The sequence below is a fragment of the Liolophura sinensis genome, chromosome 7 (assembly GCF_032854445.1).
Source record: "Liolophura sinensis isolate JHLJ2023 chromosome 7, CUHK_Ljap_v2, whole genome shotgun sequence".
Classification (NCBI taxonomy): Eukaryota; Metazoa; Mollusca; class Polyplacophora; order Chitonida; family Chitonidae; genus Liolophura; species Liolophura sinensis.
This window is the reverse complement of record NC_088301.1, coordinates 40,063,142-40,207,320: the sequence shown is the minus strand read 5'-3', so window position 1 is coordinate 40,207,320 and position 144,179 is coordinate 40,063,142. Positions and strand designations below refer to the sequence as shown.

The window sequence follows — 144,179 nt, the reverse complement described above, 5'->3', positions numbered from 1 at the left end:
ACATGTATGCTAGACCTATATGCACACTCCTTGAAGTATACTTATGTGTTTGTGGAAACTTACATCTTATGCACGACCCTGCTTTGTACAGACACACATGTATATGTACTGAATGTCCTGTGAATTTACGAGTGCCGTTGACCCGGATGAATGGTTGATCTAGTAATAGTATGGTAATTTTGTATCTATGAATGAAGTGGTGTAGTTCATCAGAGGACTGCTGAGCACGATATATAGATGAATGGTAGTACAGAGACTATATATATGGTCACCTTGATTACAGGTATATATACACAAACCGGTTCTTCCGTCCCTGCCGCTCCTTCTCAATGCAAGGCACATGCGCCATGTGTATTCAATTATAAGCAGAATAAATTACACCTGCTCCAAGTTTTCTTCTTTGCCGTTACTATTCAATCCTGTTAAACGCCTGTCGAGTAGGTTGAAAACCTGTTCTAGCGCAACACGTTCTATCAAATGATCTCGTGGCCAATGCCGTACAGCGTAAACTTGAAAGAACATGCGTGTGCATGCATGGAATTTTCTAGCAGGCTTTCACAATAAATGTGGGAACAACCAGTTATCCTTGTACCTGTACAATGTCTCTTTAAAGCAACTCACTGAAGGTTATTTGGTACAGTGTCACACTTGTCACAGACCAGATCTACGAATCAACGACCCTTCGTATATTTATACTCGTGCATACGTACAGGCAGTAGAACCTGCTTGCAAAAGCGCGGTGACACCCATAAATGTAGCCAGCTAAAGGCATTCGTTCAAGTAACTACATCATCATCGCTTAGCTTGCGCCATTCCTGTATATGAAGTTTAAATAACGACAAATCAAGAAAAGGAAGATAATTAATAAAAAAAAAACTGTGTTGCCGACTCCCTTGGTTGTCATTATCATCACAAGAGATCATAAAATTTTCTGTTGGCAGACCTTGCTTGGAGGATTGACGGTGCATTAAGAATACAAACAGATAACCATAACCAGTGTGTTACGAGTTATACTTCTGAATAAACATAAGCATATATAGTCAAAGTGCATCCATGCATTATATAAGCAGCTAGGCAAGAAATATTGACCGAGGGGTGTGGTCAGTGAAGCTTTTTGCGTGCAAGTGTACTTAACATTTGCAAAGCAACGTTATTTTACCTTACTGCATGCATTTGTGATATATGGAAAGATATTCATGTTGAAACACTTCATTTATATTTCAAACAGAATTGTATGTCGCAGGGCGGGTCTGGGCTGTTTTTTTTTTTTTTTTTTTTTTTTTTTTTTGCGAGATTGTCTGAAGCAAGTTTTGTTCTTGTATGTACATAGGACTATTCATAAAGTGGCCAAACGTGGATAGCATAGAATTCCAAACCATTGCTTTTCACCTTCTCTTGCCCTACAGGCTTTCCAAATTATCCAGGCCGTGGGAGACACGACGGGCTGGGCAAATATGACCTGCTTTTTATCTGGACGCATTCCATTGCACAATGTGTACAGGCTGGCCTACCCCATGTGCGTCTGAGACTGTTCACAGCAATGACCTTCTGCATGAATGGGCTTGGGCTGAACGCACCATACAATGTGTCGATACCTGTGTAGACCTGCATGTATATAACGTGCGGAGAAGGCGTTGACGTCAATGTTGTTTTTTTGTTTTGTTTTGTTTTTTTTTTTTCTCGTTCTTCCCGGCTTTGTGTCCAGAAATCTCACAAATCTGTTCCTCCTTAAGTGAAGTCAGGTCACCAACCGCGGTGCATGTGCTTTGTGTTCCTTAACGTATAAACACGCCTATAATTATAAGCATGATATAGATTTGAAAGGTAGGCTCGGTATAAACGCCAATTAAATATATATATTAATTCGATGTGAAATCAGCATATAAGGTGGTAGATAAACATGTATACTTCAAGTCAACAATATTTTTTTTGTCCTGCCCTGCAATGCTATGGACATAAATCACTCCATGCATACAAGCGAAGTATATCCTGTAACAAATTTTAAATCTGGGATTTCAAAGAAGGCTCTGCATGACTTATTTGGTGTATTTCCTGTGTTAATAAAGCAAGTGATCTAATCCAGTTATCTGGTTTGTCATATTTCATAAATGCAGACAATACTCAAATCGCGTTTTCATTGAACGCATACATATTTACCCGCGTGCAATATGTGATAAAACTCTTGGCTTCTGATACACGTCTATTTAGACCTTTGGTGAGCTACTTTTCTTAAAGACTCTTCCATTCAGAACGACTTAGAATTAAGCAGCCCTATTACCTAGTTCATGAATACTTTTTAGACGCCCAAGAGTAAACAAACCTTAAAATGGGTCCCTTCAGTGCGCATGGCGACAAATATAGCCGGATATATATAAGAAGGGATACCATAATTCTGTTAGTCGGTTTGCCGTTGGGGCGACGTACGTGGCGAGTCAATCATTTCCATATTTCAGATGACCCTACTGTTACATACATGAAATATATATACGCTATGTCATAAAATGAAGTATATGTAAAACTGTAACATGCATCAATATACATTTGGTTATAAAAAATATTTCATCAGTATTGCAAACAACTATATGGTGTCACAGAGTAGCTGCAGAAAGTCCCATTAATCCTGCCCCGTATCCAAGGAACTCGGTCGCTATATATATACACACACACAAACAACTGCCACCTTTTGTCGAGGATATCGGCTTGAACTGTTAATAAGAACGCGATGCAATTCAAAGAATTCAGCTTAAGTCAGAGTAGTGGGCATATAAGTCAAAGAATTCAACCAAGAACAAGGTGACATAAAGCAATACGGACAAAACTAAACTTAAATAACTTAAGTTAAGTTAAGTTTAAAAAAACTGACCAAAGTTAAAGAACTCCGCTTCAAAGAATTTGGCCTTAACTTCACATTATAGAAGCCAACACACGCATGACATGCCGTGTTTCACACAAGCATACAAAAAAAGACGCCTTTGGAGACCATGCATTCAACTGCAAACCTCTTCACTGACCTATATCACCATATATCTATCTATATATAATTATATATCTATGTATATATAATTAATTATATACATGTATACGTCGACAGTGGGAAAACTATATTTCCCAATCCAAAGAACATTCAGATTGACATATATAATTGTTTTATATACGAAGATCATGTTAAACGTGTTTTGCAGGATTTCAACTTCATACTAGTCCATATAGCTATCAATTTTTTTACGCTAAAAATTTTTAATGGCAGAGTTGAAATGTGGAGTGAGTCACATGGTATGTAACATTAGTTGTGCAACATTCAACATGATATATCCTTACTATTTTTACTATAGCACCCTGTCATTTTCAGCCTTGACAATGACATAAAGCCTTGTCTTACAAGAATGGCCAGAAAGTGAAAATATATGTCTTTATATGCCATACACATCAATAAGCAGCCGTGTATGTCACCTGTCAAAACTGTTTTGGTGAAAGATTCCGAAATACCGAAGGGGCAACCACTGTTTCGTTGGGTTATATTTGTGTTTATACATGTAGTCAACAGTATCTGAGATTACACCGATGCAGGCCAATATTGGTTTCCTGAGAAAATTGCGATTTTTTCGCATCCTTCAACCACTCTTGCAGTAGTTTTTTTATCCTGGCATACATCAGGGCTATAGGCCTGTTCCAGGAATTGGCGCCCGCTAGCTATATCTGTAACAGTCGGTGACATATGGCAAAATTTAATTAGAGGCAGCAACAGTTGGGCTTTTGACATTTGTTACTGGAATATTGCTGTTAAAATGTGTAAATATATGATGTGTTGCATTTGTTTCCAGACATCTCTCTTAGAGATGTCGTGGGAAACTATCTTACTGTTGTGCATATGTATATACATCTGCTTTTCAGCTGTCCTTGACATGGCTTGTTTTACAACCAGATCATTTTTTCACACGATTTATATCGGCTACTATAGAAAACGGCTAACCAGAAGATCGAAGGTGGATGTCGCGACCAGCATGAGCTGTGCCGAAAATAGCTGCTTCTCTACAAAATCTCGATGGCTTGACGTCAAGCGTTGCCCTCGAATAACACCTGTACAAATTGACTATTCCTGTAGGTGTTTAAGTCTTCTTCGATTAACGACAGATGTTTCAGGTCTTGTTGATGTATGTACATTGGATTTCCGACCCTTTCCAATAGATGCATATCATATATAGGCCTATAAGGTGATAAAATTTGGGCGTCCCTTATTCTCCGGAAATATTTCACTTACAGTGATGTATTAATGTTGACCTAAAGCCTTAGGCTATACGTGGTCATGCATGGAAAAAGACTGGATAGATTTAATTAAGTTGATTACAACAGACTTAGTTTGCTAACCCAAGCTCTTTCGTGTCACTATATATATACACAGATAGTTTGTCCAGCATATTTATTGTACAGATTTATACATGATGATGTTTTTGTTTTTTTGTTTGATATATATATATATCCCCTTGCATGCTTGTATATAATAACAGCCATTCATTATATGTATGTTGTATTTTACTGCATATATGTATATTGTATATTAGTAAATTGCAATCATCGTCAGGGAATATATCGAGTAGATGTAATTTCGTACACTAATAAATCGAGATCGGCGAAAAGACTGGAACTCACGACTTGGAGTGTCTAGCTGGATAGCTCTGTTTGTAGAGCGTTCGGGCCTACAAGTCGTGAGTTCCAGCCTCATTCGAGCCAGCATTTTCGCTGGTTTCGATCTACCCGTGAAGGAATCTACTCGTTGTATGCATGTGTACCGCAAGATTTATGAAAGCAGGATGGTTTTGCAACACTATAAACTAAAAGTACATAGTTTTAAATATATACTTCCTGTGTGTGTGTGTGTGTGTTTGTCCTTTTGCACGAGTGAAATAGGGGACATATTTCTTTCATTCGAGAGGACCAATGTCACTTGTGCCCCTGGGTCAGTCAGATAACCTAAACCACGTTTGCTTCAGATAGTGTGACGTACACGAATAAGGAATGCAAACTCATGCTATGTATATTTATATAAGTATATACACGCTTACATAAGATAAGCCTCAATGCTACCTAAATACATATTTTGAAGGTCATGTATTACAAGAAAGTCACTCTGCACGTATATATAGCTGATTCTGTTGTATAAATCCAAATGCATAAAACCCTAATTGACCAAATATTTTACTATGCAAGACTAGTGGGGGATTTGTAAAATTGAGGTTGCTTTCAGGGGGTATAGAGTGATGCTAATTCATTCAAAAATCAGCATTTGACAGTGAACACGCATCGGCGATATTGAAGGGAGTTAGTAACTAATAAGGGAAAAAACTTACCTTTACAGAGCCGAAACATCAGAAACGCCTTCTTAGCTGCGACTATGTAAGCGGTTGTACCAATCTGCCGTTCCGCCTGTCTATACATGGTCGATTGGCCAAAATTTAACCTTTAACATCAAGGAGGGTCTGCCAACAAGCCGACGCGAAATTTTACACGTGGGAATGTTTCAGACATTACGAATTTGCTTGTAGATGTACTTCAGCAACAAATGACAAAAAAAAAAAAAATGTCGCATACAATAATCTTACACAAACATTTATTAACAATACCCGGCTAGGGAATTAACGTGTAATTCACCTTCCATATAAGTAGCTTCTTTGCCTCAAGAATGGAGTTAGTTGGTTGTTTTTCCACTGTATACGTCTATAACTGGGTAAAACATGTATGAAATATGTTCGTATACAAATTATTCCTCTGGCGTCCTTTTAAACAAATTCCCTGTCTTATCTCCCCGGCATGTCACAGTCATAAAATGAGGTCAAAACGATCTGCCAATCCTGTGAAAGTACAGATCGTGCACCATTTGTATGCTTCCCCTTCCTAAAAGATACAACCCTTCAGCCGTCTGTGTGTCGTGGCTCAAAAATAGAACAGATATGAAAGCTGTAAAACTTCAAATTGCAGATAAGGTGGCTGTGTAGGTAAGGGTCTATCACGCCTTAAAGATAATCAAGTCTTGAAAATGACATGAACGTTTTTTTTTTTTTTGTTTCTTTTTAATGTGCCGACATATACGTATGTAGCTGCATGTCTCTTTCCCACGTTACACCTGCTGCTCACCCTATTTTCTATTTTACCCGTATTTACTACCAAAATCAACCTTTTGTTCCACTTACGCTGTAGTCTGGTGCATCCATATAAAGGGTCATTACTGCACCCCCACAGCTTTCACCTCAGTGCGGATCATCACGCAAGCTGTCCTGTGCATGTCATGCATAAAGCCTTGAACAACCCGGGAATCGTTCGACAGTATATGAATTATGTCCAGTGACCAGCATGTTAATACGGTCTTCTGCCATACAAGAATGAGCAGGTTCTTGTCATTGACATGACTGTCGAGGAGGCCCTCACACCGTACTTAATGCCCAAGTTTCTATAATGGACTTGTACGAATGTCACAAGCTGGACCTACCATGCAGTTCAAATTCACCAATAAACGGGCCATGTTTCAAGTACAAGTAAAATACTGTAGAAGTGAATGCGTCAACCAGTATTAGGCCAGCTGCATGCGCATGTTTTAGTGATTTGTGTGAAGAGTCCTCGTATCTGCATAATCGGTCGTAGGTGGAAACAGCTGCTCTTGAACTATAACCCTTTTTGACTGTTTAAATAAACAGAATGGATACTATCCCACTCCCACGCCGCTCCTCTGCCTATCCACGTGTGCGTGTATTCCTGTAAACCTTTTCAATGTAATATCGATCTGCCGCTATAATGACCTACGTAGCACTAGACGTTTCATGTAAACATAAATGTTCCCGGATAACCTTGGCGTTCATGGACAAGCTTAGCACAGTGCAACACGAGAAAATGTCAAGAATTTGTTGTTGAGTGGCCATTACAAAAAAACGTCGGCTTTTTGTCAAGACTGCCTTCAGAACACACCACTACACATAAATGTATATCACTCTACCTCGAGGCGGAGAACGATTTTCTGAGGCACCTTAATCGTGCGTATCTACATAATCCTACAGACCTTACGAAAGTTAACAGGCTGTAAAGGCTCTATATATCGTACGACTATCGCGAAATAAAGCCGAGATGTCAGTTAGCTTTAGTGCATGAACGGGGTTGGGTGCGGGAAGCGACATGACCTTGTTCAAGGTTTCGTGCTGGAGGTCGACCTGGCAGTATTCAACACCAGCTGTTAGTCTCCACTGAATTAATTCATCAACCTGGGACAGCCGCACTTGGGTCCTCCAAGGACTTAGAGATCCTTTGGAATACTTCAAATCAGGCTATGGGGTTGACGGATTATTCAGTCTAATGAAACAACTTTCCGCAGTTTGTAGTTCCTAACAGTTGGTTTTCCAAATGCGAATTGAAACAAAGCATACTCCATTTGGACTTCAAATTCCCAATGCCTCGAAAAGAAGAGGTTTTAACATGCATGTAACTAACATAATTAATGCCTCAACCAAAAGGAAGACACTATAGAACAAAATCGTGTGTTTACTTTTAACATAAAACAGGTTTATTATTTCTTTTCACCTATAAAAAAATACCTCTGGACATACAATAAGCAGAGCTTGAAACCCCACAATAAATAGTTTGTAAGCATGGGAGATGACACTTGCAGTCAACTCACAAGCCAATAGTTTATTTTCTATTTACAACACATTGATCACACATACCCACACACATGCATACAACACTGAAATAATTTAGAGTGGACGCAACGCATGTACATGAATGGCAATTCAAAACAGAAAAGAACTAACAAGAAAAAAAAAATGGTAAAAATGAGATAAAATTGAATAAATTAATGAAACGATGATGTGAATATCTTGAAATGTAAAATGAATCTTGCAACGTCCACATTGACAATAACGTGAGAGCTTTCCATTCAACAGACAAGCATCCAGATGAAAAAAAACCCAATCACTCAAACACCTCTTGCACCTTAATTTACTAGCACCCATCACACATATTTACACATTATACATTGTACAACCTTCTGTTTCGACTTGGTCATTAATTTGCATTGATTTTTGCTTGGAAAATAAAATGGCATCCTATCACGCTTATTTCTTTAAGGTCTTACATAGTATGCCATTTTTTTTTTGTTTTTTTTTTTTTATTTGTCTTGGAATCTTGAGTAAAGTCATTTGGCACCATTGCATAGTTCATGTTTTCCTCCATATAAATATACATTCACAGTCCTCAAACAATATTTTGTCTAAGGATGTAAATCAACAGATCCACAATATTCCAAACAGTCCTGATTGGCATCAGTCTTTGCACTGGCAGTGTTTGAGCTGTGGAAGCTGACGACTGGAGTTTTCCAGTCAGTTCATGGGCACTGTCCTGCTGTAAACGCTTGTAGGCCACGTTGGAAAGGCCCATAGAGCAGTCGACATGGGACCACCTGATCTCACACAGGCTTCCAGGAGCATGCCTATCACAGATGTAGCTAGGATTCTAGAATTTCACTAGACTTTACTTCATGGTCATATACTCTCTGTACTGCTGGTAGCAGATGCCAGATCCACTAATCGCTGGTCCAAAGAGCTTCGTCTTACACAAGTCTTCCCAATCTGCATCCACGGATGTTCTAAAATGTCCTCCAGAGAAGGCCTGTCTGATGGTCGGATGGATAGACACTTCCTGACAAGATCTTTTACTTCTGAAAAACCAAAAGGACGTTGGGTTCAAATTTCTTCCTCAGAATTTAGGGGAATATATTTGAATGTGTATATTTTATATACACACTGACACACAATACAGTGTTAGCAAATATATGGAAATAAATCAAGATAGAAGTAACAGCAGTAATCATGAATCTATGCACACATTTGTAACAGCTCATATGGCCTTTCAGTTTTTCCTGATTAAAGTATGGGGAGTTAAGTCCTGTAGAGACAGGATAGGAGACACTGACCTGCTGAACATCTGCCTCGGAATGCAACTTCAGCCTTCATGATCTGTTCATCTTGTTCGAAGGGGATGTCACCGCAAATCATATCAAACAAGAGGATGCCAAGTGACCATACTGCAGCAGATCGGCCATGGTAACGATGGAAGCGAATCCATTCAGGTGGGGAATACACACGGGTTCCTGTCAAATACAAATTGAACATTCACTTAGAATTAAAAATCACACTCAGTCCAGTCTATTACAAATTTGCTCAGGATATGGAGTAAGGGCAGGTGAAAAAAAGATACCTTATCTCCTAATCTGATGCGACTGCTAATGCAAGTTGTTCTTAAGCTGCCAGTAATACAAATTGCAAATTGTGCTCTTGGAGTGTATATTCACAATACCTCCATTGCTAGCTATAGTTAACAGGATAATGCAAGTTAACACACATGTTCATTTTTCAGTTCTGCAACAGTGGCCATGAATTTAACTATTGTATTAATGCACGACTCAATGTTGTCTGGTTCCAGTGCTCTAACCAAACCAAACTGATTATCTGCTAGCTAAAATACTAGATCTTCTGAAAAAACAAAATTATGACTAGCAACCTAATATGAGAGATCACCTCAACTGGACGTCAGAAATGTTCATTATATTTCCCAATCATAATGGTTCAAGTGTCACAAATTTGTTAGAGACATTAAGTGACTTACCATCAAAATCAAGGTAAACTGTGTCCTTCAAGAAAGCTCCAGATCCAAAGTCAATCACCTTTAGCTGACCAGTTTTCATGTCCACTAGAATGTTCTCATCCTTTATATCACGATGTACCACACCAGCTCTATGTATATCCATTGTAGATTGAATGATCTGTCGGAAGAAATCTCTGCTCACATCTTCACCAAGTGGTCCCTTTTCCGTGATATAGTCAAACAAGTCCTTAACACTTTCAGGTTTCTCCATCACAATAATAACACTATCACTTTTGTCATAAAAATCCAGCATTTTAATTACCCCATCCAAATGGGATACTTTTTTCAGTAAGCACACTTCCAGTGGTACAGATACACCATTTATCTGTTGAAATAAAAACAACAACATTAGAACTTCTGTATGATAAATTGGTAAATAATATTTTAAACATATAACGAAACAAACTGTGACCCAGTACGATGGAACACTGAAAGAGCAAAAAAACTTCTACGTTTAAGTCCATGTCGATTCTTATAACAAAAAAATAAAAAGGGTTCCATTCAAAAGAAAGACTACAAGACAGGATAAATTTTGGCCTGTCTGTACATGTCACACGAAAAGCTACTCTTGCGTTTACAAAATTAGTTACTTGCGCAAGAATGAAACAGGCTGTGCCACTCAAAGAACATGTGGATGACTAGGAATAGTGTAAAAACATGGATATCTGCATTCAACAGTTAACTGGGCATGCCCAGAGAAATCTACATCATGTAGGCTACATGTTTTAGTTGAGAAAAGCCTACATAACAACTAAAGAGCAGGCACATTTCAACGACAGGAATTAAAACGCCTAAGTTAGTCTAATGTAGAATTTGCGAGTGAACAGTATATGCCTTTTCAAAGTATGCTTCCCGCTTGGGCGGTAAAGCCCTACTTGGCAAGCTGCCAAGTCCCGTCTGGCGAACATGTTTTACACATTACTCAAACATAACCCGTAACCCTAGGTCTACATACCTGTCCCCACTCCGTGACTTTCTGCTTTGAAATGTGTTTAACGGCAACCTGAAAAAGAAAATTAATCTTTCATTAGAAACGGACACTTATTTTCAGAACGACGGGTAATACTGAAAATCTCGAAGCTGACTCGCTTAAATGGGTGGGCTATCTTCCAAGAAACACGTTCACCTACCGGTAAGCCATCACGGCGTCTAGTGCCCGAGTATACGGTCCCAAAACCACCACTGCCTAGTACAGGTCCAAGGGAATAAGCCTTCTCGAAGGTTTCCTTTTCCCGAACTGTAATAAAGAACAAGAACACAAGTTGAAACAACCAGGAGAATAGCAACAACCGCAGAACAAAATACACAAATGGCGGTCCAGTCGGAAAATCGTAGCAAAACACCGCAATGCTTTACAAGGAAACCTACCGTGTCGTTCTTTCTCCGTATGAAATCCCATATTACATGCGAAAACATTCAAACTAATCTTTCTCGCAAGCATGGTGTGTAAGGTAAATATCCAACACTCTTGCTCTGTTGCGAGTATACAACCGAAGAACTTCACGAGGGTCGTCCTTACGAGTTTCTCGTTGTGAGTGAGTCTGGCCCTTTCAAAATACACAGCTCCTGTTATAAACGTTTGAACCAGCATTGTTGTGGGGAAATTAGCACAATATTCATACACCGTCTGGCGCGCATAGTAAGGGGGAGGCTGCTGGCATGTTGCCAAATAAATATTTCACGAAAAATTACATCAATATTGATATATAAATTATTGTGTGCGATTTTGATATCATTATGAAGTGCAATTTTGTTTTTGGACATTATACAAAAGTAAAACATAAAGCTCAGACATAGATCTACTTTATTTCGCGCAGGCCTAACTACACCAGGTCAGTCAAGTACAGAGCTGGCACCAAGCCAAGAAAACTGCCCAGGTTCAGGCGAACTCAGCATTCACTGCATTCCATTTAACCAGCCACCAATCAACATCCAGCCAGAGTCCTACATTCGACGTCAGAGCCAATGGGCTTTTTTCTTTTTCCCTCCATCTGTTACTAGAACGTGCTGTAGTGGTTACATTGTTCAACGAAAAAAGCGGAAAGCGGGAAAGGAGTACGGCAATTTAGCGGGAATTTACTACTGTGTTTTCTGAGAATCCCACAACTTTGAAATATAAAATGATTATAAGCGTACCAGTGCCTCAATGTGCACAAGGCGACAATAGTTGAAAATCGCAGTAATCGTAATTTGGTGTCCATGTTACTGAATGTAAAATCTTCAATGACACCACGTACGGTAGAGTGTCGGCGTACAGCCGAACTTGATCCATGTACTACAAAGATTATGTAATCAACAACACCCAAAACTGCTATTGTAACCACTCCCTCATGATATGCCGAAAAATCCGCTCTTGTGTTAACAATAAAATAAAGCTCACTTTAATAGAAGTTAAACTATCTGATTTATTGTGAATGACATGCATGAACGATGCGCGATATCGAGTCTCTCACTATGCACTCAAAGTGAACCTTGTTGTCATTTATACCTGCACAAGGCTCGCAACAATGTTTGTAACATTCGCAACTATTCCATGTGACCGCGTACATGTTCTTGAATGAAAGGTTGCTTCGACCTACACACGATACCGTTTTGAGGAGGCGAGGTGGTTGTGTTTGAGTAGTACTCCTGGTATTTGTTTTTTTATTATTTCTTTTTTCTTTTCTTTTATTTATTTTATTTTTTGCATTATGTTTTATTTTCATTTCACATTAACAAAGGAGTTCATGCACAAAAATACTGACAAAAAATCTGGAGTAATCTGTATGTTGCTGTATGCTCATCTAAGTGACAAAAATTAACATTTTTAATTAATTTATTATATCTTTAGAAGTTGCAGCGTGTTGAATGTGCGTGTATATCCATGTATGCACAGTACAAAGGATTTTGTCCAGAATAACGGAAGAGTTTGTTGCGTAACTCTTGCTCCCTCGTCATTTTAGAGTAGGAGCATGATCATGAGCGTCGGTTTTGGGGCGTGAGCATTGACCCCCTCTGTGACGTGTATACCAGTTAAAGCTAGGTACTTTTTACTCTCTTTGTGTACGATAACTGATACTAGCTTGGGTATTTGTTATACCTGAGATCATAACTTGCATAGACAGCTTCAGTGGTAAATAAACAATATACCCCATGTGTAGCTTAATTATACAACACCACATGTATTTCAACTGTGGCATATATGTGGGTATTAATTATATAAAGCACTAAATCTGAAGACAAAAGGACTTAGAGACAGTGTATTAAAACTAAACACATGTATTTACACACGGGGCCCGATGTAACATATATAGGTTGCTAAGGGCTGTGGTCAAGCTAATCTATATGAATAGTATAGTGCTCATGCATTCCGGGATTGACAGTAGCCTATATCAGTCGCAAGAAAACACAAGATACATACATAGGGCCTTGTGCTGGTATAGTAACACTTATTATTGATACGCATGCATTTTTGCTTTGTTTTTTTTTTTTTGTTTTTTTTTTGTACTAAATAATATCTTATGAAGAATTATATGTGTATGGACAATAATATTAACACTGTCACGGTTGGTACACAGCAAGAATCGACCAAGCCCACCATTGCCTGTTGCTAACAAACAGAAAGGATCACGGTTTTATAATGCAGGCAAGTCTTTAGCTGTATAGGCATGTTCTAGGTGACAGATTGTGTAGCGCACTGCATGATTAAGTAAACATAGGTTTCTGATATGGGCGGAGTCTTAATAATTTCGCCTTGATGTATCTAGGAGATACTTTCCCACGAACTGAGTAGAACAGTATAGAAAGTAAAAAGCGTGAAGAGATCCACCCGAGATCAACCCGCTTGTTGTGGGATTCAAACATTATAACGGCTTTTGAGCAAGGGGTTTGTATCTGTGCGACGTGGAATACATAAAAGCAGAATGCATTAAACAGACATTTTCGTTTTCACTTGTTTTCCCGTTAACCGTCGATATCAAAAGTCATGAGAACAGGTGTATGGAAAAATTATAGATGGTGTTTAAAAACTGGAAGATCATTTTAAAATAAAATTTTGTTTCATTTCTCTGCGTGATGTATAATTATATATCTATATACGAATGGCAAACAGCGAAAACGTACTTAGTCTAAGGGAGGTAATCCATCCGGGCACGGTAGTAAGACACGCGTATAGCTCAGTCCAGGTGTCGACAATACCTGTAGGCAAGTTTTGCCTTCAACAGTCTTGCCCGAGTGTACAGCTGTTAGAAAATAAAGAAAATATAGGCATTTTCTGTAGTGTTCTGTATAGCTCTGCTTTCTGTTGGACTACAGCCATGAACAGTTGATTTTGATATTGTGTAGCATTATATTTTTTATGCGCAGTTTGGCCCATTAAGGTGAACAGTTGGTGTTGTGAGGGCCTTTGAATATGGTCTTAGTTTTGCGTTAATGTCTGTTAAATTCTTTGTAAGAAATAAAATCTTCAGGCCTGCATTCAGGCATTCAGTGTGTTTTATTACGGAAAATTTCAGTAAAACAACGCCACCCTCCCGAATACTGGTATGGCTATGTAGCATAGTGGGGCCCAGATGCAAATGGGAAATAACCTTGTCGTGAGTCTTTGACTAAATTCGGCCTACATTTAAATAACCTCCGTGAATGAAGAACATATTAGCCGCCTAAATCAAGTCGGTTCAAAGCAAATTAGTTTATCATTTCCTATTTTCTCTGACACATGGTTGTTTCTGTGTTGTTGTGCTCATTAAAGCAAAGTGATATTTATGTACAGCTTAAAACTGGCTTGTGAAAGCGAAAGTTTTGAGTCATCACACCCATGCTGAAAGTTACCCATTTCTTCGATTGCTGACACACGGTAATACCCATATGCTTACAACGTAAGCATAAAGGGGATCATGTGATGGAACGCTACCGAATAAAATTTACTTCCCTCGAATTAAAAAAGAAAACGAAAGAAACAGAATTAAGGCATGTCGTACACTTTCCCAACAACGAAAACGAACACATGATTTTTATGACGTCACTGAGAAGATTGTGCGCTATATGAAGTATACATATAGAACGCTAGCGCGTGTGTAAAGATGACCGAATGTTTTCAGGAACTTTTGTGGTCGATTTTCTTATTATTTCTGGCCTTTTATAACGTCATCAGAAAGATCGGAAAGGTGTTCTATATGTGCTAAATTTAGCACATGTAGAACACCCAGGTGCAGATGACCGAATGTTTTCCGAAACATTCATTTAAGGAAAATAAAATATTCAACTTTCAACTGGCGTCCTCTGCAGTTTTAAACATATGTTATTAATTTGTCATTTCTTAATTTTCTCTTTCTCTAGGGAGGGGTGGGTTCACACCCTATAATTAATATAAAAGACTCTCATCATAGACAGTAAAACCAGAGTAGCGACGACATAGAGTGTGATAGTTGGCTCTGCATGTCATGTTCACAAAACTTGCTGAATTCAGTGTAATTAAGGACATCATAATTCTGATTCAAGATGCTTCTGACCAGTGCAGTTCAAGTCCAACTCACGTTGGCTTTCTATTCCGGTAGTACGACACCAACCTGCGGATGGTCGTGGGTTCCCCCAGGTTTTGTCCGGTTCACTTAACCACCTGTCAAGTGAATACAACTGACTGTAAGTTTCAAGTTAAACGGCATACTTTATTGAGACAACAAATAAGCGAATTAAAGAAACTGAATTTTTCCGCGCTAGTGACGCCTTTTCAACCTCAAGCTGATTTATACTTAAACAATGAAGTACAAAGGATTTGTATAGTCTTTCTGCTATCAAGTCACCTTTTAACTAGCACAAATAAACTAATGATGTTCACATCATTAATGGTGTTCACAAATTAGAAGAGATCATTAAAAATATTCTCCTCATAAACAATTAAGAATAGTTATTTAAACACAGAATGCAATAGATAAGATATAATCGAAACTGAAAGGGCCAAATTTGCAGTCTCTGGATCGCATAAGATCTACCGCAAGTCATACAATGGGTATAAGAAGCCATTGGATATTATAATGAAAATTACTCTATGCTAAGGAGCAGACGATGCAAAGGCGAATACTGAATTTGTTCACTGGTCACATGCACCTCAGTGGTTTACTCTGTAAAAAGACAGAAACAAATGAGACCCAAGAAACAAAAACACCACATCTAAAAATATTAAAAATGGTACCACATGTATGTGGACATCTCTTTTACACAGCACAACTTTGTAAGAATCTTCTGTTTCAAAAGACTTCGTATAAAAATACTTATCACCCAGAACCTATGTACAAACTCCTTTGAATATCAAACATAGCAATATTACAATATTACATGGTACTAACAAATAGAAGATTCAAACGAACATAAATTGGTGTCAAGTCGACTTTTTTCAATAAGGGTCGTAAATGTAAAACAAAGTGCTTATTGAAACAACATTGTTTCAATCGGGGCTGCAGTAGCAACCCCTATTTAAACAATTACATCAATAGGGGTTGTGACTATGAATAATGAATGGATAACTTTGAATAACTGCGACTGCAACCCCTTGAAGTAATTGTTTCAATATACGTAATTTTTTTCAGTAGGGGTTGCGACAACGCCTAATAAACAGATATATGTCTCAAAAGATATTTTATATAATACATACACAACACGGTTTGTCACAATAACAGGACAAACTGTTTAAGAAGACAATAGGCGTACTGGGGATTTTTTTGATATATACAGAACAGCATCAATGATCACCTTTCGCAAAATATTAGCGGCTAGCCTAGTCAGTGCAGACGAAATTAATAATGCTGATCGATTTAATATGAGTCATATTTAGACTATAAATAGTACAGGTACGAGTCTCATATTAGCGTAAAGGCATTAATATGAGACAGACAAACCCATGCCCCGCATAGCAATATTAAACCGAGGTATGTTGAATGAACGTAACGTAGATGAAATCAGCTAATATGCAGGGTAAGAAACCCAGTGGGAAGCTCTTTGGTTTTGAGTTGTCAAAAGTACCGACTATAACAAATTTGTTAAAGTCAACCCAGACACATTCATGGTTTGGTTGTGTTTTCAAATGACGTCATATTCACGGACTCTGTGACGAAACACATTAATTATTCAACAATTGTAACAAAATCACTATACAATGTATACATGTATACATATATGTTGAGTGCATGAATGTGATCCCACGATGAAACCCTTGCAACCATGCATCACGTGTTTTAAAAGCGAGGACAGTGTCCGCGAGTGCACTCTTTATTCTCATAGTACAACGAGATTTCTTTCTAAACTTCTGCTGGAACATTAAATCTTCTCTAAGGAAGACAAAACAAACAGAAAAAGCAAGCAACATATTCATAACTGCGAAAACGAACGCTTCTGTGAGGAACACCGGGGCTGTGACGTCACTGCAAAGAACACCGCGCATTTGGTGCAGATGACCGAATGTTTTCAGGGACTTCCTTCTATATCGATAGGCTACACTTCAAATATATGCTCTTTGAATTTCTTCGTTTTCTCTTTTTATTTAGGCAGTCTTCTTGCGGGCCCTATACATTGTGTGCATGATGCAGACCACATTCGCGAATCGGCATGCAAGCAACACGTTTTGCGATACCTTGCGATCCTGCAATACTGATTGGTAGAGCAGCTGTGCATGTTGGCTACTGCGTTCCGTTCCTTCACTGGCGGCAATTAAAAATATGATGATGTTCTACGAAGAAGAAAGAACGTAGCGTGGTTTTATAATCCACCGATGCATGGAATAATTATGACGTAATGGCGTATAATAACGCCCGACATTCTCAAATAAACTTCAGCTGTAAAACTTTGATTCTAGGCCTATATACAGAACTGGTTAGTCGAACCACGTGCACATGTATTCTCGACCACCTTGGCCAAGTAGGCCTATGAGCGCAGGTGCATTTTTGCCGCCTGTGGTTCGCCTTGAACAGTTTTCCGTACCTATATATAAAGCCTATGTACACTGCCAATAGCCAGATAGGTTATGTCTCATAAACTATGACCAGCTCATGCTGGCTTCCTCTCCGGCTGTATGTGGGAAGGTCTGCCAGCAACCTGCGGATGGTCGTGGGTTTCCCCCGGGCTGTGCCCAGTTTCCACCCACCATAATGCTGGCCGCCGTCGTATAAGTGAAATATTCTTGAGTGCGGCGTAAAACACCAATGAAACAAAAAAAAAAAAAATCATAAGCTATGTATATTGTGTATAGCACACAAGCCTGTAAAAGTAAGCAATTTTGTAATTTATGTATTCAAAACTTGAAAGTATGATTTACCAGAAAATTTCAGTGTTATTGGAAGCCAAAACTGGGGGTATGCCATAGGCTAAAAAGTGATTGATGATCTATTCCATACTCGAATATATGTATCTATTATGGTCGTATGTGGCAGAAACAGGACTAGCATACAGAAACAGACCATAAGGCAAAATACCTTGTTTGCTACCTGTTAAAATAATAAATCTCATAAATTTTTACTTGAAAGAAGTTTTAATTTTATTTAGTATTTAGTTTTAAATGAGTGAGTGTTTGGGGTTTAACGTCGTACTCAACAATTTTTCAGTCATATGACGACGAAAGGCATCCTTAGGGTGTATGTAATGTGCCTCCTTGTTGCAGGACAGATTTCCACTGCTCTTTTATCTAGTGCTGCTTTACTGAGTCGACTTGCCGAAGGCAAGTAAGCTGCCCCGCCGGAGCCATTACACTGATACGAGTCAACCAATTGTTGCACTATCCCCTTCATGCTCAACGCCAAGCGTTACAACTTCCTCTTTTAATGCTTAGTTTTAAGGTTGCCTGAGTACACCACTGCCCTTTAGCAAGGCCTTTGTGGAATGCAAAAGTCTTCGTGTGAACCCAACACCAGAGCACCGATCTTATATTGCCAACAAGTCAAAGAGAATGGGTTTACTGATAAGTTACTGATAATCTTTTCCACGTCACATATTGGTGGGAAACTAGCGGTCTTCAACAAACTTTAGAATATGAAAGTGGCCACACGAGTGCTGTTGACCATGTACTGATTGTCCAACAAGGACCCACAAGCTATGAAAGTAGGAGCATCCACAATTCCCTGTTCAAGGCTGCCTTTAAACCTACACCTCATGTAACACATTAAGTGACAGGCCCCTTTAGCGACTATTTTGTGGCCAGCTCCCTAAAACACAATTTATTTATTTATTTGATTGGTGTTGTATGCTGCACTCAGGAATATTTCACTTATACGACGGCTGCCAGCATTATGGTGGGAGGAAACAGGGCAGAGTCCGGTGGAAACCCACAACCATCCGCAGGTTGTTGACAGACCTTCCCACGTACAGCCGGAAAAACACAATTAATAACAGACTCGTATTGGGTGTAAATCTGTCATTTATTTGTTTATTTCCTGAACATTGTAAACCTCTGGATCTACAAGTAAGCCATTTATTAGACTGAAGCAGTAACACAATTGAAAGAAAAACATTAAATACATACATCACAGAGATTGCTATTTTACTATTTCTTTTCGAACACCATCGTAGCAGAAAACATAACCAGCAAACATTCAGAGTACTCAGAAAAGCATTTTGCTTTCCCATATTAGACTTCACAAATAATGCTTTGTCACACTCAGCATTTCTTCAGTAGTGATACATCGGTAAAATGCGTTACTTTCACTTGGCCATACAGAATATATAATTACGATAATTCTTCAACATTTTCGCATGTTTACAAAGTGTTTATTCAAGCATATTCTGAAGGCTTTTTTTTTTTTGTGATAACCGAAAAATTATACTTTTTGTGAAGGTCTGAAATTGGTTAATCCAACTGAAGTAGTTTTGTCTCCAAATCACACTGAACATGGGCATAAATTGCACTGAAAGTTGCTCTTTGATATGCGAAAATGTTGAAAAATTAGGGTAACATTCCCACTGCTAGTCTAAAAATGAGATGGTTCATAAACAATATTCTGTTTGAGAAACTGCACTAACAACTGGTAACAGTTTTAAAAGAAAAACATATACGAATTTTAAGTTTGTTAATCATGCCTGGGCAAAGGCATTTCGCCTTGTTGGATATTTTGTAACAATTACAGTAAATTATGACTTAAAAAAAAAACAACAACACAGAACCGAATTCAAATGATTACAACTAGAAAGTTAAACCAAAAGGAAAAAAAAAGACATTTTACACATCTAAGAAACAAACCAAATAAACAGAAAAAAGAATTTTGTAGTTTAATATGTACGCAATTGTCTGAAATGTACTGTGGTATCAACACAACTGAACAAATAAAAACCCAATTTTGATAATTTTAATCCAAGCCAATCATCTGGAGTTTGCAATCCCTTTAAAATAGAGTTGGAAATGTATTCTGATTCAACTTTTACCCACCAAGGCACAACTGCAAAATTGTAATTTTCCAATATACTTGATCAGCCTTTGAGTTGACGTATCACAAGATAATTCACGGCCTCTTTAGAACTGCAAACTTGTTTCTGTGTTTGTGTACAGCACCCTGTTCACTGTTGGTACTATGGTATTAATCTTAAAAAGCTAGATATGAAGTTCGCGATGAAAACTGATTTAACACGTCTATTCACATTACACTGTGTGCCACATGTAAGTAACATTATCCCATGAAGACTTAATAATGACACATAACTTAATCTGTTCACAAAAGCAACCCATGATTTATTCAAATGAATGAATTAAATACAGATCTCTTGAAAGGCAGTTGCATGATACATCCTCCAAAAGTAAATCTCTTTTTACAAGAAAACTTGAGGTCTGAATGGCCAATCTCAAAGGAAAAAAAAACAAACAAATAGCACTGTTGAACACATTGAGTTCTTAAATAGAGATTGTGATTTTCACTGTACTTTTTTATCCAACCCACATCAGAGAAATAAGAAATGATTAAAAAAAGGTCCTACAGTCCCTTTTGCTCAACATTCACAAGCTCGCAACAGGAACATTTTATACAATCTGTGATACCAACAAGTTTTTTTTTTTTTTTACTTCAGATAATTTTTCCTCTTTTTTTTTTTTTCCTATTTTTGTTTTCTTTTGGTTCTTCCTTTCTATACTTCTTGTTTTACTTTCAAAATTGACTTGCTGCTTACTTTGTTTGCATTAGTAATTATACCAAAGCAACACATCAGGGCGATATTTAAACCACAATGACATAAGTTATGAAAAAAGGTGTAGAAATATAGGAACATTAACAAGACTTTAACAAGAAACAAAAATTATGTACATGTATTATGAGGTGTGTATTAGCTATTACCACTCCAACCTTCATTACATGTGGAAGTGCTAGGCCCATACAGGTTAGGAAAATGGCAAGCACCATCATTGCTATAGTTACTGGCTGAGTTTGTGGCATTTTTCTTCAGGGAATCCAAGTACTCCTGTTGAGACTGGGCAATAACCTGTGCCAGTATGTCATCCTCATCCCACTCTGACAAATGCAAGAATATTTAGTTAGGATATAGTTAGATACATTTTCAAGACTGCATCTTTATCTAGTGCCAGGCATGCAGAAAAGGTTGTGTTATAACTATGATAATGTGATATCTGAAGAATGACAGAATTTTAATAACAGAGCAAAATGTTTTGCCTATCAAATAGCTAACATCAAAAACACAAATAACATCAAAAAAGAATTAAATTCTTCCATTACATTTGGTCACTGAGATTATCCAGAGAGCTTCAACATCTTTTTTGTTTTTATATATACAATATGTATGTGTATATATAGGATTTCCCTCTTACAAAGTTAAGCAAAAAAGCCACAGAAACATTAGTTACAGCTACAATATAACAACCTATGGACGATGTGTTCACAATTATGAACACCACACGTAAACAGTTAATGAAAATGAAGTGTTATTAACAGAGTAATGAATTTCAGCCTAGATATCTGAGTAGTACTAAGAAAGACTCCGAAATATTCCAGTTGGGACTGAATGAGCAATGACATATCCGACTGATCAAAATTACTTACCATACATGGAAGAAGGAAAATGGTTCATCATAGATGTTGTCTCCTGAAAGTCTGAACTCTTCTCTGTCGTCTTTGGTGGGGTGGTGCCGCCAACTGCTCCTTGAACACCTATTGAAGGAGGAGAACGGGGAATGGCAGAACCTGCAACGAAACATTTTGCATATTTTTATTTAGTATTTTTAGACTGAAACAACATTGAAATAAAGCAAAGAAATGTATTGTTGTACCTTAAATTCCCCACCCTTTTTGCATAGAAAGAGCAACTTTCAGTGCAATTTTTGCACATTTATAATTTGATTTTGGAGGCAAAACTACACTGGTTGGATTAGCCAATTTCATGGCTTGACAAAATGTACAATTTTATCAGTCTACACAGACTAATGCCTTTAAAATATGTCTGAATACACAACTTGCAAACATGTGAAAAGGTTGAAGAATTACGGTAATGGCAATAACATAAATGGTGACCAGAGAAAACTCCAGAAACTACCAGAAAAGTTATAGACACTTGCTAATTGAGACACCCTGATGTAAGGGAGGTCACAGATATGTTCAGCAGGGGAGATATTGGCATCCATGCAGGAATTACTTGAAGGCCTATATAGTACCTTCATAATACATAGGTTTCTTCCCTTTTTAAGGAATTACCTCCCTTGATATCAGGTCTATGTCCTTTAATTCAGAATTAAAGTATATCGGACTATATGAAAGTCATTTACATCGCAGTTTCCCAATGCAGAGAAGCAAATTGCAATGATTCAGAAGTAGGTAGCCTTGCAAGAAATTTCACAGGCAGAGTAGCCCCAGTTCCATTGCTTTAATTCCATCACAGTGGCACTTCAAGGGAGTTATATCCTTGAATTGGGAAGTAACATGATATGTATTACAAAAATATGGAATACATATGTGGGCCTTATTCCGGACAATTTTGCATATTTTTTTTTTTTTTTTGCTACCTGTTCTGCTACCTGTATTTAAGAGTCCAATTTTCTCGTCTAAACTGACAGCCAAAATATAAAATTACATTACATGGCAAAGCTACTTTTCTTTAAGCAAATCACACACTGTTTTTTGCGCAGTTTCAAATTTTTGCATTTTTGGAAGTCGAGCAAGAAAAACATTTATGCCACAGCACAGCTCTTGGATTTTTTCTGTGAACTCTCCACCAGCGGGAAACATTAAGAACACATTGTATTCTCTCAAGGTATTATGAAAACACTCACAGGCAAACGATCTCAGTTGAATAAATTTTCATACCCTGGTGGATGTTCATTAAATGATGTAGTTTTGCTGAAGCTCTCCTTACATTACATGTCAGTTTTTGCCACACAAAACAATCCACTGTGTGAAGCATGTATGAAAGGAAGTTTATAAAATTTGATTGCCATACCTGACCAGCTGGCAACTGAAAGGTGTGGCACAAAGTGGGATTTTGGAACTTGAAGGTGTGGAGAACATTTTATTCATCATTTTATTCATCCTTACCAAATTCTTGGTTGGGCTTAGCCAGCCCCTATAACAAAACTTAAGGCTGATCAGTAGGGATTGTTTTTTTTTTTTTTATGCTCGCTAATGAAAAAGAGTGAGATTTCACCCAACTGAGAGGGAGACAAAAATATAAAAAAAATTCTTCAATCAAGCTTCCCATAAAAATTTTGGAATAGGGCCTTTTTAACGTGTTACACCCACAAACAATATCAATACCTGACCACAGACATCCTGGCATTTGCTGTTTTACTCGATCCAATGCGCAATTTTCGCGCTGACACAATGGTGAATATATTGCCTAAATAACATGGAAGCTAATACAAAACTCTGATTCAGGGAGAACCAGTTGACACTGACAATTTACATATGTTGTGCAGACGGTTCTGTTGTCTTAAGGAAACATGAAATACTTTCGTTTTATTTCTCAATGTGCAGTTTATCATGTGTAATAACATATAAAAGTACAAACAAATTTTTAAAATTTCGCTTTAGGGGGGAAAAATGGCTTCAAAGGCCCCAGCGGTGACGCTAGCGATGATCCCTTTTTAAAAAAGAACTCCACGGGACATACTAAATGGGTATGACAGAATGGGGGCAGCGACGTGGGGAACAGACCGAATGGGGGCGGGTGTGGGGGTGCTAATCTGGCCTTAAGAAGCCATACAATATCTCTGTACATGTCACCTTGCCCAAACTGTGGCAACACAGTTCATTGGGCTCAGGGCACTTGGGGAAGGTTTACCGAGTTACAAGCAAGATCAATGAGGTCATAATTTCCAAAAAAATCTGACCGCTGACGGAAAATAGTCATAATATAGAAGGATAATTACCAGGTATAAAATTACCAGGTATAAAATTACCAGGTATTAAAATTTAAACAAAAATTCCTGCGCAAAATTTTCTTCATGTGGCACAGAAACATAATCTTTGTTTTAGAGTTCCTTTTCATGTATCCTTTAACATACTGTAACTTCCAGTTATTATCAACCATAGGTCTCATTTCCTTATACTGCCCAATGTTATCTTTCGCCTCACCGTCTGCTTGCTCAGATGTGTGTGGTCTCAAATGAACAAATCTACAAGATCAGCTTATCAGAAATATTTGCAGCCTTCCAGAAATGTTCAAACCCAGGTAAACTGAGAAGTACAACCCTTTTTCACTTCCACATTGTGCAAATCAGTCCACATAATCAGTCCTAAAAAGTGATCATAGGTACTAACTTGGGAGAGGTAGAACTAGTGTGGCACTGGGTGAGCCTGGAACTGAGTCACTCTCCATCCTGTTGGGACTGTTCTGGGCTGAGTTTGCAGCACTTCGGCTACGGGGAGAGCGACCTCCACGTGTGTCCGGTGACCCTGCAGTCTCCATCTGCTGGCTATGCTCGCTGGCCGAACTACAGGTGGCACTAGCAGAGCGTGGCTGTAGAGAAAAACACATCACATCACAACAGGGCAACAGCACAACAGAGGACCAACTTTACTGCAAAGATGATATTGTGAAGAAAACAATAGTCTGCAATGAAGAGGAAGTAATAATCTGTCAAAATGATTAAACGTCACATCAAAGATATCCTAATGGCAAAGTGAAAATAAAACTTTTAGTGGCAAACTGTGAGTTCCATATGTGACTACATCTGGGGCCAAATTCTTGTATACATGATTGAGATAGAGCATCAAAACATTTCCAAAATTGTGAGGAAAAAAATGCAAAAAAAAAAGTCTAAATCCACTATTCTAAGTTTTGAAAACAAAAGTTTTTTGTCATTTCAACTGTAGCTTGGCAAGACGTCAGGCAAGAACACACAGCATAACATACAGTATTATTCATCATAAATCCTTATGAGTCATTGTGATAGCTCTGTTCCACTGGGTTTCCTCCATATAATTGTAATGTTTCTAGTTTCTCTTGGAACAGGAATAGCACCACAAGGTTCTCTTAGTCACGCAGTTTTGCTTGACTTACCGAACCTTGTCTTTTTGCACGCTTCTCCTGATCTCTAAGCCACTGAAGGTAAGATTCTCTGGCAACCTGTTCTTCTATGGTGTCCTGTGTGACCTCCCAATCTGTCTCTCGCAACTTGTCCTGTAACATTGTCTGGAGAAAAACAACTCACAATTAGCTTGAGTGCTTCTGTATGTATGTATGCTTGGGGTTTAACATCATACTTAACAATATTTCAGTCATGTGACGACGAGTTATTAGGTTTTTCTTTTTGTAGCAGTGGGAGTCCATGCAACAGAGTAGCGTCCCCTTTCAGCTCCTAGGTTCAGGTGTGTCAAATTCAAAATACATGTACATGTATAGGAAGACAACAAATATAGAACATGAATGCTGAATTAGACGGACCACTGTAGTATAAAAAAAAAAAACCAGATATTTTAAAGATAAATAAAATCCATATCTGTCCTTAGTCCATACAGTGACATTGAGCTAAAATATCACTTGGAGCCTACCAGTCATAAATCCTTCTATTCTTGATGGGAGGAGATATCAGCTAACCTGGCTTGTCCCATTAAAAGGCTGTTTTAAAAGGGTTAAAAACTACTTCTTGTGTCATCTGGTATGTGTTTTACATGAAGGTGTCCTAACTGGTTACTGTCTTAGTTCAAGACAGAAGGTGTACAGTACTCCCCACACAAAATGACAAGGCACTGCTAGACAATGCAAATTTGTAATCTTTCCCTTCTATATATGTTCTACGAAGTCTGAAATCAATTCCACAAACAGATTGGAATAAAACTGTGCTGAACACTATTTTATTCAAATTCCTTGTTAACATAATTTATATGCCTCAATAATAATATGTACAAGGGTATGCCTGTTCCTCTCTCAAAATACAGACAAATAGATAATTGTGTGGAGTGACAGCCCCCTAAATTTGACTAAATTTGTAGTTGATCAAATTAGGATATTTCAGTTATGGAAATACACAGATAGATGGACTGATATAACTTTGACAGTAGCCTATGGCCGAAGCAGCCCAAGGGCTATGAGTATGTAAGTGTAACAGTGGATTTTATTTCACTTCATTTCTTTTCATTTCATTGTTCTTATCATTTGTATCCCAAATGGACAGTTACCTTTTCTAGATGTGTGTCCTCAGACAATCTCACTGCATCCCTCATTAAGTTCTTATCTGCCAGCTGCACAAATGAAAGGCAAAAATAGCAAATGAAAAACAGTCAGTCAACAAAACCTCTGATTAATATTTCCATACGGAGAAGATACATGTATGCGCTACATAAACATGTATCACTGACCTCTCTGTGAAAAGCAACTACAAATGCCCAGTCCAAGATCAGGTTTTAACCCACACCTGATGTGGCCTAGTAGCTGAAGTGAATGAAAGAGTGGTTGGGGCTTAAAATCATACTTAACAACTTTTCAGTCATATGGCAACAAAGGAGTCCTTAGAGTGTATGTACTGTGCCTTCTTGCTGCAGGACGGATCCAACGCTCTTTTATTTAGTGCTGCTTCAATGAGACAACTTACTGAAGGTAAGTGAGCCGCCCATGCCTCGCACGAGCCATTGTACTCATATGGGTCAACTAGTTGTTACACTATCATCTTAATGCTGAACGCCAAGCTCTTAGGTCTTAGATGTGACCTCATCCAGGATTGACCGTGGATCTACCGCCTCCGAAGCAGACCATCTACCAACTGTACTATCGGGGCCACTACCTAGTAACTGAAAAACAAGAGCCTCTGACTACTAGACTACAGCCAGTTCCCCATACTAAATTCAGTAGAATTCAGAGGCAAATGGTTTGTTGTAAATCATAAAAACAAAAAAAGGAGATGGTAGTTACCCCAGGCTGGAATCCTGGCAGACCAAGGCCAACACCCACAGTTGGTTTATAGGGATCAACGACAGAGTTGTAATGAACATTTCTATGATAACTAATCCGGATTGGCTCATTATCTGTCTTATATGAACTGTGAAAGGTGTTGATGGGCTCTGAAACAAAAGGGGAATAAGAAAGAATAAAAATGAAGTAGCCTTGCACTTCAAAAAATCTTGCAGCCTTGGTCATGTAACACATATAAAATTCACCTTAGGCAAGGCATAGCCTGGACTTGCCGATCTCTCACAATGGCAATTCAGAATCGATTATGCATTCTTTTAAGTCCTAAACCTAACAATATCTTTACGGAATACTTAACGTACATGTGCTTTAAACGTGACAAGATTACAGTCGTTGTGGTAGTGATTTTGGGAGCAATGCCCACTGTGTGTAATTTCTGTGGTATATCTTACACACTGCAACTGATGATGATCTTTAGAGTTTTTTCATTTTTCAGCAAAAAATTAATCTCCATCTAAATTAAGACAAATGAAGTTGATGCAAAACAGGAAACTTAAGTCTGATTAATTTTTTAAAAGACACTGGCAAGTATAGGGAGAGTGCTCTGTGTCCTTATAACCATACATATATGTTCACATTAACTGTTCCAAAACAACATATAATTTGTGAAGTTCCAGTGGTAATCACTACCTTAGTGGATTACAATCTGTTTATCGAGATACCCTCGGACTTGGATAGCATCCATATTATTCCACTGTTCAAAGGAAAATGCAATACCATCTCCAGCTTCAGATGTGAATTTGTCAAATTGTCAAAGTTGCAGGCCGTTGGTGTTTACAGCTTGTACATTATAAGCATTTGTTGAACTGTCCATCGAACAGTGGAAGTCTTATTACCTATACTGTATTGGTAGACTTCTATGGGGCGGTTGTAAATTTCACACATAGCTTGCATCTCAACATGGTTGCCGTGGCAATTCTCCATTCGTTTGCGATTAAGGTACGTGGCAAAATCTTCTGTAACGTAGTGTTGAAAGTAGTCTCTGTTTTTAGCCTAGAACAGGTGAAAACACAAAGACAGCATCAATAACTACGTGTCAATAATAAGTAAATGCAATAACATTATGGCAACCTCTTTAAATGGGCAAGATAATGTTCCAACACATTGTATCTATTCACCAGAACTTAAATTCAAAATTTGTAGAAAGTTGTAATTTGGGCACAAAAATTTCCATGCCTCTGTGACTACTTTAGTTCGTATCTAAACTTACCATATAATCCACACAATGTTTTCTCACAACAGTATGCATGTCCTGATCTCCGTAAACCTGGTCAGCTGCAAACAAATGTATGCAGATTTCTTACATGGATTTGGAAAAACACAATCATCATGAGGTATAAACTTATTAGACACAAAGTTTGAATCTTATTCGAGAACTTTTAAATATTATTGGTACGCTCTCAACTAAGAAAGCTAGTTAAAAAATTATGTTTCTGACAGTTTTCCGTTCTAACACTTAGGCTCACTTCATTTCACTTAAGAAAAATGCATACTGAGCTGCTTTTCTTTTTACACCTTGCTAAGCCTTCATGCGACTGCTGTTGTGATTAAAGCAAGCTCAAAGCACACTTTTCTCCTGGATGCTCATTCCAAATTCTCAACCAAGCCACAATCAAGACGAATGATAGTTCCCAATATTACCTATACTTGTGATTTTTTTGACCTTCACAAGAGGATTTCAGAGCATACATGCACCATGATGCTTGATCAAGAGATTTGGCTTTTTGTTTGCATATTAAAATGCCTCATTTGCATAATACATTAATCTTGCATATAAATACAGCTGGTTTAGTATTATATATGTACTCAAAATCAGAAATGAGGAGTGATTAGCAAATCAAGGGAAAGATTATATGATAATATGTTTTTCAGCTCTACCTCTGAAAAATGAAACTTTTAGTATGAGTCTGGCTTATGAACGACGAATGTTTGTTGCAGTTACTGTCAGAATTTATGCCACAGATACATACCTACTGCCCGGAAAAGACAGGCACCATCTTCACCCATTTTCTTCACCATGAAACCCTTTTTCTCTTTGAGAGTTTGCTCAAACACTCTTTCCAACTGATAACAACAAAAGAAACAAGTGGTATTTTACCTTTAATACAAATACCTTAAGTCTTGCTGTCATCTAGTAAAAACAGAATTCATCAGGTCCTTTGCTCTTCATCACTATGAACATTATTACTGTTTTATAATTTCTGCTAAAATGTGTGAATATAGTCATTCATGTGTATGTGCACCTATTTACAACCATATAAATACCAATGACCAAATTTTCCATGCTGAATAATGACTGCAACTAAGGTTCATGAAGATTACTTAAAAAGGACTGTGTTTCACCCAAAGGTAAGCATTTTTCAAGTGATGCATTTTGCTTGATTCTGATGAATTTTTCTACCTAATTTAGGCATTTACATTTAGGCATTTTCACACCTTAGGCAAGTAAGTGGAAAACTTTCCCAAAAGCGATATACAGATATGTACACCATCTTGATGGCAGAATGTGGACTACTTTTCGTCACCAAGACCCTTTTCCAGGGTGGTCAGTGAGAGGCAAACACCTTTTAATTAATATGATCTCTCCTAATTTTTATTTAATAGAAATGATTTACTCTGAAGTCCTTGATAACAGTTATATCGATCTACACATGAATGAGCCAGAACAATAATAAAATTACAAATTCAAAGGAAGACAAGCTCTGGTACTTTTTAACAATTTATAAAATGTCCACATTTGTGAGGTTTACTTCTGGGGCCCGTTTTACAAAGCACATAACTTCCATGGTGACCAGGGATCACTTGCACAAAACAATTGTATCCTAAGTTGAAGGTAACTACCATGGCGATACATGTTAAAAGCATGTGTTACCTTGGTAGTTACAGGTTACAATCAACTTAGTGTACGAACGCTTTGTGCAAGCTGCCCCATTATTGCAGGTATTATGTTGCCATGGTAGTTAGGTGAATGTCACGCTACATGAGCTTTGTGAAATGGGGCCTTGGTCACTTAAGTCATGAATTTTACACAATCCTTACAAGATACCAATATAATCTAACAGAATCATATATAAGTGTTTATTTTATTGAATTTCAATACCTAACAAAAACCTATACACTTCATGTGTAAACTGATTATTAGCTTCTCTCTTTCCAGAAAAATAATCATTTCAAAACAGACTTACTTGGGGGGGGGGGAATAAAAGTTAAAATATGTATACATGCAGGCATATACTGTACTTTGAAGTGTTTGACAAAGCCCATAGTCTGCATTCTGCAGTTGCTTTGAATACATTTGATATAAACATGTTTGATTTAAACATAATCAAGGATGGTGTGACATCAGTTTCAGTAGGTATGTAGGTCAAGCTACACAGAATTTGTTGCCGATAAGCCTAGTTTCAGCCATCTGATGCACAGGGGTCTACACCAACTTTCCACACTAACCAACTCTTGTTGCTCTCAATGTATTTCTGCCCATATCACTTGGATCCTTAAAAATAATGTGAATTGTAATGGTTGCAACTTTTGCAAATATTGTTGTCAACAGGTTTATACAGTATTTGTATGAGACTTTGTAACTTTTTTCTGTGAAAATAATTCATTAAGTATATGTACTTTTGATAAAAATAACACTGTATGGACAATTTGATGTCACAAAATTGCAAAATCCAAAAAGAACATGCCACAATCTCTTGACAAAATTATACATTAACTGCATAATCTACATATGCTCTGTTGGTCTGCTTCCCAATTTCTTGACACAAATGTCACAACTAGGGGATTTCCCAAAAATATGCTATACACAGATACATATACGTGTACTCCACATTTTCAGACTGATCAATAGGGGTTAGGTACAACATGAAAAGTGATGGTTTGTGCGTCTGAGTTTGTTTAACTTCAATATGCATTCACAAGTCTTTTATTCAAGGTATAAGACCTAGGTTAGATTCCAGTTAACTGCATTAAAAGCAGACACCAAAACCTGTAAGAACAGCTCATTTTTACACTTTTCCCTCAAAACATACTGTATTGCATCAATATCTCCGCAACTGTGATCCCACAAGTCCTTTCTCAAAATCTGTGCCATGACATAAATATTTGGTCAACTATAAGCTATAAATTACATAAATGAACATGTATTACAAAATAACAGAAAAATGTAACATAGTGCAAGGTGAGCTAGGAACGCACCAAGAAACATCTATGCCATCCCAGACTTTCAGTGCTTTATTTTATATGCTTTGCTAAAGCAACATTAGCACCATAGATGTTTTATGACAGTACAGATTCAAAAATTATCTACATGTATTTCATGCATTACAAGTTGGCTTAGTGCTTCAGGGAGGTATGAATTCTAGGTAGTTGAGAAATGAAATATCATAAATCTAGATGTAATGCGAAGTGGAGGGACACTTTATGACATCACACCTGTTCCACAAGTAAGTATCCACCAAAAATTAAAACTGCACTTCCAAAACAATTGGGGCTGTGGCCTGGTAACTATTACAGGCAAGAAATGAGATCCACAGCAAGTAAAGTGTACAATAAACAGGCTAGACATGAGGCTATGTACGAACAGACAGTCACCATCACATAGTACAACCTGCAATCATTCTTTGAAGGTATTCTAAAAACACTTTTCAGAAAAATCCAAGCGTTCACGACAACAAATCCAGGGCATTTGCCGTCTATGGACAATTTCCTTGACAACAATTCACCCTTGTGGACAATTCCTCCGGAGAGCAATACCCCCTGCAGACATTTCCCTCTATGGAGAATTTCTCCTACAGACATTTCTCTCTATGGAGAATTCCCCTTATGGACTTGTCCTTCTTTTCCTCCCACTGAGAACAATTCCCTCTGCAGACATTTCCCTCTATAGAGCAATTTGCCCTGCAGACATTTCCTTCTATGGACAATTCCACCCCCCTACCGTTGAAAACAATTCGCCCTGCGGACATTTCCCTCTATGGACAATTCCCTCTCCAAATATTTCCCCCTATGGACATTTCCCCCCGGACCGTCCAAGGACAATTCTTCCTCTCCTCCCTAAGAACAATTCCCCCTGCTGACATTTCCCTTTTTATGGACAATTACCCCCCACCCCACCCCCCTTCTCAGTGACAACAATTGCCCCTGTGGACAATAAATGGTCTCAAATTAGAACAAGAAAATATATATACAGGTGTTCATTAATTGGTCATATATGTATATATTAGGGGAAATTGTATGATGAAGAAAATGTCTCTTGGGTGATTGTCCATGAAGAGAAATGTCCTCAAGGAACAGCTGGCTGAGCTGACATGGACTGACCCATACACCAGAAGTTGGGGTAATAGCATAGCAGTTGATGTAATTTAGACATCTCCACAAAATGTCTATACAATGAATGATTATGGCTTTATGCTACCTTAACAATACTGCAACCATATAATGGTGACAAATGATTTGAAATAAACAAATATATCACTTAAGAAGATGGAATGTATATATATATATATATATATATATATATATATTTGTACAGAACATATGCTGCATTTGCTTAACTCCCATATTCACCTAGGTTGTAACTCGCTACAGATGCTATTCCCCCCAAGTTCCGGTATAAAACCTCCAGGCACTTGCCTGGCTGCTATGGTCTCAAACAAAGTCTCAACTACATGGTGTACCAAACTAAATTCACAGAAACTCTGTCCTTTTCCAGTGTAAGATTAGCTCTATAAGACGTTACAATGGAAAGATGTCAGGACCATCCTTGGCCGATCAGAACGTAATATCATATCCTGAAAGAATGGTTATACATCAGGTGAATGCATATCTCAACATGTATAATTATGCTACTGTCAAAATGCTGACTGATATGCATACTTAACACATAATTCAACATTGACCAATTGAAACAAACAGTACTGAGTAACCAGTACTGTGCCATGAACACTCCACATTCCTAACCACTCATGCAAGGTTCTGCCCACAGCTGATTCTCACCTCCCCAACATCAGTGCCACACGAGTCTGGGGGGCCGTGGTGCTCGTCCCCACTGTTGTAGTCCGCCTCTGGCCCCTCATATTCGGCCTGGCCAGACAGGGGTACCCCCGCCCCACCCACCGACCCTTTGACAGGCGTATGGGCAGCATGCGAAGTGGACCCGTGCCCACGATGTTTTCGTACATTTCGATGTGGGGACGAACGATGGCGTCTTTTATTATGATTAGCACTACTGTCGTGACCTGCTTCAAAGCCCCCACCAGGGTCACAGGCTGTCATTTTATCATCCCTGGCGGGTGTGGCATGCCACAATGGGGGCGAGGTCCTCGAACGTCCGTGTCTATCGTGCCGGGGATCATTCGGTGACGGGTGATGGCCGAGAACCGTGTGACTGTGACCTAGTGAATGTTCTTGGGTCTCCGAGTCATTCTTTTCTTTTGACTGCTTTTTCTTAGGTAGAATCGTCATAGTTCACTAATGGACTACTCTTCCTTTAGCACTTAACCGGTTCTTGCACATGTAAACACTCGGGTAGCGCAGAAAATCCACCACAACTGGACGTTAAAAAGTCTTTTCTGTCTCTCAGAACATGGCGACTTCGTTCAGATGACGTGAAATGTCTATTTTGGTTTCAGAGCGCCACCTACAATGAACTCAAGGTAAGATAACTCTGTTATTCCTTTGATTCACTGTACTAGGACATTTCTAAAACAGGAAGCCACATCATGCTTAGTAAATTGACTGTATTGGTTTGAAATGAAGAGCACCATTCTACTAGTTTCTCTCTGTTCTTCGTTTTGGGACATTACTAAAAAATATAAAGGAATCCTTGCAACTTGTGCTTGCTGTGCTTATCTGATACGTGTGTATGTATTATTAAATTTCCAGCTTTACTGCATTGCACACTATTACTGGAGGTATAGCATCTATTTGGCTACTTGTTTCATTCATTTATGAACTTTACCCCAAATTTACCCCACCAGTATGTGGTGGCTGTTAGTATCCTGGGCTGAGAAGACCAGAATCCCTGAGGGTTAACCGCTGACCTTAGCAAGTTACTGACAAACTTTCTCCTGTGGCTGGACGCACTAGTAGGCCTACAGGTACATGTACACCATATTGACTGAAGACTAGTGGTCTTCAATGAACGAGTGCAAATAGTCACACGAGCGTTGTCAACTGCCTATGGTCACTAAAACCCCACAAATAGTGACACTGGGCAGATTATAAATGAAAATTCACACTCCAATGCCCGGTTTGAACCTACATCTTGCATTTCCGAGTCCTATAATGCTTCAAAGTCGACCAAGCTCTTTTTACTACTCGTCAGCCACGTCCCTCTCCCAGTGGACCTAATATGCCTTTTAATTTAGTAAGCATCATTACTTTCCGCTGCTTGAGGAAAGTACAGTTTTTTTGTTTTACAAATATTGTATTGAAAATCGTCATTATTGCCATGGCATGTGCTGAGGCATTTTTAGCACAGATGCATCCACTAAATTTGCCAATTTGTCCAAAGTTTGTCATTTTAAGTCAGGATATGGTCATTACTTTCTAGGCACATCTCATCAGTTCACAAGGATACTGCAGTTTAACAGTAGGCCTAGAGAATTACACGTATATTTTTGTCATTAAATCTTCCACTAGCGGGGCATATGTTCCTCTCATCTTCCATCAGATGAAAATTTCAAAGCCACTGGTAAGTCTTACTCTCCTAGCAACTGCTGCCACAGAAGACAACAGAAAACAGTCAATAGGTAAACCACTGTCAGGTACCTGATAAACCTCTCGACTTAAAACTGCAGCGGAAGCACAGAAAGGTGGATTACAACATGCCACTTCAGTTTACATGGGCTTGATATTCACAGTAATCCAGCCGTAAATTAAATTAAATTAAAATATAGCACTAAATGAGAATATACAGGCTTTGTGCCTGTTAGGAATTAGATTTGAGATTGTTTCATTCTTCCCAGCTTAGCTTTAAAAAATAAATGTGGAGCTATAAGTTGGGAACATGGCCAACCAATTTCAGAGGTATTAATTATTAAGCATCTGAGCAGTTGTTCCACAAGAATGTGGACTAAAACAAAGCTGTTTTAATTCAGGCCAAAAAATTTGGTTGATCAGAAAAGGATGTCCTAAATGGAGCCTTCTTAGTTTAGGTCACCTTTTTTTTTGCTAGTGTTTACTTCCGAGTGTGTAAGTTTGTCATGATCCTCCAATTTTTATGCACTCCCCCCCCCCCCCCCCACTCAAATAGGCTGGGCGTATTATATTATAGTTATTTTGTATGTGTGTCCGTCCGTACGTATTCATTTCTGGGCTATATCTCCAGTTCTTTTGCACAGAGAGTTTTCATTTTTGGTGGATACACACATGACGATGTGACGCCACTCACACTTGTCCATTTCTGCAGTTGTTATGGTTTCCCTGACTATATATAACCCTGGTTATAACTCCACTATTATACATACACAGATGAAGATGTGTCGCGACTCACATTTGTCCATTTGTACGGTTGTCATGGTTACAGGATTGCTGTTTTCCCTATATATACTACGCAAATAGATATGATTTCGTATATGTGCTCAAACTCCAACTGTTTTCAACCGAAAGTTTTAATTTTTGGTGGATATATAGATGATGATGTATCCAATGTAGCATTTGTCCATTTTCGTGGTTGTCATGGTAACGAGATATCCATTTTCCATATGTAAACTATAAAAAAAAAGATATGATTTCGTATTTGGGCTAGAACTCAAAGTTTTCCACGTATAGTTTTACTTTTTGGTGGATATATAGATACACAGATGATGTGTCGCGACTCTCCAATTGGCTCTGATGTCATGGTAACCACATACCTATCATCAACTCCCATGAAGATTCCCCTCGGCAGTTTTACTTGCCACAGCTTCAAACAAATGCATTTGTTGGAGCATATGTTCTGTTCACCTGAACTCATGCTCCTAGTGTAACACAACTGTGGATACCTGTTTTCATTTGCTTTACATATATCTGATTGTTGTTAAATGTCACACTTATATTATGGCAGGTGGGTTTTATGGGTGGAGAAAACGCAAACTCCTAGAGTAAATCGCAGACCTTGGCAATTAACCACTGACATTTCTCATGTTTGACAGACTGTATGTCTTGTTGGTGAAAGGCAAGAGGTTCTATACAAACTAAATGCAAGACAATTTAAGACAAACACCACCAACCATGAGATCAACAGATGCTGAGAAGCTGTGAAACTTTAATCCAAGTGGTATATAATCTATGTTTCATGGAAACCAGCGAATGAAAGCAAGCACCTTAACTTTCCACACCAACAATATTAAGACACTCCACAGTGAAGTCTGATTACCACAAACATGGTGTTAAAGTGAAAATTGACCTTTAAAAGATGAGCGATTAAAAACATAGCTCTCAGAAACCTGAATTTTCTTTGGGAAACAGAACAAGGATGTCATAAAGCAAATGACATCAAAGAACTCCTGTTGTCACTAGGTAAGAAGTAAGAACTAAACAAATCCTGTGTAACAAGAGTTGATTTTTATTGCCAAAGTGTCTGTGATACAATGGCAACAAGTAACATAATTTGCTGAATAAATTTGTCTAAGGGAATATCTTCAGAGACCTTTACACATGATCTTTGTACTTATTTAGGAATTTTTTTTTTGTATTAGCTCTGGGTATGTCTGTAATTGTAGTTGTTAGCAGATGTGATGATACACATACTCTCATCTCATGCTCAAGACCTTGATCCAGGCCACTTATTCAGGAAATCGCTCTAAAACAGCTGACAAGACCAGTTTCAAATACATGCACATGCTTGATGGGTAACAGTTTTGATATTTGAAACTCATTTACGTTCATAACTCAAATGTTGACATGCCAATCAGCTACATTCCCACTTGAGGAGAAACAGTGTTCAAATTTTTATAAATTTATATTTAATAAAATCAAGCATATATATATATATATATACATGTATATATATATATAAAAATATATATATATATAGACACACATATATATACATGTACACCAGAAAACGTCAAGACAAAGGTTTTGATAGATCATTTCACTGAGCACACTCATGTACGTGTATATTAGTAAATGATGAGTGATCTTAGCTATGTATTAGCTATATCAGTCCTTGTAAATACTAGATGTTATCATTCAAACTTTCAAGGTACAACATATGTGGCCTACAAATGAAGGATATTATATAAAGCGGTGACAATATCACTTTGCTAGTGAATGTCTGAACCTTAATTCATAGTGAGCTATTTATTTACTACTTCCTTTTGTAGTTATACATTCTTGAGAGGTTCAGCTTTCACTTTCTCTTCAGTTAAACAAGATGGGATGGTATGTTTATTATGGAATAATTTGTGTATCGCTAAATCAGCATATTAAAATATATTTTTGCATATTAAATCTGTGCTTCACTATTTACCATACCCCATCAGAGTAACAATTCAGTGCAATAATTTTAAGGGATCCTTTGAAAGGTCAATATATGATGCATTTGATCGACTGTAGACATTTTCCTGTTTGGAACATTTTGGTTTTCTGTTTCCTGGGAGTATTTAATTTGTGTTTCATTTTTGTTAGCTTTGCTTCTGACCATACATTTTCTGCCTTTTCAAAATTGTAGTTATTCTGACAGCAGGAAAAATAAACAACTAACATCGAAGTTTGGATTATCACTTTCAGCTATAGTTTGAAGCAATGTCTTAAAAGCATCCTGATAAATGTGCAATGGCAAATTACTATTTTTTTTATACAATTTATAACAAGCATGACATTTTCACCATGTTCACTGATGTCATTCCCAATGGATGAAATTTAAGTGACATTCTTCAGACACATTGTCATAGGCAGAACACCAAAATGTCATAACCACATACTTGAACATGGGTGAACATCACAGTCCTAAGGAATAGGAATATGTTACATTCAACAAATAAAATGGGCTCGTAAAACCTATCATACACAAGACGAAAATGAAAAAGTGACATACGAACTCTTATTTTTGCATGCACTGCCACCTATTTTTTTTTATTAATAGTACTAATGTTACAAACATGGATATCCTGAGCAGCACATTTTTAGGCTGATAGTGATGATGACTATACATATTATACGGTCCTTACACTTTCCAGGGGACCATCACATTTTCAGTGAAGTGCAAAGAATATCTTCCCCCAAAATAAATCTGAAGATCACAAGATTCACATTCAGTTCAAAAACAGGGACTGTCTCAGTATAGTAATCTTTACACCATACCTCAATAAAGGTGTTGATGCATGGTCAAAATTTACAAACAAACTTAAAATCAAGCAAATTAAGATAGAGAAAAGTGGATTTTTACAAGCTTCCTCCGCCGCATACGTCACAGTTGAATAATTCAGATTAGCTGAGATCAGAATAAAGCCTGAACTTTAAGTAGACTTAGTATACAATGTATGCATACAGACAATTTGTATTTCCCTAAGTTACTGAAACAAATATAAGGAAAGGCATTTTTGACAATTCAAGATATAATATACAGTTTTGCCTTGATTTAAACCTAAAAATCTTAAGGTGTAGCATTGTTGTTTGAACAATTATTCTTTTTTATTGTCCTTATTCAAAATGCCTTTCATTATAACCACCATTCTAACGATTTTGTTCTTCACCACAAACACCTTTTTGTTTGTGTTTCTTGTTGGGAGTATTTATTATAACAGTTCTCACATTTCAACATATTTACAGTTTTAATATTAGCATTATATAGCAGGAAAGGCAACTATAATATGACATTTTATAGTATGTTACAAATACATGTTCCTCTGAGCGCACCTGCTTTAATCCACAAGATCTCTTGCAAATCATTAACCGATGCCCAATCTCAAATTACTATTCCTTGACAAGGTGGTAGTCTCGGATCTTCCAGGCATGTCCCTGATGTGTATCCAGAAAGCCTGTCTTCTTCAGGAGTCTGCATGTGGCTTAATCTGCCAGCGCGTGACTTGGAATATCTGTCAGATAATTTCCCCAGGTCAGGAGTAAACCATGGACCCAGGAGGAACTGTATCGACAATAAACCATTCATTTTCACAAAGGAATAAGTTAAATATCATGTTTTGCCTGCGCCAGATAATCATTTACAGTTTATACAAAATTCATTGAAACACTAGAATGGTGGTTGTATTCAGACCCGCACAAGTCACCATGCTGTCATGCTGTGCGAGTATGTTTACAGTTAAGTCCATTTTACAGTTATCTTTCCTATTTAACATCCACAGCCATCTTTAGGTTTGTTTTCCTGATTGGACAATTTGATTTGATCTGGAAATTCATTGTACAGCTCCACCTCTGTCTCCTGTGCCAAAGCATTTTTGGCCACTGTTTGAAAGGCCTGTTCCACATTGATTGCTTCTTTTGCGCTTGTTTCAAAGTAGGGAATTCCTCCTTTGCTCTGACACCAGCCCTGTGCTCTCTTTACAGATACCTGAAAAACACATTATTAAAATGTATTATTATTCAGTAGCTATATGAAACACTTCCACAACAGAACTACACTGACACATGTTAAATGACTACTCTGAGGTAAACACACATGGTATTATAGATTTAAAACCTTTACATTTTATATTATGTTCTCTAATATAACATTATGGAATCTAACTTTCACTTGCACTTTCCATGGGTTGTACTTTTAACTACACAAATGTGTAGAATTAAAAATTAAAAAAAAAAAATGAACAAGATATTCAAAGAGTGAACAAAACTCTTATACATATGTGATGTTAGGTGTATATTCTCTATTTTCATTCCAGCACAATCTTTATACATGTATTACATGGATGTTGATGATTCTCACACTCACCGCTCTGTTTTCTAAATCAATTTTGTTTCCTATTACAACGAATGGGAAGTTTTCTGGGTCCCGTGGGCTGGCCTGTATAAGGAACTCATCTCTCCAACTGTCTAGTGTTCTGAATGTATTGGGCATTGTGACATCAAACACCAGCACACAACAGTCAGCCCCTCGGTAAAATGCCACACCCAAACTCTGGAACCTCTCCTGTCCTGCTGTGTCCCATATCTGAGGACAAGAAAAACACCTAACACTATGGAAGCAATTAATGTTTTTAGCATTTTTTATTTCTAGGATTGCCACAAACTGCTTTCAATGAAATGCTGGTCATTCTTCTTTACTCATAGATCCATGTAAAACTGTCTTCAGATGTTAAACTATACAATCAGAAAAGGAGCCAGTTTCAATGGTCAAAGAACAACACTCGCATAAATATTGAATTTCACTCACTTGATATGCAAAAAATGCACTTTCAGAAGAACACTGGCCTTAAAATGATACTTTTTTTTTAGAACCCACAATTTGTTTTGATAAGGAATCAATCAAAACTTTACAAGTGCCCACAAAAGGTGGATGAGACCAATCAGAATCAAGCAAAACATTTCACCTGAAAAATGCTACAGTTCAGGTGAAATACAGTACTAGTTTATAGAATACACAAATAGATAATCTTCTAGGAACACAAACAATAGTTTGCAAACAAAAATTCACTGATCTTTATAAGAATCTACATACATGTACTTTCAATAAATATTTGTGAATAATCTATACTGTCACTGAATCCATCTGCATCCAACTCAGTTTCACTACACACAAGAACCATCTCAACATGTTCTAATAATCAATATAGCACAACCATTGAGCCTAACAAGTTTCATATCAAACAGTAGACCACTAAAGTTTTACATCACGTATTAAATGCTACGAGCCACAGTGATTGAGAAGACTTGTATTCACCATCATTTAGAGCTCATGTGTTACAGTCATGCTTGAGTACACATGGTTTACTTGGCCATGCAAGACCTGGTAAAATGACTGGTGCAGAGGCTGATACATGTAAAGCATGCACCTTGATATTTAACTCAAAGACTATTTTGTTTCCCTGCAAGTTAATGACACATGGTGATAATAAAGGTGACAGCAGCCTACCTGCATTGTGACAAGCCGGTCCTCCACCATGACCTCCTTTGTCAAGAAGTCTGCACCTATAGTGGCCTTGTACTGGTTACTAAACTTTTTGTTGACATACTGATTCATTAAGGAGGTTTTCCCAACACTACAAGTAGAAAACAGTTCACTAAGTTGTTTAACTGTTGGTCAATTCTAGCCCCAAGACATGTCATTAATTACAATTGATTAATGTGACAAGGGTTTAATGACTAACTCAAGAATACTTATACAGTATCAGTCAGGGTTACAGTGCAAATATTAAAGTACCAGAATCGCATATCAGGCATATGACTAATTTTTAAGTTTCTCCAACGTCAAAAAAAAACCCACTAAAATGTATGAAGCCAGTTGTTTAATATAATTCATATTATTACAGAAACCCAAAGGAAAACCAGATGATGGATCAGGCCTGAACTGCATGAATTTCCATGCATGTCAAGATTTTCCCTGTAAATTGAAAAACCACAAAAATGCATGAAGCCTGTGCTTCATTATAATTGACAGCAAAAAGGAAACAAAAGCGAAACCAGACAAACTGCTTTACATGTATGTCAGGATGTAAATGCATCAAACTCACCCACTGTCACCCAGAATGATGACTTTCAGTAAAACCTTCTTCCGAGAAGACATTTTGCCTGTGGTTAACTCTGAAAGTCAAACAAAAAGAAATAACAAATACTTGCTTGTAAACATACCAGGCTTGTCAACATGCCCTTCAATTAGCTATTCACCACTTGTATTATGTGGGAAAAGATCAATGGATTGGTAGATAATCAAAACTAAAAAATGCCCTTTACACGTAGCAATGTCATCATAACAAGATGGTTGAATAAATGTAAATCTAAAGGTGTTGGCTTAAAACAAATTCACAATCCAGAGAAAGGAAGTTTCACCAGTCTTACCAAAAAGCACCAAAGCTGAGAAAGTTGTTCATAAATGACAGGTAATTGAACAGGTATAAATATGCCTGACATATAGGTGTCATGTGTCAGACATAGTGCTGTCCCTGACATCATCTCCCAGTGACAAAAATAAAGACTGACCTAAAATAAATAACCCTTGCAGAGAGGATGGCCCAGCAATGCAGATCAATATTATAATACATGTATATGTATACATCTGACAGCCAAAATAATTCTCAAGACATCCTAGTCAAGTAACTAAATGTACCTTGGCCATTTGTGCTAGTACAAGCGGGTCAAGATACTATTGCCAGATGCTAGTACAAGCAGGTCAAGAGACTATTGTTACTAGTAATAAGCAGGTCAAAAAACCACTGATGCAGCTAGTACCAGCAGGTCAAACATAGCAGTACTAGTACACAATAAATTTTGAGAGCAGCATACTGTATGACTAAGGTCACCGTTCACATAATGAGTTTTAGTGACTTGCAACTGTGGAGGTATTAAACTTCACTGTGTTTCATGTAAATTTTACATTCGTCAAAGGCACATTTTCCTTGATTCAGACTGATTTGACTGATTTTCAGACTGTGTTGGCATTTTAAGGCATTTATGTCCTTCAGAAAGAGAAATTTCAGGTTAACGACCCTATTACCAGAATCTCTACCTCAGAACTTGCTAACTGCACCAGGAATTTGTCTTCTCATTTTCCAGGAGTGCTTAAAGAGCCATTCATTGCCCGCTATCATAAATTGCAGTTCTCTAAAAACTGCAATTCTAAAACTCTGGAACTCTAAACGAAGATTACTCTTGTAGGGGAAATGAAGAGTTATTTAGTGTTTCTAAATGCGAGAACAGTACTCACAGGTGACAAATCTTTGAAAGCAGTTTCGCTGTTATCCCTTTCCAACATTCAACTTAAAACTTAATGAGTTTGTGATATGAAAAATAAATTCCCGGAAACACAGCAACAAGCTGAGTTGTAAAGCGTTAAATTTATACTATAACCAATAGAAACAAAAATGACGGCTATAAAACATTAACCTTCAACACAATTATGTTATCATGCAATATTGTTACTGAATATAGAGGAAGAAAAGACTGCCTGGCTATCAGATGCTTTATATGCCTATATACATAAAACGATAATGATTTCATTGTTTCCAATGATTTATTACCTTTATAGACTTCTTACTTTTTCATTTCTGCTCTAATATGTAACAACTACTTGCCACCAGTATTAACTGAATGATCATGGAAGGCAAAGTCATAATGTACATGTGAGACTACTGACGCTGTAGAAAGCCTTTAAATTAAACATTTGAACAGAAGTTCAGAACTGACCCTTGACATCATAAAAGATCGAATGATATATACCTCATCTGCAGTTAACGACAGACAAAAGCTAATAAGTAATATTACAATATACTTTATTAGGTTTCAAAAGACCAATATTAACTAAAATGTATATCCAACATGTGCAATCAGAAGTCCATTACCTAGAAGTATGCAACCCTCCTATAGCTAGTCTCCACAGCACTTTACACTTTTCTGCACTGCCATGTATTTTTTTTCGCCTCTATCTACTCAAATGTTTCACAAACGGCTGATGCATGGTGGGAAAAAAATGTTCCAAATGCCGTTGGGTTGAAATAGATTTAAAAAAAATTACAACGCTCTACCAACTGAGCAATCGGAGCTGGTCAATTCTTAGTTTGACAACAGAATTTGTGAAAATTACACTCCAACCAAACCAGATTATGAAGAATTTTCTATTTTCTAGCCAGTTAATACAGTGGGAAAAAGGCTTTAATTCCCTTTATTCGTGGTTTAATTTTGCAACCAGCCAGAATTGCCATTTTGCACAGTCACATGAAAGTCATGTGGTGAAATTCACCGACAGAAACTCTGCATGGTGATAGGAGCACTTATTCGACTGCCATAAACTAGTTCCGGTTACATTTAGTGTCCAATTGCACCTTCTACAAAACAGTTGCAAACTCTGCCTGGCGTAACTTCCATGTCAGCATACAGTGAAAGGATATGTTATCATGGTAAATGCATTTGACACGCTGTTGTGACAACTATTTAAAACAGACCTCTACTGTGCTCCATTGCTGTCAGTTCTTGTTACTCACAGCTGTGCCACATAGGCTAAATTTTCAACTTTTTCTACCACTAAAGCACTTTTTTCAGTGCAACTCATGCATACAAATTATTATGAAAATGATGCTAAAATGACTTGTTCCTGTTATTAAAGAAGCCAAATCATTTTTCAACATCCAACAGTTGTCTCAGAATGTTTCAAAATATTGGTTGCAGAAGTGGTTGAAAAGGTTGAAGAATTAGGGTAGTTCAGCTGCTTTATTGCAGTGAGATGTGAATGGGGGAACAGTAAGCAAACCAAGATCACAAACAGCATATTCACCTAACTTAGTTGTGTTAGAAGTCTTTGCCTACCAACAGCTTTCAAATCTCTAATGTAAACAAAGCCACACTTGCAGAATTAAGGTTCATATCAAAAGATCTGTTCTATTATAAGGATTATTTGACTTAAATGTTTAGTACATGGATAACACAAACAAAATGAAATTCACAAATAATATGGTATGGGCCTGTGTAAAACTCATTTAAACATTTTGAGAGCACAGTTAAGCAGCTGAATATGACTTGATATATTTGCAGGCCAAGCACCATGATCTGGCAAGTGTAGGAAAAATAAAAGTAACAGTCATGACACCACATTGGTCAAGATCTTAAGGGGTTGGAGGACATAGGTAATTGAGATATCCATACTAGTTTTCAACTCTTAAGTTTCACAGCACTGCAATAACTGTTAGAATTCTAAATAAGACAGACTAAAGAAGAATATGTCCGCAGGGATTTCTAGAAGTCCTCTGGATGAGTCGGTATATGGTCTGTAGATTGAATATAAAATTCAAAATTTGTTTACATATTATTCCATTTAGGCTGAAAGAAGTTTTCAAAATTTGTACATAAACTCAATTTGAACATCTCCAAAGTTCCTCGAAGAAACCTCTTCCTGTTGCAAGTTTGTTCTTCTTCGTGCAGAAATCTTCACGACCAACTGTGTTAATAAGATTTAAGACGGCAATTTTTGGAAGCAGAATAGCATATATCAACCATAACACACTTTAAGTTTCTTTGGCCTCTGCCAATCCTCGCGAATAAATCTGACCTAGTGGTGTGGCTTCAGATCGTTCTGTTTTTGATTTTAGGATAGCGTGAGTAACTGTGAGCGCACACGGTCAGGGTGGCTCCCTCCCTCTGATGTTATGTGGCGCAGTTTGTAATTTCTTCTCCCAGTTCCATTTTGGGGTTTGTGAAGTTTGTCCAAAAGCAGCAAAATTAAAACATTGTTGGCCAGTTTTGAACATTTACGAATGATATTGAGACGCTATAAAAGCTTGTTATTTTTGTTTGAAGGCAGAACATAAATTTGTGCCACACAGGCTATCAGGTCTGAAATCAAGCCATAATCTTCATGGATCAAAGGACAAGCCATTGTCATTAATACATATCGATTAGTGCTAAAGGCGTATTTTATCTGTATAAATATGTTGCCACTTTAATTTACAATCATGACAGTTAGCATTCCATCAGGTAACTCACTATTTGAGGGTCTCTTCACTTCTCATTAGCTGATCCTTGTGGTAAATTTTATGTGACTCTTACATCTGCCAGTCTGATTACGTTAATCATACTTGCCTTTTGTCATCATCTTGAAATGTTTTTATGCAATCAAACTTTCATTATATTTTTTGATAGATAACATTTCAAGAGAATTTAAATAATGTGAAGAACATTCATTAAATGCACCATTAGTTTCTAGTATAACCTAAATGTAAGGTGTTTAATGATCTTAAATAATTAAAGTATTGCAAAAATTCATTCTTTTTTACCTTTCAACCTACATCATTTTTGATGTCCTTTTACAAACTGAGAATGACAGCCACCTTAGCCCAGAGCTAAGCTGGACGTTGCTACTGTAATGCCCAGCTTCGGTCATATGGACTTCAACATGGACAATTTCACTAAACAAAAAAAGCTAGAACACTACCTTATTTTTGCTATCCACCGATTCCCTAAAACACCCGACGTGTAATAGGTCAAAGCCAGCATTGGTAAACAATCTTTCAACTGTAATCCAGCCGTTTAAACTTTCAAATCGGACAATTCAAGTCAACGTCTACCATGTTTGGAGTTTTTTCTTTCTTCTACAATAACTATTGTATCTTGGTTTATGACTGATATATAGTTTTAAAGCGACATTGCGATTTATCTCGTGTCAAAATGTATAAACCATGCCATCACACCCAGTTTTTGCCAAAATACTTCGGCACTAACTTGTCACTAGAATTTCAACAAAACAAGGGGCACCAGGTTAACTGACGGGGTTGGAATTGGTCGCAACGCAAACACATCGACAGAATACAGGAAATGTCAGCACTACGCTCTACACAAAAAAGTAAATAGCAGCTGGGCAGCTAATGTTATTATTGGTGACAATTTACGTGACGTTATCAAATTTGGTGATATCCAGGATGAAAGGAACTGAGAAAACTTCAGCTGTTTTTCCGTCAGTTTCCTACAAAAACTGTATAAAATTCTAAAACAGAGATAGCTGTGGTTTCATAGTAACCAAAATATTGTTTGTCAACGGTAATGACAAAATGATATACTTACTAACGAAGCTTAGAAACGAATTCTTCGCTGTTGCCTTTCCCACCTGACAAATTTTAGTAAGACACCTACAAATGGCGGACAGTCTCGTGACTAATGACGTCACACATTTCCCACAATGCATACTCTTCCTACTCAAAAGCACGTGTATGTATCCATAAAACTCATTCACGAGGAATGATAACAATGAAAGAAGACGAACCTGATTTCAACTCCTCCGAACTTGGGACGAAGGACTAGTAAAATTCATTTACTTCCCGCTTACTAATTAGACCTAATATTCACATTGCCTGAAAGTAACTCACCACGTCAAGTCGTATGTACTTGCGTTTGTATTTCTAAGTACTTAACAGCCCTGTAACGCTGACCGATAATCAAACCGCTGACTTGACCCTGAAGCGGACTGCAAATTATCATGTGACATACCTATCTACTTTAAACTTGCCTCGTGAATATTTAAAGACAGTCATGAAAGTGTATGCGTCATTCGACAACTCGCGTGTGTAGGCGCTCTTAAACGGAAATGGTACCAAATGTTTCTATTCACTATGCCCCCTTCTAGACATGCACCCACTCATAATTAGCGGTTGCATTTTTGTGTGGGTCAGTGTGTCTGGTCTTCTGCAATTTGATCAAATTTTTTGGTAATTAATTACAACAAAATTATGATATGTAGGTGATGGAACCATCGATAGCTGTCACTTTTGGGTTGTTTTGATGTAGATGCTTAACTACTACTTGGATAAATCTTGTTGCAATATCATGGCAGATTTGCAGTCAGCTCAATTTCCAGTTGGTAGCGCAATACAGCTCAAGTTGACTGTCCTGTCTTCATTGGAGTCTTCAGTCTCCAAGATGGAAATTGCAATAACTTATAAGGCCTTCACATCTTTGACTAGTGCCTGGCTGAGTTATTGGTTGATCTAACTTATAGCCTGTGTAGGGCTTTATAAACTCATTTTGTCAAAAATAGTGGAAATCATTGCATTCCTCAGCATCATGTATTTTGGGAACTGCTAGTTGTACCTTGGATGATCAGTGTTATGTGGCTATGATCCTGTGCCAAAGATCTCAAGAGTTGTAGTGTTGCATTCGGCATAGAAATTTTTATAAACCATATTAATTAAAGTTGCCTAAAAGTGTGGGAATTGAAAGTGTTAAGATTTAAAGAAAGCACAATTTATGATGAATCTTTATGATAACAAAAAATGGTAAAAGGACAAAATATGCAGTTATGACAGTTTCGTATAATGATTTTGTCACCAGATATTGGCCATCTGAAACGCCAGATTTTCCAAGTGGATCTTTCCTGGTGATCTGGTATAGTAGTGGAATTGCTTTAGCATTTCAAGTGATGTTCAGCTGAAAGCAAAAATTGACTGCCTATGACCATAATTTTAACCACCAAAAGTGACTAAATCTTATCTCCTATCTGAAAGACCAGAGCTTCTAAGGCCTAAGCCTGTGTTATATATACAGCTGTATTTTTCATTTTTTTTCTTTAAATTGAAACTGCTGGTTTATGTACAGTTTTGGCTTAAAATGTGGTGAAGACCTTCATACATTTCCCACCACTGATAACACAATAGGCAAATTTGTTTGGCCCTACAGTCAACTGAGGGGTAGGTAGGCCCTATATATTTGAACATATATATAGCCTGAAGCCTATCAACATAATAAGGTGAGGCTTAATCATCACATCTAGGAACCATAGCATAGGTGAGAATAAACTCGTCAAACAGGTTTATTATCTAATAGTGTTAAGATTTAGGCTCTGATGCAATAATGTTATGTATAAACATACAGGGCAAGTAAGTAATCTCACCATTGGATTGTTGTTGGTTGTATTGGTGAAATTATAGCTTCCAACAACTGTGTTGAGGAACAAATAGTAGCTTTGTCACACACTTGTGTCTAAGATGTTCTGCAAGAGTTATCCCACCATTTGATCCAGTACTATCAATAATGTTATGAGTGATGATTTCTGTCCTACATGTATATGTGAGAATAAGTCTTTCACATGCACCAATAGTTAATTGTGAGAGCCAAAGTAAACTTGTCACTCTGAAGTCTGTCACGGTATTAAGGTGCTGTAAGAGGCCGACAAATAACTTTTTGAGGCGTGGCTGACAAAGTTCAAAACCAAGCCTATAAAACTAGTGTTTTGAAGATTCCCTGTTTTATTTACTTGTCTGGCACCACTTATATTGTATCTGGCAAGATAGCGGTTGATGCCATGTCCAGAAAGCTGCTTATTTGCAGGCTTGCTGTTAAGTAACTTAAAAAGAAAAAAAAAACTTCTTTCTCATAGCAAGCTGTTCAAAAGCTGGCCTTGTTATTATTATTTTTCCTTTGTTCTACTATGTGGGGAAATTTGTCTTCGAAAGTGCTTTCACACACAACAACACATTTTATTTGCCACAACTACGAGTAAAAAGTACTGTGAATGTTCAACCTTTTAGATCTCTAATACACTTTTTTCAGTGGAATTTATGCATACAATTGACAAGAAAATGACCCCAAAAATGTATTTGTGTCAGTAAGTGCAAACTTTGCAAACTTGTGCGCAGTATTTCTCTACACCATAGTTACACACTCGAAATGTTTCAAAATATTGGTTGTTGGCTAAAAAGGTTGAAGAATTATGGTATTTAAAAAGCAGGATTGCAGTGTTGCTATTTAGTAAAAGTTCTCTCAATAAAAGTTGGTATACAGCATGAAATATGAGTTTGGTGTTGATAATCCTTCAGAAAGCTCAACACAAGTTTCAGTACATGTTTTGGTTCTAAAATTATAATGTCATGTAAAAAACTTATATGTGTAATTCTAATGTTTAATGTTGATGTCATATTTTTTCTAGAATTTCCAATTCATTTGTTGAGAGAAATATGAGAATACTGTGGAACTGTTGTTAGGTTCTAATATGACCCTATTAAAACAGTTAGCTTTACTTTCAGTGTAATTATTCTTTACTTCTAAATTTTCAGTTGGGATAATACTTACCAAAAGGAAATACTGAATTTCTCTGAGAGTGGAGATGTTGGCCATATTTGGTAAGTAGAAGTACATATGTACATATAATGCAGATACATATAGTGCAGAAATTTTAACACAAAATTTTAGGAATAACTTACAAGGTCTTCACATCTTTGACTGGTGCCCAACTGTTATGTAAATTTGAGAAGGCTATTCGGTCTGCAGAGGGCAACATAATGTGCAGGGATATTGCCATGATTCTGTCATCAGTTTCTGGGTCCAGTTTCTCTAATCCATTTTCGACTTACTCAAGGACAAGGCAGCACCTTACTAAAAGATATTTCAATCGAAAAAAGAATACGCAGGCTTTCTAAAAAGTATCGATTTACTATTTTAATGAGATTTCACAGAATAACATGTAAAACAAAATGACAGTACTGCAAAATGGCTGCTGTGAGTCGATCCAGCCATCTTGAGAATTTTATTCAGTCAAACATGTTGAACATTATCAGATTGCGCGGCTTAAGCTTTTACCTAGCCTTTACTTATTCACTCCATGTAGTGACATGATAATACAAGACGACTGCATAAGACATCATTTTGAGATCATGTACAACGTTCATGTACAGACCACCTCAGATGTAAAATCATTGGATTTACAAGCCGTGTAATATTCAACGATGGCATCACAAATTATGTCAGACAGTAGCATACTGTATTGACCCAAACTACATTCATCTCCCCAAATACATCTTTTGTCATTCATTTTAGCCCTTAGTCAGCAATTTCTAAGTAACAAATCAGTCAGTGAGTCAGTGCAAAATTCATTAGGGATGCCGAAGGTTTATGGGAATGAGAAGACGGCATGTTCAAGCCGAGGTGCTTTCTCTGACTTTCGTGATAACAAGGTCAGGACTGCTTTCATCTTAGAAGGCACCTCTACAAAATTGAAGCATAAAATCCAAAGCCTCAGTGGTTCTTAGATTTATCTCCATTTGTTTCAGAATGGAGCATGAATCTAGTTATACAAGAATCCTATTGTAATTTTGTAAGCATTTAATTGAGGTCAAAATCACCAGCAAAACCCTTCTGGAGGCTACTGCTTAGACTATTATACAGAAAATACCTCCCACATTAGAGAACTAGAGTAAAAGTTACGTCACCTTGCCCTCAATAATGGAGACATGCTGAAGCTGTGCCAAGACGAAGTTTCATTAAACTTTTGCTGGGTTGAAAAAATCCCCCAAAAAAGTGTTTAATGCCAGTTTAAGATACTTTGAATGGTAGTCTTTCAGTGGACATAAACATTAGTCAGGTGCTCTCTTTCACTTTAAGTAAAAATTTAAATTATATCTCCTCCCGATGCTTTGTTGAAATTTTGATACATTTTTCTTAAGATAACATTTATGATGTGATAAAAATTCAAAAGTCTAGGCCTCCAAAATAAACTTGAAAATTGTGTTTCTTCTTTTGACTTTAGTGTAGTGCAGTTCTGCTGTGGGTGTCCGGCATCTTTTTGATAATATTTTGTCAATACAACTAACTGTGCCAGGCTCTATCCGACTCAAGTTTGAATGTTATCATAAAAAGACAGAAAATGAACATTATAATGAACTCAGTACTGTGTTGTGGAAGTAGCTAACACACAGTGTCAGTGTATGGTGTTGGGGGTGAGAACTACTTATTAGTGAAATATTCTTGATTAGAGTACGAAATCCTGAATCAAGCTATTCAATAAGTAATGCAGGTCACTGCTAGCTGGCAGAATTTTTCATGAAAATTTTGTAGTATTGAGGGAATTGGCATTTATTAGCTTGCCTGCACTTTCATAAATTCAGTACTTTGAGATGAAGTTTTGCATTCATGAATTCCCTACAGCTAGGCTACTAAATCGAAGTTTTGGAATGAAATATTTATTGTTTTTGAAATACAAGAGTGAATTTTTGAACACTACGTGAATTGGAAGACTTGCAGACTGTGAAATCAAGGTATATTTTATTAGGATGTGCATGAAAGCAATACAAGAAATTGGTACAAGTTAACATCTTACATTTGGTTGCTTATTATCTGTTTATTCTATTTTGTACAAGGTATGGGGAAGGGTGTCACAAGCGGGTCATTAATTGGATGAAGAAAAGCGCTTTATTACATGAAGACCCAGTACTTGACATAGGTTGTGGTAATGGGATGATGTTGGTAGAGTTGGTAAGAAGTGTAGCAGTAATTGTTTTATAAGCATAAGCATCTCCCACCTGGCTGAACCTGTACATTGTACAAAGAGAGGTTATGTCATCCAATAAAAGTTTCATTCAGCCACCTTTCTGACTGGTCTCATCATATAGGTGATGTGGGGCCTGTGTGTTTGAGCGGGGTGGCACGCCAGCGCAGTGACATAGGAGTCTCTCACCAATGCGGTCACTTTGAGTTCCTATCCAGCACATGTTGGCATTTAGATCGGCTGTATGTAGAAAGGTCTGTCAGCTACCTGTGGATGGTCATGGGTTTCCCCCGGGCTCTGCCTGGTTTCCTCCAACCATAATGCAGGCCGCCATCTTACAAGTGAAATATTCTTGAGTATGGAGTGAAAGACCAATCAAATAAATAAATATAAGTGACACATTCTTAAGTATAAAGTAAAAGATCAATGAGATAAATATGTCATTGAATAAGAGTAGCATTGTTTGTTACATGCCAGTAGTGCATATTTATGCATAATTTGAAGGCTTAGTTTTCTAGGGGGATTGGTTATATACTAGATATTCTAGTACATGTAATAGGGAATAAAATGTTGTAGGTCTCCTAAATATGGAGCTCCTATAGACCTTTCTATGGTGTTGTATAATCCACAGAAAATTATTGCATGATTTCATCTTACATGATCATATGATAAAACTGTGGTGAGCGGTTAAAGTGGCTGTTTACTGTCAAGGGATCCAGGATCACTATATTTTTGTACATGTGTATTTTGAATGACCTTAAAAGTATTAATGATTTATTATGCAATGTATACCCCGGTAAATATGCACAAAAGTTCTAGGAAACTTTTACCCTAATTCTTCAACCTTTTCAACCACTTCTGCAAGCAATATTTTGAAATATTCTGAGACAACTATGGAGTGTAGAGAAATAATTTGCAATGTTTGATGAAGTTTGCATCTTTAGTAACACAAACAGATCATTTATATTGTCATTTTCATAATGAATGTATTCTTAAATTCCACTAAAAATAAGTGCATTTGTGATTGAAAAGGCTGAAGATTCACAGCAAATACTATTTGTCCCACAATTGAATTCAACTGAACAAATTGCTGCATAATGATATCTCTTTTCTGTAGAGAAAGCAAGGATACAGGAATCTCTGGGGAGTGGATTATTCTGTAGGGGCTATAACCTTAGCCAAACAAATTGCAACTTCACGTGGGATGGATGGTATTTATTTTCAGGTGAAAACATTTTTTTTCATCTACGAAAATAATTAACCTGTAACTTTTTTGTGGGGTATATTTTGAAAGTCATCCTACTGCTGAAAATATTTTTACATCAACTTTCCCATATATCTGTAATATTTTATTGCCATTATTGTCGAAATGGCCTCCCAAAAGTTGAAGACAAAAAAGTTTACTCTAAATGATTGGAACATAGTATTTTCCACTACAATTTAAATATCAATTTGCTTCTTATAAATAAATAAATTTGATCAGAGCATATCTTTGTTGTTTGTAGACTGTTGACCTTCTTTCTGACGCAGTTTGTGAGGGCACCTGTTTAACACCTGGTAAATATAAACTCTGTCTTGATAAAGGTACCTATGATACAATCAGTTCAATGCCTGAGCAGAGAGAACTGGCCATGAGAAAATACAGGGAGACCGTGAGAGAGATTCTCAGAGTTGATGGGCAGCTTGTGATCACATCATCTAACTGGACAAGAAAACAGTTAATGTCTCAATTCACTCCAGGTAAGTATTTTGCCAGGTTAGGGGTTAGGAGTAGGGTAGACAGACAGGTCCAGCTGACTCCAACCCACCCTTTATCCTGTGCTTTTTGAACAGACAAAATAAAGAGGTAATGAGGGTGGTGAGAAATCTTGGATAGACAAAAACATTACAAAACATGTTTTGGCAGAATGCAAAATAATTTTTATAGGTAGACATATAGTCTAGTTTAGTTTCTAAAGTTTCGTTTGCAACTTGCATTTCTAGCAGTCTAGCAATGTGTATTTTAATGCAGTTAGTGTTCAGTAATACACCATATAAAACTTTATTTCTGAATATAGGTTATTTTTGTTGTGTAGAAATCGTCAAACCGCATCTAATACCAAAAGACTGATGGAACAGTGAGCTATTGTTGGTTTTTCGCCAATCGTAAATGTTGGATGTAATATATGAAGGATGGAAAAGTACAGCATAAAACTGATGTCATTTACCTGAATTAATTGTATAAGAATAAGAAAGCCTTGATCTACTGGTACATATTTACCCCTTGTGTCAATATAACACCAGAATTTCCATCACCAGTAAACTTTGTTTGTCATTTCATTTCTTTCAGACTTCTACCTTGCTGATGAAATTCCCACACCTACATTACAGTTTGGAGGTGTTTGTGGTAACACCGTAACAGTCCTGGTATTTAGAAAGGTCAACACCAACACATAGATGCCGGAAACTGAATACTCTTGTACTCGGGTATTTACTGCCAACACAATCAATATTGTCCGGCAGGAGTCACAGGGTTCTTCAGTGGTCAGCACTATACTATGGAGTCACTTTTATTTGACTGGTGCTGAAGTTTTCACTTATACAGTGTCTGTTAGTGTTATGGATGGAGAAAAGTGAAACCATAAACCCTGGATATTGGCAGGTAATTGGAGAACGTCCACACATGTATTAAACATACAGACTTGGTGGAAGACAAGTGATCTTCAACACACTTAACAAAGTTAAGAGATTCTAGAAGTGCCCTTTTAAAGGATAGGTTATTAAATCTCAGCCCTTATGTGCTACTGTGTGGATGTTGTGCACCTCATAACCAAAGCATGCACTCCTCTCAAACTATATGAATAAAGTTACCCCCTCAGGAATGTCATAACACATCATAGACAGGGCCTTTAATGTTGGCCGCTGTCATATGAGTGAAATATTCTTGAGTACGACGTAAAACACCAGTCAAATAAATAAATTAATAAAATAACACATCATAGGCATAGGTGCAGGGATATCTTATCACCCTGTATGACAGGGATATCTTATCACCCTGTATGACAGAGATATGTCATCATAACGCATCATAAGGCAAATTTCCCACCATAATGCTGGCCGCCATCATACAAGTGAAATATTCTTGAGTAGGACATAAAAGCGCCAATCAAATAAATAAAATAACGTCATATGCTTAGGTACAGGGATGTGTCGTTGCCTCATGTCCCACAGATGTCATCCTATGTCAGGGATATATATCATCACAGACCACGAGAATACGTCATTTTATTGTGCAGGGAGTGAAAACTTACTTACAGAGCAATATATTATTTCCGTCCACACTGAAGATATTTTTGTGGAAATACATAATTAGTATGATTTGGTAAGGGCTCAAAGATAATTTCAGTTACTTTTCAATACTATGAAAACACTTCTGGTAAATTATGATGAAGTGTATTCATGTGGTCAGTTGTCATACCAACTGGACTCAATTATGTTGTCAAATTTTGTTTGAATGACATCAAATAGAACGGTGCAGATTTGATAGTTAAAGGAAATCCTGATCTGTTATATTTTATTTAATAGGACTGTATTTGATATAACCTTTGTTGTATATCGTTGGTGTTGTGTGAAAAATAAAGTGTTTAGTTTACTGGTACAAAGTGTTGGGGATCTGTTAATTTATTAGAATTGTCAAATGAACTGAACACTGAAAAGATGAAGGGAAGAGGGAACACCATCCTTACCTAGGAATTATTAGTGGTGATACACGTTATGTGGACGTACCGGGGCCCAGTTGTTTGAAAGTATATTAGCTAATACTGGTATCAAGTCATATTTTCAATTTTGCCAAACTCTGCAGCCGATTTAGTTCTCCAAAGTCAAAGTATAACAGCAGCGGTTTTAGTTTATACTTATAGTGGTACACAATTTTGTTTAGACTAAGTACAAAACTGAAGACTATGCTTAAAGTTAAATCTGGTATTAGGTCTTGAACCAGGTTTGAACAACTGGGCTAGGGTACCGGTAAGGTAAATTTGCTTTGCAGCCATATCCCCAGAATCATGGGGGTCGTGGGTTTTCCCACCCAGTTTTTCCGCACTATAATGCTGACCACTGTCGTATAAGTGAAATATTGTTATGTATGGCGTAAAACACTAATCAAATAAATCGAAATAGTAGGCTTCGCTGTTTGGTTCAAATAATCCAATGTTAAAATTTCAGAAGACAAATGAAATCGACACTTTGCTAGTGTTAAGACTGAGCAATGTAAACACCAGATTTGGCTGCAGCTTTGTTGGTGTGGTGTTTGTGCGCCGTTTTATTACGTCGGTCAATCGACTGGTGACAGCAACACCATGATATTGGGAATGAATAAGATCCGTCCATTTGACACAACTCCTGTCACAAGAAACTCTTGAGAAGAAATGGTGCATCAATTTAACCAATGATGCGGTCATAAAATATGTGAGGGCCATTGGCTTATATCATAAAATGTCAATTTTAATTGTCATAAACATTTATAGATTAAAACTTATATACATATAGATTTCTAGATATACTATTTTTAAAACATGCTGGTTTTTGAGTTTTAACTGTTTTGGGTTTTTCTAATCTGATTTTAATCACGTCCAAACACTTTTGTTTCTCGTTTTTGATGTACTCACTACCATATCGAAAACCTCAACCGCCTTGAGTTTTCACCTTGTTAAGCCATGATCATTCATTCATTTATTCATCCGCTTAACCAAAACCTAAGATGGTTTTGAGAGCAATTCATGTACAAGTCTTGCTCTACCCTTGTTCCCTTGCTGTAGAATTTGTCCTAATGCAATGACCATATTTTTGACTAATTTTTTACCCCATATAATCCGTATCCCCCCTGAAATGCGGCTGTAGATTGATCTGGGTGCTTTGGAGAGCTCTGATGGTAGACATACTTTAGACATTTTCCGTCCCTAATTATTTTGGGAATACTGTTAACGTACTGGGTTATGTGAAATTCCACTTCTCCACGTGAATTTTCAATACAATAAGACGGACACGAGATCACAGATCTAACAAGCATGTCTCTAAAGCGTGATTTCATCTTTGAAACCTTTTTGTCTGCTTTTGAGTTCAAACTTCTGCCAAAGTCCAGGCAATGAACAGCCGACTGTTCAAATTTTCTTTCAGCAGGACTTTTTGTGAAGAACTGTTTTGTATTTTAACCTTTTTTACTGTCTTAAAATATAAGGGTACTCTAGACATTGGATTTCGTAGTGAACAGTTTATCTTTTGAATAGCCAGCATGTTTCCAGGACTTAGCGAAAGTTTTAAATCAAAACCTGGCAAAAAACACTGCTTGGCTTGACACTTCCCAAGGAGTCCTTTACCTCTGGCTGATGCAGTGCTAGGTTTTGGCTGCATTATTTGGAATTCCTTCACCTCCAATGACCTTGCTGTGTTCATGACATCAATAAGTTACAGCAATTGAAGGGATGTGTAGATGGCGATGAGAGCACTTTCCTTCATTAAAACGACATGCATCCTGAGCAGTTTAACATGGTCAGATGTTGGTAATTTCAACCAGTTACTTCAGCCGAAGGTTTGATATAATTCATGTAATGCGAAATCTCGCTGTTCAACGTGAATTTATTTAAAAATGACAGGACTGACGAGTGAACACCAACCAATCTGATATACTGCAAAACCTCACTCTAAATTGTGATTTCACATTACATGGCTGATATGCCCGTTTGATCATGGGTGGTGTGGTAGTATGTGAAATGTTCTGAAGAATTGGTAATCAATCAAATTCAATAATCAATGGACCTGTCCGGGATCAATTCATTTGGCTGCATCCAGATAAAACAATTATTCACAAGGATGCAATATATTTTAAGCAAGTCTTCTGCGTAAGAACAGCAACTCTAAAAGTAACAAACTTCCTTCAGTTTTGTGGCTTCCAAGCATTTCGCACAAATGGTTTCAGTTCACAGCAGTTTGCTACAGCCATTCAGCAATGTTACTACATGGAGATATACAACTCATTGCGGGAAATAATGCACAGTTAGCTAGGCAGTTAAAGAGCATGTTCTGGTCTAGGTTAAATAAATGGGCTCCAAATTATTTTCTGCAATAGGGTAATGTCATTTAAATACCTGTCGTGAGAAAACTATTAATCCTAGCTTGAATATATTCAGAAGCCATGGTAAGTACATACATTACGCTACAATTTGGTGCAGAATGACCAAATAATAACAATGTAAAAGAACAAAACAGTAAGAATTTTCCATGTTAAAAGAAATCAATGCATTCCAGGCATCACCATGACAGCTCTTGTACTTGAACAAGGTTCATCCATGGATTGAAACCACCAATCCGACTTTATCCATATTTTTTGTAGCGAAGAGATTCAATGCACACAAACAAGACAGGCGCTTTTCCACAAAACAACATTTATTTTCAAATAACAAGACATTCCTTTCCATTGCGAGTCGTTACACCTGGGCTTACTATTCCTTGTAACCAGATTGTACTTCTTTCACTCAGAAACTCTGGGGGTACAGGGGAAGAAGTGGTTGGCACTAACAGCTGAATTGTTTCCCCTTGTCTTCAATATGCAAATTTGTTTCATATCTTCTTTCATATCAGAAATAATGTTATCTTGTAAACTTGTATCAGATTTATTTTACACCACTTCTTTTCAGTGGTTTGTCTTTTAATCCCTCAAGAGTGTTCTAAAGGTGGCCATAATTTCACCAAAAACCAACACTTGTGCCCTACAGTACTCAAAACCAACACAAAACTACTTCAACTTTGTCCAAAAAATTTGTCCACATTTGAAAACAAATAAGAAGCAAAGAAGTTTATATGCTACAGGAATTCCCACAGATAATCATAGAAGATAAAGATTAAATATGTAATAAGTCAGACAAAACTAAGATGTGCAGCTGAAGTTCTTGACAGCTGAATCAAACTGCAACTTGGTTGGTGCCAAGGCAAATGCAAAATGAATTACCTGTCCCTATCCACTTAAACCACAGATATTTTTTTTTCTCAAATCTAGTTAACACCTCAAAGAGTCATAACATGTTCACTATATAGCACAATTTTACATGATAAATTGCTTGGACTTACAATACAAATCTAATGTTTTCCTTAGCACAATTTTTTTAAAGGATAAAGAAAAGCAGCAGCACATTAGCTGGGACAAATGACTGGAAAATGTGTCCTTTATGTAGTCATATTATACGTATACATATATACTTATATATATAGAAAGACCAATATACCTACAAATATTGTTACTTTTAACTAATCCATACCATAGTTTCATGGCGAGACAAAACAGAAATTATATCAGTTTATCTTGCGTCTTATTTTGGACACCGTGTTCCTTCCTCTCTCTGTCAAGAGCTGTCACTGTAAAATATCTCAAAGCCCCAAGTATACATTTATTTTCGAGTTTAAACGAGATTATGTACTTTTATCAGCATTAAATTTAATTCTCAACAAAAAGCAGATGCAAACATTCAGAAATATTAACATAACTTTGTTCAAGAAAGCTTTTTTTTTTGTATTTTTTTATTCTTGGACTGCTTATAAGCCCCATGAAGATGCCACTTTCAAGTTGCCTTGTCAAAAGCTGAAAGAGGTTTCTCAATTTATCATGTGGCTTCATCTCAATTAGGTTCCAGCCATTTAAATAACTTCAGTGATATTTTTTCTTGAATCAAAGCACAGTAAATTATCAAGATGTTAATATACGACTTAATTACATTTCAACTGGATAGACAAACAACAAAAACTTCAACCTCTCAAGTTGTAAATTTTAACTACATACATGTTTATAACAGACTACAGCTTATATTCATTTTGAACAGTTGCCTGCTAATGCTATAACTGTTTCAAAGATATTTTCTTTTGTCTACTTCAAACTCTGTCATGCAGAAAAACCACACAACTCAAAAAGTGAATTTTCATCTTCATATAACATTGTGAAAACCAAAGCTCCCTATTAATAATCATAAGGTTATTTGGGTGTGTCAATAGTAAGTAATAAGTGTGGTATCATTATAGTTGGAATTTACTAGACAACTGTCTGTCCAACACAAAGTCGCCATTTTATTAAAAAAAAAAAAAAAAAAAAAAAATTGAAAACTTTATTACATTGGAGTAACAAGACCACATAAGCAAACGGTGTATTTAATAATCAAGCCTAACTTTCAATTTAGAAAGCTTATATTACCCATGTTTTGGTCTATGGTCCTTGGTCCAAATAACAGAGTGCCTATGATCCTGTAAGCTTCTGACAACTGCTAATACGCAGTCATGTGAATGAACCAATCTCAAGGTAACTCATGGTTCATATACATTCTGGTGAATACACAGGTATGTGGATAACAGTACTTTCATTGTACAAAGATGAAAACCATTTGCCTTTTTTATCTCGACCAACACCTGTTTATTTTTCTGTTTTTTTTTTTTTCAACTTCAACATTCGTGCACAGAATGAATAATTTTTCCCTCTTTTTCGAAAGTCTCTGACCTACTGATGAAAAGGAACCACATTTCCATCCAAGATTTTTTTTTCAACTTCCTTCCATGATTTATCCCATTATTGGTATAACTCTCAAGTTATGTTTTTTGTATGAAACAGTAATGTTAAACCCAAGCTTTACAATAAAATTTAAAAAAAAAAAACTTTCATTAGCCCCCTTGGCACTTAGGTTTTACAAAGTGCATTTATGTGATGTTTGTTCAGTCTGGTCATCTTGTTCACAGATACAGCATGAACGACGACCCTGCCCCCATACACAAAACAGTTGCTAAATTTTCAAACCAAGAAAAGAAGAAATATGGTTTGAAACATTTGCTGATGTTTACCCTCATTGATTCTCAGAAAAATGTGACAAAAGCAGGAGCGGAAAGCAAAGTCAACCTGGCTACTGAAGTCCTGTTCATCAAATTTCTATTGCAAGAACATGTCTGATACAATAGAGGGACCTCATCGCCACAACAAAAAATTCTCCCTTGCAGAAAGATGCAGGTTAACAATTCAATATTCGCATGTAAGAATACATATTTAATCATGAGAAATGAGAGATGCCCAAAAAAATCAGGTATCCATAGAGAAGTCAAGCTGTTTCGGAGAGGTTAATGCAGGGTCCCCTCATCTGCACTGCTCCTTAGAACCACAATACTGGTATGTGTTTCGATTTCGATTAGCCCTACTTGGAGACCAATTGTGATTGATCCCTGGAAGCAACCTTTATCTTGTGAGATAGTCTTATTAGTGAACCGATGACAGGAGAGCCCCTGACTACTGCTGATCGCTCCCTTAAACCATACAAGTCGCCCCATACTACCAACACCCATTCCGTCTGCCCACATTCCTTCATAAAAGTTGACCTCAGTCCAAAAATATCCACTCAAAAACAACATCCAGCTCATTTCCCCAAAAAACCAAAAGGAAAAAAAAAAAAAAAAAAGAAAACATCACTGTCAATGTACAAAAAACAAATATGAAATGTACAAAAATAATACATTTCTTGGTATAAAATGATGTCAAAAATAAACCAACATCAAACGCAACTCTGCAGCTCTTGTTATAGAACTAGATTTGGCTGGCGAGCTGCAGGTAGTTCATCCTCTCCTGGGATTTTGTGGTTAGCACAGCACATGGGCTAGGCCATTCTGACGGAATGACGCCGAGGACAATTCGCTCACTTGTTCAAAATGTGCAACAATGACTTCCGCCAAAATAAGATGTGCATTTGCGTTGACATCTAGCAACAACATTCGCCGATGTCATCGGAAACTGTACACCTTGCAGGTCTGTAGCCGTTCTTCTCGTGAACGGCTTTTAATAACTTCATGTCTTTTTGAATAACAACTTGCAACAGACAGCTACCCTGAAAGCTCATCTGGCAAGCTAAAGAAGAAAACACTTTGTCTATGGAAATTTCACCCATTCAAATTCACGGACAAAATAGAGTGCTAGTTTAACAAAATCATGAGTAACAAAAAGATATTTATCCGAGTCCCCTTTTATAACTCACATGATTGACATTGGATACTATGATATAGCTTGTGGAGCATGCCCCATAGTTGATCTCAGTCCATCACTTGACATGACATAGGTTATCTCCCTTCACACTGAATTCTCCAATTTTGGAATTTCTCTCACCAGAACTGTCAGACATTTGTCTTCCCATCTAGTGCTAAAGAAAGTACAAATTCTGAAGTGGAGATCCAGAGCTTATCAAAAGCACCCATACTGAAAGCTGGTTCCAAGGCATAATGAAAACAACAAGCCAAACCAAAAAACTACACTTCAGTACTGGCTCCACTTCAGTTTAGTGCTTTCTTTAGATTCAAGGGGAACAGGGAAAAATAAATAAGAAATAATAAATGCAACAATAAATGCACCAAAGAGGATAGGAAGACTTGTCTCCTTTGACAGGTAATGGTCAGAGAACTACCAAGACGGATGTGAATTCTTTGTGATCAAAGTTCATGGCTGATGTTACTACACTAGGTTCCCTACAATTGCACTCCACCACTCTTCACTTTCATGTACAGAGCATCATGTACCAAGTCAAAATATCTGGCCGTTTTCTATCTGCAATAACTGCTCTCAACCAGTTTCAAGATTTCTATCCAAATTCATACCATGATTTCAAAAATCATCAATCACATACAAACCTCTTGACAAAACTTTGTGACTTTAATCAGAAAGCTTGGACATAATTCATCCATCCAAGACTTAAAATTTTCCTACCATGGATTATACCATGTCATCCTGAACTGCCAAGTTTTTCAGTACATTAAAGCAGAATACGATGGGCTCAGACATGTACAATGTAAGGAACCTAGCAGAAGAACGGAGTAAAGTCTCAGTCTATAAATATCACCTCTTCTCACCATTGTGTGCGTGTGGGGAGAGTGAATGAATTGGAGATTTTCACCCATGCCTACTATCAAACTGGGTCAGTTTAAAGAAATTGAGATCAGGTGTTAAATATAGAATTTGCATTTTACCCCTCACACTGAATGCCAAGAGATTCAAGCTATATCACACTAAAAAAAACCAAAACCAAAAAAAAAAAAACAATTATATGGCACTTTGTTTTTCCTCCTTTAACTTTCAGAGAAGCCTTCACAAGTATAACCCTTTTCATTTACAGTAAAGACATCAGAAAAGGAGAAGACTTTTAGGCTGTGAGCTCCACATTCAGCTCTGAGCTGGACTTGTCTCCATGGATACCGCTGTCTGGGCTTTGGGCACCCTCTGGCCCAGGACCAGTCACAAATGGAATTGGGTTCGGCGAGTCGATTGCACTGGCAGGAAGTGAGGGCATGTCCTCGACAACATCATTGAAGACACCGATGTCATCCATGGTTCCCATGTCAGACATGGCCCCTATCTCAGGCGTGGTTCCCTCCTCACTCTCCTCCTGGGCAGAGGAACTCTGGGTGGAAAGCAGGCCGCTCACTGATACCACCGCTGAGCCACTGGAAAGGGGACATAAAGATATTGTTGACATTACACACTTCACTAGAATTTATTTTAATTTATTTTAACCTGACAAACCTCCTGACTTCAAGCAGCAGCTGATCGACTTATTCTTCTGGTGAATGACAATGCTGAACATTTCACATTAAGAAAATAGCAGCCCAGTGCACACAACTTTTTATGTTATTCAAGTAAATGTCAGTCATATGAAACAAAGTTTTCGAAACTGTTAACATATTAAACCTTTCCAAATTCTTTTTTAAGCAGCTTTAGTTCTGCAGGGTTAAAAAGCAGAAGCCATATATACTAAAGATCTAATTCAAATGAGTGAGTCCTGAAAGATACAGAGTCCTTACTTCAGGAATTAAATCATGTCAATGTATGTAATCAAGTAAAAATTTAGTACTTACTCTGCAGAAGGCTCAACAGTGGCACCTCTCCCCTTAGGAGCAACAGTGCTTGTAGCTTTTGTGGCTTTGCTAGGCACTTTCACTTTCTTCTTAGGGGCAGGTCTCACCCCTCTCATGGCGGGCCGATTGTAGAAACTTCTGCTGTCCTAATAAACAAAAAAAAGACAATAACTCGTTAGTATGGTTCACTAGTTAAACTGTGGACACCGTAACCGGCAAGAAAAATCATTACACACATTAAAATTGCAGCCCTTTATTCATCTACACGCAGTATAATTTTGCTAATAGCACAGAAAACACAAGGAAACTTATGGAAATTTGACCATACAAACAGTCCTCACTACACTTTTTCACTAACCCATGTGCCGATTTGTGTTTTTGTTTCTTTTATAATCAACATGGACATGTGTAAGTTCACCATTTCTACCAAAATCATAATTAAATGCAATGCCATACCTGACGGAATCCTCGTCCTACGCTGAATACTGGCCCAGGTCGTCCTCTAATTGCCCTCCTAGGAAGCATCCCTCGGGCTGCTCCAGGACGTCTGTCAACAGCAAATCAAGCCCATATGTGGATTGAAAATAAATAAGGAAACCCAACTTAAACAAGGCGTTCAGAGAATCCTACCAACTCACCTGCTATAGCAGTCAACTATACAATAGAATCAGAATAAAGATGAAAGTTATAAAGTGTTGTGGTGGTAAAGATGTCATTGTGGGGAGAGTTTGTGCACAAAATGGAGGCAGTGGTCTTTTGACATGCAAATTATGACCTGCCGGAGGAAATCCATGAACAATTCCAATGCTAATGCCTTGCATAGAGGCTTAATTTCTAGAGAACATGATTACTACAGGAAATAAATTGAAGTTTATGTAACTGGTAAATTTTTGAATTGAAAAGTCAAATTAAAATCAATAAAAAACATTCACAAAGCCCATAAAACTAAAACCAAGGAGCCAGTTCAACCTTCCATTAGCAGGCCCTTTGTGGATGTACACAAGTGAAATGAAATATAAAAAAAAAAAATAAAAAAAAAAAAACATAACTTTTACCAAAAATGTTGGAGATTCACTCATGACTTATTATACAGGACCAAAAAAAAGTTTAACCTGCCATCTGAGAATGTGCATTTACACACCCTGAATTAGGGAGCAAAAAAAAAAAGCCTAACCTTCAATCCATGTGTGACAGCCCAATATACAAGAGCTAAGAAAAGGCAAAAAAAAAAAGCCTAACCTTCCCATCTAGAGAGCTAAACAAAATAGCTTAACCTTAAATCCATATATGGGAGCCTATTATACAGGACATTAAAAGAACAAGCTTAACTGGATACCATGCAACATAACAATTAAATTCTTCTGCTACAATGATATTTCACCAGGAAAGGTATTTACAAGGTAATGGAGGCACAAGCCCAATTATCTTGGACAATTGTTTAATTCAATGAAAAAATTTTTTTTTATTTCTTAAAACTATTATCGTACACTATAAATGAAAAATAACACCCAGACCAATAGCTTCCCTATGAAGTTTTGCACTGCTTACCTTGCCATTTCGTAGCCCTTGTGAGGTCCTCCAACAGACATGACATGAGGGGAGAGTTGGTTTCCACTCCGACCACCACGGTTACCTCCGGGCAGATTTGGTCCCCAGCTGCCCACAACCACACCAGCAATCTCTAGCTGTCCCCCACGAGCATCCACTGGGGAGCGACCTGCAACAATGTACCACAAGCCGTACTGTATATGACCTAAATATATTGGCCATAACAAAGTTACTCTCTTTGCCCCATTCAGATTTTTCTATTGATTTAGAAAGGCATTTTGAGATTTGTATGGAGGGTCAGATGATGACCTACAGAAAAAATGCCTGTTTATGCACCAAAGGTCACATTTCATAACATTTATTTGCCTCTGAAAATGCAATGTTTGGGAAGAAATTTAGGTGAAGAAATTTTTTATGAAAATTTGTGCACACTTCAATTCTTTTAAGCTGTGTACTTAAAAGAACGTCAAAGCTTTACCCAGTAGACCCCTTCCTCTGCTGCCAGGTTTTCCTCCAGGGCTCATCGGCATCATAGGTGGTGGTGGCCGAGATCCTGGGGGCCGGAAGTTCATTGGGCCATAGCTGTAGGGGTTGGGCATTGGAGGGTAGCCATAGAAGCCAGCTGTTGGAAGGCGTGGCTGTGCAAATTCCACACGAATGTTTTCCATGATTGCCTGTCGCATGCGTTCTACCCTTAATACTTGCTCAACCTGGAACGAAAAGCAAGGTATTCCAGAAAGTAAGATGTTGCTTTAGTCCTTTATTAAAGCAGTTTGCTATTACTGCATTTGGTTTTAGACTTGAACTAGATGTTTTATTCCTTATAATCTAGTTTCACATCTTACATTTAAATAAGGTTCATGCAATGAATAGGGGGTGTCACTAGCAGTGAACTGCCAGGTGGAAGTTCCCTTTGAAGTGTATATTTATTTCTTTTCAAACCTGTTACCCTTGAAGCAAAAGACACAAATACAAACAAACCTGCCCATCACAAATGTCGATCAAAGGAGTATTGTTGTTGGCCTTGAGAAGTTTGAAGTGGAAGAGTTTCCCATCAAATGAGAGCCACGGACAGCACATGGCCCAGGGAATTGGGGCACCACAGACGTCGTTAGCGAAGATAGCTGTTTCAATACCAGACATGAAGAGGGCAGCCACCTGTACCCCACGCAGGTTCATTGACGGAAGCTTCAAACAAGATATATATTAACAGATAAATTTATACATCACATTTTTCTGTACTGACTTTTGTAATATATGTACTTGTTAGCGTTCACAGCCATTAGAAAGCTGAAATTCTGAAAGATTTCTGTTATAAACAGGATACTGTTATACCTTAAGATCCTGCATGGTCTGTACATCCAGCAAAAGAGGGGCCACACTCATGGCGAGGAAAGCATCTAACTCCTGGCGCTGCAGTATTCGACCAAACTGAAGCATATACCTGCACACAGAAAAACAGTGTTTGGCTTCTAGTAACATTTCCATGACAGTATGAAGTGGGCCAGAAAAACACAAGCACCCAAATTAAGCAAATGAAACACATATCACCTTAGTCCATTTGAAAACAAAATTCATTTCATCATGAATTTGGTGAGTTAATGGCAAGACAACCACGCTTGAGACTTACCTCTGCATCATCAGAAAAGCATCTTTAAATCTTAAATTCCACTAAATTAAGGAAAACCACTAGAATGATTGCGTATCCAAATTACGGCAATTGTAGTGCCAATAAAAAGATTTGATGTTTCTGTGCTGATAAGGGCGACATTAGAACCTAAAAAGGATCTTACAAAAATCAAAATCCGTTTGTCATAAACTAAAGTGACTGTCCATCCCTTCATTGAGGGAGTGTGAAAAAGAAAAAAAACATACCGCAGCACACAGCACATGAGGAGTAAGTGTTGAGGTACATAGGATGTGTTCAGCATGAGTGGGCTGTCACTGCCCATACATGTCAGGAATGCCCGTAATCTGCGATTCTTGTCGTCTGCTTGCTGCCCAAGCCACAGCCGCTCAATACTTGGCGTTTTCCAGTCAACTGGGTGCGCCACTACCGTTTCGTATGTCGGCTTGTTACTGCCTCTTCTGACAACCCATTCCTTTACTGGTACATCAAATGATTTAGGATGGATATCTGTTAGTCTGTTGGCTGGAAAACAAAACCCAAATTCATGAGTGCCATAAGGTCTACAGTTCAGCACTGCACCAAGAAATCAGTTATTTTTACTGGTTTTGATGCCATACTTGAAGATGTTAACATAGTACCCTTTCAGTTCATGCAAAGTTTTCTATGAATGAATTAATGAAGGATTAGAATTTACCTACAAACTGACAGTATTTCGGCCACAGCAGAGTGAGAGTGAGTGTTTGGACTTGTAACTATGCTGCAGTCGAGTTTATGGTATCAAAAGACTAACATAAAATGCATGAAATTTGCCTGAAATAACTGAGTGCTTTCAAGGGTTGCCACATCGGTTTGTCCTGCAATGTACATGACAAAATTGGTCAAAATTGGATCATTAATTAGAGAAAATGTTCACTAAGAGCATTTCTGACCTCACTGCCACCAGCGGGGATAACATTGATTGGTGGGAGTTGGCCAGCAGCATGCTGCGTGGGGACTGGAAATCACTCTCAGTATTCACAATAAACAGGTGTCGGTTTGTTTAATAAAAATCACATGGGTTGTAAATGAAGATTAAAGCGGACCAAGTGGCATGGTTGCTATTAACAAAATGTCTGTTTACACAGGTGTTTGTGTTGGCAAGTTTTATTGTAGATTTTGAAATCTAGCCATTTAAAAACCTGATGCAACAACAAAGGACATCCAGAATCCAAAATTTCAAATACATTTTACTAGGGTGAAAAACTCCCCCCGCCAAAAATCAAACTATTGTTATCGACAGTATTTAATGGTCTTTCATCTAACATTCTTCATGAGAGTTTTTTTCTTTGGATTTAATGTAAAAATTAAGGCACAATGATCCTGTACCTTTATCTTCAGGGGAATTTTCATAAATAATTTTGTGTTTGTTCAGGTTTAGGAGCACTGAGTAAACGGTCTTTCTGACAGGCCGGTAAAGGTCCACAGATACTGGCAAATCACGACTGGAATCATCCTCTAGCACCGCTGGAATCTTCACTTCTCCCTGAAATTAAATATATCATTATTTAATCAAAGATTTTAAAAGCAGAGGTGCCATTAACTAATATATAACATCCCAACATAAGCCTTTCAATAACACATAAAAATTCCTTACGAACACTTGTAAAAATCAACAGCTACATAGATGATTTAAGTCTCATTCTCTTCTCACAAATTTTGATAAGGGAGTTAATTGGGCTGGTGATATTCCAGTAGCCCACTTAGAGAAATGAATCAGCACAATTGTTTTGCCAAAAAATTTAGGCTACTGGATCATGCCACTGTTCAAGAGTCAGAACACAGTGTGTAAATTGCCCTGTTTAAGTTACAAAGTTCTTTACACATAAGAGTTAAGAAGTTCAATTTTATCACCTGTGAGAGAACTTGATAGACCCATGGTGTCATTAGACCTTTCTGGTGACGTTCACTGGCAATGCGCATAATTTCTGGTGAAATGACTGGAAGCTTCGATGATGGGTCAAACCCTGCCTTTGACTGAGGTTTCCCTGATGGCTATAGAAAACAGCAGAGCAAAACAGCACTTCAAATCAAATACTTCCAGACAGAAAATGGAACCCTAAAGTGATGAAAATTTAAGGTGTTTTTAAAACTATTTCCTCAAAACTATCCAAAAGACAGATGATTAAGAGTTGGATTGAACCACTGAAACTTCATAAAACGATTTTAACCCTTAAATAAAGGTTGAGCAATAAATACATGTAGTTCCAGGTCACTGCAGAATCATATTTTTAGAAGCCACAAATGTGCAAGTGTTTTTTTTGTTTTATTTTCCAAAGATATTTAACACTAAGACAATTTTCTTACAGAACTATATGCATTGTAGTTGCCTAGCGAAGGCTCCTGAAATTTACACATAGCAAATACCTGAGATGTGGCAGGGGGTTTAGCTGAAGCTGGAGCATCTGCAAAAAATAAATCCATGATAATATAAAACAAAAATTCTAACATGCAACCTCAGGCTGCTTTTCATTTGTTAACTGGACTTTCAATAATTGTTCTAAATGTATCATGCTGAACTTTCTTTCCTAACATACCTATCCAGTAATTGGCATCATACAATAATTAATGAAACTTGTGCCTATCAAAGAATTTACTCCATAATTCCAGCAGAAAGCAAGCAAAATAAACAGGTTTTATTTCAACCCTTCTACCACCACATACAAAGCTAGATCAAATTACACCACTTACACACTCTTGGTGATACCAATTGGCCAATTAACACTGGCGAGAGAGCTGATCTGTACTACAAGCCAAACCACCCTCCACCGAGAATAAGCCCTGATTAACTCACCTCCTGCTCCCTTCTCGACGGTTTCGTTGGGTGGAGAACTGTCTTCCAGTTTCACGTCCTTCATTCGCTCCTCCAGCTCGCTTTCTAGTGTTGGCGTAGCTGCCTGTGCCGGGGGGTTGATCACAATCTGTGGGGTGGACTGATCACCATACCCAGAGGTTTCCTCTCCCTTCTCCTTCACAAAAAATAAGAATGTAGCAGTCCAGTACACATTCACCAATGGTAAAATAGAATATATTCTATATAACTTAAAATATCTCTACAATGCTCAGAATTTTGGATCTTACTTATGTTGTAACTCTTTGACATCAAAACTGCCTGCCCCTTACCATCTTGTCTGGACAGGAATAGCTACCTCAACTCATTACCAATGTAACACAAAATGATAATACCAATACAGCCACTCAGAAATCAAAAAATATCTGGAAATCTGTTTGCCCTTTAAATTGATTAATATTTATTCCATCTTATATGTGTTTAATGCCAAGAGAGTTTTATTTGTGACAGTTTTTAAGTAGAGGTAACATGCACAAATCCACCGCACCCTACCAGTTACGGTACAAGATACCCCTCGGGACAACACAACTCTAAACCTTAAAGAGATACAGAACTGAATCTGATTACCTAAAGTTGGAGATTTCCTGGGTTAAACTCTGTAGCCTTGATCAAGCTTTATTAAATGTCATACATAAAATGCTACTTAGATTAGTTTAGCCTGAATATGCCCATCTCTCACACCAGCCAATCAGAATCGACTCTCAGTATTCTGTAAATCAAGTTAAAAACGTGTCCTTACGGCTGCAGCCTGCTGGGCACCACCTGGTCCTCTCGTCTGACCATTCTGAAATACACCTGGATAGCCTCCTGGTTGTTTCATGCCGTCAGGAACTAGAACAATGCCATGTTAATGGTCAAATATGGCGACAAAACCTGATATGATGCAGCGTGAACCTGCCATATTTTTATAACCTAAATATTTAACAAAATTCATCTTGCAACCAGGCAAATAAACTCATATTCATCAAGACTGATGTCTCAAGCAACAGACTCATACCATTAACCATTAATTTAGACGAGTTGATCAAGTTTTTCGCTGCCACAAAGAAACCAGCTAAGTAGCTTATTGGCAACAAGTCTGAAAAAATAGCCTACATGTACTAATGCTTTGCATGCTAAATACAACAGTTCTTTCCATTTACAATTTGTATACAACCAAAGTACATGAAGAGTGGCAACATTTGAACTCAAAGTTGGAAACACACAGTATGTTATTGGCATGCAAAGTAGAGGTCTGTACACAATGTCTTTCTACACCTCATTTATGTGTAGGTCTGTACACAATGTCTTTCTACACCTCATTTATGTGTAAAACATACTTTTCAGGCGAGGTCGATACTTCAGAAATCCTTCATGCGTTCCATTGATGTAGTACTGCACGCACTGACGGAATTTGGACAACAACTCCGTTTTGTCACCTTTGGAATTCCTTCAAAACAGAAGACATGCCTTACATGCTTAAATAGAAATTACTGGTTCATCATCCAAACTTATTTCTTCTTTAACATTTCCTAAGCAAATATTGGAAAAAATTCTATCCATAACCTGGGCACAAAGCCATATCTGTTTTTACAGCAAAAAGTAAAAATTACAATCCGGTTACCATGGCAACTGCAGAAATGGACAAATGTCAGGCATACCAAACCACCACTGTACAGATGTAGCCACCAAAATATGAAAATCCACATCCAAAACAAAAGTTATAACTTGATATAGACAAATCTATCTACATGATAGATTTAGGGAAAATAAATATCTGGTTACCATGGTAACTGTGAAAATGGATAAATGTGAAGTGTGATAATATGTCTACCAACAATTATAAATGAACATGCAAAGTTCTAGCCTGCACGCAATTTCTGGTGTCTTACAGGGCAGAATTACGGTGGGAGGAAAAGTGGTCAGAACCCTTAAGGAATCCAGCACAAGATGGACTTGAACTCACAGTAGCTGCATTGTTGAGAGGCTCCTAGGTCTTTGTACTGCGTTAGTATCCTAACCGTTTGACCATGGAGGCCCCTTCCAGACAAAAGCCATAATGGACAATGGCACAACAAAATCATCTCTGTATCAATAGATAAACCCATAAAATAGTAAAACAGACCCACCAAACAGGAGATAAAAGTTTGTGAGGAAGTTATCTTTTTTAAAGATTATTTTAAGCCATTTCAAATTTTACATACTTGAAGACAATTTCTCCAACTGTGTCCAGGTTTTCAATGGAGTCCAAGCTTCGAACAAAATCTACTGCAGCCTGGGTTATATTTTCTGGGGTAAACTAGGAGGGGGAAAAAAAAAATAAGACATGCAAGTATAAACATTGCTATAAATCCATTATTTACCCACTTTACATGAACTTGCGTAATAAAACGTATTTACATTGAATTGATGACTTCCCACATGGTAACACTGAAGATCATGAAGAATACAGCACACCCTGTATATTACTGAAGATCACTATCCTTATTTCACATACTTTGTACTAAATCTTCATAATGAGAAAATGATCATTCTTCACACACAAAACTATTAAACGGTACAGAATCACTTCTGATTGGCTGGTGTTAGAGACAGGCAAGTCCAGGCTATGCTTCACCAGGCCTAAATGTTAGGTATGGCAGATTTATTTCAGTGTGACCAAAGCTACAGGGCTTAACCCAGGACACTATACTGTCAGCCAATCAGTGTTGATTCTATATACATTTAATTGCCCCTACAAGATGAACTGATGCATCAATCAAAAGTAAGCAAAATGTGCTACTTGAAAAATTGAAAAAAGTGAAATGCTGGTTTAATTTATATTATTTTATAAATGTTTAACAGCAAAAATTTTCAAAATAATTTAAAACAAAAAACCATTACCTTTACTGGTTTTGAGTCCTCTGCATCACTTAACAATCCTTTATAAAAATCCGACAAGTCTTCCTCTGGGAGAATATGATTTCCTAAACAAATTACAATAATAGCTGTAACTTACTAAGAATGATATACCTTTAAACAGCATGAATTGCAATCTAAAATTTCGCCACCAACTCCATTCAAGCAACATCAACAGAAAACCATGAAACACTTAAAGGATAATCGCACACAAATCTAATACGATGAAGAAATGACATTACACCATCATTATTCTAAAAGATATACCCATTGGGTATAACCCGACTAACTCTCCAAAAAAAGTGCATGGGGTCCTACTCTTCAAGTTTCATTGGAATTCTGATTTTTTTTTTTTTTTTTTTTTTTTGATGTGCTCGGCTTATGCCCAGTAAAGAATGTTTTCCGGTTGCTCCAATCAAATGACAACCCAAAGTAACCATTTTCCAAACTGATCAGACAGCAACAATTCAAACAGCCATCCTAAAACTTAATGAATCATACAGAACTAGGTACATGGACACACATTCAGCAGATTTAAAAGGACGCATAACCGCAAATCTTGAATCATGCACTTGTAACAGAACCACAGCTTGGATTAAACCAGTGGTATATTATACATTAGGCATACATAAATTAGAGCAAAAAGACGTAACTGAAGCACTGGGAAATATTATTCTATAAGAATGGCAACTAGTGTAAGGCCGTTAACAGCATGGAGCACATTACTAATTCTTAAAATAGGAGACCCACCACCACCTAACAAGCTACAACTTCCTCTTTTAAAGGTCTTAGGTGAGACGTGACCCAGGATTGACCTTCGATCTACCGCCCCCGGAAACTCTACCAACTGAGCCATCGTGACCGGTAAATCTACCAAGATATTCTCCATTATAGTTTTCTTTTCCATCCTTGAAGAGCAGAAGAATTTATCACTTATTGGCTGCATTGTGAGAGAAATCTATTAGTATGTTACATTAAATATGAATGTATGGGTAGAAGGGTGCCATTAAAGTGCCAGAATGTTTCCAAGCAACCAATTATAAGTGCATAACTCAGCACTCTATATGGTTAAAGTGTCCCTCAAAATACAAGTACACATACATACATCAGTGAAGACATGCTTGTGCAGTGGCATAAACGGTTTTGAGTCTCATGGTTGCAGTGTCTAGTTTAACAGTAGTTTCGTACAAAAGTACATGCCCCCCACCCTTTTTTTTTTCTTCTCAGGACATTTCTTGAATAGTGTGAATTCAGGTTTCCGATTAAATGGAAATGTATTACGAGGTTAAATTGAAATACCATAGCACAAAAAAGTTAACAAATGCTGACTGGACTGGCAAAGTGTCAACTTATATGTAAGGAGTGCAGCAATACTTTGATATTGATTGTTTGTGATAGATATTAGCAACTGAACAAAAAGCAAACTTCACCAGTACACAAAAATTCAAAGGTTATCCTCTGTAAACTTACACCTGCATCCAATTCACATTCATTATCTATCTCTAAAAATTATGCAGCTTTCAGGTGAAATTTTGGTTCATTTACAGTAACCTCAATTACTATAATGGGGATTTTTTGGGCAATAAATAGATCGCAAATTCAATCAAATTTTTGCTATTTTTGAAAAGCCCAAATAATTACCCATCACAAAATATCAGCCTTGTATGTGTGCGGTTAATATTCAAAATCTATAGTGAAGTTCTTAAACTTTGCAAAGCGGCTCACCTAATAACTTTTTCAAACATTACCAATTCTGCCAAGTCCAAACATCTGTGAGTGGGCTTCATGGCCATTAGATACATTTTGGAAAAGATAAAAATGCTCTGAGGGTAATCTTTAAACAAATGAAATCATTTCCACCACTTACATTATATGTTATAACATGCGTGTAAAAACCTGATACTAAGTACATAAGGACACCTAAATTACATTTATTGTCTTCTTATACTATGATTATTTACGTAAACTTACAGGCAAAGCCATGTCCACATTTTCCTGCCATGTGCAGTATGTCAATATACTTGGTGCAGGAGAGGATCGTGGGGACTGAAGTCAGTGTTAGGCTGGAGTGTTCGACTGGTCAGACAGCAAAGTAAGAACAGAACTGGAACTTCCTAGAACTACTGTCATTAGGTTACAAATTACTCCAGGACAGGTGTAATAATTAACTTAGGAATGAAATGTAAAAGGAAAGAACAAAAGAAAGCTTGACTTAAGAATTAGTGATGCTGAACTCAGCAGTTGTCACCAATTGCTTTGAAGGTGACCTCCAGGATAATGAACACTAAACTTTAAACGGAACCTGGGATACTGTTTGCTTTCAGTTCATATTACACCAACTTTATTTTACGCACATTTGTGTTCAAGATTGTGGCCTGCATTCACTTCATTATAAGCCTAATACCCAATACCAAATTTATGTCAATTAGATATGTTAAACATAAAAATAACATCCAAGCAGAAGTCGAAAACATTTGCCTTTCTAGACCAATTCAAATAAGGGCGAATCTTTCCCGCCTAAAGACACTCAAGCCTAAGCTGTGTTGTCTATTTTTCATTTCTTTGCGATAATGCTTTGCATGCAAACTGGTTATGTAGTACATGTATTTGCAGAATATGAAAGAACAATGGTTGATCCCGCTTGGGCTCGAGTCACAGTTTCAGAGGAAACGTAACTTTTAGTGCTGAAACGGTAAACCAGATAACCACGTCCAATAATGTTGATTCCAGTATTCGGATAGTAAATTGCTAATCAATTTTCAATTGTGATCAGCTCAGCATGAAAACATTATTTATTTGATTAGAGTTTTACTGCTGCCAGCATTATGGTGGACAGAAACTAGGCAGAACCCGGGAGAAACCCACAACCATCTGCAGGTTGCTGGAAGATCTCCCCACGTGCGGCTGGAGAGGAACCCGGCATGATCCGAACTTGAACACACAGCAACTGCATTGGTGAAAGGCCCCTGGGTCAATGCGCCTCGCAGGTGTGCTAACCTCCTCAACCATATTAACTGCCCAAGACAATAAAACATCAAATAAGTCTACCGTTTAACTAAATACTATTGAAACAGTGATCTTTGGTAATTCAAGTTGTGAAAATTAATAACAGTTTCAGCGCTACTAGTAACCAGACATGATTGTGGTGAACCAAGAAAATAGCTGAAATTTACTATCATAGCCCAAACAGGCCGGGGTCCAGGGGTCGCCTAGGCCCCGGAAGCTAGCGAAATCTGTGTGGCTGAAAATGGATTCTGGGACGTTTTTGGCTATTAAAATCAAACTAGAATCCTGTAAAATATGAAGAAAACCAACACTGTTTTCTGACTTACAGATTTTCCCATCTGCTTTGTCCCCACAGAACTCTAATCTTCTGGACAGAGAGAAGAATGCATTTTTGTACCAAAGCCAAAATTTAATACATGTAACAGATTTTTTCTGGTTCAGACATTGTTAGTAGTGTACAGGTCATTTTCAGCATTTTCAGTCAAATGTTTAGATTGGCATGTTATCGCACAGAATACAACTGTGCTAGCGCCTTCCATCTGCGACCCCCATAATGCACATCTTTGTGGCACAACTCGCAGAAAGCCAAACCGGCGGATGTTATCTTCCTCATGAATTTTCCCACATATTCCCCTTCGACCTTCCGTTCAAGCCAATCCCACCTCCAGATGTTTTTCAACCCCTTGTCCACTGTACGCACATCAAAATCTTTATCTGATCAATCCACGATACTCCGAGACGTTGCCGCCATTTTTGACCGGGCTGGCTCTGCTTCTGCCTTCGAATAATGGTATCTTGTTCCCGATTGGTTGAAACAGTTGGGCTTAATGAAACACACGATCTGACTGGACCATAGACTCCATTCAGATAACATTATAACCTCCGGCAATGCCAGACTTCGGTAGCCATGCATCGGCAAATTGACAGAATCTTCGACTTTATTTTGAGGAAATAAATCGGAACTTTACAAAATGTTACTACACAGAAAAAAAAAAACGGAAAACAGGTAAATTAATCGAAAATGAACAAAGAAAAAGCGGAAAAAAATCATGTCTGTAGTAACTGAATTAAGACAGGTCACAACAAGAACACCAAATTCTTTTCAAACAAAGCCTCAAATATTTATGGAAATATAATTTATGACTTGTTCATTACCAGTAGTCCAAACGAATCCTCACTGAACCTCTATTGATTACACACATTCACTGATTTCCATCTATCAAACTACTCACTGTCTAATGTTCATGCATTCAATGAGACAACTGCTACGCCTTGTGTTTCTCATTCTGTTACCATGACAACTTCATTGACATTACTTGAACTCTCCTCACTGGGGGATTTATCAAGAATGGTTGCTCAGTGTACTTTGGCTAAAGACATTATATGGCTAGTAAAATAGTCCAAGGCAATCTGAAACAATGAAGTCAGCTGCAAATATATATTATAATTCAATTTTAAAGATTATATCACCTTTTATGGGCTGGCTCCTTGTTGACAGATTTAACACAATTAGTTGCTAAGCAAAAAAACAATTTTTCTTACTTAGCTGGTTTATGTCTTAATCCTTAACTTAATAGCTAGTTGATATATGTTTCACACTTCACAAAAAGGACAAGTATAGGTGTTTACCTTGGTGCAGCTGTCAAATAACAATCAAGCCACATACTTTCATTATTTGTTTTCTCCAGATCTTTTTAACATTCTGCTAGGTAATTTGACTTCCAATTTTATATCACTCCACCGTGAAAGGTATCTGATATGCTAGTCAACAAAGCTGAGAAAAGTACGAGAAATGAAAACATTCATCAATGATCATCTGGGTTTTGTCAAAAGATATCTTAAACTGAAATTTCAAAAAATCTTTTGGCGATTCATGACTTATCACTGAAGATATCACATCTCACCAATTTTATGCAGTACGTTAGTAAAGAGAAAGATTCTCTCCCATTTAGGATTGATCACAAGGTGTGTTGAATACAAGTTTTTTCAGTATGTGTTCAAAGGATGTGGTTCGATTGGACTACTGGAGCAGTAGCTGAGCGACTACAGTCTACAAGTGATCTAATGATTGAATTCACACTAATATCACTGCACTGGTCAGTTGCGATAAAACAGACGGCTCGTGTTCAGAATATAAACTCCATAATAACTGCTTTTTCTTATCAGATATTTCTCTGGCCATACTTCCTTAACAGCCTTGATTTAATCTTGTGATCATCATTTGATTGAATGGAAGCAGTATCCATGACTCTTGTAGGTCCATCTGTAATTCATTTTTATATGCCTTGGTGTAGCTGCTAGAATCAGTTTGGTCTCTTCCAGCTATATCTGGATGTTTATCAAACGTTACATTTAAAACAATTGCCCTCAAAAAAATCAAACCTTTTTTCAACCTATCTGGAGGATGCCAGTAAAATGTAACTTCCTCTGTCAGAAAAATTCGTTAGGAAATGAATTTGTAAATTTAGTTCATTTAAGTGCAGCATTAAGATCAGTACATTGGAGGCAGGACACAGTATGACAGGAGAAAACCTGACGTCAATCACATTTATGTACTGGCACATATTCTGAAACATTTAATTTACTTGGGATCCCCCAAAAATAGTTTATTAAGTGCAAAAGCTTAAATTTTTCATGGGAGGTAACTTTATTTACAAGTGTAACTACCTTTATTTATCTCCCTTGATGTTTTTTTTTCCCTTTCATTTGTTATTTAATGCAAGTCAACTTGCAACAATGCTGAGCCCTCTTGGTATATTTCTGTTAAGTAATCACCATACAACTGTGTCATTGTTTCGCCGAGATGAGGCCGTTTGAAATGAAAGTGGATTATTTTCATTAGAAGTATTGCGAAAATCTGCTAAAACCCCCAGAAAAATTATGGTAGATTCTGAAGAACATTTGTATTTTTTATTAAGTAAATAAAAAAAGTAAAACATTCGCACTTTTTCAAAGTTTTTTTTTTATCGTCATTTCAAAAAATTGTTCTAAATTTGTGACAATGACGAGTGCAAGCGGAAGTCTGGATATACAAAAACATCTGATGCAAATTTTAAGATGAACTACTTTTGTATTTCATGTGACACCCCTAACAAATCAGCTTTGGGACATTTCAGGTGTACTACCCTGTCACAGACAGTGGCCTTAGAAGTTGGAGCTGCTTTCCACAGCCAATTAATGGCAACATTTCAAAATAACACTCAACTTAGCATTTTCACTTTCTTCACTGTTTCAATTAAAAGTTACTACCAACGGGTATTGGATTTCAAATATAGGATCAAAGTGAAAGATATTTAAGGAATACAACTAACCCCAAGCCAACTGGTCCAATGGTACTGAGTCAACTGGTCCCAGTCATCAGGTTTTAAACCAAAAACGCATACTTCTTTCAGAGTAAAATATCTTTTTGATGACATATCTGATATCTTCGGCTTGTCTTGCGATGGTTAACTAACCGGCTGAACAGCGAATATTGCTAGCATGGCACATCAAAATGAATGAACGGTGTTATATGTGTTATATTTTGTTACTTCACTCACTATACTGTTAAAATATATTTATCACTCAAGTTTTTGAACCAATGCAACAACATCAACAAGAAAACAGCTGACCAGGTGGTATGAAAATCTTGACCTGATGGTAAAACTACTGTTCCCTGTTAATATCTGGAATACAAATACGTATTTTTCAGATATCAATAAATGTACATCACCAGAAATTTTGCACTCTTTGCCCTGTTCAAAAGGAAGGTAACATCAGTCTTTGATAAGCAACTGATGGATAACTAGCGCACTGATTTTTAATCTCAAAATCTTTCTGAACTCTTCAAACATCACCTGTCACTAGATGTAATCATAAAGGAAATCTAACATTTTTTCTTCAAATGGCCAAGAACTGCAAAGGCCAGGTATTCTGGCAAAAATTATCCCAACACCAGCAAATAAAAAATAAAAAATATCCCTTGATAATAAATATAAAAAATACTGTCGGAATTTGCATTTATCACCAGTAACACACACATTTCACAGGCCTATGCTCAAAACTGATACATGCAGACGGAAAGAATCAACGCTGGTCACACCAAAGTTTGTCAAAGCGAAAATGAAAACCACTTAACTATTTATAGTTCTGTAAATTGAATCAGAAATTTCAAGATGTACCGTCCAACACTGTCTAATTTTTTTTGGCCCAATATAGGCAATTTGAAAATCGACTGAAACCCCTAGTAATATATCTGGTGGTCGACAATCATGACTGAAATTTAAGATATCTTATGACGTACTGAAAATTTTGTGAACCGTAAAAAATTACCCATGAACAGTTAGCTTAGGTTCATCTTATTCGGAAAAGACACTTCACTGTGTAAAACCAAATGATTTGAACATCTGAACCAGTTGACTATACCATTGGGCCAGTTGTCTTGGATAAGTTGACCAGACACATATTTAAGGTGCTTTCTATAGCGTGCACTGATTCACCTTGTTATCCAGTATATACAACTACAATACAGGTGATGATTCTGACATTTAACGAAAGTGTATCGATGCTAAATGTGTTTGGTTAAATGCCTTCTTATTGTCAGTTGACTATAAACACATGACATTTTTTGTTACCTAAGGATTCAAGCATTCCAGGACTGTCCGAGTCATAGCCAGCCAAGCTAGGCTTGTATCGTGTAATCACAAGCCCAAGCTGATACACAGAATTCAGTGCATGCTAAACATTTCAACTAGCTGAATTCAGGTAACGTAGTTTCATCCACTTCACTTTTACAGAAAAATGCTAGAAAGCATTTCCTATCCAATTCATCTATGTCTGCTCGTATCAGAAGTAACTCTGGAACTCAGATCCCTCAGGTTCAAAATGATGGACTGCAGACCGTCAACCTAATCCCATGATTGTGACCGCATCATAGCTACTGAACAAAAGTGTTCACCATTTTAATGTATATCATGCTAAATCAAAGTATTAAATGAAGGAAACAGGGGAAAAAATTAAGCCATTCTTAAACATTTGAATGATTTCATCTCAACTCTCACATGTCTGCATGCGGGTTACACAAATTTCACTACCTGCAGTTTCACACCTGACTTTATGGCCATTCCATAATCTGATTGAAGTTATCAGTATTTACTGAAAGTGTACAAACCATCCCTTTACGAGGTATGCCTGTCACAGTGAGCAAAATGTGTAGGCTACTGCATTGCTGATGAAGCCACACATGGAAGTAATGCTGCAACAACAACGTCACACATGGGTTTGGAATCAAACTTGCTCGCAAAGAAAATGCAACCTGCTACAACCTCTTCCATTATTGATAGAAAAACTAATTTCTTTTCACTTATACCCACATAATATTCAAAAGCTTAAGCCTAAAATATCGAATAACACATGGGTCACACACCAACAGTAGGAAATGAAGTAAATGATGTTGTGATATTTACATGCTTCTTTGTTAAAAATCTTTACTCGTTGGCAGTTTTAGCTGTTCTTGCATTAAAGTACACCACAGATTTTTGAGGGACAAGCCTTTGGTCGCGTTATATCTAATTGATGATGAGGCGTCTTATAGTGAGGCTACACTGTAGATGTAAGCAAGCTGTCAAGAGGTTAAGGCATAGGCCTTAAGTGAAAATTACCACCCAGCTTCCCTGTACTGCAAGATCCTGTGACATTTCAACGAAAAAATCGCAGCCACCTGAAATCCAACTGTGGTTTATTCCCTAACAATCTAACTACACTGTACAGCATTGTTTCTTTATCTGTGACATGAATAACAAAATATAGCCAATTGTTCCCCTGTAGTGTTCAATCGTTGGGTTGTATCACTGACTACACTAGCACAACTCTAGGGCTAACCTTTACAGTCTAGCACTACTGCATCTCTATGCTTTAACATGGTGGTAAACTTATGCTCTGAATGTTCCTTCATGTATTCTTAGTAAAACATATTGTTTGGTCATTGGCCTACCTTGTTTGGAAGAAAACCCAAGATAAACATCAAAACTCTGGCTCATCGTTTTCCTCCACTGCCATGTTTGGCCTTGTTTTGACATGGGTAGACAAAATCTACTTTAGGAAGACCTCCAATTCTACCTAACCCATGCATACCCTGTTCTGTTACAGTAAGTTGTGCCGTGTATCTGAAACATTTGTTCCAGGCGCTGAATGCAGTCAACGTTTCCTAGAGTAGATGTGCCAACTTCAAAGCAAAAATTAAGTCAAAAACTGGAGGAAAACGTTGAATTTTTGATGTTTATCTTCAGTTTTCTTTCTAACAAGGTAGGCCAACAACATGTGGGTTTTACTAAGAATATATGTAGAAACATTCAGGCCATAAGCTTGATGGAGCGGAGACCGTAAAGGCTAGCCCAAAATTGTGCTATGGTTACTCCGGTCTGGTTTATCCCAACAGCCTTTGTTTGCTTCGTCATGCTGGATGTGTTAGTAAATGGTTAGATTATTTGGCCACAAGTTTGTGGATACTGGTGCAGTTGTCAGGTGTAGTAGTCACACACGGTTAGGAATCTGTGAATGTTTAATAGCTGCATTAAGTACTGTGTATGGACATGCAGGTGCTGACTTACCAAGGAGAGCTGCGAAGACACAAAATCTATTTGGGTTCAGGTTCAGACATTTGGCTATTTCATCCATGATGTATTCTTTAGTTTCCAGCGAGCCTTTGTACGTCAGTTTGAGGTTGTGTGAGGAGAAATATCGAGGTGGATCAAAAATGATATGATGCGGGTCTTGGGCTATGATTCCTTGTAAGCCATGTTCTCTACAATAGCCAATGACTTCTTGATTGTGATCATCCATAGAGCATGCCACAGTGACTCCCAAATGACGTAACGCCATGCGGAGGGTACCTCTCAAGAAAACAGGTGGTGTCCACCACACTTTTGGGGGTGGTGTACCTTTGTTGTTTAAGTGACGGAATACTAATTGAACTTTCTTGCGCTGTGATTGCTGGTCTGCATACCACTCAGAAAGCTTTTGATTTTCTAGGGCCCCGTTGAAGAAAACGACCAGCTCCATGTTGGCGTTGTAACACGCTTGGACAAGGCTTGACAAAAAAGCAATCATTCTGTTCCACTGTCCCCCGCACACCCAGTCAGAGAAGAACCCCCCGTAAAGTCTGTCAAGGCAGCTTTCGGCATCTACAATAAGACAGAAGCGTGCCGGCCCGGCATATTTGCCACGCCTTTTCGGTACGAAGCCCCTGGAAATTTTCAGCAGATCGACAGACACACAGGCGCTGGAGCAGTTCGCCTCAACGAAGTCCTGAAGAGTTTTAATCCCCATATTTTATCACAGTATGATTTTAGAAGCACTGTCCCATGCCCTGCTACACTTCAAGTCCAAAGAGTTAGAAATAAACGGAGAAAATTGTGCAAAAAACTAGCATCACCTTCTTCGCTTTACCAAGCCATGTGATCCCCTGACAAGCCGCTCGTGCACAGAGCCCGGATTCTATCCCAAGAGTCATTGCGCAACAACATGGCGGCATCTACGACGTTTCATCCGGGCTATGAATCAGTTCCCGCAACTCTTGTTGAATTATCAGTGTCTTGCAGGTGAGAAAACCTATCAGAAGTGTTATATGAATATTATGGTAATGTGTCAATCACTAAATTACATATAGAAACGATCTAGTCGTATTGAAAACTTGTTATTTTCATGCGCCGTGAACGCCGTTATGAACACGAACTCTTCTGCATTCAAGAGAGGCCCGTGAGAGATCACTGTTGAATGTAAACAAGACTGACATTTGACATATTTAGTGTGACATTAGTGTTCAGTTTGTGGATGTCTTTCCTGATTATGTATTCTGTTTGTCCAGAAAACTATTTCACATTAAGATGCCGCGTTTCGACTTAGTCAAATGAACGTAAAGTTCATGTATACTATAGGACCTAGCCTTAAACCGACTTGACAGATGATGTGTGGAAATTTACGAAGCAGGCGAATTGTGCAATAGTGCTCCCCTCATAAGTGAACTCAGTATCTTTTAGATTTAATGTTGTATTACAGTATCAAACTATAAAGTGTTGATGGGATCTATCTTAACTGTGTGGTTTAGAGTAATTTCATGTTCATGTGTAACTCTTCATGATGTTGTCATAATCGTTGGACATTTGACAATGTATATTCTTCATTTATTTTAATAGAGCTACACATGGTTGACATCACCACAGTAGGCTACTTAATTTTCAGACTAACCACAAAGGCTATAGGAAAATTTTAGTTTAAAGCCATTTTTACTCATCAAGAGTAAAGCCAAGAAGCTTTTTTTCTCCTTTTATGTGTTTGACCAATCCTAAACTCCACATTAAGAAATGAAAACCAAGCATTTACATATCTTTTAATTGCTTCAGATGCATTGAACTGAGGTGTTTTGGGTTAATGTGTTTCCTACATCAACAGGCAAGCTCTATCTTTTCTTTGCATATGTCATGATTTCCAGTATGAACATCTGTGCATTTACTTCAATGGACTTTTGTTTCAATTTTAGAAAATTGATAGATGCTGATGTGTTTTCCAAGTCAGATCCTAGTAAGTATAAAGTTATCAGCATATTCACCATGGTAGAATCATCATTTGCTGTTTTGGGCGATTTCACTTCCATGTAATAGAAATAACAGACATGAATCTAGGCTGAGAAATGACATGGAGTAACGGTAATTTCAAATACGTGTGACACTGCTGAATGCTAGATACAAGTTGTATGAAATACATGTACAGTTCTATTACAATATATTTCTGATTAAAGTTGTTCATTTTTATCAAACCACATTGGTCAAATCTCTCCATAATGTTTAACATGTCTCATTGTCCCTGTGCACAACATTTTAAGATAGTTACTAGCATTTTAAGATAATTGTCTAGCAAGTTCACTGTTTGACTTTCAATGAGAGGTCTTAGTGTGGTGGTACAATACATACACCATTGAAATAAATGGCTTGCTGAAATAAATGGCTTAATTAATTTTTTTTCTCATTCTGGGCTTGCTGGGGATTTCAGATGTTTATGACACAATATGAAAATCATTGAAAATGTTTCTATGATGAAAAAGTAATAGGGTCTCTAATTTACCCTGCAAGATACATGTACTTAACAACATGACTAAACATTCATGTTGCTTTTAGATGGTGACAATGCTGTCATTAAACGAAACTTTATTTTTCAATCCAGTATATTGGTTATTTTTTCAGTGTGTGTACTCTTCACACAACAACCTGGAAGCAATGAATGGAGAGAGGTAAGATAAACGTTATTGATTGCCTCAGTCGCATCGTTCAAAACACCTATATATTGCTTGTGGTGCAATGAGGATGCTAGTGTGAAGCAGCACCTTGAGCCAATGTTACATGAAAAATTGATTGTTGTGCAACGTATGCAGTGTTACAATGTATCAGTTTTTAGTGTAACACCCTGGTGTCTTTAATGTGATGTCATTATGATGCAATGGGAAAGGAACATTTGAGGTGAATTAAATGGCATCAGGGTCCTTCTCCAGGATCCCTGATTGCTGGGTCCTTATACTTTAACTTGTGGAGGTGTGTTATTGTGTAGTTAACCTCTGATGACAATATTGCATACATCTGTTAACCATTATGCCCATTTTTCTATATAATTGGTGAGTATTATTTTTTTTTGTAAATAATATTGGAAAAATTCCTACAGATGTGCCAAAAAGAGTGCATTTTTAGAGATTATTAAAGATCATGAAATATAACGTTTGATGCTGACATTATGCCGGCAGGATATCACCTACCTTCCAACACAACTTTGTTTTTGTAAAGCATATATAATAACAGACAAAACCCAGCACTATTGATTGGTACAACATCTTTGAAATGTGTCTCACTGTTGTTGTATTTTTTCTATTTCAGTTTGGCAGAACTGAAATCATCTGGAATAACTTGAATCCTGATTTTGTCAAAAAGTTCATGGTACATTATTTCTTTGAAGAAAGCCAAAAACTACTGTTCAAAATGTAAGTTTTTAAAAACTGGTGTGAAAGTTAATATCTAATTACTTTTGTAGGTAATCATTTTGTGAAAGGTATATCTGCAAAAATCTTGCCTGTGTTTAGCCAACGTTGTTGTTTCACAGCTGTAACTTTTAAGACTAAGATTAGTACCTCTATTTTCTCTGCTTGATAAGATTGAAAGTGGTTGGTTAATTCATGTATCTAATCTTCTTGACTAGGGCTCCATACGTTAATAAGCTGCAGATCCAGTGAGTTTTTAGTGCACATTCATGGTATTTGAATATTTTTATAATTTCACTTTGGCAATGCTTCTTCACAGACATATTATTCTGTTTATAAATTATTTTTTCACAAATCAGTATTATTGCGTTCTTTTATTATTTGATTTTCAGATATGATGTGGATTCCAAGAGTGCGAATTTGGATAAACATGTAGGTTGTTGTGCTTGCTTTCAGGAAATCAAGAAGATTTAGAGTAATTTTTTAAAAAATTTTTTAAAGCTATCATTAAGCTTTCCAAACTTCATTGCTGTAGATGATAGATCTTGGTGTGAAATACTGACACGGTTAAACCAGGGTCATTTTTCCATAAAATGTTTAATTGTTTGACTTATTGTTCTCATTTAGGAAAAATGTATTATGTCAGAATATAAAAACAGTTATACATTCATTTTAAAATACTGTTGTAAAAGCCAATATCAAGAAAAGATTTAATGTGGTTTAATGTGATAAAGTATGAATTATGTCAGTTATATACATGTATGAGCAAAGATTTACCATTTGTCATTGTTGTATGAAGATACAGCTATAAGTCAGAGCACACCTTGTCAAGCACCAGATTATTTCTCTTTGCAAATAAGTGATACTGATTTAGGGTAGCTTGTGACAGTTTAAATTTATAATTTCTGCACTGATTTTTGTGCATTTGTAATTTGCATGATTACATCTGTGAAATATGTGCTTTTCTCACGGGGACGTCACGCTGCTGTTTAGTGTCACTAAAATGACATAATATGTCCCACTTTGACCTCTCGCAGGAATAACATTAAGCCCATACAAAGGCATTTTGTATTCATTTTTGATAGCATATATTTCGTTTAACAACAATTTTTATACATTTCCAAATTTTAGCGAGTCCCGAGGGTTAAAGGCGATGTAAAAATATATACAAGCATGTACATATAGATCTGAGCGACCTCCATTTTTTGTTCCATAGTACATGTTCTCACAAAAAAGGTTTTTTTTTTTTTGTTGTTTTTGAATCTGAGTGTTACAAGTTAAATGTAGTGAGCTACCTTCGGTGATTCTCACCTCTGTTTCTGGGGAGTGGTTTTGTGGTGACTGTGTCTTATGAAAGAGGGGTTTGAAGTTGTTCTTAAATTGTTTTTATGATTTATTCAAGGTGTACATGTACTTAGGTGTTATATCAGTTACCCACTGTGTATTATATCATTATGTCATACAAATTCCTGATTTCATTCTTACACAGGACTTCCTCGGTCACATGGAATGCACTCTTGCAGAGATTGTAACATCTAATCGTTTAAGTAAAAGATTGATGTGAGTATGAAAGCATAAGGGGACATGAAGATTCTGTAAGGATTGCCTCTCCGTATATTAGGAAACAATGCAACAATGTACTACATACATCTTTTTGACAAACTGTTGATGAATATTTTAAACATCATTCCTAGCACACCTTTGTGTGATATTTGTTCTGTTCATGATCTGTACTTGCATTTCAACAAGATATTGATTCAATACCAGCCTCTCACAGGACATTTTGAGATTCCCCTGCCTTCACAGGAATGGGTATTGGTGGTAATAAGGCAGATTACAGTGTTTGATGATGGTCTTACATAATTTCATTAGCAACCAGTGAGATGAAATTTTGTGTCTCCCTTTTGCAAATATGTGACTCCAGTTTAACATAACCATGAGACTGCCTACTGTTGTATATATAACAGTAAGGTTATGTGTCTGAAATATACCACAGTCATTCACATCACATCAATAATTGTGTCAGGGATTTAAAAGGAAGAGATAAATTACAGAAAGTCACTATTTTACATTGAAATAAAAATTTTCATTTTCTGTTTTACTTGTAGTGGGCCCAAGAAAAACAGTGGTCACATCATAGGTATGTTTTGTGAATAAGCTGTTGTAGTAATTTATTGATACATGAGTGATGTACAGAGATGATAGGTACATTTATAAGAATCACTCTTAAAAAACAAAAAAACAAATGGATATTATGTAAATTTTATATTTGTGTGCATAAGAGCTAACATGTCAGTTACAAGCATTGAAATGTTTATATTGAGGTTTTTGCTTATTTACCTTTTTCGTGTGTGTACTAACTTTAAATAAAGAATTTAATTGATATTGACCTAATAATATTGATTAGAGAATGATTAATTGTTAATGGTCTGAATAACTTTCATTTATCTTTCAGTTTCGGCAGAAGAAGTGTCTTCGTGCAAGGTAAAGGTTGAGTTATTGAGGGAAACAAGTTTAAATTCGTATTAGCTTTGACATCCATTAAGTGAATATTTAAATGGCATTGTTGTCTTGAGCCTTTTCTATTACTGGGTGAAGGTGATTCCCCATATCACAAACCTATTAGCCAGGATATAAATAAAATATTAAGAATAAAATTAATTAAAAATTCAAATGAAACTATGTTAAATCATACACAACAAACTGGATAGATGTTCATTCTTTGTAAGGAGCATATATGATGTACTTGAGTAATTATCAGCACAAATATTTTGTTTTTAATTAATATATATATCCTGTATGTTGTCTTTGAAGACAGTTTTGTCCTCTTAATTTTTCCAGACAGAACTGACTCTCCAAATGTCTGGCCATAATTTGGATAAGAAAGACTTCTTTGGAAAGTCTGATCCATTCCTGACATTTTACCGGAGTAATGAAGACTCCACGTAAGAACCTTATGCTTAATTTTCTCAGCACAAGGTAATTTAAATGTGTGGTAAAATTATTACTTATAGTTTAACCTTATTTTACTGTGGTAAATAAGAATGTAAAAAAAAATTAAAACTGCTTCTATGGATGTTTTCATCAATGGATAGACATTGTATTCTTATGTGTTGTTGGTTCTGTTGAAATTTTATTTGCTGGAGAAAACTAATGGGAAATTAATGGCTGTGTTTCTAGGTTTACTGTAGTTCATCGGACAGAGGTAATCAAGCGGACTCTCAACCCTTCATGGAGGCCATTTAAATTGTCTGTCAGAGCTATATGCAATGGAGACTATGACAGGTATGTTTAATGTCCATAATTTCACCTACTACTGAAACAGGTGATATTAAATGGAATCTTGTTGCCTCAAAGATCTAATATAATATATAATATTTTGTGTGCAGGATCAGTGTGTGGAACCTACATTAAGGTTAAAAAACAAGCAATATTGTCCAGTTTTAATGACATTTTATGTGTAGATTTATTTTGTGGCGACTGGCTCCATAGATGTTTAAAGAGCTACTTGCTTCATGCTTAAGTTTTTAAAATTTAATGTGGGATGTAAATTTATGTTGAAGTAATGTATTAATGGTAATCATTATATGTGATGTATATTTGATACAGTTTGCAGGATGAGCTTCTAAATTTTCACGTTACTTATAACGTAAACTGTCTTGTGTGAATATGAAATCATAAAAAATAAACTTCATTTAAACATACTAAATCAGCCAAACTATGTGCCATCATTTACTAAGCCTGTCATACTAGAAATATGTAAATCATATACATTTGAACTTTCCTTTCAGAACTGTCAAGATTGAGTGCCATGACTGGGATGCTGATGGAGGGTATGTGATTTTTACATTGAAACAGAAGTGTCTCAACATTTTTCACTTTTCTGAGAGGGCTGGCTGGCTCAGATGATGCTGGCTCTCTGCAACTATCAGGCCCTCGACCAAGGAAGTCGCTTATTTGAATCCAACTGTACTTTTTCAACAGTGGCTAATACTGAAGAGGTTTTTCAGGTGCCTGGTGAAAATCGGTGGATTACTCATTGGAACCTCCAACCACAAACCTGATCACCCTCATGAATATAAGTGAAAATTCTTGCTGAACATTGACGTCAACCATTCGTATTTTCTGGTGTCATAAAATTATATGAAGCTCTGTACACGTTGCTTTTTATACAGTTCATTCTCTGTTTTTAGGCATGACCTGATCGGTGAGTTTTTCACATCTGTGCGTCAGCTGATGAAAGGAAAATGTCCGGAAAATGTGTATGAAGTAAGTAAACAAGTTGGCATTGTTAAAAGAATTTGTCACAAGATCATTTTAATTGCACAGAAGTTGCTGATGGGAAATCTACTGTGAGCAGTGGAAAGAGTGCTGAACCATTCTGTCTGAATATGCATGTATCAAACAGACCAATATGAAAATTTAGGTGCCCTACATGACCATACATTTTGTCTATGAGTAACTTACCCATTTTTCCTGATTCTGAGAGTTCTGTTTATTTTAGAAAGGTGTTTTGAGGTTTGCTTGGAACATGAGGTAATTATTTGCTCTAAAACTGCACTGTTGAGGGTGAACTTTGAGTTCATTTAGGTATACATAAAAAAATACATAAAATATCTTTCATATTTTATGGAATAATGTGGCGGCTAACTGACTGACTTATGTTTTTGTAAATGTTGCTTAAACAGGTAATAAGCCCAAAAAAGAAGAAGAAGAAAGGTCCGAAGTACAAAAACTCAGGGACAGTAAGTCCTTATTTCATTTTCATGCACTTGCCCTTAATTATTTGAAAATAAAATACATCTTATAAATGTGTTTTTTTCAGTTTGTCTATGGGGTATTCATCCTTAGAATGCAATGCATACTTTACTGTGCCTTTGCAACTCTGTCACTTTTTATTTATTTTCAAATGAAGGTACATATTTTGAAATGCAAAACACCACAATTATCAATACACAAATACCAGTGTATCACTGTAGGCCTGTTTATGTGAAATTATACTACATGCGGATCATTGTTTCAATTAGCCTCATTCAATCTTTTGTTTCTTACAGGTTGATGTCTTGATGGCTCGAATGGAAACTGTGTTCTCTTTTCTGGATTATGTGAGGGGAGGGTAAGCACTACTGTACATAACATAACCTACATTTATCATATAGGTATATGATTGAGTCTTACACACCTAATACAGAACTGTGGGATATTTTTCTGTATCATCATCCTCATCCTCTGAACATTCACACGTGCCAAACTGCTTTTGCACTGTGTGACCTTTGGCTGGGAAAGCCTTGACCTTCCATACGAGAATTTCCATGCACTGCTGACCTACTTACATGAACATGATTTACCATCCTTAAACGTTCAGAAAAAGTGTTTTTTTCTTCACTTTCTGCATGCCATTATCAAAGGCAAACTGTTTGTAATAATTATTTGCGTCGTCTGCTTCGTGATTTTTTGAATGACCAGATTCCATCTTGTGGCGCACACAACCGTTGATTCAGGCCACATTCATCGTTGAACCACCTGCACATTGAGTATTATCATGTATATATTTAATTCACTTTTCCTGTTAGTTATCCTTTTCCAAATTTATTACTCCTGCTGAAGTGTTTGTGAAGTTTTAAATTGTAAATTTTTAACGTTGAGATCGACTCTGACAACGCACACAATTCCTGGAAAAGGCACCAACTTTCATCAAATGGGATGAATTGGAAAAAGCGGAGTTTGTTGGGTATGAAGAACAAAAAGACTGTTCAAAAGACTGAAAGTGTCTGTGACCCTTCCCGCAAGTAGAAAATGTGGAAATGGAGGACATTCCACCGGTCCCACTAAATAACTATGTTGGATCATTTCTTCTGTCCCTGAGAAAGCACTATAGCAGCGAATACGAACCGGACAAAAGTCATCACAGGGCCATAGAATGCTATGTGAGAGTAAAAAACTGTCCACATAGCTTTTCTTCGACAGAGGGTTTCAAACTTCCCTTGACATCCTTGCATCAAAAAAGGCCAGAGGGAACAGGGCTAAATCACTCACAAAAAATGAAAAATGTATATTGAAGGGAAAAAAAAGTAATTGAGAACCATAATCCACGCGCACTGGTCATCAAAATATGGCTGATGAATTCCCTTCATTTTGGCTTACGTAACGGCAAGAAATTCAGAAACTAAAATGGGGAAACATAACCTTAAAATGTGATGAGCAGGGCGTGGAATACATGTAGCTCGGGTAGATAGAAAATATCTCCAACATGCATGTCCGTCCCTTCCAGCTGAAAAAATTTGCCATTGATAACAATGACTATCCGGTAGAGGCATACAAAAGGTACCACAGGACAACAAAAATGTGCACAATCGACAGTCCATTTTACCTTGAAGTTCTGACAACCATTAACTATGATGACAAGTTTTCATATGCATAGACTTCAGAAGTTTTGAAAGACTTCCTGTCATCCACACTGGCATGGAACTCACTAATTTCGTAAATTATTAATAATTAAAGTTTCATGTTCACTGAAAAAGTAGGTCAATCTTTTTGGCTCGCACAAATCTGGACTGTACATATTCTCTATTTCAAAGTATACCACTTGACACTCCGAAGTTCAGCTCTTTTATTTCTTAAAAATTGACCGTATGCTGACAAAAAAAATGTTTGTAAAGCCCAGTTACATGTACAGGATGATTTATAAATTACATTTTCTTTGTTTTACAGGACTTACCATTTTTGTGTGTTTTGTTTTCTTTTTCTTTTTTTTATTAATATACTCTGCGGTTGTAAACTTCTGAAATATGTTATATTTAGAACAAACTCCACATGCGCGTAGTGGTTCTGAAGCATCGTGCAGACCACCGCGCTGCCACATACTACGCAAAGTAACAGAGTATGAGGTACCTGGATTTCTTTGTCCCAAAATAGATTTTATACAAATTATATGATTAAGAGATCATCAGTACATTGTGATGATCTGCATCGCCATATCGCTCTCCTTCTCAGTGGTTGCCTTGGCGTCCAGGCTCGGTCAATATACGCAAAGAACTTGAGTGATACGATGATGCAGATTGGCCCAGTGTACTCATAATCTCTGTGTATCAACACGTTTGACTCAAAATCTGAGCTAGACAAATAATTTACATTGTGGCAATGTCAAAAATTCAGCCTGGTGGCCAGTATGTTCAGTTGATCTATTTTTTTTTTTGAAGTGATATTGTCAAAATGGTGTCTGTAACTAGTATTCTTTTTTGAGGGAGACCTGTTATATTATTAATTTATTGATTGCTGAAAGAAAAATAATAATAATAATTTCATGTTTTTTTTTTTTTGTTGTTTTTTTTTTTGATTCTCAGGACACAGATCCACTGCACATTTGCTGTAGATTTTACAGCCTCCAATGGCAACCCTTCCAACCCAACATCTCTTCACTACCTGAGTCCATACCACCTCAACCCATATGCAAATGCGCTCTCTTCCGTGGGCAATATCATCCAAGACTATGACACGTGAGCCAAATAATAAGTATAATTGAAACTGATAGAGATTTTTTCAAAAAGCACTCATTTGATCTAGTAGTACATAGTGCTTTACAAGACATAGATACTTGGTAAAGTCAGATCCTATGGAGAAAAATTAAAACTTTCCTACCAGCTAAGAGCAAAAATATATATGGGAGTAGGTAATTGTACCTTGTTATGGGAAGTTTGATGTAAGAGGGTGGGAAGAAAGCTATTTGGGATTCCCATCAGATTGTTTGCATTATTTATAAAAGTGCCTTTTCTGCACAATGACTTGTATTGTGCTTACACCTATTGAAGCAAGTTAGTAGAGGAACAGTTTTGAAGACGTTTGTTATTAAACACAGAATTTCTTTCTGATCTTGAAATTATCGAAACCACCTGATGAAGCCAAATTGTTGTTAATGATATTTCACAGGGACAAGCTGTTTCCAGCCCTTGGATTTGGTGCTAAACTTCCCCCAGATGGCAGAGTTTCTCATGAATTCTTCCTGGTACGCAGATGGTCACAAGATGACGGACAGTGGAGATAGGACTTTTTGTATATTTGGTTAATTACTGTGTAAATTTGAACACTGAGAAAATAATCTATGCACCGTATAATATTTTTTTTGATTTGATTTTGTCCATGTGAGGTGCTTGCTTTTCGGTCTCTTTTAATCACATGACTCTTTAAGTTCAATTTCAATCTCGGACAGGGATTTTTTTTTGATTCTCCTGTTTTTCTCTTGTCTCATTCTGTCCATAAAACTGGCATTAAACAACAATTAAATAAATATTTGTATTCTTATTTAGTATATGGGTCGGTAAGCATTATTTCAGTTATTTGGAAAGCTAACACACGTTATATATAGATGTAGTGGCTTTTAATTGGAACATTTCTTGTCTTGCAGAATGGAAATCCAAGCAACCCATATTGTGAGGGTATTCAGGGTGTTCTGGATTCTTATTATTCCTGTCTCCGTTCTGTGCAGTTGTATGGACCAACCAATTTTGCACCTGTTATAAACCACGTGGCAAAGTAAGTGTGCTCTAAACAGTCACGTACATAAACACATATGTGTATATTTTTACCTAGTTGATGCAGCCAACTTGTATAAAACTCTGAGATGGAGGCCATCAGCGCTTTGATTTATTTGATTGGTTTTTTACGCCGTACTCAAGAATATTTCACTTATACGATAGACCTTCTCACGTACGGCCAGAGAGGAAGCCAGCATGAGCTGGGCTTGAACTCACGGGGACCGCGTTGGTGAGAGACTCCTGGGTCATTGCGCTGTGCTAGCGCGCTAACCAACTGAGCCATGGAGGCCCCGCAGCGCTTTGAGTCTTTCAGTACAGGCTCTGACAGCTAATGGCTTCACATTAAGATGTTATATAGATGTTTTGCAAAGTATAATGGTTTCCTGTTTCTTAAACAGGCCAGTTACATGTCCATACAATTTTAATAAATGAAATAGTATGGATACAGCTCACAACATACACCAGTTAAGAAATTGTACCGTGTATTCATATTTTTCATTCATGCACAGGTTAATGTCTACGTCAAAGAAAGTTCAGGTTTTTTACATGTTAGCATGTTGCATTATTGATTTAGTGCTTTTGTGTTTTCTGAATTTTTGATGGTAAAGTGTTGAAAAAAAAGCTTAAAGATGTCATATACAATATGTGACTACTTTAATTCAGGTAAATAGTGTTCATTAAATGTGGTGCCACTCATTTTCAGGTTTGCAGCTAGTCGACGCACGGGACAAGACTATTTTATCTTGCTCATTTTGACTGACGGGATCATCACTGACATGCCTCAAACCATGGAAGCTGTTGTGAATGTAAGTATTTCTCTTACTTATTCATGTGTGTAAAGATAATATAGCAAAACAAATACATGTTCTGAAAGAGTCTGCCTGACACACATGTACTTATATAACTGTCAGGTCAGTCCCCTGACTAAATGTCAGTTGAGAGTTACAAAGACCAGTTAATCACGATTGATTTTAGTCCTTTATGAAGTTCACAGAAAGTCTCTAGGGGTGTGGGTGGTTATCTCTGTAAGATTGTGGTGATGAAGAAGAAGTGTTCAGTAGATGAAAAGGCAGTGGTATTTCAGTTTTTCTTGAACTTATTCCATGCATATATAACATTTTTTTATGCTTACTTGAAGACATTATGATCATTTTTGCATAGACTGATGAAGGATTAAAATTTAATGACCCAAGCCATATTAAATCTAATCAAAGGTACATGAATGATCTTCAATGTAGCTTTTCTTAAACACCAGTTGAGGTTTGATGATGTGCTAAGTAATGGTCAGTGTTGAGCCATATTTACAAGCTCTTCTTCTTTAAACTTACAGGCAGCAAATCTTCCAATGTCCATTATCATTATTGGAATAGGGGATGCAGATTTCGAAGGTAGGTACCTGTATAATGTAACTCTGTAAGTTTTACATCCATGTGATACAAATAGCCATATATACATGTAGTGCAAATAGGCCAATGCCCTTGTAATATAAACAAAAATGTAATGCTACATGTAGCAGGCAAAATGGAAGCCATAAACTTTTCATAAATATTTTTGGATGTAATCATAAAACCTGTATTGATCTGTTTATGTTTGTTTCCAGCTATGGAGATCCTGGATGGAGATGATGTTAGGGTTTCCTCCAGGGGAAGGGTGGCAGAGAGGGACATTGTACAGGTAAATGACACATCTAAGCCGGAGTAAGACTTGATGCGATATGAAAGGATGTTTGATGTTCTTCATTTTTTTTTTCTCCACAGTTCATTGATTGACAGTGAGGGTGGTCTGCAAATTGTCAGAATGAAAAATACATCTACAGGATTCTGACTTCAGATTATGATGTTCTAATCAGTAGTAAACGGAAAAGAAAAGCATTGATTCTTGTTTTGAAAGTATGCCTCATCATTGAAAGAAGATATTTACATTATCAACCAAATCCAGGTTAAGAGAGAGTGAAAGATGAGATAAAACTCAAATGTATGATTATCCATGGTAGCCAACATTTCATTAGCAGCGTAATGTTTATTGTCTAGCTTTCTAGTTAAGTCAAATCAAGTTAGTTACTCACACCACACATGCATTGTGCTTATTGCAATATAAGGGGCATATGCCAGCTCAGACATTTGAAGCAGTTTGCTGCAACTGTTAATTCCTTGACCTGTGATGTTTTTCAATCCAGTTCTTTCTGTTGTCAGCATGTTTGTCAGATATTTAGTGATGGGCAGTGATTAACTTCAGGCTCTCTGGTTTCCTCCACCCAAAAACCTGTCATAGAACTAATAAGTGAACAAGTCTTTAGTATGGCATTAAAGTCATGTCAATGAGTATTACAGTATTACTTCTGCTCCTGATCCAAAGCTTGTCCTGTCTCATTTTAGTTTGTTCCGATGCGTGACTTTGTGCAGCGTTCCACAGAGAACTCCCAGTCTTTGCAGGCACGTCTTGCTAAGGAGGTCTTGGCCGAGGTACCTGACCAGTTCTTGTCCTATATGAGGAAGTACAACATCAAACCTAAACCTCCCCTACAACGACAGTTGACCATCTCTTCTGTGTCATCACTACCCATTTCTGAACAGTAACTATGACCACTGTAATAGAGCATTACTGAAAAAAAGACTTCTTATAGTGTAAGATCATAATCTTTTTGCATACATAAAGACAGATTCAGAAAGGAACATGCAATTTAACAGTATTGTTTTTACCTAAATATCAACGTATTAGGTTTTCCCTAATATTGGTAGTTGACCAAAACATGAACAGAATATTTCATTGTGAGTAAATGTAAATCTAATTATGAGTAAAGTTACATGCAGTGAAAAATCACCAGTACCAAAACAAACTCATGAATACATTACTGAAATGGAATAGAAATTTATGGACAGTTTTAAAGATTCCTTAATATGTGTTTAAAAATATATGTTCAAAAATGAAAAGGTTGGATAATAAGGATAACACAACTGTATTGACATATTGCTAGCATGTTTTCCATTATTACAGACATGATTGAGATTGCCTAAAGCTATATCCCACTTTGTGGAACATGCCAAGGAAAGAAGTGACAAAAAATTGATATTCCTGTGTTGGGAAAGACATTGCTCTGATTGAAGAATGAAAATAGTCTCTTTGTGATATTCATTTTTTCGAAAGTATCGAACATTTTAACCATGGGTCATTAAATCTTCAACAGGTTTCTTATTTGAAGGAATGAAGCCCTATGGTGAAATCTTTAATCAGGCCCTAATAATCTAATAACTAGTACCCTGTCTAAGTACTACAAGTATATTGTATTTCAGCAGTCGCAGAAGTAAAAGATGAAATCCAGTTGGATGTCCTGTAATTGTTGTTACCTTGGATTACTATGATATCATTCCATGAAAAATGCTAAAGAAGAACATATGGGGCAGGCTCATTACTGTTCATACATGTGGTTTGTTATAGGTTTTGGGTATTGCTCCTGTCCATGACTACCTCTTCAGTCTGCACTTCTCTTTCATGGCCTGTCATAAATATTAGGGTATAAAGTGCTCATTTTTGATTACATCGTACAATGGTATAAGGTACCTATGTTCAGGCTTCTGATTTTGAGTCAAACGTAATGTTACTGGCATGACTATGTCAGCCTGCAAAGGAAATTTCTAATACAAAGTACAAAAATTGTGTATGATAGTTGTATTTGGTCATGGTTTTCAGTCATGATTTGTTAGTGGTTATCACTGCCTTGTACATGACAAATCAGTATGTTTTTAAAGATATGTGCAGCTATTCCTTGTGATACATCCTCCCCCTCGCAAACCTCCTGCTCTTAGTCAAAATAAATCACTGAGGCTTACTTCTTATAACCTAGAGTATTACATTTTTTTCCATATTATTCAAGTTTATATATATATATATATATTTTTTTTTTTTACGTTTGTTTGTAACCCTACAGTCTATTGTCAAACCAGTCTGGGGTATGGCATAAAAAACTAAAAGAATCAATTAGTTACAGGTGATCCATGATCCTGTTTGTCCTAAAGTGTAAATGTGCCATTTGGTCTTTAGGTTTCTGTTTTTGTGTTGAAGAAAAAGTGTGATTTTACTGCCATATAGGTTTGAATTAACTAAGTTACAAAGGTCTACATGTATACAGAATACACTTTCACATGTCTTGTAAAATTGTGATAGCAATACAAGAGAAACTTTCAACCTGTCCAAATATTGAGTTGGTATATTGATGTAAAAATGTACGTACGAAAAAACGAGTTTACTTTTCTTGTAACTTTTGTTATTTTGTATACCGTACCAAAGGTGTGCTCATTGTTTGTATCTCTTCCTGTATACTTTTTATGCCCACTGTTTTATAACAACTCGATATGACTGTGCTATTGAGTGATACATGCATCATGTCCAATGTAATGCATTGCGCCCATCCTAGCAAGTATCCACCAGTAGATTTGTTTGTTTGTGTTTGTTTCATCTCCAGACGCATGAGTCTCCCACCAAGTGCACATGAAGTATGCAAATGACAGGTGTAAATATTGTAAAAGTTTTTAGAAGTAACTCCATGTGTAGCAAAAATCCTTGTTTAAAACCCAGTCAAAAGAAAGGCCAGAAATATATTTTCTACCAATAGTTGGGCAGCTGAAACAACCTGGAATCCTGTATGCTTTATGATTTATCACTTAAACTGTATACTGCTGCTGATTACAACACAAATAACTGCTAGTTTCATAAAAAAAAACACATATCTACAGTTATGTACTATACTCATGGAACTTTAGTTCTTTAGGCATTACACAATTTATTAAAAAGTTGTAATTAAAATGCATTCGGCATCTAACTGAAAATATTTTAAAATATTTATTCTATTCAAAAGTAATGTTCTTCTCCATTAGTTGTTGGTTATCATTATGTTTTTGTATGTAGGTGGATATTACTAGTTTTTTTATGTTTTTATTGGTACATTATGTTTTTATTTTAATTTAACACTGCTCACATGAAAAATAAATCTGTCTTGTTGGCTTTATATTGTGTACCTTTGCATCTAATAAGTAGTATAATTAAAATAATCACGTTATTATACATGTAACAAAAAATGGGGGGGAAAAAGACTTCACAACATGTGGTACATGTATGTACTACATGTAAAAATAATGTGACAGTGAATTATAGATGTCTCAACTTCCAAGCTAAATGTAATCCAAGTATTTCATGAACCAGAAATGTAGCAAATCTTTGTAGCATGCTTTTTTTTTTTTTACAATTGAACACATTCAGACCATCTTCCATATCTAGTTTGGATGATTTCATAAGTAGTTTTGATCTAATTTGATGTTGAGTTACCTGCCTATATTTGGGAACTTGATTAATGCAGACAAGTTGGCCCATACGTGTGATTAGATTTATTTCAGTAGGAATTAACCTTTAATTTATTGTGTATTTAGTATGATAAACCTTGATTCCATCAGCACCTGCACACGTGTACCACCAACAGTTCTTTTCCTCTTATTTAACGGTTTAATTCCCTTGTTGTAATGTTTTCAGAAGCCATATTGTTAAACATGGTTGAGCAAGGTCTAGTGTTCAATACTTGTTATTAAAGCTGTCATCCACACCTTTTTCCCTCATGTTGTAGTTGAGTTGAACATATTACCTGGTAAATTTTGGAACATTTATTACAATATGGATTGCTTTATATTTGTACCTTTTCAGATGTTTTTTTTTTTCTTTTTTTTAAACATAACGATTTACATATGTTTACAACTTTACATGTACTCTAGCTGTTGATCTGGAATAAAACTCCTTGTCTTCTAATTAATTTTTGTGGAAATTATTTGTCAGCATGTTTCAACATACATGCGTAGTTGGAATTACTTCAATTTGCTAAAAAGATTAATTCACCCATAATGTTATTGATAAACATGCATATAGTCAACAGGGTGTCCAATTAGTGTTGATCAAAACAAATCACAGCTAACCTAACTCCTCAACCTTTTTGCACATCAAACAACTGTCAGTGCAATTTATGCATGGTTTTAATTAGATTTTGGAGACTAAACTACTAAACTTGATTGGATTGGCCAGTTTCAAGGCTTAGCAGAAAGTATAATTTTATCAGTCTACACAGTAGTACCTTCAGAAATTGCTTGAAAGGCTGAAGATTACAGTATTTTATTTATCCATTGAGTATATGCTTACAAAGGGGGAAACAGTTTTTATTCAGATGTGATTCCATGATGCGTTGGATGAAAATCAGAAAAAATTTTCATTATTATCAGGTGTTCCTCTTTAAATGGGTAGCAAGTTATATGCTCCAGCCCTTGATCCATTGTCTTTTGGGTCTATTTCTATCGGAAGGGTTGAACCATGCAAGGTGCTGTGGGTTGAGTGAAATACTCTTGAACAATGCAAACTATCAAATATACAGATGAGTGGACAGGATTTGGTTTGGATGTCCAACTTCAATATTTCTCTTTGATGACAATTTAGAGATTGACACTCGTATGACTGTTCGCTCTGGCTTAAGTTGGCCAAAGACAACTACATGTATTCATAATTTTTCAACAGTATGATGTGTATTTATGTATGTCATGCATGCAAAAGTTTGTCAGTAACTTGCAAACAGTCATTGGTTTCCTTCATCCATATTAAAAACTGGCCACCATCAGTGACAACATTTTTTTACCATATTTCATCATTGTTAAAGATGTAGGGATACTGTGCTAATTGGATTTATTTATTTATTTGATTGGTGTTTTACGACATACTCAAGAATATTTCACTTATACGGCGGCGGCCAGCATTATGGTGGGAGGAAACCGGTCAGAGCCCTGGGGAACCACATGACCATCTGCAGGTTGCTGGAAGACCTTCCCACTTGGGGCCGGAGAGTAAGCCAACATGAGAGCTAAATGGATATAACTGTAATAGCATTGAAAACAATCTCGATCCGTGTGATATTTGGCTATTTATTTTGTTTTGAACAAAATAGCCTTGGAAATGGAGTGGATTTTTAAAGTAGATAATACCAATCACTCAACTGCTTTCTATGGGGTAGGAGACAAAATTTTGAATGAATGAATGATTATAGCTTTTATGGCTTAACGCCACATTGACAATATTTCAGTCATATCGTAGCTATAACACAAAATTTGGACTTGGTATTAAAAAAAAGAAAAAATGTCACAATAGGACAAGTTGTCCTCCATACATATTTAAAACAATTCTTCAATATATATACAAGCTGCGAACTATAGAGAATAATCAATCTGTCTAAAATTATTTGTTAGCCATTTTGAAATAAAATACTTAAATAGTAAATTATAATTCTGCGAATATATATTAGTGTCCAATTATCTGACATTTTTATTACAGTTATTTACAGACTGTGAGTCAAAGGTTATGTAAAATTGATCATTTCTTTCATTATAAATACTGATGCAGATAGTTCTACCCATGAAATATTTTTCACCATAAAAACCTTTGCCAACCTTCTTCATGTTCCCATTTAAAGGGTTTGTAAATATATAAATACATTGTAATAGCATTGATTACAACATAAAGACCTGACTCCATCAACAGTTTGTACATAGGCTGAGAGGGCATATTTAGACGAAAAATTATATAAGGGAGGATAAAGTAGCGCAATTCCAACAATTTCTGTGGAACAGTTGCAAAAACGAGACACAGGAAAAAGGAAATTTTCCAATAAATGTCTTTTCCTTTCAAATTTTGCAGCAACACTCTAAAAGCATAGTAGTAAGCTGGTATCAAAGCATACTTTACAAATTCATGTCTTCGATATATTTTAGACCATATATAAAAGGGATAGTGTCTGTTGTCAGCCAATAAATATTCATGAACATAAGTAAATTTATACACACAAAACCAGGCAACTCCAGAAAACAGTATCATAGACAAGGGCCTTTTAGCTGTAGACACAACAAAGTCAAACACTTTATGTACCGATATCATGTACGGGAATCCAAAACATGTAGTACAACAAAGAAAATAAAACAATTGTGGAAAGTGCAAGCAAGCCTCATGGTGACTCCTATCCCCAACCACAATTCCTTTGTTCACATATATAAACAGAGCAAAACTGCAGCCCACCAAGACGTACATCCACAAACCTTTCAGTAGTGTAAAGACCAGTGAAAACATCTGACTCGGTGAGGTAAGGGCAGGAAACACTATCACCTTCCAAGTTAGTTTTAAGACTGCCCAATCTCCTAACTTCTCGGCATTCGCCTCTTTCTTTTCTACATACAGCTGACACATTAGAATTTTGCCAAGGACTAAGCCCGCCATGAAAATCACCCAAACTATGTTTGTCTGTCTGAAGATAACCGACATGACACCTATCACTGCAGCTGCCATGTTGTTGTCGTGCAGATGGAACACGTACATAAGCAGTACAAAAAACACAGCACCTGGGTCTGTGTAATAAAGAAAATTGTAGAAATACAGCACTGGGAAGCTGGTAAGGGTCATACTCTCAATCAAGGCCTTAACTCCTGTTGCCTGCAAAAAATAGTAGAAAATAGTCTGTTGGTGCATATTATAATCAAGTTTATCTTACCTACATAGTTTTCAAGTTGAATAAAACTAAGCAGAGATAAAAGGAACACACAAAGGGGGACAATGCTCAAATAGTCTACAAAATATTACAATTATCATTGTGATACATTTCTGTTCGGTAAAACTGTCATTGATTTTAGAAAAAAAAAAACAAAAGATAATATTTAAAGATTACTCAAATGGGTGATTTTTTTCGCTGCACATTGCGGGCCAAATCATTTGTTTTACTTTTTATTCACACCATTTTAGATACCTATATAAGACAAAATAAATAACCATCATAATACTCACTGCTTCTTTGTCATGGAGTTTTGCAGATAGTTTGTACAGCAGATACAAATTTCCAAAGCTAAACAGAACATTGATACCTCGTAGATAATATGTGTTGCATAGGGTTACTGGTTCCCAATCCAACATCCATGCAATTGGATTATACAGTCCTGATGTTAGAATGTACAAACCAGGCAATGTGGTTATCATGGGATCCCACTGTAAACAAAGAAGGATCAGGTATTAAAGCAGTCCCTTTTGGGGATTTTCTTATAATTATTCCCTCGATCAGCTTTGATAACAGTAGCAATGATAAAACATGTAGTGCAGCTGAGAAAATAAAATAACTCTGCTAACCAAATCATGATCTTCTTTGTTTTGAAATTTAAATTTTAAATTTTTTCTGAAAAGAGTGATCAGTAAAGATTAGAATAACAGCATGGTCCCCCATAAACAAAGGCGTCACCACTTCTTTAAAACTGACACTGAAATACATACACTGCAAGCTGTTTCCATGTAAAGAAAGGGTACCGTAGCACATCTAAGTGCTCTGTGCGATGTTAATCTGATTTTAATCGATCAGTCTTCTAAGTCTTTTCATAAAAAGAAAAAGAAAATTCCACTTAGAAAAGCAACCAGAATTCATTGTATGCTGTTATTCTAATCTTTACTGATACAGTGGACTCTCTCAACACTGACACCTTAACCGACATTTTGTCAAAACCTACAACACTTCATGGTCCGTTTTCTGCTCCATTTGATAATAATGTTAACTGTCTTCAGTAAACTGACTCTTGTCTATTCTGAACACGGACAGTGGTTTGTAGTACCAACATTCCTGTGAGTGTTAATCTGCCTTGTCTAATCTGACGCAGCATTTCGTACATCTGTCGGAGTCCAAGTTTGTTCTTCAACTTACCTGCTCGCCACAATTGCTGTCACAATTTTGCCTGCTTTTGCCCTGACAACATCCAACCATGGCCAGTAGACCAGCAAAGCATCACCGTGCGGAAATGAACTTCAGTGATAAAGTTCGATTTTTTGTAAAGTAATTACACGTATGTACTAAAGTAAAGTACAGATCAGCTTCTTTCCATATTTTGTTGATATGCATCACTGTGCTCTTTAACAAGTTTAATTAAACGTTTATGTATGTACAATACATATTTTGTTGTTCTTGTAGGCTACTTGCCCATGTTTAATACAATGACATCTTGTCTAAACCGCCATTTTATTTTTCAGTCCTGAGTACGGTCGAATTACAGAGAGTCTACTGTACATTAAAAAAAAAGACTTTTGGTGGTGTTTGGTTGGGTGTTCGTGATGGGCCTGTGTCCTGGAAGAAGAACGGGTTTGATGTAAAAATTTGGTCGGAGAGATGTAAACTATTGGATGACCTCAATTCGTTGAAAAATGTTTCAGAACAGGAACTTTTGACGTTCTTTAACGAATAAATGCAGCCCCAAACTCCCATACGTGCTATCATGTTCAGTGTCATTTAACTCTGTGACATCTCGATGTAGTGTTGACAAGCACTCATGTTTTGGACTTACCTTGTTAAATTGACCCTGACAATACAACTGGGCTTGTGGGATGTGGAAAATCTCGTCCATGTATGGTTCTTTTTGCACCTCATTGGTTTTCGTGAATAAAATAATCGTTAACACTTTGAACAAGCAAAACCCGATAAATGCTGCGACTACACTGGGCGCAGCCATCTTGCAACGTTATCATGCAGAGCTAGGTTGTTTATCCATGAGTGAAAGTCTCGTATATTTTTTTTTCTCGATTTACGAAAAGAAATAATTACACATTGGGTCATGTTTTACCGATTAGGACGTCTAACGGTTACATTGAAAGTAAAACGTATTTTGTGCTGTATGCATTGTTCATTCATAATTAGCAAATCATTTGTACTTTGTGTCAAACTTCTCACAGTGGCTAATGTTAAATTTTACACTCGCTGGTGCTGCGCTCACTTGATCATACTCCTTACAGCGCAAATGTCGCCCTCCACCTTTCGCTTTACATCACTGCCACCAAGAGACAAAGTTGACCTTTGGAGCCTGTGAGACGCACGTAGGCTTGCTTAGACTTAGCCTCCTCTTGCAGAACTATTTCACCCGCATTCAACATCGATATGTCAGGCAATGTTCTTCCCAGCTTAGATCAATTCCTTTTAATTGGTAAAACTAAAAATGGTTTCAAGTACAGTTTTCTTAAGACCTGGAGCAGCGGTCAGTCCGCAAATTAAGTAGCTTGTAGCTGGCCCGAAGATGCCATACCGTATGTCATTTTGCAGACACTGTGGCCGCACGGGTCTCCAGGCTCGGAGCACTTGGAGGGTGTTCACAAAGTTCCGAGCAAGATCAATGATGACGTAATTTCTGAAAAAATCCGAACGTTGACGGAAAAGATACATGATGTATTGGGGGTAATTAACAGGCATAAAAAATACCCCCAAAATAAACTTTTTTAATCAAAGTTCCGGAGCATAATTTTCTTGATTCGGCATAGAAACATATAATCTTTGTTTTAAAATCGTTCCTTCTCATGTATATCCTGTAATAAACACACATTCTTGTTCGTACTTAGGACAACAGTCAGCTCTTCCATACCAAAATGATGCTGTGCTTCCCTAAACACTCTTTAGTTATGTGTCTTTTAAATATTTACGCAGTATTATCCGACAGAGGGTTGTTCCGCACGCAAATTTAGGTCACAGTAAGGTGAAATGATGAACTGCTCTGCCTTAAATACAAATTGAATTTGTATTTTCCTTTCGTTTATATCGTTTCATCTGATTCATTTCACACAGACCATCTTTATAATTAGTATTAGTATAGGCCCCACATATGAATATAATCTATAAATATATAACAGAAAATAAAAAGTAAATAGTACCAGCGCAGATCTATGTGTCAGCTTCTTTACATGTATACTATTATATATATTAACACAAGATCGTAATAAAATACTTAATCTATATGCTCTAACTTAATTTAAAATGTAAGCTATTAGAGTCATGCTAGAATGTATTCTGTTATTATATATAACACAGTATTCTGTCATGTTCGTCAAATCTCTCAAATGTTGCACATCCAGCGGTATCGGGTAAGGCTACACAACAAACAACAGCGGTGTTTAACCCTTAAACACACATGATACATGTATGTGCACCGTATTTGAAAGGCTACATAATACATAGGAACATACATAGGAACTGTATGTACACGAATGTTAGAAATAAAAATTTACAACAAATCAGTGAAATATTACAGCCAAACTGAATGTTATCAGAGATTTTTAAATGTATTTTTGTATGTCTGATATAATATTATGTTATTTGGTTTGTTGAGCGAAATCCGACACCACTGCGTCTAGTTTTAAAAAACCCGGAGTCTTTAAGGACAGCTAATTCGTCAATGAAGAGTCTATCAAACCTGCGGCACATTTATATTTACCGCCCGGTCAGCAGGACGTCTTCAGACATGATGTCGTCACCGGAAATAAACAACTCAGATCATCTCCGCACGTGACAGTTGGCTCAAGCCAAACCCAGTTTCGGTTCCTGTATGTTTCTAGGCGACTTACCTTATTACGCCGAGACCGTGCGTGTTTCTATAGATCACACTAATAAGATGCATGTCTAGGTCTTGTGTGGTCGTATTAATAATGTGTGACATTTCTCAGGAAATTTCATGATGATGAAAGTTGGAAGAGGGAAGTTGAACCCGCTGTCAAAACATTCCCTGTAGGCGAAAAGTACAAGCTGGAATTGAATAATTCTAAAATAATCAAACAGGCATAGAATTCTGATAAATGTAGAATATATACATGTTTCAACTCCGCCTGTTGGGACTCTATTTATGATGGAACCATTAAATAAGGAGAAAAAGAAAGCTAGTCTGACCGACCTTGAAGAAGGAACTTGTCTCACTTTCCCACAGTATGGGAGCGGAAGTTTTTTGATTGGTAAGCTCATTTAATATAGCATATCTATGTTGATTAAACCAGTAAGACATGATTGAGTTGTTTCTGTCTAGTAGACCACCTGATTTATTCCTACAACTGCCAAGGATGATTCCATACAGTATATGAAGTATCTTTATGTTCTTAGATATATGTACATGAAAGTATGGTAAGTGCATCTTATTTTGCACATCTTAGACTGCTTAAGTCATGCATCAATAAATGTATGGTACTTGAGAAACAAAGCTTAATTGCTGCTTGATTTACCTATAATCTGATATTACTTACTAATCTGATAAATCATAACTTTCATTTTATATCTGTTTGTATATATTTATTTATGATATCTGTTATATATGTTTATTCTTATCACCAATGTAACAAAGTTTCTTTTTGCTGTCAGGATTATCAGCTGAAGATAAGGTCTGCATGGTCAATTGGGAGGAAAGAGACAAAGATCGCCATATTGTTGTTGAACTTTTCCGCATAGACCACACAGCTGAGAATAGTTACTACTTAACGCCTATTACTACAGACCTCCCTTGTTCTGTTAGCAGAAATCTTGTTAGGGAACGCCAACAATTGTTGAAAGGTAAGTTTGCTTCTATCTATAATGATTATGCACTCTGTTTATTGCATAGTGCATGGGGAAATGCAAGAAATGGGCCCAGTTTGTATCAATGTATTAAGGTGTACAGGTGATTTACAGTGTGTTATGTACTAAATTAATCACTTCAAATAGTAGGAACCATGTGAAAATATATTTTGACATGAGCAGGTTTTTTAGCATGTTTGAAAATAATGGGTAAAATATATTGGGGCCTCCGTGGCTAAAGTGGTTAGCGCACCAATGCGGCGCAGTAACCCAGGAGGCTTTCATCAATGCAGTCACTGAGAGTTCAAGTCAAGCTCATGCTGGCTTCCTCTCCTGCCATATATGGCAAGGTCTGCTGGCAGCCTGCAGATGGTTGTGGGTTTCCTCGGATTCTGCCTGTTTTCTTCCACCATAATGCTGGCCTCCGTCATATAAGTGAAATATTCTTGAGTACGATGTAAAACACCAATCAACTAAATCAAATAAATAAATAAAACATATTGTATCCAAGGCAGACCATCATTTGATTCACATCCTGATGCTGACACCCCACCACTTCCCACTAAATCCTGCGATTACTACCTATCCATATATGTATATATTTGCACGCTTCATATAGATATTGGGACATAGCAAATTGTGACGAGGAAAGTCCATTAATGTGAATTGTTAAAATGTTCACAGAATTTTACCAGAGTTACCATACGTGTACTTGCCTAAGATATTTATATCAAATCCTCTGGGTTATGCATGAATAGCTAATTTAGTATAAATTTATAAGAAAAGTTAAAATAAAAAGCAAACAGAGATTTGCACAACTTGATTTGAATAGTATTATTGTTTATAAGTGGTACTACATTTAGTTCTTCATGATTTTACAGAATGTAAAATAGAGATTGGTGACAAGGTTTTGAAATTTTCGGATGGAGGCAAGAAGCCACGCAAACTTCCTCCAACCCCAGGGGTGATGATCCTGCCCACTGCCCCACCCAAACCCAAACGGAACAACGATCAGGGCATCTCTGATGAAGATGTCAGGAAAGAGGTGAGTTTGTACACTCTTAATTATTATTCATTACTGAACTATGGAAACCTTCCTCTTTTTTTCGCAGCTGCAGTATTCCACAAAAAGGCAAACAATGTGGATGGCTTTGTGAATATGAAATTTATATGTTGTAGTGATTTTTTTTTCTTTTTAATTTAGGAGCTTGGAAAACCCAGAAATAATTTACTAAAATCCCTTTTAATTTAGTCCCACTTATCAACTAACATTAGTACTGTTTTAAACAAACTAAAGGTAAACACTAGTCAGTGTAGATGGTGAAAAGTGTTCTCATTGCTCCATGGAATATGGTATTTACAAGGAGTGCTGCGAGTATTCCAAAGGAGATACTTACGCCTGGTGTTATTAATGTATTGTTGTTACAGTGATTGATTTACATGTAACAATCAATTATTTTCAGAAAGCACTGTAATGAAAAGCACGTAGCTACCATATGGATTAATACTCTATGTAGGCATAAAGTTGCACGTATTGCATCAGATATGAAAGCATTTGGATCTTAGTATTACATTAGAGGGGCCTCCGTGGTCAAAGAGGCTTGCAAGCGCCAATGCGGTCATTGTGCGCTCACACATGCTGGCTTCCTCTGCGGCTGTTTGTAGGAAGGTCTCAGCAACCTGGGCCGTAGGTTTCCCCCAGGCTCTGCTCGGTTTCTTCCCACCATTATGCTGGTTATCTTCGTTTAAGTGAAATATTCTTGAGTACAGCATGAAGCACCAATCAGATAGGTAAATAAAATAAGTAATACTACATTAAAAAACAAGTGAAACTTGAACTACAATGACAAATTTATTGATATGACCTCAGTCGTAAATATGCAGGACCTAATGTCATACGTGACGGTGATAATGTTTTATTTGGCTTGTTAAAAAAAATTGGCATACATGTAGGTGAAGGTGCTTTAAATCAACAACACACCGCATGTGCACTTTGCTCATAAATTTTATACTATGATGAGTACCTACATCATCTTATGGTGAAACAGCACACACGGTCATGGTGCATAGTCTTATTTATGCTCTAGTTATGTAGCGTTGACACTTAATTGCAGGAGCCTGAAAGCCTGGAGGATAGTGAGGATGCTGATGACTCTTGGCAGTATGTTTCCTTCACCTGGGGCAGATAATGATACTGGGCAGCGGGTCTTACACCGCCCCGACCAGGTGAGATGTTTGGTGCCTACTAACTGCCCCCACTCTTCCACCTGTGTGTCATTTCACTTTTTCCCTCCTGTGTGGGTTACCCGTTCATGCTTGTTTTGTATATAACATTTGCATACATCACACCCATGTACTCATGGAAATGGATATGGTTTAACCTCGCAAGAGCTTATATCATATTACAGGATACATTGCTATTCCACAGAGACTATTGAATTAAGTGCTGATCGTTGTGTATGCGCCAGGTGCATCATTCATTCCTACACAATAAATATATATTCATTTTAACCAAGAGGTATAAAGATCGAGTGCTGTATTGAGTAATTCTAAAACTTCTGTGATTTTTCACTAAAGATTCCTGAGATGTCTCCCATAACCCATGTGTCTCTACAAGTATGCCCAGGTACGCATCCCTGATCCTCCATTTCTCATGCACACACTGTCACTCATTTATTTATTACTTCCTTAATATTTTAGTAGCACACCTGTTAATAATGTCATGCATAATTAGTTTTAGTAAATTGTAGTTTATATCAGTACATGGCAGTAGTGCCATTCCAGCAACAAGCAGTGAAAATAATGACTTGTTATGCTCTGTACACTGTTGTAACTGTAACTGACACTTTAGCCATAATCCTTTATTAGGCTTCTAAGCTGAAAGTGTAAAGTTCTCTCTCAAACAATTGAAAAATTCTTTTTGGACTTTGATGTGTACTTTGATGAAACACTGCTCAAAAAGTTAAAATTCATGTACATACAGCCCATTTGTCAGCGGTGCTTTTATCAAGCCTTTTACTCAAGATCTTCCAAAATTTAGGAAGGATATTAGTAGTGGTGAAAGTAGAATATTACATTTCTTTACCAGCCTTTGGAAAAGTAAAGATGATTGTTATTCATTAGATGGTTTATAAACCATGTGAGAAAAAAGAAACTCAATATTCCTGCTAGAATTCATATATTTGCTTGAAATCCCATATCATATTATATTTGATATGCATGTAGAGCAATATTATTTACTTATTATTTAAGTCTGAAAAAGGGATTGAAAATCCATTAAAGATTTTAGAAGCTCACTGTTGGAATTTTTGAATTTTGGTATAACATTGATGTATTCCAGTGTACATGTATATCAAGCCATTGGTTCAGAGTCTGCTTTCATTTTTTTTGTCATTCTATGTGTGCAACTTTTTGAGATATAGTCAAAAAAATTGATTTTAGGGTTTTGAAGTTTATAATTTCATTGGCCAGTAGATAAAATTTATGAAAACTAGAAATTTGTACCAATTACAGCCCAAGATATATATTTTTCATTATGTTGGCCATTTTAGGCTACCATCAGAAATTTTCTAACTACAAGCCTTTAAATGACATCACCCATACAAACTGCTTGTGTATCCTGGGGCTGTTAACATAACATGTTATATTAGTCTCAGGTGTATCTTAATACACCAGCATGGCTGTGTTGGTGATAGACTGTTACAACATTGTGACACCAGAAACTGATCTATACTGAAGGAGCATTAAATTCCTTCAGTGTTTCACTTTAATTGAGTTTGAAAAGTTACTGGATTAGTTTATTCTCATGAATACGACTGTATTTATAACATATCCTTCCCTTTCTGAATCTCTTTATGTCTTTTGAAAATTCAGTCTTTGCTTTGTGTGATGGTGCAAAATAATGGTTTCTTTTGTTCTGTACAAACAAAATGTGCAAATTACAAACTGAAAAATTTAAATTGTGTAATACTGTTGGGTTTATATTAGTACATGTAGTTCTTTTGTGCAGCTCTCATGTTAGATTAACCAAAGTCTATAACATAATATATTTATATGTGCACAGTGTGTTTTTTTTACTTGTAACATGCAAATGTAATGCTTTGACCTTTTCTGTGAGTTTTTCAATGAGGCCTTGTATTTGAAATATCTATTTAACGTCACAGTAGCATTTTTAAAAATTTTTGTTAATTTGATTTTTGATTACCCTAATTCATCAACCTTTTCACATATGAAAGAATAACTTTGGGTGCAATTTATCCACATTTATAATTTAAAGGTACAAAGGTACATTGATTAGATTGACCAATTTCAGGGCCTCCCAAAAAGTATAATTTTGTCAGCCTATACAGAATAGTGCCTTCTAAATATGCTTGATTAAACACCTTGGAACTTGCAAAAAGGTTGAAGAATTACAGTAACATTATTTTTTTTTAATTTTATTAATGTGTTTGAATGTTCACTTTCGTTTCACTGTGTAGTCAGACCCCCAGGTGTTGGTTGTTAAAGTCCCTTTAAATGCATGCATAGATAGGTTGATATATTTGTTGTATATGATGTTTTGTATGATAAAAAAAAATTCTTTGCTCTGAAACTGGGCAGTTATGAGTTATGAGCATCCATCCATTTATCAGTGGATAATTGGGTGATTAAAAAAACAAAAAGATTATATTCACTTCATCAGTCTGATAAGTTTTGCTCCTTTACATTCTGCTTGGCTCAGAATTTTTATTTTTATTTTTTGGGGGGGGGGGGGGGGAGGGGTCAATAACAATCATACTGCTTTAGAAAATCAAGCCCTGTCGATGTGGTCAGCACATATTAGGTGGTCAAAGTTTAATGTGCACTGAGTTGTTCCTCAAAATAACATCAATTTTGAAAACATCATAAAAATTATGAATTTTAAAGTACTTCATGCTTACTTTGTGGCTGTCTTTTTATTCTGCTCCATGCCTACTTTATGGTAATATAAACATATTGAATAATACCGTACTTCACTACAAGGGTGGAGTTTATGAATTAATGCTCAGGCATTTCAATTCAGTTACATATTGGCAACTTTGTGTTCTTTTTTAAACCTAATTGTTTTTGAGGATGAAACAGTACTAGCTTTGGGAGGCCTCCTTGGACGAAGGGCTTAGCATGCCAGCATGGCGTAATGAGGCAAGAGTTCTCACCAATGCATTTCATGATGTCTTTCTCACTGACCATACATGGGGAGGTCTGTCAGCAACCTGCAGAATGTTGTGGGCTTTCCCCAGGCTCTGTGCGGTTTCCTCCCACCATAATGCTGGCCGCCATCATATAAATGAAATATTCTTGAGTGCGGTGTAGAACACTGATCAAATAAATAAATATTGTTTATACTAGGGATTCTCCACCTGAGTTAGACAAAGTATAATGGGAATCCGCCTTACTGTATTACTCATATTGGAATTGGGTTCCTTCAAGTTGTGATAGTATAACTTAAATAGTGATCCTCCATTCTGTGGCATTAACATTAAGATTGGGATCCTCTTTGCTATAGTGGTAAAACTGGACAGGGATTCAGCATGCTGTGGTGGTTAAACTGGAATAGGTATCCTCCATGCTTTGGTGTGATCATCACAGCCTGATTCCATATATGTTGGTGAAAGTGAAGGTGGGATTCTCAGAATAGTAGTGGCCAAAATTTATTGAAGATGCTCCAATTTTTTTTTTTTCATTTTTTACTTTTTGTTTTGTTTTGTTATTTTGGTCATTGGCACCAAAATGGTTATTATCAGTGCTATATTGATAAGCTTATCTTAATGAGATATTACAACTATATGATGGTGAAAAGAGGATGGAGATTGGGCACCTTATGGTGTTCATAGTTTTATTTCACTGTACTCTATAAGAACTCTTGACATAGGCTTTTAAAGTTCTTTTCTTCATTGTCGCAGATTGCCAGTGTAGCTGCAAGTCATGTTGTAAGGCAAATGATGTTGTACACAGATTTGAAAATGTCAGTGACCATGATGGATGAACTATACCGAGCATTTCAGGTAATAGTTAAGCTAAATTTTCCTTGAACGTATGTTCAATGATTAAGAGGTCAAGGGTAGGCATAAAATTAGGTATTGAATTAATTTAGCAGGCTGCTCAAACATACATGTACTTATACTGCACAAGGGGGATTTCACATTGCTAGTGCTGATTTATGGTACAGAACTTATTGATCGTGTTTTAGGCCTGTATTTGTGTATGTTGCTCTGTATGGTTTTATATTCAGATTACTATAGGTGTACGAGTCATTTTAATTCCATTATACATATATACTGATTGCAAAATACTGTACCTGATCAAGAGAACCATGTCATAAAATTAGTCAAAGCTTTTGTTTATTTTATTTTATTTGTTTTTTTTCTTTTTCTATTTATTTTGATTTTTTGTTTCCAGAGTGTTGTGGAGATAAACAGAGAGATGTTGTATGATTTTCTGGAAGAGTCAAAGAAGGAAATGGAACAAAACAAACGTGCCAGGTCATCTGGTCTAGCTGCTGTGCAGCCTCTTCATGGACCAGTTATTGAACTGCTGGTGGAACTGCTAAAACATTCCTTGGTACCAGACCATACTCAGATAACTAAACATGTTGTATTGGGGTCACTGCATGTTTACTGCAACTGTCAGGCCCTTGACTATCCTCATGGTTGTTCAAATGTTCAAATTCAGCTTTTGCATGGTCGTTCAGTCATTGGGTTTACCACATGTCTGGTGAAGAGGGATAATTGCAATGTACTCCAGTTTTTCTCACCCATAAAACAGACTGTTTAACTGAGAGGCATAATGGTTGTAGACAAATTCAAGAAAATAAACCAGGATATGTATAAGTTTAAGCTTCATGAGGGGCAATGTATGTCTGCCTATGTCAACATCTTATAAGAAAAAAGATATATTCGTCACATTAAGTTTGACTGAATTTGTTTTTGTAGGACCCTGTCTCACATGTTATTTTATGGCTACTGTTTTTGCGGACTCTCAGCCATTTCACCCAGAATATGAAAAAGATGGTGGCTTGTCAGGCAGCTGCTGCTATAATGGGATCCATGGCAGTCTATTTAGAAGTCCCTGAAGTTCAACAGTTTGGGCTTGAAATACTATGTAAGCTGGCAACCTACCAACCAGAAAATAATGAAAAGGTAGGTAAGAGATTCCAAATAAAATGCCTATTTAATTTAATCATGTTTAGTTTGTAGCCTAAAGAGAATCTATAAAGTCCCTATCCGTGGGTAGGATTAAGCAATCATGGCTTGTGTGTTTCATCATTTTTCAAAGGTGTACATAAAAAAGAAGAAGGGCTATGTCATATTTATCATCATTTTTGTTAAAAAGTTCTGTAGCAGATTAAAACATTGTTCATGTGATAATTTTGGCACTAATTGGCAAAACTTCATGGGACATGAAGAACTGGTTGACTGTAGGAATGGTAGAGACGTATGGTTTGATACAAAAACTTTCTTCTAGGTGTTTGTATTTTGCTACTCTACTAATAAGCTTGTTTTAATCATTAAATTCATCTAGGCACCTGTACGTGAAACAGGAGTGGAAATGATCATACGAGCTATGAAGTATCACGAAGGTGCCCTAGCAATCCTTCGACCTGCTTGTCGAGCTCTGGCCAATTTGGCTTTGACTGTTTCAGGATTATGCATCGGTGTGTATGGTCTATGCCTTAATAGTTATTTGTTAATTGTTTAAAATGTTGATTCATTTAAAAGGATCATTTACATTGATTTACAGAACAAAATCTGCAGAATGTAAATATTGTACAGCTCTAGTTTGCGATGTAGGGGCTATAGTCAGGCAGGCTGAAACACATTTTAAGATTACCCTCCATATTTAAGATTAACATATTTCTGAAATATTGCATCATGGCATGACATTGATAATGCTGGGAAATGTTGGAAAGAGTATCAGAGCTGTTAAAGAAGGCTTTTTGCCAGTTCTCACCAGATATATTTTTTGGTGGAACAATGTTGGAACTACAGAAAGTCACAACGCGAAAATGACACTATAATTTGTTAACCCAATATAAATTTACACATCCTTTACAAGATATATGGTGGCTACAGGCAATTTTGAGACAATCTATCAGGAAAATATATGAATGTATATGTGAAATCCTAAAGAAAAAAGACCAAGGTATCCAAACAGAAATCGAGATCAATGTGTGCAATCAGATAAAGAGAAGCAAATTGTGCGAACAGAAATCAAAGTCAAAGCGAATACAGTAGAAAACAAAATTGCTGCAAACTGAAAGCCATCTTTTGTGGAAACAGATGATTCAGGGTCAGAAAATGGGGAAGCTGTACAGCGGAGACAGGAATTGCTGTCATACATCCATAAAGAAGCCATCCCTGTAGTACAAGATGCCATGTGTGCCTTCCCTCGAGACTTAGGGGTTCAGATGGAAAGCAGGCGATTGTTTGCTGTATTTGCACCAGAAAAAGACAGGTAATAATGTGAATGATATTATTCCTTATTGCCATTATTGTACAAATGTTAATCACATATAGGTTGTATCTGTGTGAAATTATAGTTTTCACAGTGAGATGTAAATTACTTCAAACAATTTGAATATACCTGGCTATTTTGCTTAATTAGATATAAATTACTTTAAACAATTTGAATATACCTGGCTATTTTGCTTAACTTTGTCTTTTTTTTTTCCTTTTTTTTTAACCTTTTTGGTAAACAAACTGCAGGTCATGGGATTATATAATTTTCTTCTGTATGTTCAAGGACTTCCAGTTTTTTGTTTGTGTAAAAATGGAGAAGGAACCTTTCGAAGAATTTAACTTCAGAAAATTCTTTTCACCAACAGTTCTGTGACAGATTTGGTGAACATTACAGAGGAAGAAGCCATCAGCCTTGATGATAGCGACATTGACAGCCGAGACAAAGAAGAAGCAAAACCAGGCATCTTGAAATCTGCTCGATCTTTTGAAAACCTTCGCTCACCAAGGCGCAAAGTGCAGTTTACAGCAGAAACTGTTGGAGGTTCTCTGTCAAGTGATTCCATATTTTTGGATTCCATAGAAACCAGTAATCGTTTTGATTCTGGATCAGGTCGCTTCATGGATTCATTTGGCAATGAAATGGACATGCCAGATTCAGCCACTTACATTGGGGAAGAAAACATGTTTTTCCCAGAGACACCTAAAGTTTCATTGGAAGGGAACAATACATCCACACCTCAGTTAATCTATGTCCCGCCTTGCTCTGGTAGTGAAGACTCTGATCAAAGTGTCACAAGGGGAAATGACTCCCAAAACCGTTATGACAGCTTTGACGCTGAAATAGACAACAGTGTAAATCAGCTATCAGAAGTATTAATCGAAAAATCTTCTCCACAAGACAGTTCAGATAGCACAGATGATTCTATGCAACAATCCAAAGAAGTTTGTGAATCACCACCTGTTGTCTTAGAACCACCACCACCTGTTGTCTTAGAACCACCACCACCTGTTGTCTTAGAACCACCACCACCTGTACCACCAAGGCAGGCATTGTCAACCTCGAAAGGAAATGAGATTAAACAAGATCGCACGAAAGCAGAGGTCCAGTTTCTTACTCGCCTCATGAGAACTGTTGTAAGTTGTCTGATTGTGCCACTTTATTCTTAACTAGAATGCAGTGCAAGAGATCAAACTCCATCATGGCTACATTCCACTACACATAGAAGTGGTGTGTCATTGGTGAGGAATTATTTAAAGGAGTACTGGATCTGGATCCCAATTTCATGCACAAAATTTTGTCCTATTGACTTTTTCTATAAAGTTTGCCGATAGATGGAAAAATAAACAGATAAATGCAATTAAAAAAACATGACCTTTGCACAGGTAATATTGCAAAATTTACTGATGAATTGCTGCTAAGTAATCAATTTTGATAATATTTTTCAGCAAATTGCTCCCAGGTAGCTGATTTTGATTGAAAAAGTGGTATTACATGTATTATATTATTTGCAGATAACTGGACACATTTGTTCATTGGTTCTCTCTGGTGAAGATTCCCAGGCTCTGCAAGCAATAGATCAGCCACTGGAAAGCCTTCTTCAGTCTGCAAATGTCAATGAGTTCCTTCTATTGAGTATGGCTGAAGAATACTCACTTAAAAAGTCATTAATGGACATAGATCCTGTGATGGTCATCAGTATTATTGATGCTGTGAGATACAGGTGTGCACTTATAAGCAATACTAAAATTTATTTATGCATGTCCACTGTCATCTGTAATGTATCGGTGAATGATGGTGACATGGAGCCAACACATCAGAAGCCATCATTAAATGCAGTATATTCTTGCAATATATTCATATGACCTGAATTCCTAAGCAACAGGATTCAGTTTGACTTATGCGACCGGCGCATAGTACTTGTGTCAAAAAGTATGAGAAAACCTTGCGAATGTGAGCGTCTAGAAGTGTCTGACTAGATTCAGTGTCAGTGTGCATAGGTTGACATAGATGTAGAAATGTAACCATAACATGACTCATTGCTCATGGTACTTCAAGATCACAAACTGTGGGCAAACTGTGCTCAACTGGATGCAAGCATGAGTAGATACAGCGGGATGCTTTGGGTCGCAGAAAAGTAGAACATATTCAGCTCCAAGCACCTGCAGAGTTAGCAGATGTGGCATCCTTGTTAATATGTGGACTACTAAACTAGGCTAGTTGGCAAAGGTCTTGTCCATCTTTTGCAACTGCAGTTCACCATACAACCCTTTCTAAACCAGGAGTGAATTCTCATATAACTTGTTACATACCAGTACACAGTTGAGTACAAAATTTCAACTGCAACTTAGATATGGTTTCCTAATTAAGTGACTTGAAAATTAATGTGCTCATCATATATCACAAGTTGTAATTATTGTTTTCAGCCAGAGTCACTTGGGGAAACTACGTCCTTCAGTTTCAATATCCAAGCAGACAAACTGAAAGTCCTGAGATCAGGACACACACAGTAACACACAGAACCTCTAGCTGGATATGAGAACTCATTTTCAGTTTTAACGGAAGGAAAGCAATGTGCATTTTTAACACACCAGAAAGGCTCTAGGGATTTTCATTGTGGTGATCATTACTTTGTAAAGAATTTCTTACCAATAATCCGTACATCTTTACAAAGTTAACCTGTCACACAAGCAATTTGTTCAGGGGTTAATATACTAAGGTTAGAAGGGCATGATGTAAATGCAATTTACATCATCACCACCTCTCTGGCCGTTAGCGAGAAGGTCTGTCAGCAGCCTCCGGATGGTTGTGGGTTTCCCCTGGGCTCTGCCCGGTTTCCACCCACCATAGTGCTTGCCGCTGTCCTATAAGTGAAATATTCCTGAATACGGCATAAACCACCAATCAAATAAATAAATAAATCAATTTATATCAAGTTGGCCACTAGAGAAGGGCAGAATGCATATAACATCAGAGATCAGTACAGATATGACTGTTAAGATGCTACACAAAGAGTGACTCCCAAAAGCTGTTACTGGCATTTCTTGTTCCTGCAGATCGCTTACATGTGACCTCCTGAAGTCCAGTCTAACGGAGCTGCTCAGTCGGATGAGTGACAAATTGAACGCAGAAGTCTCGAATTGTGCTTTCGAAAGTATATACGTCACTATTGCAGATGTCAACTTGGAACCAATATTTTTAGGTATGTTTGGTCTGCTTTTAATATTTATTTATTTATTTGATTGGTGTTTTACTCAAGAATATTTCACTTATACGACAGCGGCCAGCATTATGGTGGGAGGAAACCGGGCAGAGCCCGGGGGGAACCCACAACCATCCGCAGGTTGCAGCCAGACCTTCCCACTTATGGCCGGAGAGGAAGCCAGCATGAGCTGGACTTGAACTCACAGCAGCCGCATTGGTGGGTGGCTCCTGCGTCATTACGCTGCGCTAGCGCGCTAACCAACTGAGCCAGGAAGGCCCCTGCTTTTGATATAGTAAAGCATTAAAGTTACAGTGATTCACATGGGGGTATTATATTTATATGTTTTTTATTTATTCTTTTAAGAGAAAGAAAACACTAAAATGAAGTATATATCAGATGAAAAACACTGTCAAGGAAAATAGTTTAACTTTTTTTTTTTAGATCTTCTCCAACCAAGTAAAATGCTTTAAAATGCTTTCAATACACCAGATTTTATGGTGGTCTATTTGGACCCAAAAGACAGCAGTGACATCACATCCGTAATTTTTTACTTGAAATAGTTCGTTTGAAGGCTCATTCCATTAATGTGCCCACATGTGTGTGTGTGTGTATACATATATATATATATATATATATTGAATGATGAAATCTAGATGTCTGTGTCAAGGGGCAGAACTTAATGTGACGTCAGTGATCCCAGCATGGTCAGAGATTCAAATGTATTTAAATACTATCAAAAAAGTTATAAAAAATGAATTTAACTACTTTCCTGGGTGGTGCTTAAAGGTCTTTTGGTCTAACATAGATTTTCTGTTATTGTTTTCTTTATGTTTAAGTTTATACAAGTTGGCATGCCTAATTGTAATAATCAGACTTAAAAAGCTGATCTGATGTTTTTTTCTGTCCTTTCAGAGAAGAAATTTGTTCGACAGATGATAAAATCTCTACCTCATGTTCAGGGAGAATTTCTCAAGACTAAAGTAGAAGAACTGCAGGCCATGTTGACAGACCTGTTGTAATTGTTGATAGGAGTTGTCTGTCTCTTGGAATCTGATATTCCTCACATATTTTTTGCAGGCTACACACTATGTATATGTGGGAAATAGTTTTAACAAATTGTAATATTAAAATGACTCCTACTTCCAACAAATGGTGCTCTTTTTTACCCCTTTAATAAAATTCAACCATTGAAAAATTGAGGTACACTATGCTTGCAACGCTTGGTGTTAGACCATCCATGTGTCTCTCGATTGACTTTAGTCAAGGTTACAGTCTGTTAATGCATAAACACTTAGGCACACGAAAAACCCTTCATTTTCTATGACCCGAGTCAATTTTTTCATGGTCATGTGTCCTTATTAAAGTTACATTTTGTTACTTGTGGACACAAAACCCTTCAGTAATTTTCTTCAAACATGTTTCAGATATGCAGCTAGTTGTAGAAGAACTAACAGTTTTGCATTGACCTTGATCTTGATCTGTTTTTTCAAAGTCACTTGGCCTGTGCCTCTGTTTTTACATGTACACCTATCTCTGGCAACTGCTTATGGCTGAGGGGTATTTAGTATCTTGCTCAGTAATTTTTTGTTGTTGTTGTTGTTCTTAATTTACATGGTTTGTTGATTTTTCTTTATATCACCCATAATTTTACTATGGTATATTAAATTTTGCAAAGCCTATATTGTTGAAGGTTCAAATTTTAGTGAAAAAAAACAAGAAAGAATAGTGCTATTTGGGTCATTTTGGATGAACATATGAAAATATCCACATGCATCTTCCATTTGTTATCCTAGAGGTATCTAATGTTTGTGCTTGATTATTTTTTGAGGTGCTAATTTATACATCTGTATCAGAATATGGCATACATCAGTAACTGATCATTCCATTTCAGTACATATGCCTTTTGGTGTTGTCTCATTTGTTGTTTGGCTCATAATCACTTAAGTATTACTTTTGTGCTGTCAGTTTAGTTAATTCGATCGGAATTCATATTCTATTAGTCGAGTGCTATAAAGGAAGACTTGATGAAAACTGTATACTGACAGAAAATTTGTTTGTATATTGTAAATATGTTAATCTTAAGTAAATAGATGCCAAGATATACGACAGAAAAAGATTTGCTTCAGAACCACTCATAGGCTGCTGGAAGAACTTTTCACGTACCGCCAGGGAGAAAGTCAGCATGAACTGGACTGGAATTCACAGCGACCACATAGGTGAGAAGGTCATGGGCCATTGTGCTGCACTAGCACAATAGAACCACGTAATATGGTGAAATATGCCCTGTAAAACTAGTCCTTGTCCCAGTGGAAAACATAACCAATGTTCACACAAACATACTGATTTAAAAAAAGCTTTATTTTGAGTACAGTACATCTGTTTGACAGATAACATTTAAGCACCTTGAATACGTTACAGTAGTTCTTCATTTTCTTGGAAATGTATTAATATAGATGACTACCTAAAGACCACATGTTATAGTAAATTCTGATAAATAATGTGTTGGACATAAATAAAATTTGAAAATGGAAAAAGAACATTTAATATTTTCAGTGAAAAAAAAAATTGGTTCTTTGTATTTATTTTTTTACATTTTGATACCATTGGTTATTTTACAATTCATGTACACCATCAGAAACGTGGTACATACACAGTCACCAACATTCTGTTTAGCCTATATGTGTGGTAGAAATTGCAAATTCCACAATCCAGTCAGCAATAGTTAATTACCACAGAACCATGTAAATACTATTTCATGAAGAGGACTTGCCCCAGGATAATGAATCTGAAATGACTGGGTACAAACTCAATCTTGCTTCAGAACGGTTTTCTGCGATAAATCTGTTTAGCGAAAGATTTTTGTTTTAGACAGAAATGAAAATTAAAGCTTACAGTAGAATCTTAAATCAGGAATAAGGTCAGAAATTGAGTTTCTATTTTCATACCCCGTTCACACGGGCAAAATTAAGCTTGTTTACCTTGCGAAAGTGGCTTTGAGTCAATTTGACGTCGCCTATGTGAACCCAAAGTGGGGGCATTTAATCTGGTGTGGCTTTAACCCGGTTTCAGGGCTTTAGCGGATTTATCTGTGCCATGTGAACGTTAACTGGATTAAATGCCCCAGGTACATGGAGGTCAGGATTACTAAACCGAGTTAAATGTGGCCATGTGAACTGGCAAGTCCCTGAACTGGGTTAAAACTGGCTTGGCCATATGGCCATGTAAAGGCACGCATTTTTACAATTGGCTTTGATTTAAACCAGTTCAGATTTGATCCGGTTTGAATTTTGGCCGTGTGAATGGGGTTTAAGCTTAAGACAGTTTCATGTCTTTGTAATCCCATGTTAATTGGTGTGACAACAGAAATGACCTTGATAGCACATAGTATGAAGGAATGTTTGATTTAACCAAATGCAATATTGTAAACGTATATGTAGAGTACATGTACTTAATTATAGCAAATTGAATTGCACCTTTGAAAATTCACATGTGTAAAGCACGTCTATCCTTAATTACAGTAAGCTCATAGCTAATGATTAATGAAATATCCATGAATTTGTAAAGCTTATCATAAATTCTGTAACCAACTTCCTGGAACACAATTTTAACAAATAACTTTAAACAGGGAACAAAAAGTCTTTCCAAAAAACAAAAAGAAACATCATGATTCAGTCGGTGGTGCTGCCAAAAACTTCATTAAATAAAAATTTGCATGTATATTATAAAGATGTTATATGCATAATATTATGGCCAAACTTTGAAGATTTTAATTGGCACTATGGTATATGTACTCTAATGCACCCCCAAAAGAATGCCATATGAATAATACCAAAATAACAGCATGTCTTCTTAATTTCAAACCAATTGAATAAGATATGCTTGTTCTGTCAAACCAAATGTTGGATAAGTTCCATGCAGGAATTAGCGCTTCTAATGAAATGTTCACTTTAATGCACAAAAATGCAATCTAAGAAAGCCACCACAATGGATAGGCTATGGCATTATTATATACATGTTGGAATGAACGCTAGCCTCAACAAGGGACACTTGAATGAGTGACTTACTATTACATATATACTATATACAACAGCCTGAGGGGAATTTGGCAATTAAACTGGGGTTTAATGAATACATCAACAAGCATACATGTAGTTGACGCAAACAATGAATTAAAACTAATTATGAAGCCATAAAAATTAAGGTTTTGACCAGACGGAGTGTTGCATTTGCAGCAGATGAAGGTACCATGTCAAAAATAATAAATGTACTGCTGTATAAAGACTAATATTTACACGTTCATTTATCAAATTTATAGTACACATACTGCCTTGATCTTTTCAGTTTAAATGTACTTTACACCCTTTAGACTTTACGGCATCAGCTTTTGAAATAGGGATTACTTCTAGAAACATAGTCGATTTGTTCCCAAATGCAAAAATATATGTACTGTGTTCCAGTTACAAAGTATACCTATTAGCCTGCATAAATAGGGATGAAAATTTACATACATTTCAAGTGTCATTAAAAAGGCTTTAGGCCAAATATGGCAGAACAATACCAATACTGATACCATCTTTTGCATGGTGTGAAATCATGAAAGTACATATCTGTTGACCAGAAATGAGATTATAAATACGGCATGATGGAATTCTTCACGTATTATGGATAATAACAGAGATGATTAATGATTGAAACCTTAAAATAAAGACATTTGCCATGCAAAAGGGTGACTAATGTAAAAGCATACATATTCGGAAAACAATATGTAAAACCATAAACATATACTACAAGCCATGTCTGTAGAGGAATGATAGATGACACACAATTCACAGCAGGGCAAAATTTGGAATAATCTCAGTCAAAACCAGAAAGAATATCATTTGTCAGTGAGGCGATGGGGCATGGAAAAGCATATAAACTGAAGCACTACAAAGTGCAATACCAGGTCCATATCACTCATGGACATGCTTTCTTTAACAAAGGATTACAAGCTACATTCTGTTTTGTTCTCTCCTTTGAAATAGTTTTGCTTGCACTTTTACACGTAGAGCGAATCTAGACATGCACTGACTGTTAATATGCTTCCATTTCAATCAACATATATGCATGATCGGCAAGTTTAAAGGGCAAAAGGGCACTTTCACCAAATATTACATTTTTTTTTATGTTGGCTGGTAAAGTATTTTCACCAATGGTAGAGGGAGAGTGGAAAGGTACTGAAGTGAAAGCAGTTGGGAGCAAATACACGTGTTCAAGATAAACAAAGCTTCCTTGCAAATCGGTAGGTCCCTGCCAAATCTTGATAAGCTCCCTAACATTGGTTTACTTAGGTTGCAAAGCACAATTTGTTACCATCTGAACCTGTTTCTGATAACTAAGATTTAAGTGGCAGAAGGTTAAAAGTAAAACATGCCAGTTCTACTGGAATTTATACAAGAGTTTTTGCCCCTTAAGGTCTGTCATAAACATTACTTTATAAATGTTGTCAATTTAAAACACAATCAACATGATGAACATGCATTTACAAGGAATGAGCAAAACAGTAAAACAAAGTAATAAATTTTGATTATAAAAAAAAAAACAAAACACAACACTTGATCAGAGCTTGGTGTAGATGCATGATTGTTGTACAAGTAGTTTCATGGTCCATATCTTTGGCATGATAATGGTCCCAATAAATAAATGCTGCATTTCCAACAGGAATGTAAACTTTAAGAAGATCAACAAACCATATAATCATTTAACAGGAAGCACTTTGTAGGCCATATACAATGTTACTTTATGTGGACGATACAGCACAGTGCTTAAAGCACCGATAATATGTAAATTATTCCAAAATATAATAACAAGGTTGTAGAATCACCCAGTGGCAGTGGTGTTTGATGAGATCACAGGGTCACAATGAACTCCATCACTGAAGGCTGTAGTATGGGCAGTGTAATAGCCTCTGGCGTCACAACCTGGAAATCACAGAAAAGCATCCATTTTAATACAGACTTGGCTCGTACATCGTCAGGTCATGAATGTGTAAGCTGTTGGGTCAAGTCCAGCTCCTTCCTCCCCAGCGTAAGTCAGAAGGTCTGTTAGCAACCTCTGAATGGTTGTGGGTTTCCCCCAGGCTCTGCATGGATTTCTCCCAGCACAATGTAGGCTGCCATATAAGTGAACTATTCTTGAGTACAGTGTAAAACACAACTCAAATAAATAAATGAAAATATAAGTGCTGCCATGTTGTTACTTTTCCCATAGATCTGAGATCGCTTACATTCTTCCCAGGTTAGCTTTCAGATCTGTACTCAGTCTCCATTCACTAACCTGAAACTCGATCTTTCAAGCCTGCTGTCCTCAATATGTCAAAGATGTACTTGTTTCCTTTAATCCCACCATAATTCTGACTTCTTATCACCTAGTTATTTGTGAATACGTGTATGCTATTATTGTGAAAAAATAAGATGATTAAAAAATGGTGGTTTCCAATGCTCAAATGTGTTCATGGCGATGTTATGGTCATTATTATTCCTGCATGATGAGGTGATATGAATTCAGAATTAGTAAGGACAGCACAGGCAACAGGACCGAGTTTCAGGTTGGTGAATGTGATGATTCAGAGTATTTAATATGGAAGCTAAGCTATAAACATCATAGTTAACTGATCTCGGAGCTAAATTTACAGGCATGTCTTTTTAGTTTAAGCAACTCATCCAGTTTTATTCAGGGAATGTTTCTTTGGAAACTGATCAGTTTTATTTCTTTCACTTTAAAGCATATATTACTTGTATTAACATCATTGTGAAGCCTTTATTAAGTGCATTCTGTGAAACCTTAATACTGTCACATCATACCTGAGATCTAGGGAGGATCAGGTGTGAAGCGCTTTCTTTTCCAGCAGTCTGGATGAATTTTCTTCTGTTCTTCTGCCAGCATGCGGGCTTCTTGAGCATACCTGTCCCGCTCTTCAATTGTCATCTGCTTCCACTTATCACCCAACATCACACTGATTGCTCTGAAACACGATTTCCAGTTATCAATTATACATATCTTATTTATGTATATTTAAAGTATTATACATATATCCTTCACACAGAGCCAAACATAAAATGAAACAAAAAAAGTTTTTATTTGTTGTAACCACTGCCGGAAAAAAGACATAAACCACAAATCTCATGTTGGTTTAATTCGATATGAAAAAAAACTACTAAATATGGCTTCACATTTTTCATTTTGCAACATGCTTTTCTCCTTTACTGTTAAGAATTCTAAAAGGTTATTGCCGATTTCCACTAGAGAAAACGCCTCACATAACCGTGCTAGATGTATGTATTATTTAGACAATAGACAGTTTAGAACACATTTACCTGTTGTCTCGTCCAGGATATTTTTTTGTCAGCTCGACTCGGTACTTTTTGGCAAACAGCATGAAAGAGTTCATTGGTCGCTTTGGTTTAAATTCCCCATCTGTGGGGAACTTAGAAGGAGATCGTTTACCAGGTGATTCTGAAATGTGTTTTGGGCTCATTTCCTGATCCAGTCTTTGCTGCAATTATATTATTCACAAAAATTCACTGCAGTACTACAAGGAGATATAAACATTGTTATCTTCTTTACCACTAAGTTCAAATGAGATTAAGATGGGCTTTCACATGCCTGAGCCCCTATACTACTTGCAGCATGTAACCTAAGTACAAAGACGGCACACTTTGATGACTGGATTTCACGTAAAGTTTGGTATGTATAAATGCACTTGTGGGAGCACGTGAAGGGTTTAAAACAGCACTTTTGATGACAACATTTAATTTTTTCTGATGATAAAGTAATCAAACTTCAAAAAAACTTGAATGGCCATATAAGGTAGACGGACGAATACGAATCAAGGAAACTGTGTAACTTGAGAAATGCTAAACTTAGGGTGTTTTCTTGCTTATGTTAAGGATCTTTTTAGTCACGTGATGGTAATACACATCAATGGGTTGAGCTTTGAATGTAAGAACATGATTAAAAGGGAAGCAATATGGCCTGATTATGCATGCAGCATGGTATAATTTGTTCCAGACTGACAACTTTAGATGCCTTACAGTCAAAAATGTTAAGAAGAATGACCTCACTTTCTTGAGTGTTGCTTTGAAACACTTCTCAGTGGACATCATGAATTTTCTCCGAATTAAGTTCATGCCTCAGTTAATATGATTCACCTTGTATAATGAATGCCACAAACTGTCTACTCTGCTTTACTTTGGCTTGACTGGTTTAACCTATAGTTCCCTAACCAGTGGACAACACTAGATGACCACAACATTACAATCCCTAAATCATCAACCACATAAATGCTTCTGGTGGGTGATGTGCAACTTTTCTGTTGTCTATGTGAAACAAAATGAATACAGCATATAACCCACCTTTTTCATATTGCTCAGGGCAAACACTGCTGATGTATCCATGGGAGTAAAATCATGGCTGAAAAGACAGAATTTAAAATCAATCAGATCAAACCTATATGATTGAAATACTCAAAACATTCAATCTTAAAAATATTTCAATTAAATTTAAAAAAAAAAAATTAGCGCAAATGATGAATATGTCGACCTTGGTGATAAAGTTGATATGAAAAAAAAAACTTTTTATAAAGTTATTAACATATTTAGATTTGCCATTAATGTGATCTGCATGTATTGTAAAAAGTCGCTTAAGTGTTCGTACATCATTGTGGCCTCAGGATGGGATGGTGATAAACAAACATCTTCTATGGTCAACACCCGACAAGGAATCCCATAATGCTCTGCAGTGTTACTTGGGTCAAGTGATGACCAACCTGAAATGTGGAAATTATCACCATGAGAGATCATTTTCATCATCTATTTTTTATCTAAATCACTCAAAGATGTGAGAGAAACATTATCGAAAAGAAAAAAAGGAGAAAATTAATGAAAGCATGTCCGTACATGTACTCTATCTATATATAACAACTGTAAGGTCACAAGGATTTTACATTACATACAGCATTTTAAATGACAGTAAACCACAATGTTAGTGATTCCACTATAAATCTATAGCAATCAACCTACATGTAGTATACTACATACGTTATTATAATAAGCCAAACTGGCATTGTGTTAGTTGAAATGTACTTAAGACAGGGTTGGGTGCTAATTTTCAGTGAAGGGCCTACAGTGAAGTGAAGTGTATGATTTAACCCAGTGGAGGCATACTACATGTATTAACTAACTGCATTAAATGGCTGTTTTATTAAAATTATACATTGCAAATCATAACCAATCCAGAAGCTGAAAATACAAAGTAACAAAGTGTTACTTTAAAGATGCTGTTTTACTAGCAGTAGAAGCACACAGACTAAAAGGCCAATTAGATGAAGTTATGTAAAGAACTAGTGTATGACAAAGCAGAAAAAGTATCTGGACCCTCTGTCACAAAACTTTGTAAATCAGTATTTCACATCTTCTCCTGTAAATTACATCATCTGATGGTGCTGTAACCTAGACAACATCTTTTACAAAAAAATGTTGGGAGAAGAGTGACTTGAGTCAGATGTTAGGAGAAAAGTTCTGTGTAAGTGTCCACTGTAGTTTTAATTCCAAGATTACAGCCACTGAGCCATGCTATAGAGGCAGTATATTCATAAGTAGAATATTATGGGCACAATGTCACAATGAATACTTAAAGAGGCACCTTTATCTCTCACAAAGAATGGATGGTTTAAACGACACCGAACAAGGACATCTGGTTGAGTGGAAAGGTTAGGGGTTAACTTTAGCTCAACTGTTGTGCAAGGGTCTGTCTCTACTTCATGGATTTCAAGTAACCGAAGCCCATTATTTGCATAGCTGTAAAAGATCAGATCATCACACATAAATAATACCACAGACATACAAACTGATATTAAACTGATTCACAACAATATACATCTATGATATATTGGTCATTACAGGGATTCTTTGAAGGTATAACACACAAAATAATGTGAGTAAAGAGCTCAGTTATTATTTCAACTTGCACACACTTATTGTACATGTATGTATTTAACATTCTTTTTATTGCAGTGTAAATTGGGGAATCTTAATGGATTGAATTCCACGAAAAACTGAGCCTTAAATTATGGTACCTAAAATAAAAGTGCAACTCCAATGAATATATCCAATGACTTCTGCAATTCTCTCACCTGATATCTAATAATTCACTTTGTACACAAGTAGCTGTGGCCATAAGTTTTTGTCTGTCAGCCAAATCTTGAGCATTTTGCCATTCTTCTCGGTTCTTTGATAAAAACTTAATTTTACAATCTGCCAGCAGAAATAAGAAGCAATGATATGCACCTACTGAATATTAAAAAAAAAAAAAAAAACAGATTTTACCATATGACATTATTTCATGTATCACCTAATTTCAAACGCATTTCATAATGAAGAAAATAATGAATGCCTGGAGATGCCCAAGAAGCTTGCACTGGATGTAATTTGGCTTCCTATGTCTTAAAAATATATCTGAAAGTTTGTTAAGTATGCACACTATAAAGTTAAAGGTGCTGTTACACAGTAAAATGCAATGTTTTTCTCACATCTGATTGTTTATGATACAGAGTACATGAAATAATGTTGAGTACAGCTTAAATCAACAATATAATAAATTTTCCGTACACCAGTTTACAATTTTACATTAGTTTGGTCAAGTTCAAATAGTTCAGATATACAGAAATATTGCACCAAAATGTACCTTTTGTGAAGCACTGCCAGACAGGAGTTGGCCACGGATGTGTCCATGTAGCATCACAAGACCCCATGTCCTGAGGGCAGGATGGACAAGGAGACGAAGAGGTTACCACGGAGTCACCCTCCACCTCACAACTGACAAATGAAACACAAACAACATGTACATGTATGTACTCTTGGGGCTGCCCAAATCAAACGCAGTATTGATCAAAGTACCAGTGCTAGTAATATGGAAATAACTCTGTAGCAGTGATGCATTTATCTATCTTTGAAACTTTTGGTGTTGCAAAGAGAGGACAGCAGGCAGAGTAACCCAAAATAAAACCAGGCATGAAGGCACAGTATTAGTTGCAATCCTTTCTTAACAACAAAGAATGGCCTCTCTGCAAGAACTTGATTGAAATACAAACATGACAGAGAGATTCAAGGGATCTTTGGTACTGTTTTAAGCATGGCTAAAGATCATTTTACTATCTACTCAATAAAGTGCATCATTAAAAAATGTTTTCTTATCAGATTGCCAGGATAAAGAGTGCTGTAAGTTATAAACACTACAATCAATATTCTGTAAGTTCAAATAGACCAACAATTAAGCTCAAGCCTACCATGGATCTTCGTTATCTGGAAGAGATTCAACACTAGATGGAGCTGACAAGTGTATTGGTAAAGGTGGGGAGAAGTCTTGTGAAGATGTGGACCAAGGAGGGCTGCACTCAGAGGGACGGGTGTAAGTATGTAAAGATTTCTCCAGAGATCGCACCACTGAGCCTCTATAAAAAAACAAAAAAGAGCAACTACAGTATTTAGTAATGTAAGAATGGGATTTATATACAACATATATTTAACTGATGTTCTATGCGTACTCAAGAATATTTCACTTACATGACAACAGTCAGCATAATGGTGGGTGGAAAATGGGCAAAGCCATGCGAAACCCTTGGCAATCTGCAGTTGCTGCCAGACCTTCCCACACATGACTAAAGAGAAAGCCAGCATGAGCTGGACTTCAGCTCATAGCAAGTTCATTGGGGATAGGCTCTTGGGTCATTGTGCTGTTCTAGCAGGCTAACAACTACATTTTGAAATTTACCATTTTGAAAACAATCCATTCGTAACCTCATTCGAATGGTTTTGTACCCCTTTTCGGTACAAATGCAAACCACTGAGCTTCCATTTACTTAAAGCAATGTATAACAGACCTTTATATTTCCAATTTTGTTCTACAAAACCCGACATTCTGCATCATGATGACGTCAGCAACGTCATGTTTTTACAAAACAATTCATACCTCCAGATGTTACAGTATTTGTGACATCACCTTCGTACAGAAATTTTAACGCAATATGTTCAGACTTAGGCATGCATATTATTTGCATGCATTAATGAATTTATGTTGGGTCTGAACAAAATATGAAGTTGACTATTGACATGACACATCTGACAATTCCTTAGTAAACGCCAAAATTACTTTCCATGTGAATGAGCAATTAACCACTTTTAAAAAGTAACAAGAGCATTTTACACTGTTACATCATAAACATAATTTTGCACAGGTTTGGCTAATGGCAACGAATATATTCATGTACCACCCAGTACTACTTTCCACATCAAATGCTGACCGTCAAACATCACACACCTGTCTAACACTGAAACCATCCGCATTACACATCTGACTTAATTCATGTGTCTCAAGTTATTTTGTCCACTGAAATATTACTCAAAATCAGTTACACTACATCTTTAATATTACGCATGTGCAAACAACTTATTGTTGACCTATATTCCCCAAGCCTTTGGCTACACATGTATCTATACAAGGTGAACTGACTAGATGTGATTGAGAAATATTTCCAAAGTGAAAAACCGCGCAGTGGTATTTTCTACATAGTTGTCATAGAAATCCTTGAAATGAGATATCCACATGTGACAATCAAGGAATGTGCATGTATATAACTAGTCACTGTATTGCATGAGTGTAAATGCTGACAAACTGGGCTGCTGTTACAATGACCGATATTGAATCACAGGACAACTCAGGGTTAAAAAGTAGGTCAGATACAAACCTTGTCTGGTCTATTCTGACTGGGAGAGATTTTTGCATAAGGGGACTCTGAGGGCTTGTGGCTATAATAGCAAGTTCTGTCAGTCTATCCACTTGTGCTGACTGTCCCTTCCCTTCACACTGTGACTGGGAAGAACTGGACAGGTGCTTGTGGGGTGACTCTTGGGAACTGAGATCAATACTGGTATCGGAGAAGTCATCTGACACTGATATCTCGTCATGATGGCATAAATCTTCATCTAGGAAATCTTCTGAAAATCAGAATCAGTATCAATTAAAAGACATTATAATACAATAAAATTTCAACAAGAGATGAACAAATCATTACATTCTGAACAATGATTACATATTACTGCATCCTGTGTGTGTGTGGCTATAAAAATATAATTGCAAGACACAAAGGGAGAGAATAGTATCATTACTTTGCACAGATTCTCAACTCAATAAAATCGGTAACAATCAAAAATTGCTAGCATCAATGCCTTCCAACCCTGCTTTTGATGATCACACTTTCCTGAACATCAAAGAAAATATTTAAAGGAGTTATTACAAGAAAACAAATGGCCAATGACAATCATAGAATTCATTAAATGTTGAAAACTTTTTCACACACCTGGATGGATTTTGAACTTTATTGGTGACTCACATACTCATTGTATGCTTATGATTCCCCTCTAACTGCTGTATAAGATACTATCAAACTGGACACAAAGATCCGCACCCCCCCCACAAAAATCCCTAACTGCCAAATAAAATTACAGCAATCACATGGACAAGGGAAGAGAGTTAAGATATACAATTACATGTACATTATCTATAGAGGTACTCCAAGCTTTACTTAATATACATGTACATGTATCTTACCCATTCCTTCTGTCTCGCTATTGGCAAAGATCTTTTCTGAAGAGCCATCACATTTTGTTTTTTCAATGTGATATTTTAAGCCATTAGCACTGTAAAAAAACAAAAAAAAAACAACCTCTTAATCTCATAGAAAATACATCTAATCTAAAGAAGAACAAGATTTTTATGGCAATCTTGATGAGTTTTAGTGCATGTGCGGGGAGGGTTTGACAGGGTGTATAAAGCAAATAAATATACATTTCTGAAACATCAAAGACAACAAAATCACTACATCTGATTGTAATACTATGGAAATTGAACCTTTATCTCTGACATAAGGCATATAGTTATGGCATATAGCTCGTACACTTTGTTCTTGAGTGTCCATCTGCGCAGGCTGTCTCACTCACTTACCCAAATTTGTCACCGACCAGTTGAAATGCAACATTGGCTGAAAATGATGTGTGCCAGAATGGTATGAAAAATTTAAGAGTTAGGTATCTAGAAGAAATGCACAGATGTATCCTGTTACGCTCAATAGCACTGGCATCAAGCAAACCATTACCATACAACATGTAACGAAGCAGAAATTATGATATAAACTAGATCTTATCATTCCTACCTTTTGAATGTTTTGCGACACCTGTCACACAAGAAGGGTCTTTCTGGTCCTGTGTGGCCTTTAATGTGATATCTCAAACCGGGGGCACTAGAAAGCACCTTGTCACACCCAGGGACCGGACAGCGGAGAATCTTTTGAGAGCCCCCATCACCATGTGAACGCATATACTCCTGCATCTTTTCCGTCTTCACATGCGGTCTCTTGCCCGCTGTCACCTGTGAACAAAACTTATTAAATTTAAAACAAATCATGCCTTGAAACTCAGCCCCGCATAGTAACAGGTTGTGGCTCTTGCCGTAGACACAGTTAAATGGGGGTTTCTAAGAAAATTGCTACATTTTTACACACCTTACTACTACAACACAATGTATTATGACAAGTACAATCTTCACAAAACTGCACTGAAAAATTACTACCGGTACAACTCACTATTTGTCTGTAATATTAGAGTTTATCACTAAAGAATAAACCATTTCATTTAATACCGAACACTATGTTGTGTTATACATGTACTACATTGATTGTTTTTGATACAGAGTTATCCCGCTTACTTTATGACTGGCCGTAAGGGGGAGTTAACTGGGCTAGACCATGCTGCATGCTGCCTCTTTTGCATGGGCCCACGTGGGACGCAGGCGGAAAATTTCGTGGGCCAAACATTTTGCTTAATTCACTATGTATATTCATGCCATCTCGCAATAATTTTGATCCTGTAAAGGCGCAAGTTCTTTGTATTATCAACTGTGTAAAGCTTAAGACACTGGTAAATAATAATGTTTGATAAATTTCTACAAATTGAATGTACATCCTCCCCGTTACAGCAATAACAACAACAACATTTGAAACTGAGTACACCTAGGGGACCCCCGTAGCGCCACAGGAGAGAAGCTTTGAGGAGGAAAGATTATGTGCAGCCAGCAAAGAAAAGGATGTTACATAGAGATGTGGGGCTTCCTGCAGGGTGCACAGAGGGCTGTTTAACGGAGGTGTCAAAACCTAATTCCCTAAGGCTACATAGGGTGTGGGCTCACGTGATTGATTACTCACAGGGGCCGCGAGGTTTTGTCACTTATTCACTAGTGCTAAGCAGTGATGTGGATTGCCCCTTTGGGGACACGAGCTGTGGTTATTTGAAGTCCCGTTTGTATGTCCATTTACTGCATAGCAGTTGATGTTCTGTTCGCTCACTAGGATCCTGTTCACCTCAGCAATGTAACTTTGGTAATAAAGTGGCGGCCACATCTATTCAAATCAATGAACTACTTCTTGTTGTTATGTGCCACATTTGTTCTTCCTGTTGTTTGAGGGTACTTTAATGAAAACTTTACGGCAAACAGAATCAACATTAATTCTTGGAAAACGGAGATAGGATTTCCTGGGGCAATGTCTACAGCTCGGGTTGAATAAATGTGCCATACATGTATCTAATGTAACCAGCTTGGACTAGAAATATCTTTTATTCATCTGGCTCTCACACCAGCCTATCAATGAAGATCCATCATGGATGTATCCTTTTAAAGAGATCTGAGCAACAGTATTAAGTGGATGTCCCTTGTAACTGTAAGAGATAATGCATATATAAGCACTTCATATAACTTAACTCTCACAACCACTGATGTCAGTGGTCATTTAAAAATACAGTGCAATGCACTTAAAACCCATCAGCTTTGAGCACATGTACAATGTAATAAATATATCCAACTTAACAGTGGTTTCTATTGTGTAGATCTTCTTTGAGTGGCATTGATAAAGTTGTGAAACAAGAAGCAAGGGAATACCGTTTTAGGATTACAACTTTTTGTTTATTTCAAACTGCTGTTGTAGTCTCCTATATAAAATTTAACTTAAATGACCCCTATGATCTGGAAGAAAAAGGACGAGGTTGTTGAAAATCAATAGGGATCTTCCTCTTGGGTTAAACCATTCTAGAGATATCATATTCACAATCCTTTCATAAAATTTAACTTAAATGACCTTGAAGAAAAAGGCTAACATCCCTTAAAAATAAGAGGGTTCTTTTTCAATACAAACTGTATGTGTGGAGCAAGTTTGGTGAATTTGGCATAAACCACTCTAGATATATCATGTTTGCAAGTCTGTTATAAAATTTAACCTAAATGATGACCCCAATAACCTTGAAGAAAAAGGTCAAGGTCGTTGAAAATCAATAGGGTTCTTCCTCGTGTTAAGGTGTATGTGTGTCATAAGTTTGGTGAACTTGGTCTACGCTATTCTAGAGATAGAGCATTTACAAGCCTATTATAAAATTTAACTTTAATGACCCCAATGGCCTTGAAGAAAAAGGCCACGGTCACTGAAGAAAATCTATCAATCCTCATGCCAAAGTGTAAGTGTAGTGTAAGTGTAGTGTAAGTTTGGTGAACGTGGGCTAAACCTTTCTAGATGTAGAGCCTTTACAAGGATATGGACAAACGCTGCTCACTAGGACAACATCCTTTGGCCAACAGTGGTTGAGGCGTAAAAAGTAGGACAAGATCATTGAACTGTGAAGATATGGCATAACTCTGGTATGTATCTGTCTTAGATAGCATAGCCAAATACCCCTGATGAAAAATAGATCACTGTCAGTAAAAATAAATAGGGCTATTCCATATAACCAAGTGGATTTGTGGTATATTAAGTTTGATGTGTCCAACGTGAAATTAAATAGTTCAAGAGACAGAGTGTTAATTAACTCTCAGGAATTGAATAAACATGCATATACATGACTATAAAGTTCAATGTCACTGTAATTTAATGGGGTTCTTCCACGTGGTAAATACTAAATTTCACATATTCAGTCTTTGTATTGAAATATGACTTACACATGAGTAAGTCAAGAGAATCAGGTTACAAGCCTGTCAGAAAATATAACTGAATGAATACAGTTCTTCTTCGTGTCTAAGTGGACCTGTGGTATAGGTATGGTTAATTTGGATTCAAGAGTTCAAAAGATGTTGTGATTAATGGATGGATGGACAAGCAGAAAGACAAACAGGTGGACTGACATTGGCAGCTACAAATCACAAAACTGAAGGTAAAAATTAACAAATGAAAAGAAAGTTCCCTCCATGAAATGCATGTCAAGCATGTTATGAATGACCTTACCAGTGTATTATATGCATACAGAAATGAAAATTTTGGGCCAAACAATTCTGCTAATCATTAAAAAGCAAATATATGAAATCTGTGAAGTACTAGTGTCGTATTTCTTCCAAGTTTTGGGACACCTGGTCTACTCTTTTAGCCAGTATATATGTAATTGTAGCAGAAATATTTAGTTTCTTTTGTTTTCACATGGCTAGACCATCTAATGAAGAACATACTAACTCGTATCTTCATTTTTCAAAAAAGCAGGGAAAGAAATGCAATAGTCTGCTTTCAGCACTACTAATATCTGTCCCAGAAATTAGTATAATACAGTATATTAATATTTTTATCTACTGAAGGTTGCTCGGTCAATTTACAATGAAACTGTTCTTCCCTTTCACAGAGAAAACAAGTATATAGAAAACATGTATTTTAGAGTCCAATCAAAAAATACATCAACATATATAAAACAAGATAAAGCACCATATAGTTTGAAAAGAGAAGTTATATACATTCATACATACAAAAAGCAACAACACAACCAACAGTGCTGACCCTGCAACTCTCTCAACCAGCAGAAGCAAGGTAGTGGGATTCGGGCCCCTTACCAACCCCTTCCAACCCCCTGCTGGTTGGAATCCCCCTATACACATGTACAGAGAAACAAACCAGGTGAATGGGAAATGGCCCCATTCCCATCCCCTGTTTGGTTGAAAGAATGCACATGTGTGCAAGCGTGTTACAGGGACATAGCCTTATGAAAAGATTTTCTATAATAATACATCTACATGTAACTGATACAGTAAAAGCATACATACATACATGTAAGTACATTTCATTCGTTATTTTAAGTAGCGTTATTGAAAGCTTGACAGAGAAGGGGCTTCTTTCACGTGAATAGGGAGGCAGTTCCATACTTTGATACCTATATTTGTAAAACTCATTTAATTTGTCCTTCCTTTAGGGAGATAGATATTATGTTGGGTTGATCTGAGAACAAATATTGTGCAGTTTTTTGTTTGGAGGGAAGTGCTGTTTAATATAGTTTGGACAAAGATTATGTAATGCTTTATAGATGATTTTGTAGTTTACCCTTTTATTAAAATGCAACTATTTCAGTCTTCAAAGTTCTTCCAGATGTGTTTATGCTGTCTTGTAGAACTAAACAAGCAGCTCTTTTCTGTAACAGCAATAATCAAAGTGAGGAAGAATAAGACTTATAGAAAATATCACTACAGTGATGTGTTATAAGAGCTCTCTTCCTTCACAGAATCTTTAACAATTTAGAAACCTTTTTACACACATTATTAATTTGTGGAAAGATGTTCATCAACATAAATACCAAGCAGTTTAGCATTACTGACTCGTTCGAGTTTACGGAGAAAGGGACATCTTTGATTAACTGCAGCCATTGCCTTGAGCCAAATATCATGTATTTAGATTTGAGGGGATTAATGAACATTTAAAGACATTTCTCCTCAAAGAACAACATTCTGTTGTCTTTTAACAGAGGTAGGACTGGAAAAAAAGTAAGAGCAGTTAAATGGAATTTGTATACTCTAAGTATTTTTAAGTAATATATCATGATTAACAGTATCGAATGTTTTCTTGAAGTCTACAAGTACAGTTCCAATAACTTTCTCCTTAACTATTGCCCTATCTCATGTTCAACTATTTTCAGCAATGTAGTTTTACCAGAGTGAAAGTGTAACCCAGATTGATTTTTATGCAATAATTTAAAATTTGAGAGATACTTATATAGACTGTAATGTCGTTCAATGAAACAATGGTTAGCACAGATATTGGACGACAGTAAAAGGTATCATGAAGAACTTTTTCCTCAACTTGTTCCCTGGAATAAAAGGTATCATGAGGAACTTCTTCCTCGACTTCTTCCTTGGGTTTTTCAAGACTCTGGACAAAACTGTCCTTGTTTATATTATTAAAATCCATCATGAGAAAAATGTATTGAAAATATGGCTAATCTTAGCTCAGACATGATTGTGGTGAACCAAGAAAATAGCTGAAATTTACTATCATAGCCCAAAAAGGCCGGGGTCCAGGGGCCGGCTAGGCCCCGGTAGCTAGAAAAATCTGCGGAAAACAGGTAAATTAATCGAAACTGAACAAAGAAAAAGCGGAATTCCACTAAAAAGCGGAAAAAAATCATGTCTGTTAGCTGGATCATTTATTACATTTGCCATCCTCATGATCAGTGACGGCATCAGGCTGTATACTCTTTTGCTTAGGATTACATTTTCTCAAGATCTCCCAGATTCTGTTGGGAGATGATGAATTTTCTTTCAAGTCATTAGCAAATTACCACTTGCTCAAGCAATTTTATTGTTCACTTAGCTTTCCAGTGTTTGTGATTTGGATCATTTCCCTGTCGTTTGTATATATCTCATTGATGCGCAGAATTTAGAATATCTTCTGTAGCCCATGACAGGTATTTGACTCGTCTTGTTTTCAAGTGAGCATGTTTATTTAGAACATCTTGGACTAGATTTGACCATTCATTCACAATCACTTCAGGATTTATTATGTGATCTACAGTTTCCCAGGGTACATCCATTAGGTCATGGTGGAAAAGAGAGTTGTTTAAATCATACTGTAGTAAATCTTTGATTTGAGAGTAATACAGATCGGAAAATGATCACTTATGGCTAGAACAGGGACTTGTACAGATACCACATGAACAGTCCACTCATGGTGTTTTGTGCACTTCAGTAGGTCTTTTGGGAGAAATCCTGAGAAGCTGTCCTGCAAGTCCAGGTCAGAGATCAGAACTGCCTCTATTCTGTAAGACGGGTCAGAAATGAGGGGTCATGTGACCACTCTTTCGTGTCTAAAACAAAATGGCCGCCCAATGTTAAAGCATTGGGGAAATGGTCACTTTCTGGCACTTTGCTAGCGACCAGTAAGGCCTAGTTCTACAAAACAACGTCATGAACACTCTGCATAAATACTCAGATTATCGGGAAAACTGAAATATATACAAATCCAACGAACATTTGTCACTAAGGAGATCATGTGGTCTCTGGCTAGGTATTCACCTAGGTAGGACTAGCCAAGTTGTACTTCTATAACTTTGGTATTCCCAGCTGAAGAGGAATTTCAGCATTTTTGATGTACAGAAGAGATCCTCATGTCTTAAGTAGTCATAGAGTCTCCTTTTCACGCATGAAATACACTTTAAGACACCAGAACATTTGTAAAGTTATGGAGTTGACTTATACCTTGACTTCAGTTGGCAGGCATCTTGTTTCTTGAAGAATTAGGTTTCTGCAGCTGACACTAGACAAATAATACAGTGTTTTGTTAGTTTCAAAATTCTTTAATTTGCCTTACAAACAAGCTTGGCCCAAAGATCATAACTAATTTCATGCAAGTGTATACACAACCTAACATACTCAGCAAATTCAGTGACCTGCAACACAATGACGGAAGACACAGAGGGTGTGAGTGGATAAGAAGAACTGAATGTCTACCACTGTTTTCCTTCTTAATACAAAGTGACATCTATGAGTATAGACAGACACTTTTTAACAGCCCTAGCATCGATTCATTGGGGACAGCACGGAGTTCGTATATGTACACTACCAAGTTTATGGTAAACTTATGGATTAAGACAAAGCTGTGATGTGTTATCGTATAGGTAATCACTGTGCGATGGAGCTAATCGTAACATAGTGTTTTCACATCGCAATTAAGGGACATCACTCTATACTTGTCTTTTCTTACAAAATTACAGCATATCGTTGATTGTCTCCATCAATGGGTGACCTGTGAACTGTGATGTTCCTAGAAATGAGTATTTGCTACATGTATGTATGTACATAGTCTCACTTTAATTAAATAAACAGCTACATTAACTTAATCATAATGAATATATATCACAATTTGCACATCTTTTTCTTTCCTAGTCGTCATTTTTCACCACAGTTGAAAAGGATTGACGTAAATTTACTTACTGGCAGTCTGCCATAATCTAGTCCAAATCTAAGTGCCACAAGCAGTTGCTCAAAGTGAAAGTTTTATTGCATATAAACTTAAGCAAACAAATTCCATGGAATTCCATACTTTAATGATCTGAAAAAACGTATATTCTACTGTACAGAATCTATCAATATGAGTGTAGCCTTTTTTACGGAAATTTGGGCTTGAAAACAGCATTTCTGAATAAAACGATAATCTGATCTTTGGAGTAACATTGCCTATAGAGAACTTTTAACATGAAACTTCAAACCAAAATAGGTATACGAATTCAAGTTAGAAGTTACAACTTATAACTTTTAACTGAAGGTCTCTAATAATGTCATAGAAGCATTAACATAATAAATATTTATTTATTTATTTATTTATTTATTTGCTTGGTGTTTTACGCCGTCATCAAGAATATTTCTCATAAACCACAGCAGTCAGCCTTATATGGTGGCAGGGAAACTGAGTAGAGCCCAGGAGGTTAGACCATTTAACATTGTTCGTTTACCAGTTACAATGGCTCAACAGTGCTAATGCACAGTTTTATTATACATGCATGTATTTGTGCATATAATAAATAGTAAACAGTAGCTTCCGTAGGAGACTATTTAAAGAGATTTTATGCACTAATCCAAATAGTTTAGATAAGCTTGTGATGATACCATTATGTAAAAATTCTCCAAGGCTATATCTAAATTGGAACAATATTTTTTAGCAATTATTTTATTTACATTGTTAAAAAAACTACCACTCTCAATTAACCAGTAAGTTTGACACCATGTTATATATTCAAAGACTAAAATGATTGGTTTAGTGTAGAACACAGTCATTGTAAATAACTTTCTGATGAACATTGTACATATACAGGACTCATCATAGCCACATCATAGCCTCTGCTGCCTCTTTATTTCTTGATAAGATTTATTTTTGCTAAAGAAAATACTTGAGAATCTGAACCTTTTTCATTACAAATTTCCTACTTTTTCTGTTCTCAACCATGTGAACTGCAAACCCAACCCTCAGTCCCATCCTAATCCTCTTATGAGGAAGTGAAAGGGCACCCTGATACTCTGATCTGATTGACATATTGGACTCCCGAATCATGCAGTTTGAAAGTCAGAAACAGGCAGACTTCACACAAGAGCCTTTTACCAGGTTCAAAGCCCACACACACTCTGTCAGCCATCAGGTGTGACTATAAATAGGTTAACCGCAGACTGTTAAACAAATAATAGGCCACCACATACTCAATCTTACTATGTACAGTGTGATGATGTCTGAATTACTATTGACATGTTGCAGCTTTATGCCTGAGTATATTCCCAACTGTTGTCAGCTTTTTACATCTTAAAATATTATTGTGCTATAAATTCTCCCCGTTTCCTTCTTATAACCATCACAAATTACCGAACAACTCACTTTCCCAAATCCCCATAGCGCGAAAATTTTAAGAAATGCACAACTGCCAAAATATCTATACTATAACCTGACAGTGTACACTTGAAACTCATTATTATTGACAGGTTATATAATGCAAAATTACACATATAACAACAAACATGCCTGGTTACATTTCAATCAAGTTAGGCCTAAGTGTACGTGTAGTTGCACTTGTAGACGTAGTGGTAGTAGTAAAAATTTTAGCCGTAACATGTCATCGTAAAGTTCACAAATGTTGTAAAAGTACGAAAAACTGGTGCTTGCATGAGCAATATTTACAAAAAACAATATAGCTGCTTTGGATGTAGTTAGCATAGTTTATATTTGCATAAAAATGTGAAAATTCTTATTATTATCAAGTCGTAGTAGTCGTAGTAAAATTCAAATGGGTGCACTCACCTCAACCGACGCCATCTTCTCGTTAGGGGAATTGGGGGGGAGGTCCAACAACAACATTCTGATTGGTTAATAATAATCATATGTCGATAGCGTTTATTCTGATTGGATGCTATTTTTGGCACTAGTCAATTTTCATACTGGGCTATTGTAAGCATTACATCAGTCGAGTGTACCCCCCTTTATATTCCCACGGTATGTTTCATTATTTACTTTAGCTTCTAATGACAGCTTTAGGCTCGAATGACGCAAAGAAATATAATTTGTAACACATCAGTTTCAGGTGTAATTCTAGTAAATACTTTCAACTCTGCATAGTTTTATTGACATTGTAATAACAACGTCGCATGTGTTATTTTGAACTTTCGTGGTTTTGGCGCGGATCGCAATCAATTCCATTACAAGATGTCCGATTGTCGTCACTTATGCAAACAAGGTGGGTAATCAGTAGCATTTCTAGTTACTTCAGTAAGAATCTTTATGTACAGAAGCTAATGGCACTTGCAGCTCAGTTTTGTCCAAAGGACTCTACTACATTAAATATCGATCTAGAAAAGGTTTACGAGATCTCACCGCTTGTGTTTACTTCACATTGTTGCAAAGATTATGGCTCGTTAAGATAACTGTAAATGCTGTCCCAACATGATACCAAACCAGCAGACAACCTCATACAAAAATGTGTTCCTGGATGTCAGAACTTCCCAAAAACTACACTGTTCAGTGTCATTTAGAAATGGTATCATTTTGTGACAGGCCTTCTCTAGTGGCCGAATATGGTATTTACTCGAGATTGTAGTAGTGTACGTAGTGCAGATTGGCATGCTTGCCGGCCGTTAATTGCCGAACTTTTGAGGTCGCAGGTTCGAATCCCTGAATGGTCTTTTCCAATTTCAGCACTAATATCTGTAATGCTAGTCAGCTCTTTCTTAGTTCAGTTAAACTAATTGTAAATTTCGCAAACTATATTTCATTTTTTTTTTTTTATTTGGATCATGGACGAGTGGTTATGCCTGCAGCATAGGGCCTAAACTCATTTCCATTAACCAATATTGGAAGCTCCCCCACCAGTCCAGTTACTCCTTTAAAATGGTTTGGGTCATAGACCATGTGAGTGGTGGATCATCTATAAGGTTTATATCCATGTGTATTTATTGAAGTGGCCACCCATCTCATACACAACCTGGGTTCCTAGGTCACGCATACTTATCGTTTGCAGTTATGCATACAAGCAGTATCTTAACAGAATGAAGACATCAGCCATTTTAGAAAGTTGAAATCAGCAGAGAGGTTGAGTTTGATGAAATATAGGCTATGGATGGATGTTTACTTTTGGAATGATTTACAGCACAGGATTCCACCTGTCTGTTAGTGTGAGACCTGAAGCATTTTAAAACGCTGGAGAGGCCGGGGAGCAAACAATGACTATGCAAGCGCCTGTCCAACCATAAAAAAGTAAACATAGACATCCAGGGCTAATCTTAGTTGAACTTATGGTGTTATTTACATGTACACGTATATTTATTGATCAAACATTTACAGTAACACTACGGCTCTATGGGACCATAGGTCTAATTTTATATACATAGAATGTAAATATGGCCTAGCCCTACACATCTCCACCTTTGCTCGCATTGGATTGGAGCCATACCAGAATCCATTTACTTTACTTGGAGTATTGCTTGAGTGCTGCTGTCTGGGACCTCAGGTAC

The 144,179-nt window shown here is 36.8% G+C and overlaps 10 protein-coding genes across 11 annotated transcripts in view; 4 read left to right on the top strand and 6 right to left on the bottom strand.

The window, feature by feature from the left end:
* Positions 1-7,513: 7,513 nt before the first annotated feature.
* On the bottom strand, positions 7,514-11,235 carry LOC135470159 (serine/threonine-protein kinase pim-3-like). Its single transcript, XM_064748937.1, has 6 exons — positions 11,050-11,235; positions 10,812-10,918; positions 10,637-10,684; positions 9,643-10,006; positions 8,951-9,127; positions 7,514-8,695 (listed from the first exon to the last, which is right to left on the bottom strand). The coding sequence occupies exons 1-6, from the start codon at positions 11,120-11,122 to the stop codon at positions 8,520-8,522; spliced, it is 945 nt and encodes a 314-aa protein (XP_064605007.1). The 5' UTR covers positions 11,123-11,235; the 3' UTR covers positions 7,514-8,519.
* Positions 11,236-20,020: 8,785 nt separating this feature from the next.
* Positions 20,021-33,619, bottom strand: LOC135470145 (OTU domain-containing protein 5-A-like). The gene is made up of 10 exons (XM_064748920.1): positions 33,034-33,619; positions 29,007-29,100; positions 28,247-28,311; positions 27,873-28,029; positions 26,980-27,128; positions 26,250-26,312; positions 25,132-25,263; positions 24,390-24,588; positions 21,681-21,821; positions 20,021-21,134 (listed from the first exon to the last, which is right to left on the bottom strand). Exons 1-10 carry the CDS (start codon positions 33,499-33,501, stop codon positions 20,950-20,952), a joined length of 1,653 nt encoding a protein of 550 aa, XP_064604990.1. The 5' UTR covers positions 33,502-33,619; the 3' UTR covers positions 20,021-20,949.
* A 3,441-nt stretch (positions 33,620-37,060) lies between these two features.
* On the bottom strand, positions 37,061-46,753 carry LOC135470109 (ras-related protein rab7). The gene is made up of 5 exons (XM_064748867.1): positions 46,684-46,753; positions 41,652-41,721; positions 41,054-41,180; positions 39,914-40,132; positions 37,061-39,535 (listed from the first exon to the last, which is right to left on the bottom strand). The coding sequence occupies exons 2-5, from the start codon at positions 41,702-41,704 to the stop codon at positions 39,317-39,319; spliced, it is 618 nt and encodes a 205-aa protein (XP_064604937.1). The 5' UTR covers positions 41,705-41,721; positions 46,684-46,753; the 3' UTR covers positions 37,061-39,316.
* An 87-nt stretch (positions 46,754-46,840) lies between these two features.
* LOC135471325 (EEF1A lysine methyltransferase 2-like) lies at positions 46,841-55,502 on the top strand. Its single transcript, XM_064750508.1, has 6 exons — positions 46,841-46,919; positions 49,668-49,733; positions 51,747-51,861; positions 52,992-53,099; positions 53,380-53,614; positions 54,204-55,502. Exons 1-6 carry the CDS (start codon positions 46,858-46,860, stop codon positions 54,308-54,310), a joined length of 693 nt encoding a protein of 230 aa, XP_064606578.1. The 5' UTR covers positions 46,841-46,857; the 3' UTR covers positions 54,311-55,502.
* Positions 55,503-60,000: 4,498 nt separating this feature from the next.
* On the bottom strand, positions 60,001-83,143 carry LOC135470487 (constitutive coactivator of PPAR-gamma-like protein 1 homolog). Its single transcript, XM_064749462.1, has 17 exons — positions 82,302-83,143; positions 72,694-72,776; positions 72,015-72,109; positions 71,151-71,260; positions 70,571-70,662; positions 69,775-69,949; positions 69,348-69,385; positions 68,835-68,975; positions 68,310-68,466; positions 67,190-67,466; positions 66,650-66,758; positions 66,296-66,502; positions 65,793-66,024; positions 65,315-65,483; positions 64,223-64,313; positions 63,767-63,912; positions 60,001-63,355 (listed from the first exon to the last, which is right to left on the bottom strand). The coding sequence occupies exons 1-17, from the start codon at positions 83,017-83,019 to the stop codon at positions 63,055-63,057; spliced, it is 3,141 nt and encodes a 1,046-aa protein (XP_064605532.1). The 5' UTR covers positions 83,020-83,143; the 3' UTR covers positions 60,001-63,054.
* Positions 83,144-83,215: 72 nt separating this feature from the next.
* Positions 83,216-98,085, top strand: LOC135471966 (copine-8-like). Its single transcript, XM_064751433.1, has 21 exons — positions 83,216-83,291; positions 84,230-84,270; positions 84,930-84,976; positions 85,611-85,714; positions 86,104-86,143; positions 87,201-87,271; positions 87,820-87,851; positions 88,167-88,195; positions 88,553-88,656; positions 88,892-88,996; positions 89,503-89,544; positions 89,905-89,980; positions 90,400-90,456; positions 90,766-90,827; positions 93,055-93,207; positions 93,638-93,713; positions 94,113-94,240; positions 94,946-95,048; positions 95,573-95,630; positions 95,843-95,916; positions 96,618-98,085. Coding segments are annotated over exons 2-21 (1,563 nt in total). The 5' UTR covers positions 83,216-83,291; positions 84,230-84,269; the 3' UTR covers positions 96,819-98,085.
* Positions 98,086-101,215: 3,130 nt separating this feature from the next.
* On the bottom strand, positions 101,216-104,765 carry LOC135471526 (putative Dol-P-Glc:Glc(2)Man(9)GlcNAc(2)-PP-Dol alpha-1,2-glucosyltransferase). Its single transcript, XM_064750792.1, has 3 exons — positions 104,622-104,765; positions 103,090-103,287; positions 101,216-102,741 (listed from the first exon to the last, which is right to left on the bottom strand). The coding sequence occupies exons 1-3, from the start codon at positions 104,679-104,681 to the stop codon at positions 101,686-101,688; spliced, it is 1,314 nt and encodes a 437-aa protein (XP_064606862.1). The 5' UTR covers positions 104,682-104,765; the 3' UTR covers positions 101,216-101,685.
* A 1,462-nt stretch (positions 104,766-106,227) lies between these two features.
* LOC135471882 (uncharacterized) lies at positions 106,228-120,358 on the top strand. 2 transcript variants are annotated; one of them, XM_064751290.1, is made up of 12 exons: positions 106,228-107,043; positions 107,444-107,632; positions 108,517-108,680; positions 113,557-113,658; positions 114,053-114,214; positions 114,586-114,792; positions 115,175-115,307; positions 115,933-116,107; positions 116,478-117,246; positions 117,625-117,833; positions 119,167-119,312; positions 120,228-120,358. In XM_064751290.1, exons 1-12 carry the CDS (start codon positions 106,938-106,940, stop codon positions 120,332-120,334), a joined length of 2,469 nt encoding a protein of 822 aa, XP_064607360.1. In that variant the 5' UTR covers positions 106,228-106,937; the 3' UTR covers positions 120,335-120,358. The 2 variants fall into 2 exon arrangements, with proteins under 2 accessions (XP_064607360.1, XP_064607361.1); XM_064751291.1 differs by lacking the exons at positions 106,228-107,043; positions 107,444-107,632 and adding an exon at positions 109,750-109,861 and having other exon boundaries at positions 108,550-108,680.
* A 4,788-nt stretch (positions 120,359-125,146) lies between these two features.
* Positions 125,147-142,499, bottom strand: LOC135471883 (HMG box-containing protein 1-like). The gene is made up of 13 exons (XM_064751292.1): positions 142,474-142,499; positions 133,561-133,775; positions 132,960-133,048; positions 132,097-132,346; positions 130,639-130,803; positions 130,038-130,168; positions 129,487-129,607; positions 128,997-129,151; positions 128,010-128,121; positions 127,709-127,766; positions 126,671-126,849; positions 126,158-126,318; positions 125,147-125,275 (listed from the first exon to the last, which is right to left on the bottom strand). The coding sequence occupies exons 1-12, from the start codon at positions 142,486-142,488 to the stop codon at positions 126,165-126,167; spliced, it is 1,644 nt and encodes a 547-aa protein (XP_064607362.1). The 5' UTR covers positions 142,489-142,499; the 3' UTR covers positions 125,147-125,275; positions 126,158-126,164.
* The window catches only part of LOC135471884 (centromere protein K-like), a 16,647-nt gene continuing 7,778 nt past the window's right edge, over positions 135,311-144,179 (top strand). The window contains exon 1 of the mRNA XM_064751294.1: positions 135,311-136,597. The gene's annotated coding sequence lies outside the window, so the exon portion shown is untranslated. The remainder of the gene's footprint in view (positions 136,598-144,179) is intronic.

Coding starts and splice junctions, on each gene's coding strand:
- LOC135470159 (XM_064748937.1), bottom strand. CDS start 11,122: ATGCTTGCGAGAAAGATTAGTTTGAATGTTTTCGCATGTAATATGGGA. Junction 10,685..10,811: donor GACGCCGTGATGGCTTACCG/GTAGGTGAACGT, acceptor TTTCTTTTTCAG/GTTGCCGTTAAACACATTTC. Junction 8,696..8,950: donor CCGAGGCAGATGTTCAGCAG/GTCAGTGTCTCC, acceptor TTGGTTTTTCAG/AAGTAAAAGATCTTGTCAGG.
- LOC135470145 (XM_064748920.1), bottom strand. CDS start 33,501: ATGACGATTCTACCTAAGAAAAAGCAGTCAAAAGAAAAGAATGACTCG. Junction 28,030..28,246: donor AACATTGTGTGGATTATATG/GTAAGTTTAGAT, acceptor CACCTGTTCTAG/GCTAAAAACAGAGACTACTT. Junction 27,129..27,872: donor AGTCTACCAATACAGTATAG/GTAATAAGACTT, acceptor CTTTTGTTTCAG/AGCCCATCAACACCTTTCAC.
- LOC135470109 (XM_064748867.1), bottom strand. CDS start 41,704: ATGTCTTCTCGGAAGAAGGTTTTACTGAAAGTCATCATTCTGGGTGAC. Junction 40,133..41,053: donor ACCGGCTTGTCACAATGCAG/GTAGGCTGCTGT, acceptor TCTTGTCCTCAG/ATATGGGACACAGCAGGACA. Junction 39,536..39,913: donor TTGATTTAGAAAACAGAGCG/GTGAGTGTGAGA, acceptor TGTGTTTTTCAG/GTATCTGTAAAGAGAGCACA.
- LOC135471325 (XM_064750508.1), top strand. CDS start 46,858: ATGATAACAATGAAAGAAGACGAACCTGATTTCAACTCCTCCGAACTT. Junction 49,734..51,746: donor GGAGATGTTGGCCATATTTG/GTAAGTAGAAGT, acceptor ATTTTGTACAAG/GTATGGGGAAGGGTGTCACA. Junction 53,615..54,203: donor AATGTCTCAATTCACTCCAG/GTAAGTATTTTG, acceptor CATTTCTTTCAG/ACTTCTACCTTGCTGATGAA.
- LOC135470487 (XM_064749462.1), bottom strand. CDS start 83,019: ATGGGGATTAAAACTCTTCAGGACTTCGTTGAGGCGAACTGCTCCAGC. Junction 69,386..69,774: donor CGTCGAGAAGGGAGCAGGAG/GTGAGTTAATCA, acceptor TATTTTTTGCAG/ATGCTCCAGCTTCAGCTAAA. Junction 66,025..66,295: donor TCGACATTTGTGATGGGCAG/GTTTGTTTGTAT, acceptor TTTTCGTTCCAG/GTTGAGCAAGTATTAAGGGT.
- LOC135471966 (XM_064751433.1), top strand. Junction 88,196..88,552: donor AAGAAGTGTCTTCGTGCAAG/GTAAAGGTTGAG, acceptor TAATTTTTCCAG/ACAGAACTGACTCTCCAAAT. Junction 94,241..94,945: donor GTTATAAACCACGTGGCAAA/GTAAGTGTGCTC, acceptor ACTCATTTTCAG/GTTTGCAGCTAGTCGACGCA.
- LOC135471526 (XM_064750792.1), bottom strand. CDS start 104,681: ATGGACGAGATTTTCCACATCCCACAAGCCCAGTTGTATTGTCAGGGT. Junction 103,288..104,621: donor GTCAGGGTCAATTTAACAAG/GTAAGTCCAAAA, acceptor CTTTGTTTACAG/TGGGATCCCATGATAACCAC. Junction 102,742..103,089: donor AACTCCATGACAAAGAAGCA/GTGAGTATTATG, acceptor TATTTTTTGCAG/GCAACAGGAGTTAAGGCCTT.
- LOC135471882 (XM_064751290.1), top strand. CDS start 106,938: ATGATGGAACCATTAAATAAGGAGAAAAAGAAAGCTAGTCTGACCGAC. Junction 117,834..119,166: donor ATTGATGCTGTGAGATACAG/GTGTGCACTTAT, acceptor TTGTTCCTGCAG/ATCGCTTACATGTGACCTCC. Junction 119,313..120,227: donor CTTGGAACCAATATTTTTAG/GTATGTTTGGTC, acceptor CTGTCCTTTCAG/AGAAGAAATTTGTTCGACAG.
- LOC135471883 (XM_064751292.1), bottom strand. Junction 129,152..129,486: donor AGTGAATTATTAGATATCAG/GTGAGAGAATTG, acceptor GATCTTTTACAG/CTATGCAAATAATGGGCTTC. Junction 127,767..128,009: donor CATCCTGAGGCCACAATGAT/GTACGAACACTT, acceptor CTGTCTTTTCAG/CCATGATTTTACTCCCATGG.